Source organism: Saimiri boliviensis, chromosome 1 (genome assembly GCF_048565385.1).
Source record: "Saimiri boliviensis isolate mSaiBol1 chromosome 1, mSaiBol1.pri, whole genome shotgun sequence".
NCBI lineage: Eukaryota > Metazoa > Chordata > Mammalia > Primates > Cebidae > Saimiri > Saimiri boliviensis.
This window is the reverse complement of record NC_133449.1, coordinates 181,952,299-182,096,477: the sequence shown is the minus strand read 5'-3', so window position 1 is coordinate 182,096,477 and position 144,179 is coordinate 181,952,299. Positions and strand designations below refer to the sequence as shown.

The 144,179-nt window shown below is 35.6% G+C and overlaps 1 protein-coding gene across 2 annotated transcripts; it reads left to right on the top strand.

Annotated features, from left to right (window-relative positions):
• The first annotated feature begins 35,601 nt into the window (after positions 1-35,601).
• On the top strand, positions 35,602-142,756 carry SLC12A2 (solute carrier family 12 member 2). 2 transcript variants are annotated; one of them, XM_003920920.4, is made up of 27 exons: positions 35,604-36,618; positions 63,186-63,305; positions 64,556-64,631; positions 64,911-65,006; positions 80,637-80,776; positions 83,417-83,527; positions 84,941-85,049; positions 88,367-88,494; positions 88,595-88,679; positions 91,856-92,007; positions 97,875-97,982; positions 99,043-99,166; positions 100,290-100,391; positions 101,885-102,040; positions 103,332-103,431; positions 108,666-108,777; positions 112,947-113,087; positions 119,336-119,442; positions 122,974-123,053; positions 127,253-127,378; positions 130,208-130,255; positions 131,672-131,794; positions 133,988-134,099; positions 136,002-136,088; positions 137,172-137,307; positions 137,617-137,684; positions 139,604-142,756. In XM_003920920.4, the coding sequence occupies exons 1-27, from the start codon at positions 35,875-35,877 to the stop codon at positions 139,737-139,739; spliced, it is 3,627 nt and encodes a 1,208-aa protein (XP_003920969.3). In that variant the 5' UTR covers positions 35,604-35,874; the 3' UTR covers positions 139,740-142,756. The 2 variants fall into 2 exon arrangements, with proteins under 2 accessions (XP_039323785.1, XP_003920969.3); XM_039467851.2 differs by lacking the exon at positions 130,208-130,255 and having other exon boundaries at positions 35,602-36,618.
• Positions 142,757-144,179: the final 1,423 nt, after the last annotated feature.

Sequence of the window (144,179 nt, the reverse complement as noted above, 5' to 3'; positions counted from 1 at the left end):
TCGGGATAGATAGACTACACAACAACTGGAAATAACCTGGTGTCAAATATTCATACAAGCCTAGTTTTTAATTATAGACTGTTAAAGCTTGCAATATACCAGCTACGATTTAAGTAAGTATACACCAAAAGAAATATTTGGAAAGATATACACCAGAACTTATACACAGGATATCTCTGAATAATAGCATTGAGAGTTCTTACAATTCTTGTACTTTTGCCTTTATGTATTTTCTGATTTCTTATACTGTACATATGCTAGTTGTATAATTTTAACAATTAAAAATTATCCCAAAGGGGAGAAACAAAAGAATGTATACTACATTTCCCTTAAGATAAACATCTGCTTTGTTTTATGCTTATGATTGTTTTTAAAAGCATGTAAAAGCATCTTTTAATTTTTTAGAGTTTCATTTGTTCCCACCTCTTAGTATTCACATCCTATGTAATCCGTCCCACATTATATTAGGGTTCATCTGTGCAACCAACAGAAAATGGAAGAAATGATGGCTTGTCACTCCCAAGACAAAGCCATAAAAGACAGTGTAGCCTCTGCTCCACCCCCTCTTCTCTCTCAGATAATTTGTTCTGGGAGAAGCCCAGCTGCTGTGTCATGAGCAACCCCATAGAGAGGCTCAATGCTGTAACAAAATAAACCTTCCTTCTAACAAGACAAATGAGTAAGCTTTGAAGTCTTCAGATGACTGCAGCCATAGCTGACAGCTTAACTGCAACTTTATGAAAGACCCTGAGCCAGAACCACCCAGCTAAGCCCCTCCTGGATTCCTGACCATCAAAAACCGTGTGCGATAAATGGTTGTCATATAAGCGCTAAATTTGGGGGTAATTTGTTATGTGGCCTTAGATAACTATTATAGTAGAGAATAGGAGAACCAACAAAATGTAGAGATTCCAGTCTTATGTAACAATGCAGGTATTTCTAGAAAACAGAAAACCAAGGAAATTCTGTAAGACCTGATTTGCCTTGGGCCTTCTATCCTATTAATTCCTTCCACTCCACAAGTTTTTAATGTGCTTGACTGGAAGATTTTATTCTTCTGTGGAAACATTTCTAATTATACAATGAGCATCCATAGAAAATTCAGATTTACTTTAAGTTGGTTATGATTTTTCTTTGCAAAAATTAATGTCCTTCTCTTAAGCACTAGAATTACTTTTCCTATAACAACCATAAAATTTATGATGTGAGAAAGATAATGTTACATAGAAGTTAACTTTCGTTGAGAACAGTCAACAAATTTTAAGACCTTTTTCTATCATATAATTTTTTTTTTTTTTTTTTTTTTTTTTTTTTTTTTTTTTTGTGAGACAGAGTCTAGCACTGGCACCAAGGCTGGAGTGCAGTGGCGTGATCTCAGCTCACTGCAATCTCCGACTCCTGGGTTCAAGTAATTCTCCTGCCTCAGCCTCCCAAGTAGCTGGGACTATAGGCATGTGCCACCACGCCCAGCTATTGTTTTTTGTATTTTTAGTAGAGACGAGGTTTCACCATGTTGGCCAGGATGGTCTTGATCTCCTAACCTTATGATCCGCCTGCCTTGACCTCCCAAAGTGCTAGGATTACAGGTGTGAGCCACTGCACCCAGCCCCATCATATAATTTTCTATTATGATTTTGAAAACAGTAATTCTCCAGTTGAATCAAACGAGTGCTTTTGGAGGAAGATATCTCTTTTGAACATCCAGAGTTCAAAAACAAGGGAAGGAGTTACATCCCACTGTCAGATAAAGCAAATTTAATCTTAGAAAAAACTATCCTCGCTGATGAATGAACTAAAAAAAAATTTCCTTTTACAAGTTTATGCCACTTTTTTGCAACAAATATCTCCAAATAAGAATGAGTGTAAGTGATAAGAATGTGATAGCATTTAAAGGTTGTTTGTCCAGCTTTTTATTTCTCAATAGCCTCTCCTGATCACTTGCATGGCCATAGGATAACATGTGGCAGCCATGCTCATCAAACATCAGCACTTGGCCCCAGGTAATTGTGCCAAGGTGAATGTATAATAATTCCAAAAATTTGGAATAGAGAGTGGGGACGGGAGCTAAGAAAGGATTGGCAATGATTTCGTTTTTTTTCAGGATAACTGGATCGATAACATAAACTTGGGGGCAGTCTTGGCCATGTTTTCATCAATGTAATAAAAAGCAGAGGAAAACTGTTAGTTAAGAGGAAGGGAATGAGTCAGAAATGCAGAGAGGAGTATACACAAAAGTCAAGAGAATGTTTTCAGCTCCATATTTGTCCTTTGATTCCTCAAGATATTCCTATGCTTTTCTAATACATTTGTTAAGATCAAGGGGTTTTCTGTTGCTTGAAAATAAGAGCTCTATCTAATATAGAAATAATATAGTGATATATCCTAAAGGGTTAGTTAAGAAATTGGGAAAGATTTGACTGTACAGCTATTCATCACAGCACTGGAAACACTCTAAACATTCAACAGTAGAGGACTGGTACATCCATTATATGCCCAGTATGAATCATATTATCACAGAATATTAGGGTAGGATTATATGTATGTAACAGATGCTAATGAAAAAAGCAAGTTTGGGAAGATTGGTTGCTAACCTTTCCAAATGATACTGTTTATGTTTTAAATTATTTATAAATAGGCATACCAAAAAATTATAGCATCATGTAAAGAAAAATGTCAACAGTGGTTCTCTCTGGTAGAATTGCAAAATGTTTTATTCTCTCCTTTTAAAAAAGATCTCATGGCTATCATAATATCTGGTTTCAACTGATCCTAAGCAATGGATGAGTTCTCTGTCGTTTTTTAACTTTTATATCTTTTAGTTTTGCTTACTCAACTTGTAGATTGAAAAACATTCCATATATTATTTTCATTGTCTTTTTGTTGTGAAACTTTATTTGTCCTAATTTTTTCCTGTCCCTCATCTTGGTGCATATGTTGTATTTATTCTTAATGTATAAGACATCCAAGTTCCTTATTAATATAAAAGTTAAAAAACAAGATAACTTGGCCGGGCGCAGTGGCTCACGCCTGTAATCCCAGCACTTTGGGAGGCCGAGGCGGGTGGATCATGAGATCAAGAGATCGAGACCATCCTGGTCAACATGGTGAAACCCCGTCTCTATTAAAAATACAAAAATTAGCTGGGCATGGTGGTGCACACCTGTAGTCCCAGCTACTCGGGAGGCTGAGGGAGGAGAATTGCTTGAACTCAGGAGGTGGAGGTTACGGTGAGCCAAGATCACACCATTGCACTCCAGCCTGGGTAACAACAGTGAAACTCCATCTCAAAACAACAACAACAACAACAACAAAAACAAGATAACTTATCATTGCTTAATATCAGTTGAAACCAGATAAAATAGTCATGAGAATGTAAAACAAGAAAAAACCCTTCTGTAAATTATAATTTGATTGTCACAGTTATATTATGTGGATAAAGAAAAGGTTTATAACAAGCCATTGAATGAACAATATTTAGTTTATAAGGCTCATTCATTCTCTGGGTAGCTAGTCACTGTCTCAAATTTCACACATACAGTAACTGCTTAATCCAAAGTGAAAGTCCAACAGATAATAAGCACACCCTGGAAGGATAATGGATGCTAAAATCTAAGCATGCTATCATAAAATGTCATTTATATTTAAAGTAGATGGTTAAAAATGACCAGAAAGAAAATATTCAATAGAAAAAGTAGAAAATGACCATATTGCATATTGAAAACATTTTTGCAAAAACAGATTATCTAAACCAGAAGTCCTCAACCTTTTTGGCACCAGGAACCGGTTTCTTTGAAAACAATTTTTCCATGACAGGAAGGGTGAGGGATGGTTTCACGATGAAACTGTTCTACCTCGGATCATTAGGAATTAGATTCTCATAAGGAGCACACAACCTAGATCCCTCACATGCAAAGTTCACAGTAGAGTTCACACTCTTATGAGAATCTAATGCCACTGCTGACCTGACAGGTGCCAAGCTCAGGCAGTAATGCTCACTTGCCCCCACTCCCCTCCTGCTGCGTGGCCCAGTTCCTAACAGGCCATGGCCAGCAGGGGATTGGGAATCCCTGGTTTAGATCAAGGGTTTGCAGCCTGGGGGTTGGGGATCTAAACCATGATTTATTCTAATATAAAGAAAATCAAATTCAAACTCTCTCTCTAAATACCTACTTGGCATCTCTCTCACCCCCTAACCTGTTTTATACCAAAAAACTTCAATCACAAGATGGGTTTGGCAGTATTTCAGAAATGCTTTTCAACAGTACAACAACCTTTTTTTAGAAACTAGGATTAGCCTAACACAAATATGGGTATGTAAAAGTAGGCACTCAGTTATGCAATATTTATTCAAGTGGAATTCTTCCAATATATTCTGGAAGAGACCTACTTTCAATAATGCCATTCTGTGGACCAACATCTTAGAGAAAGTGCTTTGAGCATTCACCTTTTTTAAAAAAATAAGTGCTGCTTATACTCATTTAAAAAAATTTTTTAAAGTGTTCTTATTAAAAAATGCATAAATGTCTAAAAGTAAGATATTAGATTTTCTATGTAATCAATGATTAATTTCAGTGAATTTTATTTGAAAATTTAAAAATTGGGATTTTTTTAATATGAAAGTTCTCTCCTATTTTTTTCTATTTTTTAAATCCTGACAAAATTTACTATACTTGGATCTACATGCTTCTAACTTGTCTCCTTCCATTCATTCCTAACAAGCTTGTTACTTGTCAAGAGTGAACTATAACCCTCTGCATTCATCTCCTCAGTGAACATCTCTTCACCATCTATTCTCTATTTCCACCTTGAGCCTCTTCAGTCTGGTCTCTGACCTGATGGTGGAATGGAACTGTATATTTTTCCCGCTCATCCACCATTCTACATAGCTCTAAACTTGTCTATTTTCCTGAGTGCTAGGGAGCTGTTTTTCCTTTTTCCTCTGGACTTTTGAAATCTGACCATTGTCTGAAATTCAATCTATAGCCCGTTGGCTGTCTCTTCATGAAGTTTTCTTTTTCAAGAACCATTCATGGCCAGCCATGGAGATTCACATCCGTAATCCCAGCATCTTGGGAGGCTGAGATGGGAAGATCACTTGAGCCCAGGAATTCAAGACCAGCCTGGGCAACATAGGGAGACTCTAACTCTACAAATTTTTTTTAAAAAATTAAGTCAAGAATGGTGGCACACATCTCTGGTCCTAGCTATGGTGAGGCTGAGGTGGGAGGATCATTTGAGCCCTGAAGGTCAAGGCTTCTGTGAGCTGTGATTGTGCCAATGAACTCATTTCTCAAAGAAACAAACAAAAAAAACCTCATTCATCCTCAATACTTCAACTCTCACTTGATTCCTGCATCTTAGCTCCAACTGTCTAATGGGCATCCCACTAAAGTTATGGCCTCATCTAGGATAGAACTCATTATTAGGCCATCTGAGCTGACTATTGTCAGTCTTCATTGTTGCATTACTAAGTCCTATCATTTTTAAATAGATTCTGTCTCCCAAATCTATCTTTTCACTTCTCTTTGCCATTATTGTTCTTAGGCTATGGCTTCATTATCACACTGATTTCTCCCTGCCCTGGTCTGACATTAGTTTTTCAAAATAAGGCTAAGACACAGGCTTGCATATTGGTAGTTTATTTGGAAAATAATCACAAGAAGCATAACTGAGAGCCTAAGAGAGTAGGACTCAGAAGGAGGGAGAATGAGTTCAAAAATGCCTTGTTGAATCGGCCACCACTATGGGTAACTGCTGCTAGGTCACACTAGGATTTTATAATGAGTCTTATGAAGTGCATCTCAGAAAATCCACCCGAGAGGTGAAAAGGAAAAAAAAAACAAAAGTTCCTGTCCTCCACCGATTAAAGATGACCCTATTGGCAATACCTCCCCTGCACTTCTTGATTGCACATGCCTGACTCTGGGTAGTTCTGCCGGCCTCCACCATGGCATTAGAGAAGTTCTGCACATCCAAGAGACAAGCAAATAAAAACCAAAGACATGGGACGTGGTAGGGAAATGTTTGGCGCTTAGGTGACTGTTGTCCAGTTATATCAACAAGAATACTGGTCCAAACCTATTATAGTAGCTACTAGAGCAAGACATGGCAGAAAGAGGACTTGACTGGTTCATAAAAGGCATATAATACACCTTTTTATTTAATTTGTTGTGTGGGTTTCTTGTTTCTTCAGTAGGACTCTAAATGTCTCAGTAACATATTCAGTAGAATGAAAACACTTGCTAAATGATAACTTAATCATTCATATTCAATTTTCTCATGATGTTAAAATCTTAAATCTTTCCAGTTCTATTTTCCCAACAAATTGACTAATTTAGTAAAATTCATGTCATCTAGTTAACACTCTGGAATTTTACCAAAAACTACCACCAGCCCTCTCTGGCTCTGCTCCCAGTATTGGTATCAAAGCACTCCTACCCACCATCATTAAAGCTTATATTTTGAACTGTTTTCTACTGATCATACTACATTCCTATTGTATGGTTTTCCTCAAGACCATGGGACCTCTGTGTAAGAAGTCTAACCAGTTTAGCAACACAGTCACTGGCTAAAAGAAATCAAGGTAAATAGACTATCTAAGGTTGAAACACTGGGCTCATTAGCCCTCACAGTCCAGTCATCTAAGCTAGACTGTTTTGAAATCTTCCACCCATGGACTGAGATCAGATTGTTCCAGTAACTTAAGGTTGCTTTTCATTACATTTACTTATCTTTACATCCCACAGCTTAAATAGACATTTTTTGCATTCTTTAATCTATTCCATCAAGATAGGTTAGAAACCCTTAGGCAAGTCATATTAGTTTAGGTTAGATGATGACACTCAGACTATGTTTATGTCCTACATGTAAATAGTTATTGAGAATGTTCTAAAAATGAGAAAAGGAAAACAAATTCATCTTCTTTATCCTTTGAGTGGAATACAACACGCACAGAATTTATCAAGCTCTTTACTTATCATCAGGGGTTTTCAAAAGTTGAAGACAAAGTTTTCAGAATACCTCCCCTAAAGGAAATTTGGGAAGTTATTTAGACCTGATATAAATGCCCTTACTGTTTTTAAAGACACTAGGAGAAAAGTTAAAGAATTTGAAAAATGTACTCATTCATTTAGCAAATATTCACTAGGTATTCTATTGTGAAAAAGAGTATAAGTCTTTGTCATCACTTAAAAAAATCTTTATTTTCTCACTTATACAACATTAAACACATTTTCTGCTAAGCAAACAAACTAAAAACTTGGAAAATATAAAAGCACCTATAATCACACCACTCAAAGGAACAGTGTTAACCTCCAATGGATGTCTCCATTCCTTCTTCAGTAGAATCCCCTCAAAAATGTTTTCATGGGTTGAAAACATTAAAAACATTAAAAAGAGAAAACATTAAAAAAAGTCTCGGTAGACTTATTTCTAGGTACTGGGATTGTATCCTACTCTTTGTGGTATCAACCCCAAGAGCTGACACATACTATGTGCTAATAAAAATGTTCAGGGGGTGGTTCATCAGTCTTATTAGAAAACAGACAAAAACAAAATATACTACCAAATGAGCTCAATTCCCCATAGTACCTGCTGTGAAGTAGGACATTTAGAATGCTCAGTCTCTCGTTAACGCATTCTGATTACAAGTGGAAGTGCACCAATCTTGAATAGAGTTTCTCTATGTTTACCACAAGATGATAAACTTTGGTGTTTCATTAGGAATGATATTTGGTGGCATGAGCAAGAAAAGTCCATCCTTGCCTGGTTACTGAGAATCAGGAATATGCTATCATTTGGAGCACATATGGTAGCAACAGTCTAAAATTCTCTACACCACTTTGTTTACCATCAACCAGCAGACTAAGGCAAAGATCGACTGACAATGTCAGTAACTCGTTTTTCACATATGACAAAAGGTGACTAAACTGATAAAATTCTCATTTTAATGTTCTTGCCACAAGGCTCAAGTAATTAGCAAAACTAACCAGCAAAAAATGAGAGTGAAGCCCATTATTTTTCTTATGTATGGGAATTACATAAGTAGTTTCCTTCAAAAACAAAAGTTTTCCAGTCGATATCTTTAAGCTGAATATAAACAATTAGCCTGTTTTAATATGGAAATTTCCCTTTTATTTTTAGTATTAGAATGGAAATTTTAACAAATCTATGGGAAGTAGTATCACCCCATATTTGTAACCTCAGGACATAAAACAAATATGTCTGACCCCCTTCAAAGTGTGGAGATGGGTCCCATATTTGTAAAACTAAGTTCTTTTTGCCCTTAAGAAAATGAAATCAGCATTTAGTCTGCCAGTGTTTTTGCTATGGCTTTAATATGCAATCAAACTTTATTATGAAAGAAGAGAGCAGATATTTGGAGCTGAGAGATTAAAAAAAGTAACAGGTCTAGCATGGGAGACCTGGGAAATGGATGGTGGTGCCATTTATTGAAACGGGAAAGGTAGAAAAGCAGGTTTGGGGAAGCTAGAGAGTGAGGAGTTCTGTGTGGCTATTTGGTATCTGCGGTAACAGAATTCAATCTTGATTATGAGTTTTTGGCACTGGTTTGTTTAAATGAGCTTCTGCCTCGGTCCTGGTTTTCATTCTGTTCCAAATACCCAAGAGAAAGGAGTCTTGCCTTGCCTTTGCCACGCTTCTTTACTGGGCCCTTCCATCACTTCTCCCCTTGAATAGCAGGCCAGTAGGGACAGGCCATCTAGGTGTCACTTCTGATCAGGCTTTCAAGGCCAGTTACCTACCTTACTTAGAGTTCAAGAGATTCTTTTATGTCAAACTCTCTGTGCTAAGATTATGGATCATCAGTCATTCAGAAGTCAGGCCCCCTCCTGACTTCTGTGTCTTGTGGACAATTGGCTTTGTTCCAGTGAGTTCTGAGAAGGACAGTCGTTCAATTAAGAGAACAGATTTTTCAGACTATTCATCTGTTAGCTGAAGAAAATAAGGTGCTATGGGATAAATGGTTAGTTGTATAGAATACATGAACCTAGGAATAATCAACAGGCTCTTGAAGACCTCACTGAGCAAGAATATATATGCTAGTTAGTTTCAGTGGTCTTGAAGAAGAGGCTCTGCTCTTTTAAGTAATGTATCTCAAAGATTGCAAAGGCATTTTTTTTTTTCAAAGTAAGCCTTAAAAGTATTAGTATGGCCAGGCACAATGGCTCACAGCTGTAATCCCAGCACTTCGAGAGGCCAAGGCAAGCAGATTGCCTGAGCTCAGGAGTTCGAGGTCAGCCTGAGCAATACAGTGAAACCCTGTCTCTACTAAAATATAAAAAATTAGCTGGGCATGGCAGCATGTGCCTGTAATCCCAGCTACTTAGGGGGAGGTTGAGGCAGGAGAACTGCTTGAACCCAGTAGGTGAAGGTTGCTGTGAGCTGAGATTAGGCCACTGCACTCCAGTTGGGTGACAGAGTAAGACTCTGTCTCCAAAAAAACAAAAATTATAAGTATGGAGTTAGAGTTACCAAGTATATTTGAATTATACAGTGAACCACTGGGATAATTCAGGCTAACGGACTCCATAACCTCTTAATTATCTTGACAGTTTAGAAAAATTTGTACTTCCTATACTGAATTACCCAAGTAATTATGGTTATAGACCTTACCTACTGTCTTTTACTGTAAACGATGTTCTAATTTGAGTTGTCACTGTTTCAAATGACATTTTAGGGTTCAACTTCTTTCCTAGGAGATAGAGAAAACTTAAGAAAAAGGTCTTTTAGAAACCCAAGTCTTGTAATAACTGCCATTAAACCAGGAACAAGTTCTCTATTAAAATGAGCCTAAAGTTCATCTCTGTTCGGACACACAAAGTGACAATTCTAATTTTCTAGAAGGAAAAAAACTTAATCAAATGAGGAAATATCCTGATTTTAAAATGAATCGATGGTTTGTTTAATTGAAAATATTAAAATTTTAAATAATAATTATATTTCCCAAGGCTGTCAAACAAGTTCCTTCTTCCTTATGCTGCTAAGCTATTTGGCCAGCAAAATGAACAGTGATCTTTTTTTATTCAAGTGTACTATAGAATCAGTGAGTGGCTTTCAGCTCTAAATTTACTCACTTTGGTGGTCCCACTAATTATAAACTTACTAGCCTTCAGGGAATGGCATTAAATATTTTTCTCTTTTGGCAACTTAGTCTCTGAAGTCAAAATTGAATGATGCTTTCATGTCAAATGACCAATTCAAGTGTTTTTTAAATGTATTTTTGTAAGATGCAGCATATATTTTTAGCAACTAGTAAATAATTATTATACTTATGCCAATTATTTAAATCATAATAAAACACTGACAAATAAAATAGCAATTACTAATATAAAATGGGGAAATAGTCTGTTTTTACTCTTCTGCATTTGTATAGAGAACATCAAAGACATTTTTGAGTAATAGTTTTACCTAGCAAAGTAAAGCGAATATTTATCTGGCAGATTCAGGCAGCAGAAGACAACACATAGTTTATATGTTTCAAGCAGTTCCACACTTCCTGCAACAAATATAACCTAATATCCAAATTATCTTAGTCAATTTGGGCTTCTATGTCAAAGTGCTATAAACTGGGTGACATAAACAATAGAAATTTATTTCTCACAATCTGGAGACTGAAGTCTGAGATGAGGGTGCTAACATGGTGAGGGTCTGTTGAGGGTCCCCTTCTGGTTGCAGACTGCCAGCTTCTCATTGTACTCTCACACGGGGGAAAGATAGCTAGCTAGCTCTCTGGTCTCTTTTTTTAAGAGCACTAATCCCATTCATGAAGGCTCTGCCTTCCAATGTCCCTTCCACCAAGTACTATCACATTGGGATTGAAGTTTCAACATATGAAATTTGGGAAGCACATGAATATTCAGTCCATTGCGCAAATCTTCTGACCCATCCTAAACTTATTAGGATTTTTCTCATTCCAGCTACAGAAATCCCATATGAAAATCCATGACATTAAATAGCAAAAAATGATGATATCCATCCATGAGATGCATTTTTCCCCCACTGGCCCGTAGTGGACCTTTAAATGCGAAACATTTGTAAACAATTGATGACATGAAAGGATTACACAAGCAAATGTTTCACCTCTGATAGGCAAAAAGCCAAAAGAGGTGGAGAGGATGTAGGTTTAAAAAGGGCCTTGAGTAACATCCCAGGGCATCAAAAGGGAACAAAGAGAAACTTAGGAAGGGTAGAAACAGAGCTCAGCAGATGTTAATTTTCTTGAGTTGCTCAAATTATTTAGGACAACTGCAATTAATTTTAAGTCAAGTTTAACAATCTGGAAAAAACTGATTTGGAAAAGTGAGATTGAGAGTTTAATTGAATATGAGAAAAAGCAATGGATCAGCAATTGGGTAACTATGTAGGAAATGCAGATCCAGGAATTAAGCAGACTGGCTGAGATCTGTAAAATGGATCACTGTTAGAAATAAAAATCACCATAATTTCCCATCTGCTACTGGTGACAAGGCAAAAACACTAGTTTTCAAATAATAATAAAAGCAAATATTTGTGGAGTGCTAATCTAACAGCTTTGCTATATTATCTCAGTTATTCTCACAGCAACCTGTGGGGACTCACTGAGTCCCCCAGAGTTGCTATAAAGATTATTCTAAAGACATTTGAGACTCAACAGATGCAGAAAAAAAGTCTTTTCAGAGCTTCCCTTACCTCACTAAATGCAGAAACTACTGGGAGTGAGGTTGCCATAAATCTCCTCTTCCAAAGAATTTTACTGGGCAGAAAGAAGATAGAGACCACTTGTAACTGCATAAAAAAATCACAAACTTTCTTATTTCTTCTTCTAAATACTCATCTGTTCTTCCCATAGAAACCTTTACTACCCTTTTTCTTTCCCTCATTAAGTTACCTCTCGCCTATTACATCAGGTATACAAACCCCTATCTTCAGTTGTTTAAAGTCACATTTTTCTGTGTGTTACTGCATGAATAAAATAAAAATCTGTGTTTGTCTAAGTTTAATTCCCAGGCCCCTTGAACCCAAGAGGGCAGAGGAAAAGATTTTCCTCTCCAACAAACCCTATAAGAAGCAATTTCATCTTCTGTATAAACATGATAAAACTGAGACTCCAAGAAGTTATAAAACTTGCCCAAGTTCACTAAACTGGAGGAGTGAGGATTCAAATACAGGTTAGGCTGGGCACAGTGGTTCATGCCTGTAATCCCAGCACTTTGGAAGGCCAAGGCAGGCAAATCACATGGGATCAGAGTTCGAGACCAGCCTGGCCAACATGACGGAACCCTGTCCCTACTAAAAATACAAAAATTAGCTGGGCGTGGTGGTACATGCCTGTAATCCCTGCTACTCTGGAGGCTAAGCACGAGAATCACTTGAATTGGGGAGGCAGAGGTTACAGGGAGCCAAGATCACACTACTGCAGTCCAGTCTGGGAGACAGAGCAATACCCTGTCTCAAAACAAAACAACAAAAAACCCACAAAAAACAAATGTAAGCTATATTGTCCCAAGAGTCTACACTACTATCATTTCATTAAATTGTTCTTATATGGCCAAAAGGCTTTAGAAGCCCATGCAAATGGGAATATTTTAAAAGTGAGTCTTTTTAGACCTTACCATGAGGTATCCTAATTCTGAATATTTTGTTATTTACCAGGAGCGGCATTATTTGGGTGACTGCAAGGTTTACCTAAATTATTTGTTAAGAGCAAAGATCAATGAAGCATTTAACTTTATTTTGCTTCCTTCACAAACCAGTTTCTAAGGTTGCTATGTTTAATTCACTGGAAAAAATTCCTTACATACAATTGAAAAACTGACTCAAGGTGAAAGAATCCAGCATGAGTAAGACTTGTAGTTTGTCACAGTCAGTAATGCGGAAGTTGACCAGGCAACACACAGGACATATACCAACCTGAGACCAATGCCTTTGAACTCCCAGACATGCTCCAACTTTGCACAGCTGAAGAAACAGCCACTGACTAGTCATTACTAGCAGCCATGAAGGAAGAAGACAGCCAGCCAAACTCACAGTGAATCAACTGCAGCTCAAAGGATAAGTATTAAAGGAGTAAGCTGGGGATGGGGGTGAAAGGGAAATAGGATGGGGGTACAAAGGTAAAAAGAATGTCTCTGTGATAGACACAGACAGGAAAACAAGCACTGAAGTAGGCAGCACCAAAGACCTGTGTTAAAGATGTCAAGACAAATATTACTACCTCCCTCCAGTTAAAATGATGAAGATGAATTAATGTGGATAGATTTCTAGGACATTTTTAAGAAAAAAATCAAGATATAAAACAATACATGTAACATTTTGTTTTTAAAAATCCATACAATGGTATATATTTCTTAAGGATATACACATATAAATGTCCACCTGTATATGCACAATAAAGACTGGAAGCATATCATGGAAATAAACAGAGACCACTCAAAATGAGAACAATCAGAGGATATTTATTCATTGCTTACTATTAACAAGAGTCAAACACCATCACTTGTGTTTGGCAGATACTCACAGGCAGCCAAGGTAGAAGTGAAAAGCTTTATAGTAAAAAGAGGGAGAATTCACATATGCTACAATTGGAAACTGTTGGTTTGGGAAGCCAGAGGTGGGTAATGACAAGGGAGGCATCTTATGTGATTGGTTTGAGGAGTACATTTGACTTTGTCTGGCTGGTCCTGAGTTAAAAGCTGATAGTCATTGGCCAAGCTCTGACACTTCTGGACCAATTGTATCAGAGCTTGTGGTTTGGCTTCCAGGCTGGTTGCTGCAGAGAGTCTGGTCTTTGTCTGTTCGCATATTTAGTCTCTCAGTATGCACCAAACTGATATTAGTGTTTACTACTGGCAAGATAGGAAGGGGTAGGGTCAGCAAATAATTTCATATTTTGTAATTTGAATTTTTTTATAAGGAGAATATATTTACTCATTTTATTTGTATAATTTTGTAAAATTCTGAAGCAAAATGGCAGATTGATAGCTGTCATTCCTAATACTCACAACAACACTGCAAAATGGGTTGTATTCTTATTTCACAGCGGAGGAAAGTGAGGCACTAACAATCAACCTGCCCAAGACCACACAGTTGATAAATAGCAAATGGAAGTTAATTCCAGGCATATCTGATCCTAAAATTTACTTTTCACTATGCCATACTGCTGCTTAACCAATGTATAGTTATACTAACATTAAAAGAGAGAATGGGCTGGGCATGGTGGCTCATGCCTGTAATCCCAGCCTTTGGGAGGCCAAGGCAGGAGGACTGCTTGAGCCTAGGAGTTTGAGACCAGCCTGGGCAACAAAGCAAGATCCCGTCTCTACAAAAATTTTTTAAAAATTAGCTGGGTGTAATGGTGCATGCCTGTGGTCTCAGGTACTTGGGAGGCTGAGACAAGAGGATCACTTGAGCCTGCAGTAAGCCATGTTTGCCCCACTGCACTCTAGCCTGGGTGACAGACTGAAACCCTGTCTAAAAAAAAAAAAAAAAAAAAAAATGGTCATTTTTACCTTTTACAAAGGGTGAGCATAACATATTGGATTAACTCAATATTAGCATCTATTAGTACAATATTAGCATCTATCTACTAAAATGGTGTTACAACTCAGAAATGGCTACTGCCACTGCAAGTTGAGTTATACGAAGTTATATTGACACATAACATCACATGACAGTCCTGCCTCAAGTCTGATCCTTTGTACTTCCAGACGGGTAGCTTTGGTTTTTGAGAAAGAGATAGCATTTAAAATGTGGTTATAACTAATGAGAAAGTAGGTATCTTTCAGAAAATTCCCTTTAGGGCACCATCTATCACCTATATTGTTGATAATGGTGTTGGCCAATTTCTAATCTAGGAAATGCTAATGAATCAATTTCCTATGGGTTTAAAGCAGTTGTGTGAACCAGTTGCCTGTTTTCATGTGGTAATGTAGCTAACTTAACTTTGGTTACCTTGATGATCAAGAACTTATAAAGGTAGCTCTAAATTAAGACAGACTAAGCAATCCTTGCAGGATTAAACTCTTTCCTTTTAAAATTTTTTAATTGGAACCACAGGTTGTAATGATCCATAATTTAAAAACCAAAGTTTTTATGTTGGGTAACTACAGAACTCACATGGAAAAACAGATTAATATCTATAAATATTTTTGCTATTTACTGCCCTTAATATTACCTTGATGATTTACACAGTAACTCAGTACTTCTTAACACTGAAATGCACATTAAAATCATCTGGAGAGCTTAAACAATAATATCAATGCCCTCCTCCCTTCTTCCTCCAAGATTCCGATATAATTGGTCTAGGGAAGGTCTCTACATCAGTATTTTTAAAAAGATCACTAGTTGATTCTAATAGGCAGCCTAAGTTGAAAAGCACTGCTACAGATTAAGAAGCTAAAGTGAAAAGGACTTCATGATGTGTGTGTTTGTTCATTAGCATCCATCCCTTTGGAGAATCATTATCTCCTAAGCTATGAGGTCCTGGTGAGGCTGACCCTGACTCTTCTCACACATAGCGAGTCCTTGTAGTGTGCACATGACCCAGTTCAGAGTAATGCTTTGTATATGTTGATGCTATATAACTAGATACACATATATTTTATATCCTCATAGTGGCTTAATATTTTTTTCATTATGAAGCATACATTTTATTTCTACAAATGCTTTTACCTTATAGTTTGCTGCTATGGTTTGAATGTCTCTGCCAAAACGCATGTTGAAATTTAATTGCCATTGTGAAACTGCCTTTGCAAAAATTATAACTGAGAGAATTGTGACAGTGAAAGAGATCAGATCTAACCAACTCCATCTTGCCTTTTCTGGGTGTGGGCCAAGGTAACTTTGGGATAAATTTAATTTATAGTTTAAATGAAAATAACACTTCCCCCAAACGAAACCACCTTTACAAAACAAATGAAAACCCGCCAGATTAGGAAAATGAGAGGGGCGGGTTGAATCCTGCTAAAATACAGGTATACATGATTACCAGCCATTATTCCAGAGGTCACAAGATTTGTAACTTCTTCGATTACTCCTTTACTGATTTTTTGAGATGTCTTTTCATGCTTTTGAACTTCTGACTACCAGATAGCTCCACCTGGACCTGCAATTCTAGATTCAACCAGTCCTGCGGCCCCCACCCAGAAGCAGACACAGTGCAGGAGCGCTGTTTTCCACACCCTATGATGGCATCCCCAACTAATCAATATTTCCTAATCCCTAACCCTCTACCTGTCAAACTATCCTCAAATAGTCTCTGAATTTTCAGGGAGGCTGATTTAAGTAATAATAAAATTCCTGTCTCCTGTTTAGCTGGCTCTAACATGTATTAACTTTCTATTACAATTCCCATGTCTTGATAAATAGGCTCTATCTGGACAGTGGGCAAACTGAACCTGTTGGGTGGTTACAATTGTAATAGTATTAAGAAGTGGAGCCTTTAAGGGCTCTGCCCTCATTAATAATCAAAGCTATTATGATCAGAGTGGGTTAGTTATCACCGGAGTGGGTTCCTGATAAATGAATGAATTTGGCTAGATTTCCTCTCTGTCTCGAGTGCTGTCTTGCTTGCCATGTGATGCCTTCCTCCATGGGATGACCCTCACTAACTGCCAGCACCATGTTCCTAGACTTCCCAGCCCAAGAATTATGAGACACGTACATTTCTTTTCCTAAATTACAATCTATGATATTGTTATAGCAGGAGAAAACAGACTAAGACATTTGCTTTATCTGTTACATAAATTTGATTTATGAAATCGAATTTTATTGAAAATACATAAATCTTCATTGAAAATATTTATATATTCTATTGAAAATTTATACATGGATCTGACTGATATATAATTAGTTAGCATTTCTTTGGCTAGTGCAGATATATTTTTCTATCCTTTTACTTTAAATCTTTCTGCATTCTCACAATTTAAACATCATGCTTGTAAATAGTACAAAATTGACTTTGTCATATAATGAAGTATTTTCTTCTTTTACGTTTAATGCAATTATTATACATTTGTATTTAAGTCTACCATTTTATGAAGTGCTTTCTGTTTATATTGTCTTTCTTTCTTGCTTTCTTTTTGGATGCAATTTTAATTGCATTTTGCCCTCTAAATTATCTTGGAGGTTATATAAAACTCACTTAGGAAGATACTACTGTTTCTTCTTATTATCGAATTAATTTTGCAGTCATATTTTATTTTCAAGCAGACATGCAACAATACATGCTTCATTTTATTATGGTCATGAGAAAAACATGTTTGAAAAGCAAGCCATCATAATTTTGAGAGTTCTCGGGGACTTCCTGGAGGGGGAGAATAGTCATTTGATCTCATGATCTATATTAGAGGCAAGCAACCTATATCCCATGGGTCAAATATAGCCCAAAGACTGGTTTAAGATGGCCTGTAAGCTAAGGAAGGATTTTACATTTTTAAAGGGTTGAAAAAAAATTTAAAAAAACCTATGTGACAGAGACCATGTATTACCTATCTGGCCCTTTACAGAAAAAGTTTGCTGATTACTATCCTATATGACCTTGCCAAGACCCGTAAAAGTTCTGAGAGTTTTACCCTACTTGCAAACTAGTAATTACCTTGCTAAAATTTCATGGATGCTAGTGGGAGACGGGATAATCCAGGGTCAGAAACAAAGGACGTTGTTATTTACAGCAATAGCAGTCATTGGAACATCAGCATTAGCACCATTTCCTTATGTCCCGATTTCCACCAGGCAATATGAAGAGAGCCAGCTGACTCAGTAGCTGTATTACAGGAGAGGATAATGAGCTTAGGGCACCCAAATCTTTTATTATGGACAGTAAACACACCTGCTCTTTGCTCTGCAGGGAGACATTATCTTCATCTTCCAATTTGCTATTACAAATATTTACAAAAAGACAGTTTGGAAAAAAGTCAATGACTCTGATTAAAAGATAAAGAGAAACACAAGAGAATCATGGAGCACTGTGATCCACATCTAAATTTGTATCTATAGCTGCCTACACATTTTATGATAGTTATATCATTTCAAAAGTTTATCTTAGCTAAATGCTAAACTATTTTCAGTATTATCTTAAAAAGTACAGGAAATAATAATACATCACCTCATAGGGATTTCTAAAGGCAGTTTAAAATCTTAACATTGAAAAGCTATTATTCAGCTATTTAAAAAATTCTGATATGCAGAAGGATTGATTTATGGCAGGGACCAGATAAGTGATAACTTACTCTATAGTCATCTTCTAACTAATTTGGTAACTCAACATTTTCTTTGGCAAATGCATAAACTATATCATGTTCTATAAAATTTTATTATTACTGTCCAAAATGTTTTTTAAATTATCCCAGAATTTGGCCAGGCACAGTGGCTCACACCTGTAATCTCAGCATTTTGGGAGGCCAAAGTGGGTGGATCACTTGAGATCAGGAATTCAAGATCAGCCTGGCCAACATGGTAAAACCCTATCTCTACTAAAAATACAAAAATTAGCCTAGTGTGGTGGCATGTGCCTGTACTCCCAGCTATTCAGGAGGCTGAGGCAGGAGAACCACTTGAACCTGGGAGGTGGAGGTTGCAGCAAGCTGAGTTAGTGCCACTGCACTGTATTCTAGGCAACAGAGCAAGACTCTACCTTAAAAAAAAAAAAAAAAACACCAAAAAAAAAACCACCCAGAATTTAATAAGAAATACACATTTTAGAGAAGAAATTTAAACACTTTAAGAACATTTTAAAATGTATTGATTTAACAAGTATTATAGTTGATATTTCACATCTATAAGTACAACCAGCTAAGCAGTTTTCTCACAGCATTATAAATGGAACAGCGTTTCTAAAAATTAAGCTTTTTTTTTAAAGAACGCTTTTATAAGATAGATGTTTATAAGGATATAAACTATGTAACATTTACATCCCAAGCTGCTTCTATTAAAAACAGCAAGCTGTAAAATTGGGAATCTTTTAGAAAATCTGTATCACCTTTAAATGTCGGATATGAGACAGCTAGTAAAATTCTCTAATATGAAACCTCTTTAACCTTAGAAACTAAAAGTATGAACTCCAATCTGAACTGATCTGATGTTGCTTTGATATAGGCCTGAGCTGGAGAGCTCTGGAGAGAGCAAGATTACTTTGGGGACAATATGGAATCTCTTGTGTCCAACTAACTATGGTCTGGTAGCTCTGAGTTTCTAGCCTACTGAACAAAAGTTGCAGCTAAGATCTGATATTCCACTACCTAATTTTACTAATTTTAAAATAACTTTATAACATACAGGAAGTAATAATATAAATGAAAAACGTCTTGCATGATTGGTTGCTCTTCACTCCTTGTAAGTGTTGCTATTTAGATTTGTTCAGTCTCTTACTATAGTTTGGGTTAAACCAGAAGTCATTTTAGCTGAGGACTAAGTATGGGCTAGGTTCACGTGGATTATTTTTATATATTCATATAATAACTCATTTAGACATCCTTAAGTGTTTTGATAAAATTATATTTTAACTGATCTATTCAAATACAGGTTTTCTAAGGCAAATACAGAATACAGGAAAAGTCCACATAAATCAATTTAATTTCATTTATCACATGCCAACATTTAACCAAGATAAATTTTATAGAGATGCTGTAACATCTGCTAGTCTCTGATAGGGTGTTTTAGGTGAGGTGAGGACCAGCAGTTTGAAAGAAGGTTGGAGAAAAGGATTACTTTATGTCTGGTAAGGTAATGTTCTTTACTAATAAAACTTTCCCACCTACTGACTTTTAGGATCCCTGCAGGAAAAAGGAAATAGGAATCATTTAAATGTTAAACACATTTTTTTTTGACAACCCAAACTCATTAGATTTATTGTATTTATCTGTCTACAATGGTTTTTTCATAGGCATATTCTCACAGACTTCTCTGAAAAAAAGAAAGAAAAAAAAAAGCCGAGTTATATGTGAATTAAATTTATCTATCATTATAAATTTACAAGACAAATGGCAACACAGGAAATGGGCTTCTAAGCAATTTGGAAATAATACATAACCTGACAGTCACAAAGAAGATTAAAATTTATGTGTAAAAAGTTATAAACAAAGTATAAAAATTTACCACAAAAAGGGGAAAATATTTGCAACACATAATAGACAAAAACATTAATTTCTTTAATTTACAAGTTTTACAAATCACTAAGAAAAAAATGCAACTTAGTAGAAAAATAGGCAAAAGATATTAAAAAAGCAGTTGACAGAAAAAGAAAAACAAATGCTCAACTTCACTATAATTAAATAAATGAAAACTAAAATAAGTTATATTTTTCAACTATGAGAGCACTAAAGGTAAAATATTATGGTACCACACAATGCTGGCAAGTAGCAGTGATAAAAATGTAAATTAAAACAGCTTTTTGGAGGGCAATTTTGCCATATGTATCAATTTAAAATGCTTGTACTGTCTCAAGTGTAATTTTATAGCTAGGAATTTATCTAATCAATAAACTCTCAAAAATTACAAGGTTTATTTTCCAGTGTACTCACTGATCCATTACTAGTAATAAGAAAAAATGGAAAATAATCTAAATATCCATCAGTCTGCCTGGTTAAATAAATTATATACCCAATCAATTCAACATTATTTAGCACTGAGCAGAAAGAATCATACACAGTGTTAAAAAAGCGAAAAAAAAACCACACGTGAATTATGATCTATTTATTTATATAAAGAAATAAATATAGGTTTTTCAGGAAACAAAGAAAAGAAACAATGAGGCAGCTAAAACAGATCGTTAGGGAGAGGAATCAGTAAAGACTTCATTTTTCATTTTATATCTTTCTGCCTGATTTAAACTTTCATCTTGCCACATATATGTAAAAAATTTGTACACCTATAACATACTTTAAATAGTTCTTACTGTCATACTGTTACATAAGATTTAAGAGTAAATAAATTACGTGGATAACTGTTCACGGCCCAGTCATTCAATAATATGCGTGGTATAGAATTCATATCATCTACATTGAGATACCTTTTCAAAACCAAAACAATGACTATAAAATAATGGGTTTCCATTCTTTTCAGATGTTATTTTAAAATTCATTTCATAATAAAATCCAATACCATGGTATAACTCATGTTTTTTCCCTTTCTCCAGAAACTTAAAGCAAATACTTGAAGTTATGGTAAAGAATCTTAAAATAATACCATTCTTGGTTCAACCACTTGGGAAAACAGTGTGACATTATCTGTTGAGGTTGAAGATATACATACTCCATGAACCAGCACTACCCTACTAAATATACACCCTAGAGAGAAATCTACTCATATATTCACCATGCTATGTATATACAAAGTTCATAGTAGGAGCGTTTACAATAGCAAAAATCAAAAGCTAACCTTGAAACCACCAAAATAGTAATCAACATTAGAATGGCTACCTTAATTATGACATATCTACACAATGGTATATCTATACAAAGAATCATCCTTAGGCTTGCAGAATAAATTTTAAGGTCTGGACATTTATAATTCAAAATTAAGTACAAAGAGGCTAAATATGGAACTGTGTCCAAACCATCACAATAAAAATTAGTACCAGTAAAAAGAAGAGATTCTATATTTAGATTAGAAGATGGAACTTCTAATTCCTTCTTCATTAAACCTTTAATATTTATTCCTAAATTAGATTTAGCCATTCATTTTCAAGAATATAACATTTCATGATATTATTTCATAAACTGCAAATGCTCTCAAGCAATCATGTGACTATGTCCTTCCTATCATAATTACTCATATTCACCTAGCCTCACAGAAAGAAACTAAGAGATGGGGAAAAAGGTATAAGAAGTATGTCAAGAGGCTAAACACCACTACTTAACAAAACAATACTTTTTTTTTTTTTTTTTTTTTTTTGATGTGAGGTCTCACTCTGCCACCCAGGCTGGAGGGCAGTGGTATGATCTTGGCTTACTGCAATCTCACAATCTCTGCCTTCTGGGCTCAATCAATTCTCGCACCTCAGCCTCTTAAATAGCTGAGACTACAGGTGCGTGCCACCATGCCTGGCTAATTTTTGCATTTTTTGCAGAGATGAGGTTTCACCCTGTTGCCCAGGTGATCTCAAAATTCTGAGCTCAAGAGATCCTGCCACCTCAGCCTGCCAAAGTGCTAGAATTACAGGTGTGAGACACCATGTGATATGGTTTAACAAATCTCATCTTGAATTGTGGCTCCAATAACTCCCCATGTTGCAGGAGGGACACTTTGGAAGATAATTGAATCATGAGGACTGTTCTCCTGTTAATGAATAAGTCTTATAAGATCTGATGGGTTTATAAAGGGAAATGCCTTTCATTTGGCTGTTATTCTCTCTTGTCTACTGCCATGTAAGACATGTACCTTTTGCCACCCACCATGATTGTGAGGCTTCCTCAGCCACATGGAACTGTGGGTCCACTAAACTTTTTTTTTTAATAAATTACCCAGTCTCGGGTATGTCTTTATCGGCAGCATGAAAACGAACTAATACACCATGCCTGGCCAAAAACAAAATCTTTCTTCCTAGCTCATGCTCTACATTTAAATATATGGTAGCAGTAGTAGAGAAGGAGGATAAATAAAGTTTTGAATTGTTATAATATACATGCACATACAGGTACACACACACACACACACAAACCATATTGTAAGGGGAACGTTCCTTTTAAATGTTAGCCATGTGTTAATTTTCACTTAATATTTGTAGGAACTTTTCAGTTACATGTTCAACATAATACCATTTTAATACTAGTATTTTAAATGTTTTATAACTCTTTATAACACAGGAAAACACAGGTTTCTACCAATGGGCAGAACTTGTCATCATGGGGCGTTCTAGTAAAAGACTGTTTCCCAGTCTGCTATGTACAGCCAACTGCCTAAATTTGGACCACTAAAATTTGGCATGTGTGTGTATGATAGGAAGTTGACTGTTTTCTACTCTCTAGTTGTTCCTTCCCACTGACTGGATAATAGCAACAAATGAAGGCTCCCATCTTAAAGTCAGAGGTAGGAGCCTCCTGAGGAGAATGACAGAGCTGCCTGGCCAGCTTTATAGGCAGGTCATTTCTAGATTGCTCTCTGAGTAAAACAGAAATGTCTGTTATTTCAGCACTGAAATCTGAAGATATTGTTAGAGAAAATTTTAACATAAAAGTCAAATACTCAGTTAAATTATTTGTAGGAAATAGCTGAATCATTGTCATTAATCAAGGTAAAAATCTTTGTCATAAGAATTAGGAGATAAAAATAAAATCTTAAAAATACTCAGATTACATATTAATTTTTATGCATATGATCATGTGACAGTAAAGGTCTCTCTAAGCATTAAATCAGTGGTCCCCAACCTTTTTGGCACCAGGGACCATTTCCTTCCGCAGACTGGGGTGGTAAGAGCAGATGACTTTGGGATGATTCAAGCACATTACATTTATTGTACACTTCATTTCTATTATTACTACATTGTAATATATAATAAAATAATTATACAACTCACCACAATGTAGAATCAGTGGGAGCCCTAAACTTGTCTTTCTGCAACTAGATGGTTCCACCTAGGGATAATGGAAGAGAGTGACAGATTATCAGGCATTAGATTCCTGTAACCTAGATGCTTCACATGTGCAGTTCACAATAGGGTCCAGGCTCCTATAAGAATCTAATGCCACTGCTGATCTGACAGGACGTGGAGCTCAGGCAATAATGTGAGGGATGGGGAGTGGCTGCAAATACAGATGATGGTTCCCTTGCTTGCCCACGGCTCATCTCCTTCTCTGTAGCCTGGTTCCTAATGGTACAGGTCTGTGGTCCAGGGGTTGGGGAACCCTGCATTACATCAAAGGTAAAAATCACACATACAAAAAGAACAAGATACTTATGGCAATAAATTTTCTAAACAGTTGAATGTCAACACTATGATAAAACTGCAATGCAAGTAACATACTGGAGAAAACCAATTTAGTTTTAGCGTTTTTGTCATAATACATGAAAAAGCTCTTAAGATGGGTAAAATGACAAAGAACATTGTATTAATACTGATTTTTGGTTGCAAGCCTCAGAAACCAAGACTATGGTTAATTTTGATGAAGTAAACTACCATGAGAGTACAGGAAAGCTAAAAGAAAGAAGAAACAGATGCAGGAAAAACAAGGGATGTAGTTTAAGAGGGTGCTGGTGGCAGGAACTACCATACAGTTTTCCCTGAGTACTGCCACTGGAATGGATAGTTCCTTAGAAACAGGCTGAGGTGGAGAAAGGCATAGAGAAAATTTGATGGAGAGTGCTCTTAGAAGACACAGCTATAAGGAAATGAGAAAGGCAGGATTGCGCAGAGGAAGAAGCAGACTCACAATGAGGATGCAGCTGAAGCTTCAGTCCATCCTACAGGGTGTTCTTTGAGTTAATGGTTCTTTAGAATTGTCCCAGAGTCAGTGCCCTTTATATCGACCTTCAGCACTGGCTGAAGTGCTGTGGGCTGCCCTCAGACAAGGCAGTTCCTCAGACAGGGAGGTAGTGAAATATAAGCAAATAAGAGTCCCACAAACGTTCTGACTCTGCATCACACCATTCCAAATTCAAAACACTTAAGAGTGCCAGACTGGCATATTTGGTCATATGTTCACAATGTGGCTGGGGCAGGCAAGCTCCTTTGTTATGTATTTCCAAAAATACACATAGAGAGGTAATTTCCCCACTTCATCAAAGAAACAAACAAAACCCAAACAGAAACAACAAAAATTTGTATGCTATTACCACAAGAAGACAGCACAGAAACCACAGAATGGAAACTACACTTCTAGGATACAGTAATGGTCTACTACAGATATGAGATATCAGTAGGAAATTTAGAAATAAAAATATATAAATGATTAATTAATTTTAAAACTATAACCTTACGAGAAGCGAATAATCTGCAAATTAAACTATCTTTTTCTTTTTGCTAATCAGATTAACAAAGATTAAGAAGAAAGATTTTACACAGACTTTATAAGGGTGTTAGAAGACAGGCATTCAAACACCATGTTGATAGAAGGATAAACTGATAATAACCTTTCTGAAAATCAATTTTGATATGTATGCCAAAAGTTTTAAAAATATCTATACCCTGTTATTTCACTTCTAAGAATTTATCCTAAGGAAATACTCAAGAAGAAAGATAGAAGCACAAAGATACCCAATGTAGCACTGTTTGCTCTTATTTGTAAAGGAAATAAATGGAGTTCAAAATTAGGTGATAGATTCAGTAAATTATGATAAATCTAAATAATGCAATATTATGAAGCCATTAGAAATCATGCAACTGCAAGATACCCATTTTCATATACAGAAAAATGGTCACGTCATTGGTTTTAAAAACTACAAAACATACAATAAATCATTTTGTAATATCAGAAACAGGAAGATGTTATTTCAGGTTGATGGTATTGTGTTACTTCCTTTTGCTTTTTTCCTATACCTTCTATATTAAACATGTATTACTTTATAATTAGAAAGATACTATAATAAATATCTAATTACTTGACTTCTTATAGATATTAAATTCTTGATAGATATTCTATTATATATAGCAAGATATATATTCTTGATATATATTCTATTATATATCGGTAATTATATATTATGGAATATATATCAAGAATTTAATATTTATATATCTTATATAATATATATTAAGAATTTTATGTCTTTAGAAATTGTTTATAAGTCTACCAGGCATGGTGTCTCATGCCTGTAATCCCAGCCCTTTGGGAGGCCAAGGCAGATGAATCACTTGAAGTCAGGAGTTCAAGACCAGCTTGGCCAACATGAGGAAATGCTATCTCTTCTAAAAATAAACAAATTAACTGGGTCTGGTAATGGTTGCCTATAATCCTAGTAACTTGGGAGGCTGGGACAGGACAATTGCTTGAACCTGGGAGGTGGAGGTTGCAGTAAGCCTAGACAGTGCCACTGCACTCCGGCCTGGATGACAGAGAAAAACCCAATCTTGAAAAAAAAAAAAAAACGAATTGATTACAATTGAGATGGAATTTTAGTCAAACCAACTGCAACAGCACATCAAAAAACTAATCTATCACGATCAAGAAGGCTTCATCCTGGGGATGCAAGGCTGGTTCCAAATAGGCAAGTCTATAAATGTAATCCACCACATAAACAGAATCAAAGACAAAAACCATGTGATTATCTCAACAGATGCAGAGAAGGCCTTGGACAAAATTCAACAGCCCTTTATGCTAAAAACCCTCAATGAACTAGGTATAGATAGAATGTATCTCAAAATAATAAAAGCTATCTATGACAAACCCACAGCCAATATACTGAATGGGCAAAAACTGGAAGCACTCCCTTTGAAATCTGGCATTAGACAAGGATGCCCTTTCTCACCACTCCTACTCAATATAATACTGGAAGTTCTAGCCAGAGCAATCAGGCAAGAAAAAGAAATAAAACATATTCAATTAGGAAAGAATGAAGTCAAATTGTCTCTATTTGCAGATGACGTGATTGTATATTTACAAGACCCCATCTACTCAGCCCAAAATCTCCTTAAGCTGGTACGCAACTTCAACAAAGTCTCAGGATTCAAAAACAATGTGCAGAAATCACAAGCATTCCTATACACCAATAACAGACTAACAGAGAGCCAAATTATCAGCGAACTCCCATTCACAATTGCTACAAAGAGAATAAAATACCTAGGAATACAACTAACAAAGGATGTAAAGGACCTCTTCAAGAAGAACTACAAACCACTGCTAGAGGAAATAAGAGAGGACACAAACAGATGGAAAAACATTCCATGCTCATGGTTAGGAAGAATCAACATTATGAAAATGACCATACTGCCCAAAGTAATTTATAGATCCAACATTATCCCCATCAAGCTACCAATGACGCTCTTCACAGAACTGGAAAAAAACATCTTAAACTTCACATGGAACCAAAAGAGAGCCTGCATAGCCAAGACAACTCTATGCAAAAAGAACAAAACTGGAGGCATCACACTACCTGACTTCAAACTATACTACAAGGCTACAGTAATCAAAACAGCATGGTACTGGTACCAAGACAGAGCTATAGATCAATGGAATAGAACAGAGGCCTTGGAGGCGACACCACACATGTAGATGTGTGGTTTGTCAGATGGTTGGAGAACCATCTGATCTTTGACAAACCTGACAAAAACCAGCAATGGGGAAAGGATTCCCTGTTTAATAAATGGTGTTGGGAAAACTGGCTAGCCATGTGCAGATAACAGAAACTGGACCCCTTCCTGACACCTCACACTAAAATTAATTCCAAATGGATTAAAGACTTAAACATAAGAACTAACACCATCAAAACTCTAAAAGAAAACCTAGGCAAAACCATTCAGGACATAGGCATAGGCAAGGACTTCATGACTAAAACACCAAAAGCACTGGCAACAAAAGCCAAAATAGACAAACGGGATCTAATTGAACTCCAGAGCTTCTGTATAGCAAAAGAAATAATCATTAGAGTGAATCAGCAACCAATAGAATGGGAAAAAATTTTTGCAATCTACCTATCTGACATAGGGCTTATATCCAGAATCTACAAAGAACTAAAACAGATTTACAAGAAAAAAACAAACAAACCCATTCAAAAGTAGTCGAAGGACATGAGCAGACACTTTTCAAAAGAAGACATATATGAGGCCAACAAACATATGAAAAAATGCTCATTATCACTGGTCATTAGAGAAATGCAAATCAAAACCACATTGAGATACCATCTCACACCAGTTAGAATGGTGATCATTAAGAAATCTGGAGACAACAGATGCTGGAGGGGATGTGGAGAAAAAGGAACACTTTTATACTGTTGGTGGGAGTGTAAATTAGTTCAACCATTGTGGAAAACAGTGTGGTGATTCCTCAAGGACCTAGCAATAGAAATTTCATTTGACCCAGCAATCCCATTACTGGGTCTATCCAAAGGATTACAGGTCTTTCTATTATAAAGACACATGCACATGTATGTTCATGTGGCACTGTTTACAATAGCAAAGACCTGGAACCAACCCAAATGCCCATGGACAAAAGACTAGACAAGGAAAATGTGGCACATGGAATACTATGCAGCCATAAAAACGGATGAGTTCGTGTCCTTTGTAGGGAAAAGGATGAATCTAGAAACCATCATTCTCAGCAAACTGACACAAGAACAGAAAATCAAGCACTGCATGTTTTCACCCATAAGTGGGTGTTGAACAATGAGAACATATGGACACAGGGAGGGAAGCATCACACACTGGGATCCGTTGTGAGGGGATAGGGGAGGGACAGCAGGGGGTGGGGAGGTTGGGGAGGGATAACATGAGGAGAAATGCCAGATATAGGTGATGGGAGGATGGAGGCAGCAAGCCACACTGTCATGTATGTACCTATGCAAATATCCTGCATGATCTGCACATGTACCCCAGAACCTAAAGTACAATAAATAAAAACAAAAACAACAAGAAACATTTCTTGACTAGTCAGAAGAGCTGATACACAGGGCCATATTCAAAGTCAGCAGCTACTTCAGTTTTAAATGACAGCAATTACATGAACTGTAACAACTTGTCTTTAGACCTTCATAATCATGTTTTTAAAAACTACAATATTGAACCTAATAGTTTTGGCCCACATTTAAAGGAAGATTAAATTATTTGCAAAGAGCCAGAGGAAAGTAATAAAAATAATTACATACTTGGAAATTTGGCCCTATAATGACATGCAAAAGGAAATCATTTAGAAAACAAAACTGAAAACAACCTTACACTTCTATGGGTTAGAGTAACCTCTGAAGAATGGGAAAAGAAGTCAAAAAATTGAATTATGATGAGAATAATTTAATTTAGTCATTCAGAAAAATGTCTGATTTTTGGATAAGCATTTGAGTGATTATTAATGTCCAATGCTATGGCATAAGAACTTGTAACCACAAGGATGTGTTACTAAAAACTCTTAAAATAAAAAAAAGTGTCAAAGGTAGAATATTCTGCAAAGTAGGGGCTTATTACATAACCCTTTAAGATCTTTTCCATATTTATGATTTTAAAAAAATTTTGGGCATCTTATAATTATAAAAACATATCTTGTCAGACACAGTGGCTCATGCCTGTAATCTCAGCACCTTGGGAGGCCAAGGCACGCAGATCATCTGAGGTCCAGAGTTCGAGACCAGCCTGACCAACATGGAGAAACTCTGCCTTTACTAAAAATACAAAATTAGCTGGGTGTGGTGGTACATACCTGTAATCCCAGGTATTACAGAGGCTGAGGCAGAACCCAGGAGGTGGAGGTTGCAGTGAGCTGAGATCGCGCCACTGCACTTCAGCCTGGGCAACAGAGTGAAATTCCATATTAAAAAAAAAAAATCTTATTTTTATGGCTTTTTAAAAGTGAAAATGAATTAATCATTAAGAAATATAATAGAAGATAAAAATATTAAAGATTTTTCATTAATATTGAGAAAATATAAGTACATAGTTAGGAAATGCATTATTTGATACCATAAATGGTGAGCAATTAAACTAATTATTAAAATATAAGTACATGTGTGTTTTTGAAGTGTCAGTGTTTATATTTTAAATCTCTTTTTTTAAAGTATAGTGCAATGTAGTGAATGCAGACAAAATGTTCCTCTAACATATTTACACAGATTTTGCTTTTAGATAGCGTCTTGCTATTTTGCCCAGGTTGGTTTTGAACTTTGGGGTTGAAGTGATACTCCTGGCTTAGCCACTGTAGTAGCTGGGATTACAGACACCCACCAGTTTACCACATTAGTTTTAAAGGGCTCAGATGAAGGAAAAAAGAATAGATTTAAGATGAGTAAAAAAGAATCATCCTTTGTCTGGGCTTGTTCCTTCTTCCAAATATACGGCAGCAACATAATGACAGTAAAAACTGCCCTAAAAATCTGTAACATTAAAAAAAATCACTTACATGCTACTCAAAAAATTACCTAAATACCTCTCAAAATCAAAACAAAAAGCAAAGTAAAAAACAAAACAGGACATACTTGCAAAAATATCTTTAGGTCATATCTTAACACTATTTGTTTTTTGAATAAAATATTAAGTTTTAAGCATTTATTTAACGTTCACATATATTAAGCCTTACCATGTTATCAGGCACTGTTCTAAGTATCTCACAAATAGCACTTTATGTAATCCTCATAGCTCTATAAGAAAGCTGAGTGTGGCGGCTCACGCCTGTAATCCCAACACTTTGGAAGGCCCAGGCTGGCAGATTGCTTAAGTCCAGGAGTCCAAGACTAGCTTAGGCAACATGGAGAAACCCTGTATCTACAAAAAACACAAAAAATTAGCCGGGCACGGTAGCCTACACCTGCGGTCCCAGCTACTCAAGAGGGTGAGGTGGGAAGATCACTCGATCCTGGAAGATGAAGGCTGCAGTGAGCTATAATCTTATCACTGCACTCCAGACTGGGTGACAGAGTGAGACCCTGTCTAAAAAAAAAAAAAAAAAAAAAAAACCTACCACTGTTATATCCCATTTTATAGACTAGGAAACTGAGGCACAGAGGTGACACTGGGCCAAGATCATATGAGAACTAGTGGAGCAGAGATTCAAATCCAGGCCATATGGTGCCGGAGTCCAAATGTGTCATCACTACTAAGCTATTATGTAAAAGTATTTACTTCAAATATTAATATTTGATAACAACTTTGAAGTCTGCAAATGTCCACAGCCTGCTAGAAGTACAAAAGTAATCACAAATAACTTTTCTAATACAGAATTTAAATTGTAAAAGATTTCCTTGACTAGCTTTATGACAAATACACGTGTAGACAAAAATTGGGATAAGAAAGAAAAGGTCTGTTTTTTAAGTGCATTTGTCATAAATTTACTACTTGGGTAAGCAAAAAAACTTGAGTTCTCTCTTTTGAAAGACATAATTTACAAATATTAATTTATATATTACCTAGAGGAAGAGCACAGTACAACTAAACTAAGCTCAGTCTAACTAAACTAAGCACACTAAAACTCACTATAAGTAAAAAAAAAGAAAAGGGAGCTAGTTTAAAACTCACTATAAAGAAAAGGAAAAAAAAGGAAAAGAAAGTGAGCTGACTCTAAAGGTTCTACATGGCTTTGCACTTCATATGTTCTAATGCTGCAGATATGAGAGGTTGTAGGTCTAACATAATTTATGTCTTCTTTTAGGACATTTTGGCATTTGTGAATTGACAAGTTTGGAATAACAACTATGCAAGTCACTTCTAATCTTACAATTCCAAGTACATGTAATACATATTATTAAGTACTCAGACACACATTGTCAAAGGCTGATCTTGTGGCAAAAAAGGAAACAGAGCAAAGTCAGTCAGGTCCCCATCATGGCACTGACAGCAAGTCTGTTTTCACGGTTAGTCTCTAAACTGACCATTAAGTCTGACACTGAAATGTTTGCCAACAATTAAGTAAGGGAAACCTCTCCTGAGAAATTTTTCTCAAGTTTCACAAACATTTTGATATCTCCTGGAATGTTTGTGGCCCTCCCCTCACTGCATTGCTCTCTCATTTTGTTGGCTAATACATGTTACTAAAGTCAATATGTAGTCAACTCACTTTTCTCTGCCTCTTGGCCCAATTTAACACAGCTAGTCCTATCTTCGAATGCCTTCATCTGATTTTCTTCTAACCTCTTAGGCCACACGCCCTTTGTAGGTCTTTTACGTGGTCATTAATGTTGGAATTACTTATTTTTTACTTAATCAAGTTTTTCATCTGTAAAATGGGTGTAATCCTATGACTTTCTTCATAGTGTTGTGAGAATTAAGTAAGATTATACACGTATAGACTTTGGCACAGTATCCAGGACATAAATTCTCTGTAAAGGTTAGCTACTATTACTATTATCAACTCAAGACTAGATTAGCGAAATCGTGTCCTGCCTTCCCATGCTTCCTCTTCCTCTTCTACTCACAATATAACTAGTTTTCATTTATTTATTTTTTGAGACAGCATCTCACTCTCTCACCCAGGCTGGATGCTGTGGTGCAATCATAGCTCACTACAACCTCCACCTCAAGTGATCCTCCCACCTCAGCCTCCCAGGGAGCTGGGACTAAAGGTGCATGCCACCATGCCCGGCTTTTTTTTTTTTTTTTTTGGTAGAGATGGAATTTCATCATTGTTGCCCAGGCTGGTCTCAAACTCCTGAGCTCAGGCCATACACCTGCCTTGGCTTCCCAAAGTGTTGGGATTACAGGCGTGAGCCACGATGCCAGGCCTAGAGAGTTCTAATAAGTGCAAATCTGATCACGTGCCCCTCTATCTAGAAACCCATTAACATTTTTATAGAGCTTTTAGAATACAGACTCATCTCTTACTACTTTTGCCCCCTAACCCCTATGCTTTAACCAAACTGATTTCAACCTTCCTGACAGGCCCTGCTCACTCCATGAGGGCATTTGTCCACAATATTTCCCGTTTGAAACACTCTGCAAGTTAGTTTGGTCCTAGTTTTCCTTTAGACCTTTGCTGAAAAGTCACTTCCATCTTGACTAAATCTAGCCTATTTTGCATTCTCTTTATACCATGTTCCTCTCTCCTAGAACTTCTGTTTGCAGTTACACATTTATATGCGTGACTACTGCTTATTATTTCTACACATTTGTGTGCTTTCTCCAATGGACATCTCAGACTAAGCTCCTGATATTTATCCCACCCCAAGCTATTCCTTCAACCTCCTTCTCCATCTCAGAAAATAGCAATACCATTCCTCAAGTGCCAATTTTTTGTTTTTCAGGCCAAAACCCTTGGACTCTCTCACACTCCACATCCATCAGCAAATTCTATTGTATCCCCAGAGTTCAACTACTTTCTCCCATTTCCACTGCTACCCACTGTGGTCAAAGCCCTATCATTGCTTCCTGGATTGTTGTAATACCTCTTAACACATCTTGCTTCTTTCACCCAACCACTTACCCCTTGCCTACCTAAAAGGCAGACAGATCAACCCTTAAAAGCGGCAGATTATGTCATTCCTTCACTGAAACCTTCCAACAACTTGCCATCTGCCAAGGACTGAATTGTGTCCCGGACTGAATTGTGTCCCCCACCAAATTCATATGTTGCAGCCCTAACACCTATATGACTGTATTGCAGATGGTGCTTTTAAGGAGGTAATTAAGGTTAACTGAGGTCATCAGGATGAAGCCCTGATCCCACAGAACTGGAGCCCTTATAAGAAAAGGAAGAGACAATGCTCTCTCTTTATCATGTGAGGAGACATTGAGAAGGTACTGTCTGCAAGCCGAAAAGAAAACCGGCACCTGATGATGCTGGCACTCTGATCTCAGACTTTCCCGCCTGCAGAATTGGGAAAAAATGTATTTCTACTGTTCAAGCCACCCAGTCTATGGTATTTTGTTATGGCAGCCTGAGCTGACCAACACACCATTCTACTCAAAGTCAAGTATGTCTAAGAGCCATAAAGGTCCTAAACATTATGCTCTACTATATCCCATATCCTAAGCTCTCTGATGTAACTGCCTTTGATTCTTCCCATCTCTTAAGCAAGTTCCAACCAAAGTGGCCTACATGCAATTCCATGAGCATGCTAGGCATGCTCCTACCTTGGGATTTTTGGTTTTCCTCTGCTTGGAACATTCTTTTCCCAAAAATTCACATCACTTACTTCCTCACTCAAATGTCACCTTCGCAGTGAGGCCACCCTATGGAAAATTTTATGATCCCCATTCCACACAAATATCCCATTTCCCTTTCCTTAGTACTCACTACTTGGATGCTATGTATTTTATCTAGTTATCTTGTCCATTGTTTCTCCCTCTCTCTCTCACTAGAATGAACTCCATGAAAGATGGGATTGTCTGTTTTGCTCATTGCTCTATCCCATAAATACAAAGTAGCTTATAGCAGGTGCTCAATATTCATTCAACTAAATGAATGTTGAATTCCAATAGTGGCAGAATTAGTTGTGGAGCTGAAAGGTACTACACAGATCAACTATTAACGCAGCAGTTTCCTAGTAGAAAACTGCACTGCTTGAAGGACCACCTGATTTTTCTGGCCTCCTCTGGTTATTACTAAAGCTCAAAAGGAGCTTTAAAAATCCTAATGCGACAGCTGTTTTTCCCTCTCACCATCTTTAACAATAGAGATGATAAAATACGCTGAAAAGTAGTCAAGTTCAAATAAGATCACGGTTATGACAATTTTTTGAAAGTTGCCTGGTTGCTTTTACTTACAGCATTTTCAAATAGTTCTGCCAACTCTGTGGCTCTTTCTTCACGTTTCAAGTGTTCAGCAAACGATGGTGTTCGTCCCCAAAAGTCAGGTTTTTACTTAGGACTTTGGGCATACTTTAGTTTTTAAAAATTCTGCTGCTAAGAAAGTTGGAAAACAGTTTCATTCCCTTAAATTGTACCTAAGAGAAAATAGACCTGCAGAGGAGTAACTTTGTTTCTACATAAACAGAGGAATTTTGCACAACCCAAATCATGCAGAAACCTCCTAGTAAGGATTCCACCGGTAGTTATTGAGGGCATTGTATTCTGAGAGATGAGCTTCTTATCACTTTTGGAAATGCCTTAAATTAAAACTCGTCTTGAAACAACGTGACATCTCAACTAGGCTCCCTTCTCACCTTATAACATCAGCTTTTAAAATAAAGGTGTCATCAGAAGCGTGGAGACACCCACAGCATCACAACTGGAATTAATCTCTGGTTACGCCAATCTAGGTCTGCCTGGCAGGGTGAGTCTACCGCTCGAAAGTGGCACAGAGGAAATCCTGCCTCCCTCGGGTTCTTAGGAGCGGAGATCGCGGCAGAGGGCCAGAGCCCGGAGCAAACCCGGCTGGGGAGCACACCTAGACCGCGGCTCCGGAAGCGGCCGCGGCCGCGACCGGAAAGCCCCCCGGCATCGCCCGCAGGAACCACGCCGGGCCTGCGGCTCCAGCCAGACCTCGGGTACCACGCGCCGAAGTGGGAAGCGGCACTGACGCCTGCAGCATCTCGCGAGATTTCGCCGGCTCAGCCCAAGTACTGCGAGTTCACCAAAGCGGGGAAAAAAAAGCCAGCGGGCGAGAGCCTGTGAAGCCCGGGCTGGAGCACTGGGGTGGCAGCTGCCGCGGGAGCATCAGCTACCGGCGTGAGGCGAGGCAGGGCCGGTGCAACGTCCGCAGCCCCGTGACCTGGGCTGCCGGTCCACTGACGCGCGGCCCTGGGGCGGAGAGAGGGGAGGCGGCCGGGGAGCCCGCGTCTCTTCGCCGCAGAGCGCGGCGGGGGAGGGAGGTGAAGGCGTGGGTGGAGGGCGACGGAAGAGGAGGTAGCGGCGCGGAGATCCTCCCGGCCACATCACTGAGGCGGCGCGTAGCCGCGCCTGCTCCCCGATTGCGTCGCTCGTCTTGCCCGCACTGACCGAGGCCCGGCGCGGACTGGCTGGCCGCCATCCTCGCACGGGCCGCTTTCGCGTGGGGTCGCGCAGGAGCCGCGAAGGAGCGGTTCGCCGAGGAGCGTCCGCCGCGCGCCGCTGCGGGACCGCGGGTGGGCGGGCTGAGGGGCGGGGGAGCCTCCGGCCCCGCCTCCCGCGTGCTGCTGCTCCAGCCGCCGCCGCCGCCGCAGCGGCTCCTCCGAGGCTTTAAACGGCGGGGCCCGCCCCGCGCCCGCCGCACTCGCGCGCTCGCTCGGCTACCGGTTGCTTCTGTGCCCGCCCGGCTAGCGGCGGCCAGCGGGCGGCGGAGAGAGTGACTCCTTTACCTGGCTTTGCGGCCGCAGCCACCGCGGGCCAGGGGTGCGGAGGGCGCGCTGCCGGAGACGTCCGCCGGGCTCAGCAGTTCCTCCGAGGGTCGGGCAGCGATGGAGCCGGGGCCCACGGCGCCCTCCTCCGGCGCCCCGGGACTGGCCCGGGTAGGGGAGACGCCGCCAGCCGCTGCGCCGGCCGCCGCCAGGGTGGAACTGCCCGGCACAGCTGTGCCCTCGGTGCCGGAGGATGCTGCGCCCGGGAGCCGGGACGGCGGCGGGGTCCTCGGTGAGGGTGCTGCGGCGGGCGGAGACGGGCTGGGCAGACCCTTGGGGCCCACCCCGAGCCAGAGCCGTTTCCAGGTGGACCTGGTTTCCGAGAACGCCGGACGGGCAGCAGCTGCTGCTGCGGCGGCGGCTGCGGCGGCTGGTGCTGGGGCGGGTGCCAAGCAGACCCCCACGGACGGGAAAGCCAGCGGAGAGAGCGGGCCGGCTAAGGGCAGCGAGGAAGCCAAGGGGCGCTTCCGCGTGAACTTCGTGGACCCGGCTGCCTCCTCTTCGGCTGAAGACAGCCTGTCGGATGTGGCCGGGGTCGGAGGCGAAGGGCCCAACGTGAGCTTCCAGAACGGCGGGGACACGGTGCTGAGCGAGGGCAGCAGCCTGCACTCCGGCGGCGGCGGCAGTGGGCACCACCAGCACTACTACTATGATACCCACACCAACACCTACTACCTGCGCACCTTCGGCCACAACACCATGGACGCTGTGCCCAGGATCGATCACTACCGGCACACAGCCGCGCAGCTGGGCGAGAAGCTACTCCGGCCCAGCCTGGCGGAGCTTCACGACGAGCTGGAAAAGGTGAGCTCGCCCAGCCCTCTTTTTTTCCCCAGCCCCTGGTGCATGCTGACCTCGGGATGTGGCTGCAGACTCTTCCCGGGTGAGCTGGCGAGAGTGGACATGCACGACTTGCTGGCATCTCCGGATTCAGCTGTCAAGGGTGGAATTGCAGAGGAATGTAACTTAATCTCTTAAAAGTTTGCAGCGGGTTTGGCTAGTTACGTGATACTAGAGAGACTGCCTTTAACAACCTTCCCCATCCAGTTGTGTATCTCGTGTGCACTTTCTCACCCACGCTTAACAGTCACCACCCCTCTGAATGACAGTTGTGTTTGTGGGCCCCTGAGAAGGGAATGTGGAGAAGGTTTAGGTGAGGACCTCTCTTGGGAGAGGTGGGAGAGCACCTTTTTAAAGATTGTATTATGTGGCCTATGTACGCCTATTAGGGATCCCAAGAGTGGGGACGTTGGTGTTTGAAGGAAAATTTTAACGGCGTGTGTTTACGGTCTGTGAGTTACTAAATCTCAATTCTTGCAATCTTGAAGATGCAAAGAATCATAGAAATCTTAAGTCTTGGGACATGCTGTTCCTGATAATGACATAAACCTATTTTTTTTTTTTACAATGAAAACGTTTTGAGAAAGAGGTATATATATATATATATATATCTATATATATATCTATATATATATATATAGATATATATATGGGGAGGGTCAAAGTCTTTAAAGAAAGTAGGGAAACAGGAGAATTGGTTTTTCTATGGAGGATGACCAGAAAGACCTTTGGGATCTTTGCGATAAGCAGTTATATTTTGTAAATAGAAAGCCATCCCCATAAACTCATTTATTTTTGTAAATCTGTTTTTTAGGGTCACATAAGACTTATTTCTTCAGTGTTCAATATTATTGTTTTGAGATAACATTGGTACTTTTGAGATTTTTTAATGTTTACTTCGTTATGAGCTGGGATTACTTGAAGTCCTTCCTTTACAAGTGTATAATTACTACATTGATGGAACTTTGTGAACAAGAGGATGGTATCACATAGGTTGAAATGATCATAGTGTGGAAAAGTTTAAATCCAGTATGTTATTTCTTTTGGATATAATTATTTGATCTCATACAGTCATTTCATACAAGACTGTACTTGTCGCAGTGTTTGATAATGTAACATTCACACAGAGGTAATTACAGAGGTCCCAACTCTTACAGCTTATTGATTGTTTAAAAGCCTGACATCATTTAGCTTTAGATAATACTATTCTTGTTATTGCATTGTGGTATTTTGTCATAATCAGAAGCAAAACAATGTCTAAAACTTTTCTTTTATTCGTACTCCTGTAGTTTCTTTCAAGTCTCTTCTTTTTTCTTTTCAAAACTCAAAAATCGTTGTATACAAAAGTAGATAAGGAGAAGGCAATTTACCTTTTCTTAGAACATTTTTACTAATGAAAATATACAGATATATTTTAGATTTATTTTACCAAAGCCAAGTAGGTGAACAGTAAATCGATCTGTATTTGCTCATACATTTTAGAAAGACTTCCAGTTGAAAGTTTTGTATCTTGAGCTTATATACTTCCTAGGGAAGTTTTTGCTGTTTTAAATTATGTCAGCAAAGCACTTCAAGTTCTCTAAAACTTTAGATTATGTTTGTGTTTTTTGCTTGACTTTTTGGGTCAAAGTGTCTGAAAAACAACACCTGTATTGTTAGTTGCACGTTAGTTGAAGAAGGCACTCAACCTCTTAGCTTGAACTTCCCAGGGTTATGAAGATTAGAAAAAAATGCAATAAAAATGATCATGTTCAGTGCCTGAAAAATAATGGCTAGACTAGTTATTATTTCCCTCTTATAGTGGCCCTTCAGAAGACTCTAGGATCCCAGTTTTAGATTTTCTTAACTCTTACGTTATTAGGTGAATGTAGTATATAAAATATTATATCCAGTTTCATTTATGCAACAGGTAGTTAATTCTTCATAGTTTTTTTTAACCTTTTGACACTCATAATCTTTATGGCCACTATTTTATTAGGTTAATAACTACATATTGAAGATAATTTTGCTTAGAATTTTAGCAGATGGATTAAAGAAATGGTGTTAAGTAGTACAAATATGACTATATACCACTGTTGAAGGAGGTACATACAGGTGGGGTGATAAAGTAGGTTGGCTGGATCCCCGGAAGTTGTCCCTTACTCTGTCTAAATTGACTGCTACCTCTCTTAACACTTTCTCTAATGATTCTAGCCTTCAGTGAATTACAATATTTAGAATTTCTGTAACACCTAATTCTAGCAGTTGACTGATTGGCATATACTCTACTTTGGTCTACTAAGTGCATAATTATCTACCATGAGACTAACTCTCTTGGGAACTGTAGAAGAACAAAAGAAGTGAAGGACCTCAGAAACTTGTTAGGCAAAAGGACTGGATTATCTTCCCTTCAGTTGAATTCCTTTCATTATCCATCACGGACTTTTTAAAAGTATTTTACCTATATGTCCAACTGTAGGGGAATAGATAAATATCCTTGGTGCATCTTGCTGTTTTATATAGCCATTCTAGTTAGTAATGGCACTGATGAGTTCTCCATTTATTAAATAGTTATTGGGGAAGGGAGTATCTTAGATGTTGGCAACATAGTTGTGACACTGGGATTTTGTGGTGATTCGCAAACCTGCTTCTGCCTAGACTGACATTAACAAAATAGTTGGATGAATAACATAATTAATAACTTTTTTTCGGTATTATGTAAGAAAAGGATACTTGTAAAGATATAATAGGACCTAATTTTAATTGTGTTTTGGGAAGGCCTTTTTTGAGAAGTATGACATTGAAGCTGAGACCTGAAGGATAAGTTAATGGTTGGGTAGAATGACAGTCCAGACCAATGGGACAGTGTACATGAAGGTAATGCGGTGAGAATGAGTGGTGTATTTCACATAACTAAAAGGAGATCAGTGTTTTTCATTATAGACATAGTGGGATGCTATTGAAGAATTTTGTGTGAGGTAGCCACATAATCCATTTTGTTTTACCATCTCTAGGCTCTGGGTGGAGAATGGATTGGCAGGGGCAAGAATGGAAGTAAAGAGACTCAAATGATTACTATGGTCTGGGTGAGAGATAGTAAAGGTTGGCGGCAGAAAGGATTGGATGTGGGAGTGACATAGAAGCTGACTTCCAGATTTTAAACTTGAGAAACTTAGTAGATGTTGGTACTGTTGCTTAAGGTGAGAAAGATTGGAGGAGGAATAGATTTGATGGTTGGGAGAAGGTTGTATTTCAGGCTCTTCTGTTTGAGTAGTCTGTAAAGACATTTATTCCAAGTGTGTATGTTTACATATAAAGGTTTGGTTGCTTTAAGTCATGGACTAAATTACTTAGGGAGAGTGGTAGTTAAGAGAACAGAAAATAGGATCTGGTATTGGACCTTGATGTTTAAAGTTCTGTTAGAGATTGAGGAGCCCCTAGCAAAAGAAATTAAGGAAGAGCTGCCATACTGGCAAATAATCTGGAGAGCAGTGTTGGGGGAAGCTGAGAGAAAATAGTTTTTAAAAAGGCAGAAACTCTTCAAAGCTAATGCCAGGAATTGATTTTAAGATCTGTATATGTACACACAGACCCCCCCCCTGCCCCCACACGCAGTAAAAACTGAAAGTATGGATATTTGGCCCTACAGGAAGAAATAAAAAGTGGAGCATAACAAGGTAGTATTTGATAGACATCTTCAATGCGTTTGATGGAATGCAAGATTATCAAATGTGGAAAGTAGAGTGGTGGACAATCCATACTAGCTCTGAGTGGATTTAAAACATTATTAAAATAGTTTTTGTTTTTGTTTTTTGTTTTGCCGTTTTGACCACTAAACCGTAATTTCTAATGTTTTTGTTTTTGAAAATAGCATTACTCTTGTAGTTGTCCTTGGGCCAAGGCTTAGGAGCCTTTTGCTGGTGGTATGTCAAAGGTTTCCATATAGTTCCTCTATTTTTGCCTTTCTCATTAGCAAGGGGAAAGGTCAAGGGAGCAACTGTATTATTTTTGATGTGTCACATTCCTTGTTGGATTTTCATTAATTCCTAAGAAACAGGTCTTATACACATTTTACTCAAGATAAAATGGGCTAATAGAAGAAATTGGCTGGGTGCAGTGGCTCATGTGTGTAATCCCAGCACTTGAGGAGGCCGAGGTGGGCAGATCACCTGAGGTCAGCAGTTCGAGACCAGCCTTACCAACATGGTGAAACCCTGTCTTTACTAAAAATATAAAATTAGCCAGGCGTGGTGGCACATGCCTGTAATCCCAGCTACTCCGGAGGCTGAGGCAGGAGAATCGCATGAACCCAGGAAGTGGTGGTTGCAGTGAGCCAAGACTGCACCATTGCACTCCAGCCTGGGCAACAAGTGAAACTCCATCTCAAAAAAAAAAAAAAAAAAAGAAACAGAAGACATTGCTTAAAAGCCACTGATACAGTAAGTACAGCTGAAGGATAGGCACCATGGTAGGAGCCTGTTGTTCCAGCTACTTGGGAGGCTGAGGCAGGAGGATTGCTTGAGCCCAGGAGTTAGAGAGTGTTCTGTGATTATGCCTGTGAACAGCCAGTGGTCTTCAGCATGGGCAACACAGCAAGACCCTGTCCAAAAGAAAAAGTAGTACAGCTGGATTTGGATTTCACATCCAGGTTTTTCTGACTTTAATGCTGGGACATAGTAGCAACAGATTCTTCTCATTGTCTCTCTTCTTTTCTGTCCCTTAGACCTGTTCTAAGATAACAAAGATGTTGAGGGGGACCTCTTGGGGATTACTACCACCATTTCTCTACCTTGAACTCCTGAGAGTCGAATGGTTATGTAACGGACAGAAATGAAGAGATGTGATGATTTAAATGTTGACTATTACAACTTCTTCATTAGCATCTTTGTGGTTTTTTTGTCTTCATACAGAGAATAGGCACTTAATAAAGATTTGTTCATGAAATGTACAAATCAGGTGAGCAGTTCCTGTCACTTAACAAGGACTTTAAGTAAAACATTAAAAAATTACAATATCTCTTCTAACACTGAGCCGCTTCTTTGAGTGGGCTGTGTTGCTATCTGGTCAAGAAATTTCATACACTATTAATCATTTCAGTGTATAGCTTTAGTCCTTGAAAGTCACCCTGGAGGAACAAGAATGTGTCTTACCAGGGAAGGGGGAAGAGTGGAGGACTTTATCCAGGACTGGGTAAAGGTGGGACACTGATAAGAAATATTTGCATGTGGCAAAGTCAAATTTGGCTGATTTCACAGTTTTGCCAGGGGCTCTACCCTGCTAAACCCATGCCACTTGCCATTGAAGCCGGGCTTACCCATAATACTATATGCATTCTTCCTGGTATACACTGACTAAATTAGTTCTACAATGTGGCAAACAGGTAAAATTATAGTTACTGGTTTGTTAAATAGTTGAATTTAAGAAAACAGCTTTTAATTTTTAGCTTAAAATTTTTAATTTCCTGGGTTGAAGGAAAGATAAATTTTGGAATTTAAAATATAGCAAAAAATTAGTAGACTGCTAATCATAATTGATATCTTCTCTATGTATATTTATGTTTATACATTTTAGAATCCGGTGAGACTAGAATTTAAAGGACCAAAATAGAGTTTCTTGGTTTTTATGTGTTGAATGTGTTTGCTTTCAATGATTTTTCCTTATACATTTCATATATGTATTTGGGAAGTCTATAGTATAGTTCCATGCTGAAGTGAAATAAATACCCAGTTATCCAACAAATCCTTATTGAACATCAATAACAACATTGTTCTAAATGCTGGAGATACAGCAGTGAACAAAACGAAGTAATGGGCTTTCATTCTAGTGGTAGGAGATAATAAACAGGTCACATGTAAGTACTGTGAAGAAAATTTAGCAATGAGGAAAATTACAAGTGGCTAGATGTTGGCTGGGGTGATACTGTTTTAGCATTGTTAGGGAAGACCTCTGATATGTGAGCAGGCACTAGAAGGAGGTGCCATGCAAATACCAGGGAAAGAGCACTCTAGGTCAGGCGTCCCCAAACTACGGCCTGCGGTCACCATTTATCTGCCCCCCCCCACCCCCGCCGCACTTCAGGAAGGGGCACCTCTTTCATTGGTGGTCAGTGAGAGGAGCACAGTATGTGGCGGCCCTCCAACAGTCTGAGGGACAGTGAACTGGCCCCCTGTGTAAAAAGTTTGGGGACGCCTGCTCTAGATAGAGGAACATTAGACACCAAGACCCTGAGATAGATGGGAGTGTGGTTAGTGTGATTGAGAGACAGGGAGGTCAGCAAGACTGAAGTAATGAGGCATCAAAACATAAAAGATGCTAGTGAAGAAGTCATAATAATATTTACATCATCACATCTTCTCATGTCTGTCAGTTACATAATCATTTGACTCTCAGGAGTTCAAGGTAGAGAAATGGTGGTGGTAATCCCCAAGGGGTTCCCCTCAATATCTTTGTTATCTTAGAACAGGTCTAGCGGATAGAAAAGAAGAGAGAAAATGAGAAGAACCTGCTGCTACTATGTCTTAGCATTAAAGTCAGAAAAAAAAAAGTCTGTGATAGCAGAGAAAGTCAGTGGGTAGTGAGGACCAAATAGTCTAGAACCTTGTACGTCATGATAAAGACTTAGGATTTTACTCTGAGTGATTTAGGGGAAGGCACTGTAGGGTTTTGAGCACAGGTGTGACATAATCTTATGTTTTAAAATACCACTCTGATTGTTGTGTAGACAATATACTGTAAGAGGGCAAGAGTAGAAGGCAGGAAACCAGCCAGAAACCTACTGCAATGGTTCCATAAAGTTGATAATGGCTTTTACTGAGGTGGTAGTGACTGATACAATAAGAGGTGTTGAGATGCTCGATGTGTTTCAAAGGTAGAATTGTTGGGATTTGCTGATAGTTTCGATGAAGGATGTATGGACAGGGTAATACTAGGGTTTCCCCCCTGTTTAGAATGGAGTTGATATTAATGGAGAAGTCTGTTAAGAAGGGCAGGTTTGGGAGGTAAGCTCAAGATTGGGTTTCATTCTACAGATTAGTTCTCCAATGAGGCAAACAGGTAAAATTGCAATTACTAGTTTATTTAATAGTAGAACTTAAGAAAGCAGCTTTTAATTTTTAGCATAAAAATGTGCCTTTGCTTTTCGGTTAAAACTGTGAAAACTAGTCATTTTTCAAGTACTGTACAAAGGGGCGAGGAACTAGTGGGTTGATTCCACAAAGTGAAAGCCCACTGAGGATGAACAACAAGGAAAATTACTTAAAATACTGAAGTTAAAAACATATTAGTCGTTTCTCATTTGAAAGCTACTATCTTCTGAGGGCCTCCTTTGTCTTTTTCCAGTTTTCACTGAGATCTCTACCAATGCCATCTTAAAAATATTATGAAAAGCTTATAGCTGATAGAGAACATGGGGATTTCTAATTGTAAGAAGGGGGAAAGCTGAAAAGCAAAAATAGCTTAGTGGAATGTTGACTCTCAGCAGAAGCTAATTATGGCTAGTGCACTGGTAATATTATTGGGCTCAGAAATTTCTCTGCCTTAATTTTTTAAAAAAAAATTCTATGCTTTTTCTGAATAGTTACAAATTAGATATTCATCTATGTTGAGAATTCTGGAAACCTGTGGGATAGTTCTTTGTTGGGTCAGTGTGAATTATTTCCTCCATCAATTTAGCTTCAAACAGAATTTAGTATGGTATGCTAGCCATTTTGGAGACTTGCAGGTGGGGAGTGTAGGTGGGTGGTAGGGTAGGCTTGACCAGTAGGGAAATACATAGAGAACCCCTATCATCTGAGACCTACCCTTCCCACAGACTTCTCTATTAATATCAGCTTCTTTCTAAATAGGTATTACTCTGTCCATATATCCCCCATCCAGACTACCAGCAAATCCCAACAATTCTACCTTTGAAACACATCCAGCATCTGAACACCTCTCATTATATCAATCACTACCATTGTTGTATCATTAAGATGATAAAGCTGTTATCATCTTAATGGAACCATTGCAGTAGTCAAGATGAGAGGAAGGGGGATGATTAAAACATATAGCTGCAATTCAAGAATTGGGCTACAGGGCTGGCGGTGTCTTGGAAAGAGGTAGGAAACTTCACAGAGCATGACTGGGCTGAGGGCTCCAGTTCCAAGTTTAGACTAGCACTTGTTGAGATTATGGCTTTTTACCATTTGAGGTCTTTATCAGTGCCGTCCAATAGAAATATAATATGAACTACATACGTCGTTTTAAAAAAGTAAAGAAACGGAAAAGTAATTTATAATATACCTATATTTTATTTGACACTGTGTCTAAAACATTGCAGATACAATGAATATTAAAACATTTATAATGAGATATCTCTATTTTTTTGTACCAAGTTTGAAATCCTATGTGTGTTTTTCATATACAGTATAGCACATCTCACTTCAGACAAACATTTCACTAATGCTGAAGTAGTAGCTTCCTGTGACCTTTGGTTATTGAATTGGACAGTGTAGATGTAAATAGTACTTTGCAGTTTGGTTCAGAGGGCCTATGATTTTTTTTTTTTTTCTTGGATATTTAACCTGTCAATAGTTTACTTCCTTTAAAGAAATTCGGGTAGCTTCTGTCTGACAGAAAAAGTAGAATCTTTTATTAAACTCTGATTCCTTTCCAGGCACAAACTTGCTCCTTCCTTTCTCAGCCAGAGTTGTTGAGAGTCTTGTATATAACTGTTGTCTTTGCTTCTTTACCTTTCATTCAAACAGCTGAGATGTGCTTCTACTGTATGTTGTTTTGCCTAAATAGTTCTTGCTAAAGTCACGAGTAATCTCCATTCTTATCACACATAAAGTCACAAGGGATCTCCATTCTTATCACACATTTCTGGAAGCTTTTTTTTTTTTTTTTTGGTCACTTTCTTGTCTTCTTAGTTTTCCTTCTCCCTTTCTGGTTCTTTCAGCCTGGCATCCTTTGCAGTCTCCTCCTTCTCTGACCTGGACATCCTCAAGGCTTGATTTGGACTTTTCTTCTTCCTCATTCCTCTTTTTTCTCTCCTTATGCTACATCATCTGTAGTCCAGTGACTCCCAACATTTTGTCTTCTACCCATACTCCTTCTCTGACTTCTGGGTATCTAATGCTTGCTTGACATTTTTGTTTTATGTCACCTCCAGCTCACAAACTTAGTATTTCCTCCTATTCCCTCCAAAACCAAAAGAATCCTGGCCCTCTGCCAGTGTGTGCTGTATCTTTCAGAATGGTAGCACCATTCATCACACTGCAAAAGTGAGAAACCTCTGAGTCATCCTTGACACTTTTCTCTCATTCTCCCATCCAATTAATCACTGAGTTCTGTCAACGTGAATTTCTAAATATTCTTTTCATCTAAGCCGCTACCATTCTATTAGGTTGGAGCAAAAGTATTTGTATTTTTTGACATTGAAAGTAATGTCAAAAACTGCAATTACTGTTACACCAACATAGCTGCAGCAATAGCCTTGTAACTGGGCTTCTCATATTCCCTATGCTTTCCCATCACTATTGTGCTGAGAATGATTTTTTAAAACAAAACTGGTCATTGTCACCCAATACTCCCTGCATTATACAGCTCTGGTTTGCTTCTTCAGTGTTTCACTTGCTCAGTGGCGCAATAATTCCTTTGGCCATGCGGTCTTTGTACATGGTACTCTCCGTGGACTCTTCTACTCCTTCCCTTATTCCATACACACACTGTTAACTTTCACTTTAAGATTTCACTTCAGTCCTTATTTCCTTTGAGAAGAAGCCTTCATCCTACAGTCTAGAACAAATAGAGGCTTTATTTTACTTGGTGGTAGTGTATCTATTAACTTGGTTGCTTAAGTCAACTTAAGCTAACTTCAAGCCCCATGAGAAACTGACTTTGTGATTGATCACCATATGTCCCTGGTATCTAATATAGGCCTGACACAGTAGACCCTCAATCAATACATATTGAATAATAGGCCTAATTCTTTACATATTAATGTGGTACAAAAGAATCTTACCTTATGTTTGTCATCTAGATTCTCTAAAGGATATTTGGCAGATATTTGAAATTACCCTGTTTTATACATGCGGCTTTTTTTTTTTTTTTTTTTTTTTTTTTTGAGACGGAGTTTCGCTCTTGTTACCCAGGCTGGAGTGCAATGGCGCGATCTCGGCTCACCGCAACCTCCGCCTCCTGGGTAGGCAATTCTCCTGCCTCAGCCTCCTGAGTAGCTGGGATTACAGGCACACGCCACCATGCCCAGCTAATTTTTTGTATTTTTAGTAGAGACGGGGTTTCACCATGTTGACCAGGATGGTCTCGATCTCTCGACCTCGTGATCCACCCGCCTCGGCCTACATGCGGCTTTTAAGACCCAAAAGAGCTAAATGACCTGTCCAGGATCATAGACATGTAAAGGCAGCGTTGGAGATTAGAGAAGGCATTATTGAGTCTCAGTTGGCATTTATTTCAATATCCTACAGTTATCCTACAATATCATACAAGAGCTTACTGCATAAGCTTTTGTTATTTTGGTGACTTTTTTTTTTCTTTTACTCGTGACAGATGTTTTTACATCCATTGAATATAAAATATAAAAGATTTAGGCTTCACAGTTCTAGTGTATGGATGTATCTCTTCCTAGTAGGAAAATGTCAAAAAAATTAAGAATAAGAAAGTTTCTCATACACTGACTCTTACTTAGTTTTTTTCTATTTCCTTTGCCATCACCTGTCTGTATCTTCCAAACTATGATATAAATTTTTAAATGTAATATGGATTGTACTTTCCAGTGACTAGTAACTTGTGACTGTTAAATTTAACTTTAAATTAACATTGCATTAAAAATTCAGTTCTTCAGTTACTTGAGTCACATTTTAAGTGCTTAATAACCACATTTGGCGAGTTGTTATCATTGAACAAAGGAGATGCTGAAGATTTCCATCATCACATAAAGATGTATTAGATAGTGCTGTCAGGGGAGGTGATACCTGAAAGAACTTTTTTCCTTCCTTCATTCTTTCCTTTATTTCTTCTTTTCATTCTCATTAAATAGTCACCAGTAGTTTAAAATCATTAGAGTCTCATGTTCTTCTAATTTTGCATAGGATCCTTCCTTAAATAAAGGTGTCTAGAACACATTAGGTCCTCAGTGAAGTGTTTGAATCTGTAGAATCTGTCTCTTTGTGAAAGTGGAGATTTGGGTCTTTAAAGGTCAATGAAGAATTTAATATTGTATAAAATGTTAGTTTCCAAAGCATTCGTAACTTACATATCTGCATTTGGTCTTCAGTCGTTGGAGTCGGTGGGTTTTTAGAAGGTCCTGGAGTAACAGTCTCATTTTGCAAGGCTGTGGTTTTGCCTTCAAGCTGATACCTGGTGGGGCAGGATCTTTTTGAAACCAGGTCTTGGTCTCCCTATTTTTGTCTTATGGACCAGTGATTCCAAAATTTCTGAAAGAACCACTTGGGGAAAAATGACAGTTTCCCCTTTTCCGAAGAAATGTGCACTGTTTTGTTTTTATAAACAGGCAAAGTATGTTTTATTAAACCCCTCAGAGCAAGTTTGACCAACCTACAGCCTGTGGACCACATGTGGCCCAGGATGGCTTTGAATGTGGCCCAACACACATTTGTAAACTTTCTTAAAACATGAAAAATTTTTTTGCGATTAAAAAACTCATCAGCTATTATTAATGTTAGTGTATTTTATGTATGGCAGAGACAGTTATTCTAATATGGCCCAGGGAAGTCAACAGGTTGATACTCTTGATATTCTTGGTGTATATGTGGTTTTTAGAGTTTTCCTGGTGATTCTTAGAGAGCCTGGTTTGAGAATTGGTGTCCTAGACCATGTTGAGTCTTTGATTACCATATTGAGAGTACAGAGTCATTTGTTTTTGTTGATGTGCTGATTCTCAATTTTGAAATACCCTGATATAAACAAGTACTATCTATCAAAGATCTGTTTTTAATTATTAGAGAACTGTATACTGAATTGAATTTAGTTGTCAATTATTAAACATCTGGTATGTTTCAGGAGTTTTCTGGCATCACAGCCTTGCAAGCTAGTTGACAGATGGACAGACTCAAGCTAATATCAACTTGAAAGTGGTAAACACTGGATATTAGGAAAGGTAATAGTTATTAATGACTATTTAGTGATATACCCTGGATATTAGAAAAGATTAAGAAAAACATCTATGTTTTTACTCATTAAGTATGAACAAAACATGATATGTTGCTCATTAAGAGTACTATTCAAATGCTGTGGGGATAACAGACATACAAGTAATAAATGTTAGGTTTGAATCCTGATGAGTTATGGTGGAATATTTGGATCTAGGTATTACCCTCTTTATTTTTTTAATAAAACCTAATGGTTTCAGGCATAACTTATCAGACTTGATAGTTTGGAAACTAAGTGTTATGGTAAATAACTCTTGATTCTATAGGAAGATGTTTTTTCTTTGAAAATTCAAATGTGGTATTGCTTTTCATTTCTTTAATCAGCAATTTGAATCTCATGATTTCAGTCTAAAATTAAAACTGCCACAAGAATTGTGTACTCACAGTATTTGCAAGTAAGTATTTTAAAGGAGAAATGTTTTCTGGCACAGCTAGTCGGGACATAGCCTCAGTACTAACTTACCTATAAATTTCTAGAGATAATAGATTTGCCCAAGATTGCGTTTGGAGAAAATAATTTATACTGTCTTGCCTGTATCAATCCCAATTATCAGGTAGATTTGCTGATAAGAAACAAAGTTAAGAACTGGTAATTAAGCAAAATAACTCAGTAACAACAAATAGGCATACAATCAAGGGCTTTGTGGCATCTGTACTTTGAGACTGTATAGTTAAATTTCATACATAGTTATTAGAAATATGGCTGTCTGGTTTCTGGAACCCAAGGTAGGCTGGAAGGGGAACTGACAACATTGGCAGAGGTGGCTCCAGAGAGAGACAGCATCTTTCAGAAACAGAAGATAAGAAAATCATGAAAAGTGGAAACAAAGTTCTCAGAATTTTGATCATTGCAACATCTTCATCTAGCATAATGCTAATGAAAATGACAATGTTGTAAATCTCAATACAAAAAAAGAGTCAGTGAACTGTACAATTTTGGAAAATTTCAGTCTCAAGCCTTCCTAGAAAATTAGATTTTAAGAGTCTGAGGATTAACCTTTTTCAAAACCAACACTTTAAAATTGTATTTCAAGAGTTTCATTGTACTTTGCGTATTTCAGATGTTTCTTGTTTCATTAGGAAGAGGAAATAATATAGAAAGTTTGAGAAATAGAGAAAGTAACTTAAATACCTCAAATCCTTAACCATTTTTGCATTTTTGTTTACAACTTTAAACTACAATTTTATGTCTTAACTTCCCTACCTAGCATTAAGTAACATTAGTAAATAAGTAATCAAAGTTTCCTTTGGCACCTATAGAATATTTGTATAGTTATAATACTTTAAAGTATATGTACCATAACTTGCTATTTCATGTTCTTTGTACACTATTTAGTCCATTTACATTTATTGTGGTTTGGTTTTAATTAGGCCTGATGTGTTGTTTTCTTTTACCTGTTTTTTTGTTTTTTTTCTTGAATCCTCCTTTCCTGCCATTTTTTTGTGCTAAGTTTTTTTATTTTTAGCATTTTATTTAATTCTTCTGTTCAATTTCTAGTTATATATCTTTGCATTATTTTTTAGTGGTTACTCTATTTGACTATTGAATTTCTTCAGTTGAAATATAGGAATTTTAAAAGAGTGCTTTTTCTTTCCTTAGTGCTCTTGTCATCTGAATGGTAAACATGTTGTACTGGTTGCTTTCAACAGTTACATGGCTTTAAACAAAGAATAAAAATATATATGATTTTAAAATATTTTCATTTAGATTTATTCTTTTTTATTTATCAGACTGCTTTCCTTCCTTGGGCACTTCTTGTAATACAGGACAGTTGGCAACAAGTTCTCTTTGTTTTTGCTTATCTAAACATGTCTTTATTTTAGTGGAGTTTTGGAGGATAGCTTTGCTGGATATAGACTTCTTAGTTGACAGCTTTCTTTCAGCCTTTTCATTATGCCAGCTCAATGTCTTCTGGTCTCCCTTGTTTCTGCTGTCAGCCAATTGTGTAAGATGTTATTTTTCTCATTGCTTTCCAGATTTTCTCTTTACCTTTGGCTTTCAGCAGTTTATACCTCAAGATTTTCTTTTTTTGTGTATCCTTTCTAGGTTTGTTAAGTTTCTTGAATCTGTAATTTGATGTGTTTCACTTTTCCTTCTTTTGCCATTTCCATTCTGCTATTATATCCACCTAATGAATTTTTTGTTTTATTTTTTTTCATGAATTTCTTGAAAAATTCCAGTCTATTTCTAACTTTTAAAATATAGTTTTCCTTTCTCTATTATATTCTACCTCTGTTACTCATTGCTATATTTACCTTTTTTAAAAAACATATTACAGCTATTTTTGGAGTCTCTGTCTCCTGAATTTAATGTATGGGCCACTTGGAGATAATTTCTAATGACTGCTTTTTTCTTTTTCTTGAGTGTGGGTTACATTTTCCTGTTTATCTGGATGTCTAGCAGTTTTTTTGGATGGAAACTGGCCCTGCAGATACTACATTATAGTGATTTGGGGTTTTGGGGTTTGTTTTTTAAAAATATTCTTCTGAAGATTATTGTTGGGTTTTTATTTTATTTTATTTTTTTGTTCTAAAAGGCACTTTTTATCTAGGCTCAAACTGCACACTCTCTACCCCCACCCACACTCCTCCCCATACAATAGCTGATATTTCTGTTTGTTTTTGTTTTTGTTTTGTTTTTTAATGGTTTCCAGCCATTTATCTTTTTTAGCTTGATCCTGGTGGTCTCCCCTATATTTGTGCAATTTGGTGGCCAGCAGAGCTTCAGGGGCTTACCCTTGCTATCATTCTAGTTTTTCTAAATATTTTCATTTAATTTCCAATTCCTCTGTTGACTTTGGGCTCTATTTTCTGATGTTTCAAGTTAGTAGGGCTTTACTCTCAGCCGTTTAAGCTATATGCAGTTGAGGAAAGCTCTCCATTAAAAAGAAGCAAAGTCACAGATGTCACAAAGTGCAGCTTCATCTATCAAGAGTATTTTCTTTCCTGTCTTTGCTTCTTTTTCATTTACCCTGGTTTCTTATCCATGTACATACAGTCATGTTGCTTGACAACTGGGATGCTTTATGAGAGATATATTATTAGGTGATTTTATCATTATGCATAATGATACAAACCTAGAGAACATATTCTACCACACACCTAGGCTTTATGGTATAGCCTGTTGCTTCTAGTCTACAAATTTGTACAGCACATTACTGTATGTGGTTGGAACATAATGGTAAGTATTTATGTATCTGAACATAGAAACCTAAACCATAAAAATATAATGTAAAAGATAAAATGGTACACCTGTGTGGGATACTTACTATTGAATGGAGCTTGTAGACTAAAGTTGCTTTGAGTGAATGGTGAGGGAATGTGAAGGCCTAACACATTACTGTACACTACTATAGACTTATAAACACTGTAAACTTAGGCTACGTGAAATGTATTTAAAAATATATTTTTCAATAAATTAACCTCAGCTTGTTTTAACTTTTTACTCTATAAACTTTTAGATTGTTTAAACTTTTTGACTCTTTTGTAATAACATTTGGCTTAAAACACAGACATTGTACAACTGTACAAGAATTTTTTTGTATCCTCATTCTATAAACCTTTTTCTGTTTTTTAAATTTTAGGTTTTTTTCTTTTAAACATTTATTTTGTTAAAAACAAAGACATAAGCACAAACATTAGCTTAGCTTAGGCCTACAAAGGTTCAGGATCATCCATATCATTGTCTTTCACCCCCACACCTTGTCCCACTGGAAGATCTTCAAGGCCTATAACACATGGAGCTGTCATTTCCTATAATAACAGTACCTTCTTCTGGAATACCTCCTGAAGGATTTGCCTGAGGCTGTTTTACAGTTAGTTTTTTGTTTTTTGTTTTTTTAATAGTAAGCATTAAAACAATGATAATTGTAAGTACATAAACCAGTAACATATTATTGTTATCAAGTGTCATATACTGTACATAATATATGTGCTATAGTTTTATATTACTGTCACCTTAGTAGGTTTGGTTACACCAGCATCACCACAAACACATGAGAAATGCATTGCACGATGCTCTTACAATGGCTGCCAGGTCAGTAGGAGAGGAATGTTTTAGCTCTGTTATAATCTTATGGGACTATTGTATATATAGTTCGTTGTTGACGGAAACATTATGTAGCATATGAGGGATTTAACTCTTAGCATTTCTGCTTAATAGTTTGACCTCTAAGAAATGGACTTTACCTCTGACCCTCAGTTTCCTTATATGAAAAATGAGAAGTGATAGGGCTTGAGTATCCCTAATCTGATATGCTCCAAAATCTAAAACTTTCTGAGTTCTGACATGGTGCTCAAAGGAACTGCTCATTGGAGCATTTCAGATTAGGGATGCTGAACCCCAGTAGGTATGATGCAAATACTCCAAAATCCAAAAATATCTGAAATCTGAAACACTTCTGGTCCTGTGCATTTTGGACAAGGGATACTCAACCAGTATTCATAGTGAGAAGTATCATATATTCCTGTGAGAAATACATGAAAAACCAAGTATATCTTCTGTATCCAGGTGTATATTAAAATGTAGTTTTTAATTACATGGTTCTTTATACATACTGCTTTTCCAGAGTTTTACCCATTTGTGATGCTACTAGACATGTACTTCACTATCTTCTTATCAACTTTTGGTTCATCTTTAAAATAATTTGAAATATAGATTGCACCATTATTAATTGATACTGGAAGATACAAGTTTTCTGGTAACTCAGATTAAAATATTTTCAAGCTTTTAGTTTGTTGACATTAGCAAGTTCTGTGGGATTTGAAGCAATGTTATTTCTAGTGCATTTTGTTGTAACTCAGTCTTGGTTAGTAAAGAACATGATGGGCTAGGTAGAGGACTGAATTCTTTGTAATCAGCAGTTCTGACTTGGTTCATTGTAAAGTCACATGATCACACCATCCACTTTTATCTGTAGCACTTGAGTTTTGAGCTTTGCATTAATACCAGTGGATATTAATAGAGCATTGTTAACCAGAGCAGATTGGATTCCTATAAAACAATACTTTGTTTTCAAAGAGTAGTCTGTATGGGGAGCATTACACTGAATACACCAATCACCGACAGCACGGATAGGAAATGTTGGTAGCTTTGGGATGATATAATTGGCTAGTACTTGTTTAAAAAATAAAAATGTTAGAACAATTGTTAGAATAAACCCAGCCACTTTGGGGTCAAAATTTGCATACATATGCATATATTTTAGTTGCTAAATTAGCTATGATTCATGATATTAATTTAACACTTTGACTTACCTAGTATTAAGCAGATGCTGTTAATTCATATAAGAAATTTTGATCTTTAAAATATCTTTAATAACATTTTAATTCAGAAGTTTGTAGGGTGAAAATAGCATTTTTTGGTGGACTTTAATATTTTTGAAATAAAATTTGGAGTTTATTTAAATCAACAATAAGCTACTTGTCAAGAAAGTAACACATTTTTGTATGTTAACATTTAGTTTAGTGCTCTAAAATAAAGATCTCCACTCTGCTGCCTATTATTCACCCTTATTTAATTTGCTTAAGTAATGCTTGGCCCAGAGGTTTTGCTTCTGTTCTCAGACTATGTAATCTCATATTAACCCTAGGCATTCCTTTTGTAAAGTGTGTATCAGTTGCCACTAAGGTAAATAGGAAAGAGTTTATCATTTACTAAACAAATTTTTAGTGTCAGAGAAGTTGTGAAACATTTCTAGTACTGTGACCATTGGTCTTGAAAGCCACATACTTGTGCTATACTCTGTTGGCTTGGCAGATGGTGTGGGTGATAAATCATTTAACATAACCATGCAGAATGATAACTTCATATTTGTGTGTGAAAGTCCATGCTTTTTTTTAATCTTTCAGAGGTAATCTTAAACTCTGCCAATATCAAATTATAAGAAGCTATGTAGTAGAGTCTAGATTAGTAATGATTTACAGTATTATTTTTATGTATTTTTTCAACATCCAGTTTTAAGCTCACAGCATGGACAGTTGCAATAGCAGATCACTTATTTGTTGTTTATAATAATAGCCAAAATTTATTGCACTCTTAAAACTCTGTTAATATCACGCAATGTACTAAGCATTTAACACATTTTCTCACTCAGTGTTTTAAAAGTATATTTTATTGTGGAATCTAAAAATAACATAACATATAAATGTATAATGTAAGTTGTAAAATGAGTATCTATGTAATCACCACCCAAATCAAAAAATATGGAATATTCCTGGCACCCTAGAAATTCTCTGTGCACCCCTTCTAATATAATTCCTCCACAAAATAGCTGCTGCCCTAACTTACAGTGATCACTTCTTTGGGGATTTTTTTTTTTTAAATGGTATTTGTCACCTTTATGTATGCCTGAAGACTATCTGTCTAGATTTTTCCTGCTTTAAAAATTTATATAAATGGAATCATACAGCGTATTTTCAATTTGTCATCTTTTGTTCACTCTTAGTTTGTGACACTCATTTATGCTGTGTCTTTTTGTAATTCACTCTTTTTGTTTTTCTTTTTTTGAGAGAGTCTCACCCTGTTGCCCTGGCTGGAGTGCTGTGGTGTGATCATGGCTCAGTGCAACCTCAACCTCCTTGGCCCAAGTAATCCTCTGGCTTCATCCCCCAAGTAGCTGGGACTACAGGCAGGTGCCACCATGCCTGGCTAACCTTTTTTTTTTTTTTTTTTTTGTATTATTTATTGAAATGGGGTTTTGCCTTGTTGCCTAAGCTGTTATTGAATTCCTGAGCTTAAGTGATCCACCTGCCTTGGCCTCTCAGAGTGCTGGGATTACAAGAATGAGCTGCTGTGCCCACCCCTCAATTAATTCATTTCAATTGCTATTGATCTTCAACTGTATAAATATACTACAATTTCTTTATTCTGCAGTTAAGAGTGTTTGAAATGTTTCTAGTTTTTGGCAATTTTAAACAGTGCTGGTATGAACGTTTTTATACAAGTGTCTTGCTTCATGGGAGTATCGTATATCTCTAAGGATATGCTGAGATGTAGAATTGCTGGGATAAAGGTTTTCATTTTTTCAACTTGAAAATAATGCCCCCAATTTTTTTCCTCGAAATTGTTTTAACAGTTTATATTCTCACCAGGAACAAATGAGAGTTTTTGTGTTCTGTACAATTATTGTATTTTCTTACGTCTTCTTAGACAGTATGGAGTACGTAATATCCCCATTTCACATATGTTGGAACTGAGGACCAGAGAGATTAAATAACTTGCGAAAACACACATTGCTAGTGAGTAGCAGAGCTGGGATTTGAGCCCAACTCTGATTTGAGAACAGACACTCATTTCGCTATACTGTTTCAGGACATTATTTGGAAAACAGATTCATCATGAAAGCTTAACATTGATTTACCATATCTTTGATTAAAATGACAGGAAAGGTCTGTGCTGTTGTGGACCTTCCATTTTAAAACTTGTTGAGGGAATGCATAGATTACAAAACACCAAGTAAATAAAAAGATAATTACGCAGTATGATATGTGTCATGAAGGAAATAAAAGGGACTGAGAAGAAAGGATATGTTAGGTATTTTGGGAAGGAGAAGGTTGCCTTTAAGACCTGAAGGGTGAGAAAGAGCCAGCTGTCTTCAAAGTGCATTTCACAGGCAGAGGGAAAAGACAAACCAAAAGTCCCTCAGGAGAAAATACTTTAAAACCAGTATTTCAGGAAAAGAACATTATATCAAATTAAACATTTTAGTTAGAACTCTCAATTATCTAATTTAAAGGATAAAAGTTTGGGGGATTATAAAATTCAAGGAAAATAGGAAAGTGGTCTGTGGAAAAATACAGGATTGTCACTTCTCTAACAATCAGTCTAATGTTATCTTTTCTTTAATCATGTCAAAATGTACTATGTTGGTAACAACATATTTATGACAGATCAAAAGAATTCCTTGATATTATTTTATTTTTCAAGGCTTCCTGAAAAAGGCATGGATTTACAGGTAGACCCAGGGGTTGAGAAGTTGCAGTAGGAAAATGTCTAAGGAAAGAAAGAACCTAGTTTGACCTGGAACATAGATTAAAAGGAGATGCTAGCTTGAGCAGCTAATGATGATTTTTTAATTGGAAAAAAATTCTAGATAATGTAAAAACCTAATGAATGATTGCCCTATTTTACCTACCCTCTCTACCAGAATAGCCTCCAAATAAACTTCCAAAGTTAAATAATACAAAACTCTATCTAGTACACAATTTCATACTTAAAACATTTGAGTCTGGATGCAGTGGCTCATACCCATCCATGCTTATACTCATAATCCCAGCACTTTAGGAGGCCCAGGCGGGTGGACCACTTGAGGTCAGGAGTTTTAGATCAGCCAGGCCAACATGGTAAAACCTATCTCTACTAAAAATACAAAAATTAGCCAGATGTGGTGGCAGGTGCCTGTAATTTCAGCTACTCAGGAGACTGAGGCAGGAGAATCACTTGAACCCGGGAGGTGGAAGTTGCAGTGAGCCGAGATCGTGCCGCTGTATTCCAGTCTGAGCAACAGAGCAAGATTCCATCTCAAAAAAATATATCTATATATATAGATAGATAGATAGATAGATAGATAGATAGATAGATAGCCTTCTCAGCTGGGTTTTCTGGACACTTTAGCAATTCTTCTTCAAAGGTAGTCTGGTACAGCTGTTAATAACAATCCTGTATAGTAGTTTCATAGATGCTGTGTACCCTGGGATGTATTTTTACGAAGTACAGAATTTAAAAAATCTCCTTTGGAGCCAGTCAGAACTTAAGAGGACCATGTTAGAACCCCTTACCTTCTGTAGATTTGGGAACAAAGGAATGAGGGAAGTAGATACCTAGAATAGACACAAAAGTTGTGCAAAATAGATACCTAAAATAATTTATCTTGACTCATTTTAATCTTTGGAATTCTATCATTTGGAAAATGGTTCAGTGTTTTCACTGAAACTATTAGGAATTTAAAACTAGATCCTAAAAGAAAAATTATTTCCCTCTTCATTTTACCGAAGTCACTGTTTCTAGCACACTCACAAGTTATTTTTCTCTTCGTGAAGATTAGAATAGAAGACAAACATCTTAAGTGGTAAGATCAGTATTTAATATACGGGGCTGAAACTCACAAAGGAGGACTGATTTGGGAATGAACCTACGCCATCACTTATGACTTAACACATATACATGATGTTTAAAGTTATGAGTCTGGTAAGATAACCATAGAAAATATGGCATGAGCAAGGGAGATGGGTGTAGGACCAAGTGCTAAAGGGACTCCTACCACTTAATTGCTGGGTAGAAAAGACTGAAAGAATGTGTTGTTTCAAGAAAGGGAGTGGCCAACAGTATCAGATGCCACTTTAGGAGTTCAGTGAGACAGGGACTGAAAAATATTAGATATAGCAGCCGAGAAGTCATTGAATGTCTTAACAAAAGTATTTTGGTGTTGTGGTGAGGGGAAGCCAGGTTGGTCTGCATTTAAGAATGTGCTGCACTGTTAGAAACTTTGGCTAGAGTCAGAGTGCAGTAAAAAGTTAACTATGGTTAAAGGAGAAAGAATGATCAAGTTTAAGGTGGAAATTTGAATATGCTAGGGAGAGAATGAAGAGATCATCCATAGTATAGAAATTCTCCTTTACATCCTGCAAAGAAGTAATGATCATGGAGGCCAGAGTTTCCATCTTTTTTTTTTGTATTTTCTGTATGCTCAGAAAAGTGTTCAGCTCCCTATATTTTCTGTTTTTCTTTTCATCAGTTTGCATAGCTTCGTTACTTACTAGCATTTTATCCCTGGCCCCTCTCCTAGTATCCAGTCATATATTTTTTTAACTGCTTGCTAGAGCTCTTTAATTAATTGTCTCATAGCTCCTCCAATTCAACATGTTCAACTGAATCATTTCCCTTTTGTTTATTGAGGACCTAGATATCTGGATCTTCCATTCTTTCCTTTATCTCTTCCATTCTTCCTCCTTTTTTTCTCTCTCCTACCCTCAGTCCCTGCTGGGAGACTTCAAATCATAATGCTACTTTTTAAAAGATTATTTTCTGGAATATTAAATTTGGTAAGCTTCATTTAATATGAGATTACCCATAAAATCATTTATGTTGCCAATTTTTACTTTTTATCCATTAATGTGGAATATACAGTAAAAACACAAATCCATCACTTATGTAAAAATGGCAGAGTGAAGGTTTTTATTTATGTACCTTTGTATCAGCATAATTTATAGTTCATAATTGCAGACTTGAAGCTCCTTGATTATATGGTTTTTATACTTTTTTTTTGTGGAAATGCCATACCTGGTAATTCTCTTATTTCTCTTAAACCAATTTATTTAAAGAAACAAAAGATGTGTCTTCCACTTGGGTTTCTTGGTATTTCAGAAAATTAAGACATTTATGAGTCCAGTTTCATTGTATTTAAATCTACTAATTGAACTACAAATAAAAACAGTTACTTGCTTTAGGCTTTTGGATTGCATTTTGAAGACAAGTAAAACACTTTTAAAAAGAGAGCTGCCAGAAGATGATGGAAATATACATTTTTTATTTTGTGTGGACATAACCTTTATTTTAAAATAAATACTGGCAAATTTTACTTTGTTCTTAGAACATAGTTGTGTGTAGCATGGTGGACAGCTAGTTGCAGAATTATTGCTAGCTCTTCAACTTTGAAGTGGAATTCGGTTTTAAACACCCACAGCAAAAATTTCAGGAGGCCTGCATACTTTTGCATGTTAAAAAGACACCCACGTCAAATCTTAGCCTTGGAAAAAGTAGCCTACTAAGTACATTCATCTTTAGTTTTCTTTTAACAGAGATAGGAAGAGAGATGTCTTTTTTGTGTATATTATAGACATATTTTGGAGGTTATATATTTTAAAGTCTGCTTTCACTAAAAAACTGAAGATCACTGTGTATTATATGGTGAAAGCTAAGGAACTCCTCTTTAAAGTTCATTGAGTTAACTGGCAGACTTTCTTGTTCTGGCTTTATTTGAATAATTGAACAGTTGAATCATCAATCCCTATTCAGAGTCATTTCTCATTATTTGGGATTGTCCCTGACTCTACTGTTTGAGAGAGTGAAAGTACAGTTGAAGTAGGTAGTTACTGTGATTGAGCTACACAGGACTCTGGTCTCACGTGTGTGTGTGTGTGTGTGTGTGTGTGTGTGTGTGTGTGTGTGTGTGTGTTTACTGTTTATGCATACTTCTAACAAGTTTAATGGTTACTAGTTTCCATGTTCATACCAGAAAACAGAAGAAAGAATAATAGGCATCTTAATTTTAAGCAGGAATAGGGCTAACAATGGGCAGGCATATTCGCTGAAATGAGAAGTGACCGTTGCAGTCTCATACAAAGGAAGAGATGAGAATTATATTATGATCCAGCAATTGCATTCCTAGGTGTACACTCAAGATAAATAAAAACGTATTTTCACCCAAAAACTTTAGACAACTGTTCATGCCAGCATTATTCATAGTAGCCAAAAGGTAGAACCAGCCCAAATGTCCCAACTGATGAATGGAAAAAAAAGGCATATCTGTACACTGGAATATTATCTGGAAATAAAAAGGAGTGAAGTACTGATACATGTTTTAACATAAATGAACCCTGAAAACATGCAAAGTGAAAGAAGCCATATACAAAGCCCACGTATTGTATAAGTCTGTTTATATGAAATGTCAGAATAGGCAGATTCATAGAGACAGAAAATGGTTGGTGATTGACAGGCTGGAGGAAGGGGGAATTGAGGTATTTCTTTTGGGGGTGATAAAAACATTCCAAAGTTGTTTGTAGTGATGCTGAGAATAAGAATACAACTTTGTAGATATACCAAAAATTATTAACCTGTACACTTCAGTGAATTGTGTGGTATATAAGTTATATCATAATAAAGCTTAAAAATAATAGCGAATTTTGGGTAATTTAACATTTTATGGGGTTGGTTATTTCCATATTCCATAAGCCTCGGACATCCTTTTATAGTACAGTAAAATAATCTTTGGTTGATAATAGTTATGAAAGTCCATGCTTTAAGGAAAATACTTATGTCTTTTAGAATCTCTTTTGAAAAATATATAAACTGCTATCATAAATGTTTACTATTAAAGTTCATAATTAAATTCTTGGTATCTTAAAATGACTCATAGTCCATGTATTTCACATATTTGAGGTTATAGCTATGTCTATTAATGAAAACATGAGGATTAATTAAAAATTTAATTATTTTTCTCACCATTACAAAGCCTAGTTAAAATAATTTTCAAAAAATATGCTTAATTTTAAGTTCATCATTGTCATGAGAAAGGAGCAGCATGGTTCTCGGCCAGGTCATCAGAACACCTGGTGATCCTCAGCTGGGCGTGCCTGGACACGGGCTGTGATTGTCCTGGGGCAGTGGAGACTTGGCATGCTTGCCCAGCACATTGGGTGGCACTCTTTGGAGTTGAGTTGGCCGCTTTTTTTTTTTTTTTTTGAGACGGAGTCTCACTCTGTCGCCAGGCTGGAATACAGTGGTGCCATCTCGGTTCACTGCAACCTCTGCCTCCCAGGTTCAAGTGATTCTTCTGCCTCAGCCTCTCGAGTAGCTGGGACTACAGTTGCATGCCACCATGCCAGGCTAATTTTTTTTTCTTTTTTTTGGTAGCGATGGGGTTTCACTATGTTGGCCAGGATGGTCTAAATCTCTTGACCTCGTGATCCACCCGCCTTGGCCTCTCAAAGTGCTGGGATTACAGGCATGAGCTTTGTAGCAGCTTATCACCTGTCGTATTTACTAGTTGGTGACAGTGTTGTGCTGAAGCAGGATTCTACTATGAACATTTTTATAATGAGCTGCAGTCCTGGAAACACTACATTCCAGTTAAGAGAAACCTGAGCAATCTGCTAGAAAAACTTAAATGGGCAAAACATCACGATGAAGAGGCCAAAAAGACAGCAAAAGCAGGACAAGAATTTGCAAGAAATAATCACGTGGACTATGACATAGTCTGTCATTATTTTAAACTTTTCCGGGAATATGCCAATTTACAAGTGAGTGAGCCTCAAATCCAAGAGGATGTGAAAAGCGTAGAAGCACAGACTGAGGACGACCTCTTGACTTGCACTTGCCACAGGAAAAAGACTAAAGTATTCCATGGACAATATAAAATTTGCTGTGTGGTTGTTTGCAGTATGAAGATACATTTCTACTTATGCAGTATTCTCATGTCTGTACTTTAAAGTACATTTTTGGAATTTTATAATAAAACCATCTTTATTTTAAAAATATACTTCATAATTGCATCTAGCTTATACTTCTATTGCTTCAAAAATCAAAGAATTAATAGTAATTAAGGAATGGAAATATGGAATCTAAGAGCTTATCTAGATTGATAGTACTTTTAAAAAGCATATAGCAATATTGTATTAAATGGAATCAAATGAGTCTACTTGGCTGACAGTTGTTGGTTAAGAAAAAAGGGAATTTTGATTATCATGTAGATTTTGCACTGTGGTAGCACAGAACTTACTGCATCTCATTTCTGTTTATATATATATTTTTTTCTCTATGTAATTCTGTTTATATATATATACATATAATTCTGTTATGTATGTACACATATTAACAGAGAGAATTAACAATTATATGTAATTCTGTTAATATATATACCATATATATTAGATATATATGATATTAGATAGATATATAGATAGAAAAAAACTCAAGAAGCACTGAAAGAGAGAAGGTAGTGAACAGAAAACTAAGAATCATGGAATCAGACATGAAACTTAAAAATCTAAGGAAACAGTTGTTTTGAAATTCATTGCGTCAACTAATGCATGTCTGAATCAGAAAACCTATAAAGGAACGCAGTGAAAAACACTGAGTCACTGCAGACAAGGAATGAGTAAAGAGAGGAGTTACGAATGAATCTTAGATTCCATGGGATTCCTGCTACTATGGATTATTAAAAAACTGTATTCGTTGGTGATAAACAGGAGTTTTAAATTGTTAATGTTGAAATTTCAGATGTATGACTGGTGGCAACTAGGTGATATAAATTTGTGGCTTAAGAGATGAGACCTGAATTGATTGACTTAGCGACCCTGTAATTAGCAAACAGGAGTCATTGTTTCCTCCAGACACTACCAAAAGTGTAGCTAGAATTTGGAATTATTAAAATGGATTTACTGTCATAGTGAGATTTAAATTTTAAGAAATCTCAGTAATTAAGGTTTTCTTCTAGTTTATTTGTCCTTTCCTGGGGTAAAATATTTGGAAACCCTTGATTCTTGGAAATCTGTACTGTGTCCTCTTAAATATAGTTAGATATCTTTAGTTATGTTTGTTTTTATCAAGTGATTTTAAATTTTGAATGTTAGTATCATTCACGTTTTTTTTTTTATAACCAGGAACCTTTTGAGGATGGCTTTGCAAATGGGGAAGAAAGTACTCCAGCCAGAGATGCTGTGGTCACATACACTGCAGAAAGCAAAGGAGTCGTGAAGTTTGGCTGGATCAAGGGTGTATTAGTATGTATATGTAGACTTAACTTTAGAGTTACAGCGTATCTGTTGGTTGTAAGATCTTCCTAATGTTCTCATCAGTTCTCAAGGGAACTCTTTTCTTCTCTATTTTAGCTCTCTTATCTGAGTGCTGTAGAAGACCAAATTGATAACTTGTACCTTCTTTGCTTTTGGATATTAAATTCAGTAAAGGAGATATGGCATTTATTTTGCCAAATTATTTTTTATTATATTCTATATAATGTGTTACTGAGCATATTATATTTCATTGCCTCTTGTGAATCTCATGTAATGTCACTTTTCAGAAATTAAGTATGAAGACTATCAAATTGGGAGCGTCAGAATCAAGAAGGCCGAGCAGGGAATAGAGCTGAAATATGCCTGCTTTATTTCACACTACCCCCATTATATTTTGAAGAGAAGCATACAGAAGTTAGCAAGCAAGAAAGGAATATAGGAGAAATACTTAAGTGTTGAGTTCACTTTGCTACATAGGTTTAGGTGATTAAGGTTCATATTTCTGTTTTTCTGTTTAAATAGGCACTAAGGAGCTGACTGAAATAGGCTAGATTGCCTTCTCATTGGGACTTTGAAGGCACTTAATGGGGGTTGTATTGGAATTTCAGGGAGAATTAGAGGGGAAAAACAAACAGTTCTAGTAATCATTTTATTGCCTAATCCATAAGGTGAATGTGAAGCTTCAGGTAGAATTGTTTCTTGTTCTTAGATTTTAGTGTTTTGTAAGACTGTGTTCTGTGTATGAACATAATAAAGTGAAAATAGGGAAACTTTTACAACTAATTTAAATTGTTAAAAATGTGAACAATTGGCACTTTGTATTGACAAATATTATGTAATACATAAATCTGCTAAAGAAATGAAATGAGGATGTTACAAAAGAATAAGCAAAAGTTAAACTTACTTGTGATAAAAAAGGGATATGCACACTTTACAAGGCTGAATTTTAAAAATATTTCTTGTATCTTGTTCTGTTGCATCTGCTGCTTCAGACAATTGTGATACTTGCATTTATTTTCGTACACTTATATGTTACATTGTGTTTATATTAGCTCAAATGTAAGCTCTTATTAAGCTCTTTATAAAGACTGTTAAAGAAAGGGTGGAGTAGGAGTTAGGTTTAAAACTACTTAATCTTCTGTAGTTTCAAATGCATGTCGTTGTTTGGCTGGTTTAATGCTTACTATATGTTTGATTATTCTTCTTCCTCTGTGACTTGGCCTCTTTTTCCCTCCTAGGTACGTTGTATGTTAAACATTTGGGGTGTAATGCTCTTCATTAGATTGTCATGGATTGTAGGTCAAGCTGGAATAGGTAGGTGAAGTTATATCCTGCTTGATTTGAGAATAATAAATAAGCAAAATGAGCTCTTAACCTCATAAAACTCAAGCAATTAGAGTCATTTCAAACTGTATTCCTTTATATCAGATCATTGTCTTGATGTTCCTTTTTCATAATTCTGATTTGATTTTTCTATAATGAGATAAAAATTTATAACTTGAAATGTAAATTCAGTATTCTTAGATCAACCAGTTTTAGACAATGGCATGCTTAAACAAGAGTGTAAGTATTCTATCTTCTTTCTCTGTAAAGGTCTGTCGGTCCTTGTAATAATGATGGCCACTGTTGTGACAACTATCACAGGATTGTCTACTTCAGCAATAGCAACTAATGGATTTGTAAGAGGAGGTAAGTTGAATCTTTTTGTATCATCATTATCAGATTACTCTTACTAAAAAGAGATCTAAATTGTATTTTTAATTATTTTTTTTAACCTTAACTGAAGGAACATATTAAGTCTATGTGGACAAGAAAGTTGCTACGGAGCACTTCCACACTAGTATATTTCAATGTAAAATTTTATGTAAACTCATATACATATGCTTTAAGTTATTCAGAGTGTCTCATAGCAAGAATGGAGCATCTACTTTGGTATTTTATCCACTGGGCTGCATGTTATTGCCTCCTCCAAGGCTTGCCCTTGGATCAGTGAGCAACATGCTCCTGGCATTTGTTTAACATTGTATTGGGGTAACCTCATGTCCCACCCCATCCCCTATTAAGGGAAACTAAGGCAGTATACCTTCCCCATAATCTAATAGCATTGTATGAGTTATGCTTGGGACTGTAAATTTATTTATTTATTTATTTATTTTGAGACAGAGTCTCACTCTGTCACCCAGGCTGGAGTGCAGTGGCATGATCTTGGCTCAGTGCAACCTCTGCCTTCCTGGTTCAAGTGATTCTTCTGCTTCAGCCTCCCAAGCAACTAGGATTACAGACATGTACTACCACGCCTGGCTAATTTTTATTTTTATTAGAGACAGGGTTTCGCCATGTTGACCAGGCTGGTCTTGAACTCCTAACCTCAGGTGATCTGCCTGCCTTGGCCTCCCAGTGCTGTGATTACAGGTGTGAGCCACTGCGCCTGGCCCTAGGACTGTAAAGACCTTCATGTCTAGCTTTCTATGGGCACGCTGAGGCCTCTCATTAGAGTCCATAAGATCTGCCTTGTAAGATTTCATCCTCCCTAGGAAGAGGACCCAAGAGACTGCAGGAGAATGGATTCAGGATCCCTGAAAACAGGAAGAAAAGAATTCCATTTTCCAAATTAAAACTCCTCTCTTGGAGTGAGAAGATCCCTGGAGAAAAGAGACAAAATGTCTGCCAGCACCTGTAAAGTCATCATAGCAAGTCAACTGAGAAAAGATCTATTTCATCTGCCTCAGCTCTTTTGAATATTCCTATTTGACATTATATAACCCAATTTCCACTTTACCTGCATCAGGTATTTGGGTGTGGGAGGGAAAGAGAGAACCAGATTGAGCTTTTCATTTTTCATCATTGTCTTTATATGTTTTAGACACCAGAGGATCCAAATCACTATGACCCTTGGAGGCTGGTATCTTGTATCAGTATGATTATGACTGTGCTGAGCGTGTATCACTGTTGACTGAAGTTTTATGCTTCTGTGAATCTGGATTGAGCTATATACACAATGTGGATATGTTCAGCAGAGTCAGTCAGATAATGTTGAGAAATTCTTTTTGGCTTCTCCTGAACTGGGTACTCCATGCTTCATTTCTCTCTGCCATATTTGGGGATTGAAAGTGGGAAGAGAAATGAACTGGGGTGTTAGGTATTTCTAGGGGATCAGCAAATCATCAAAGAATTTCTCCTTTTCATCAGAACTTAGAATCTAGGCTGTGAGCCTCAAAAGGAATGGGGCAGGCATGAAGCCACTGGCAACGTGAACTTCACACTTTTCCCCATTTGAATCAGACTTTTGGAAGGTACAGATTTTCCAGGATTGTGACCAGAAAGCCATTTCATTTTTCAATACCACTGATAGTTATATATATATATAGAGAGAGAGAGAGAGAGAGAGTGTGTGTGTGTGTGTGTGTGTGTGTGTGTGTGTGTGTGTGTGTGTGTATGTATATATCTTTACAGATACATCCGCCTCATAGACTTTATGTCCAGTCTTCTGTCCTGGAGTGCCAGGGACAGTATGAGAATGTGGAACTCATGCAGATCTGTGTGAAAAAGTGACCATATGTTATAATTTTGCTTGAGTTTCCTTAGAAGTCTCTTCACAAAAGTAGAACCTAGAGGGTAGAAGCCTTTTGGAATTCTGTTATGAGGTGTTCATACCATTGAGAAGGTAATACATTTGCTGAAATAATGAAACCCACAGAAGATGAAAGAGAAAATGAGTGACCAAATACTATGAAGCTTTATTAGAAGGCATTCATTTTTCACTTGTTGGTGACTTTGGACATCTAGATGGTCTTTGTAGAATATATAAGAGCTTCATCATCTGCAATGAGTGTTGTCTAGAGATTCTTTTAGTGAATGTAAGCCTCTTCTGTCTCCTCTGTATTTGACTCAGATTTGGAAACCCCTAATGTGATTTATTTTGGTATCATGAGAAAAGTATTTTCCACGTGGGAGAAAGTAGATATAGGCATAAAACTGAGATCACATTATACCTGTATTTAAGATTCTAAACCGAAAGTATTAGTCTTAGAATTTATCCTGAAAGTACATATTGTTTAGCTTTTTTCATTAAAGTGACCTGTAGTAAATGACCAACCCAGTGGCAATAAGCAATTCTTATGCCCATATTGTATATTTCCACTCAAGAACTAGCAGACTTTAGAGAAAAGGTTGATTACTTATTGGAGCAGGAAATGAGCTTAGACGTCTTTTCAGATCCAAAAGTGTTGAATACTACTAGTTTCATGTCAAAAGGACCTAAGAGTCAATTTAAAGAGCTAACACAGGCTAAAGTTTGGATAATCTGAACAGCAATAATCGTGATAAATGATTTGGATGAAAATACATGACTAAATACATAAGTTCACAGTGAAATAAAAAAAAATCTCACTTTTTACCTTTGAGACATACTAGAGAACCATCTTATGAAAATTGATGAATAAAAATAATCTAGCATTGAATCAAACTCCTGAAAGATTTCTTTCCTGAACTCAAGGTAACCAAGAAGTTGATGAGATTTGTTTTTCAGATAATTGCTCAACATAATGAGTGAAGGAGGAAAGAGAATTAGAATATTACAACTTTATATGGATCAAAGACTTAAATCTAAGACCTGAAGCAATAAAAATTCTAGACGACAACATTGGAAAAAACTCTTCTATACGTTGGCTTAGGCAAAGAATTCATGACCAAGAACCCAAAAGCAAATTTAACAAGAACAAAAATAAATAAATGGGACCTAATTAAACTAAAAGAGCAAAAGAAATAATCAACAGAATGAATAGACAACCCATTAGCAAACTGTGTGTCTGACAAAGGACTAATATCCACAATCTACAAGCAACTCACTCAAATCAGCAAGAAAAAAAAAATCCTGTCAAAAAATGGGCAAAGAACATGAATAGATGATTCTCAAAAGAAAGTATACATATGGCCAACAAACATGAAAAAATGGTCAATATCACTAATTATCAGAGAAATGCGAATTAAAACCACAGTGAGATACCACCTTACTCCGGCAGAAATGGCTATAATTAAAAAAATTTTTAAAACACAGATGTTGGCATTGTTGTGAAAAGGGACCACTTTTACACTGCTGGTGGAAATGTAAACTAATATAACCACTGGAAAACAGTATGGAAATTTCTTAAAGAACTAAGAGTAGAACTCCCATTTGATCCAGCAGTCCCCCTTCTGGGTATCTACCCAAACAAAGGAAAGTAAGTCATTATTGACTTATTCTTACTGACTTATAATTGAGCACACATGTTTATACCAGTACAATTCACAATTGCAAAAATATGGAACCAAACTAAATGCCCATCAACCAATGAGTGGATTTAAAAAAAAAAAATGTATATATACACCATGGAATATTATTCAGCCATCAAAAGGAATGAAATAATGGTATTTGCAGCAACCTGGATGGAGTTGGAGACTGTCATTCTGAATAACTCAGGAATGGAAAATCAAATCTCATATATTGTAAGTGGGAGGTAAGCTATGAGGCTGCAAAGGCATAAGAGTGATATAATGGACTTACGGATTCGAGTGGAAGGGTGGGAGGTGGGTGAGTGATAAAAGACTACACATTGGGTACAGTGTCCACTGCTTGGGTGATGGGTGCACCAAAATGTCAGAAACCACCATTAAAGAACTTATCGATGTAACCTAAAACCACCTGTTCCACAAAAACTATTGAAATAAAATTTTTTTAAAAAAATTTCAATTCTCTAAAGCTTTTACTTGATAAGAATACCTGTGAAGTATTGTTTCCCAACAAATTAAATCTGAATCACATTATGCCATGTATCTCCCGGAAACATTATATAGAATATGCAGGGGAGGGAGAAACTTGTTAAATGATACTATAGGGTGATGACAGAAAATTACACACTGGGAATCACAATGGAGCAAGGAATCCTTCTTATTCAACAAAATTAGAAGGCTCAAAAGAAGGTGGAGAGGGGAGTTAATGGTTTAAAAAAAACTTGAGATTCAATGTATAGGTACAGGTTTGTTTGCCATTTTTAGCTACAAACTACGCTTTTTGGTGGTACCAAGAATGTCCTGGTTGGATTTCTTTCTTGATTTTGACCGCCTACCTTGTAAGGCCTACTTAGAGAGGATGATAATAGAGCTAGAATTATCTAGAAGATTGGGGTCTTAAAAGGAAACTCAGAAATGCTGGGGGGAAGAGTGATGTCTGATGCACCCATCTAAACTTTGTGTAGACTGAAAGTTGACTTTTAAGGGACTTAATAAGGAAATAACATTTTCTTAAAATATTCAAAGGTTGAGGAACATTGTGATTACTTTTTAGTAATTTTAATTCAAAAAGCCCCATTTTAAACTTGATGCATAGTTTTAAAAAAAATAATGTTAAGAACCAATTTGAGGTAATGCCTGTTCATCTTGATTCCTAACTGAATTATAACATGTATTCATATTAATTGAATAATGTCTTACTCTTACCTTGAAAATTACATGTTTGCAGTTTCGCAGAAGTATGTGAATTCAATGAACTTTTCCTAGTGTTGTGTACTTTTTGCCATAGGAGAGATTTAATATTACTAAATAATTTTAGCATTGGCTTTAACAGTACATTTTAGAGATTAAACAGATAGCAATCTAGAAAAGTTGTACTTTGTTATTAAATTGTAGTGTACAATTTTGAAGTCTCGGGCAAAAATAGTAATGGAAACACAAGGCTTCTGAAAAAGTCCAAATGCAGAAAATAAAAGATGCTTCGTTTCAGGCTTGATTCAGTTTTAGTAGTGATTTTAGGTACTATTTAAAGCTACTGGAAGCAGGTTAGAGAAGCATCACTTCAGTTCCCTGCCTTCCATGGGGTTAGATTAGTAGTACCAAGGAACTGATAGTTTACTTTATTTCTGGCATAGTCCCTGCCTGAAAGACACATTAATACTCTTCAGATTATTGCAGGCTATGGGGACTTTAGAGTCCTTTCCTGTTCTACAAATCATGTCAGTGTTCTTGAGAACTTAGATTTTATAGAATTTTCATGGATTACGTACATCAGGTTTTGCAACTTGGATGGTACTGGTCAGCAGCCACCTTCACTCAGATCTGCATTTCCTAGATTACATAGACCAGAGTTGTCCCATCTTTAATTAATCCATGAATTTACACTCACTTATAGAATAAAGGACAACTGCAGGCAGCGTTTCATAAGATGAAGACTATAAAGTCTTGGTTTTAATTCATACTGTATTATATGAACTGAGCAACAGAATGGAAAGATTCCTCAACCATTTTATCTTTGGGGGCATTTAGTTGACTTAATTAAAAGCAAAGATCAGTACCTTTTCAGTTAAAAGTCTTGGTTACATAAAACTTTAGATAGGTGGTTCTGAAGTTTCTAAAATCTAAAGTTACCATAAACTTTTCTATTTTGTAATGAAGAGGAAGTGTTATGTTACTTGTACTTTAGTCAATGAACAGACAATTGTTGAGTGTTTTGTTACAGACACTGGGTTTGTAACAATGAAAGACAAGATGCTATTTTCTGGGAACTTATATTCAGATAATAATAGTAGCTATTATCTTTTGAGACCTAACTGCTAGGCATGATACCTTGGTGTTGACATATGTTGTCTTATTTAATGCAACATTGTGGTTAGTCACATTTATCATTTACATGGGTAGTAAGAAGAAAAAATCAATTATACCCATTTTTTAGCAAAATTAATTTTTAGCAGATTCTGCTGGTGAATTTTTTAAATGTCTATATAAGTCACAATTACCTTTATGTACTCATCTGTTTTACGTTTCTCTGAAATAATTGAATACCTCCTCATTTTTGTAAATAGGTAAAGCCAAAAACATTGGAAATAAGTAAAAACTTCCCACATACTGTGACAGGAAAGTGCTTTCTGTATTTGAAAAATCAGATTATCATTGATGGTCAAATTTTTTTGTTTCATTCATTGTATCACTATTAATTTCTACCATTGTTAAGCAAGGAGTTATAAGTTAGAATTCAGCTCCATAGTTCCTTTTTTTAATAGCTAATTTCTTTGAAATTATAAGTTTTCAGATCAGTGAAATGTTTGAAACAGCTGTAAAATGCAGTGTTATGAGGTTTATTAGATTTAACATAACATGTTTTCAGTTCATTAAAACACTGTTTCTATACTACAAATACTACAGCTATGAATTTGGAAAGTAATACAATATTCAACATGGGATTTTTCTTTACTCATTAGTGACTTTTCAGTTTTGTCAGTTTATACAGTTTATTATTACTAATACCTCAGCCTGGTTCCAAAATTGTTTGCTGCAGAATTAGAGTTGTAATTTAATTGAATTATTCTGGTAATCATTCATAATAAGATGGTTGGAAGATTGCATGTTTGTCACTTTACCTTTTCCTATTTGTTATAATAATGGCAAGAAAATAGAGAAAATTTTCCAAACATTAACAGGCAGACAAACTCCTCCTTTTTTATTTGTAAACCAGAGTACTAGAATGTAATTTTGTTATTGTCACCGTTTGATTGATTCCTTAATACACCAAGAAAACTTTATTTCAAAAATATTTTCACTTTCTATTCCAACGAACAGTGAGTTTCACTTGTTCCACATCTGTATCTTCACCAACAGTTGGTATTGTCCTTTTTATTTTTTATTCTACTATGTACGTAGTGGTATCTTATGATGGTTTTCATTTGTACTTTCATAATGGCTAAAGATGTTGGGCATATTCTCATGTACAATATGTGTCTACTCAAATCTGTAGCCCATTTTTTAAGGGTTATGTATTATATTTATTGTATTGGAAGTTCTTACTATTGAGTTTTGAAAGGTTCTAGATAAAATCAAATATGTGATTTGTAGTTATTTTCTCTGAGTATATGGCTTGTCTTTTCATTCCTTCAATGGCATTATTAGAAGAGCAGCTCATAATTCTAGTGGGGTCCAGTTCATCACTTTTTCCTTTTTGGATTGTGCTTTTGAAGTGGTATCTAAGAAATTTCCCCCTAACCCAGGGTCCCAAAGATTTTCTTCTAGAAGTTTTATAGCTTTAGGTTTTTACCTAGATGTATTACCATTTGTAGCTAGCTTTCGTATATACTATGAAATGTGAATCAAGATTCATATGTATATCCAGCTATTCCGGCACCATGTTTTAAGATGATCTCTTTTCTGCTTACTTACCTTTGTGCTTTTCTCAGAAATTAATTGACCCTAAATAAACAACATAGGTCTATTTCCAGACTCTGTGCCATTTCATTCATCTTTGCAAAAGCCCTTGTGACTTACACTATTCATGAAGTTCTGCACATTCGGTACTACTAGGATTTGTTTCAATTTACACACGCACTTCTGACTCCAAACATGGATTTTCCCCACACAAACCAGTTCCCCAACTCTCAGGACACCAATTGGGTATCCAGTAATTCAATTAAAATTTGACACTAATTGTGCAGAGTTGGTGCATACCCTATAGGTTAAGGGCTCTGTCTTACAAGACTACTGTTACTTCAGATGCCAGTTGCAATTCCAGGCCTTCTGTACCTCTGACCAACTGGCTGTATATTGGGGGTTTCTGTAACGCCTTCCTCAGGTTTGATAATTTGCTAAAATGGCTCATAAAACTTAAGAAAACATCTTACTATCATCAGTTTATAGTAAAGGCTACAACACAAAACCAAATAAAAGAGATGCTTAAAGCATGGTATGGGAGAAGGAATGCAGAGCTTCCATGACCTCTCCACATGCCACCCTCTGTGTTCACCAGCCTGAGTTCTCTTAAACCCCTTTGTTTACAGGGTTTTTCCTTTATATAGCCATGATTGATCAAATCATTGGCCGTTAAATGATGAGCTCAATTTCTAGTCTTCTCCCTTCTCTTCTCCCCTGAGGTGTGAGGGTTGAGAGCTGGAGTGGGTAATGGGGATACTGAAAGTGCTAACCCCTGTAATTACATAGTTGTTTCTCTAGCAACTAGCACTGTCCAATCAAGAAGCTATCTAAGGGCCCACTGAGTCACCTTATTAGCATAAACTCTGGTAGATTTGAAGGGGCTTATTTTAAACAATGAAAGATGCTTCTCTTACCTTCTCAGTAAATTCCAATGGTTTTATAAGCTCTGTTGCAGTAACCTTGGTTGAAGACTAAATGTATATTCTTATATCACAACATCACAACAGGGAAAATATTTACAGCATTTTGCCTGAGTTTAAAATGGAATTGTGATCAGGCTTTATTTTTACCAAAGTATTTTGATTACTTAACTCATAAAACAATAGTAAGAGATAGGTGAGGCAGTCATTTTAGTTTTGATTTTAGTTATGGGACTAAATAACAGATTGCTTGAGTCTTCTCACAGCTTTACTGTTCATTTATGGCATGAAGTTACAGACCTTTCTGAATCTTAGCCCTACTACGTGTGAAATGAGGTTTGGCCTGAGGACTTCTGAGATCCCTTATAGTACCAGGATTCTATGAGGCGACACATATGGACCACAGTGGAAGTATATGGAGAGGGTGGTAGGTGGCAAGAAGGAGTTTGGATCACTTCCTTGATATTCCATGATGAGGAGCATCTTTTTATGTGTTTATTGGCCACTTGTCTATCTTCTTTTGTGATGTATTCACATCTTTAGCAAATTTAAAAATTGGGTTGTCTGTTTGTTACTGGTTTGTAGATTTTTCTATGTATCTAGATTTGTTATTAGGTTTGACATCAGTATTGTGGGTATTCGTTCTCAGTCTGTGGCTTGTCTTACCATTATTATCATTTTCTTAATCATGTCTTTCAATGAACTGACATTTACCATTGATGAAGTCCAGTTTCTCGTTTTTTTTTTTTTTATGTTAGTGCTTTTATTATTAATGGTGGAAATATTTGTCTATCCCAAAGCCATGAAGACATTCTCTTATATTTTCTTCTAGAAGCTTTTTTAGTTTTAATTTTTAGATTTTTATCTGTGGACAATCTCAAATTAATTTTGGGGTGTAATGTGAGATGGAGGGTGCAGTTTTTCTCCCCAACCTCCTTACCCTCGCCTTTGTACACAGATCCACTTGTTTTGGCACCATTTGTTGAAACAGCTATCTGTTCTTACTGTTTTTGATACCATTGTTGAAAAGTCAATTGTCTGTATATTATCTGTACTGAATTCTGTTGCATTGATTTGTTTGTTTATCCTATGCCAGTACTATCTTGTCGTGATTGCTTAGCTTCATAGTAAGTCCTAAGTCTTCTAACTTTGTTCTTCTTTTTCATAATTGTTTTGACTTTTCTAAATCTTTGGCATTTTCATATAAATTTTTGTTTTAGGTATGCTAACTTCTGCCAGAAAAAAATTGGATTAATAGCCTAAATATATAGGAGCCCAAACAACTCTGTGGGAACAAAATCTAATAATCCAATTTAAAAATGGGTAAAAGATTTGAATAGACAGTTCTCAAAAGAAGACATACAAATGGCAAGCAGGCATATGAAAAGGTACTCAACATCACTGGTCATCAGAGAAATGCAAATCATATCAAAAAATCAGGCAGTAACAAATGCTGGAGAGGATGTGGAGAAAAGAGAACTCTTGTACACTGTTGGTGGGAATGTATGTTAGTGCGACCACTATGGAGGACAGTTTGGAGGTTCCTCAAGAAATTAAAAATAGAGCTACCATCTGTTCCAGTGCTGTATATATACCCAAAAGAAAGGAAATAAGTGTATTGGAGAGATAGCTGCACTCCCATGTTTGTTGCAGTGCTGTTCACAATAGCCAAGATTTGTCATCTGTGAATAGAGATGGTTTTTACTTTTTCTTTCAAGTCTCTAGGACATTTTCTCCTTTTTTTTTTTTTTTTTTTTTTTGGCCAGTTGAACTAGCTAAGACCTATAGTTCAATGGTGACTAGAAGTGGTGAGAATAAACATTCTTTCCTTGTTACTGGTCTTAGGAGAAATAAGTTCAACATCGCTTAACTATGAGGTTTTAAAAGGTGTCAGTTGTCAGATTGAGTTCTGCTTCTGAGTTGCTGAGATTATTTATCATAAATGGATAGTGAATTTTTTTATGATTTTCCTGTTATGTTGAATTGCGTGTTTTTTTCTTCCCTTATTCTATTATCACAGTTTACATATTTTTTTCATCTAAAACAACTAGCATTTGTAGGATAAACTTCACTGAATTAAGAGATATTATCCTTTCTGTCAAATTTTACTTGCTAATACTTTATTTATTTATTATTTTTTGAGGTGGAGTCTCGCTCTGTGGCCCAGGTTGGAGTGCAGTGGTGCAATCTCGGCTTACTGCTACCTACGCCTCCCAGGTTTAAGCAATTCTCCTGCCTCAGCTTCCTGTTCACCATCATACCTGGCTAATTTTTGTATTTTTGTTAGAGATGGGTTTCATCATGTTGATCAGGCTGTTCTCAAACTCCTGACCTTGTGATCCATCTGCCTCAGACTCCCAAAGTGCTGTGATTACAGACATTAGCCCCCGAGCTTGGCTTGCTAATACTTTATTAAATTTTTTTAGTATGATCATAAGGGTTATTGGTCTCAAATTTTCTTATAATAACCTTATTAGGCTTTCATGTCAGTATTATGCTCATCTTATGTGTTCTCTTTTCCTCTGTTTTCTGAAAGTTTGTGTAAAATTGATCTTATTTCTTCCTCACCAGTGAAGCCATCTGTGCCTATAGTTTTGTTGGTTTTTTTTGTTTGTTTGTTTGTTTTTGGCAGGGAGTGGTCATCACAAATGTAATCTCTGTCATGCTATAGGGTTACTTCAGTTTCCTGTTGCAGTCACACTTCTGCCACATTTTGTTTTTCAAGAAATTTGTGTATTTCATCTAAGTTGGAAAATCATTATAATCAAGTTATTTAATATATTAACTTTTTATTGCAATAGGATTTATAATGACATATCCCTGCTTTCATTCCTAATTTAGTTAATTTACTTTTTTCTTCTTTGTTCTTGATTAGTCTCATTGTTTATCAGTTCTATTAATATTTAAGAATAACTTTTGGCTTTCTTCTTACTCTTTTTTTCCATTTTAGATTTTATTTATTCTTTTTCCAGTTTCTTAAGATAGAAGCTTAGATTGTTGATATATCCTCCGTTTTTAGTATAAGCATTTAAAACAAATTTTACTGTAATTTCTGTATTAGGTATATGTCACTAATTTTATGTTGCACTTTTGTTGTCAAATCAGTTCAAAATTCTTTCTAATTTCCCTTGTGATTCATTTAAAAGTGTGTTAAATAATTTAGATATTTAGGGATCTTTCATACATCTAACGTAGTTGTATTGTGGTCAGTAATATGCAGTGTGCCATTTCAGGTTTTTGAAATTGAGAAGTGTTTTATGACTGATACCAGTTTTTAATCTTATGCTTTTGATTACCCTAGTTAGGATTTTAATTACTGTTTGGAGATTTAGTAAGAGTTACAGGGCATATATCCTCAAATCAAGATGTAATAATGATGGAACTCAGTATTGTCACTAATTATTAAGATAGACATCTGACTAATTATGTTCTTTGCAGTCAGGAGTTAGGGTAGTTTATGACCAAATTATGAGTCTTCATCAGGACATTTTTCCATATTGACATCTGTATTTGCTTGATCAATAGATTTTTTAAAATAAAATAATTTTTATTTTCTATGAATGTCTTCAGCATTATTAGTAATAAAAGAAAAGCTGATTTACAAGAGTTTGTCATACATACTATATTGGTAAGCAATTAAGTCAGGGAGACCTGAGTTTAAATACAATTCTTTACTTAGCTGCTTACATGACCTTAGCCAAATTACTTAACCTCCCTGAGCCCTAATTGTCTTATTTGTAAAATGAGGATGACAATAGTACTTTAATAGAATTAAGTTAAATGTATAATATTTAACAAAGTAAGGTGTATACCTAGTCTCTGCTGATGAGTAAAAAATACCAGAGCCTTTCAGAGTAATAGATCTTTAATACCATCCATTTTGATGTTTTGTTTTGTTTTGGTTTGTTTAAAAAAAAAAAAAAACTCTAGGAAATAGGAATGGAAGTGGGAATGAATAGGGCAAATAACTGTTGTTTTTCATAAGAAGTAATAGAAGATGATGAGCAGTTGTTTTTATATTCTTAACCATGTGACATTTCCTTTTTCTTGAAAACAATACAAATCTTTTAAAACTTGAGGTTTAAGTTTCTATATTTGTGGAAGACTTTTAAATAGTTTTGAAATCTCAGAGTTACCGTTTTATAAAATCAGAACTTTAAGGCACATAACACGAATTTCTTACTTGAACATTCTATTGGTGATATTTTTGATGGTAAGGTTTATATTGTCAACTACCAAACAAGAGTATTGACTCATTTCAATAACCTTTCTTTGTGACTTCATTTTCTCGTCTACAAAATGAGGATAAACTATTGTAATTCATTTTTGCTATTGGGAGTAGATGAAATAATTTGTTATCTTTGAAAATATACATTAAATAAAAGCTGATAATTAGTGTAGAGATTTTCCTTTTGATTAATTATAATGTGATGTAATATATTCATTATATTCATTCTAGGTTCTTTGACAAAATTGTCATATATAAATTAATTGGAGTTTTTAGTGCTCAAGAATATTTCATGGAAAATTTTAAGTCATTTTTTATCTTATAAAATCATGAGGCTAATGTTAAAGAGTTATATTGTTTCATTTTTTAATTTTCAAGATCATGAAAACCAAGGAAGTTTTAAACCCATCCCAGTGGGTTTGCTTTTTTTTTTTTTAAAACCCATCCCAGTGGATGGGTTTAAAGTGTAGAATATTTGAGTAAATTGATGAGAATCAACTATAAAACCTAATACATGCATTTTCCAAAATGATGTTTGCATCATTAGTGCTTTAACTGTATAATTTTTTGTTGGTACATTTACCTTCTTTAAACTGGGTGAACAATAGAAACAGATATTCAACTGTTTAATGACATTTCACTATATGGTCTTAAGTATTTCATCAGTTTATAGAAATATGTATATAGCTTTATGTAACTTCAGTGCTATTAAAACTGTTTTGATTATGACCTAATGGCCAAATTTAAATTAGAATTTTAGAAGAGCCCTTAAAAACTTCATAAGCATTAGAGTGACCCTAAATCATAATACTGACTTTTTAAAAAATTGTATTTGGGCTCTGGGGTCCATGTGCACGTCCTGCATCCTGCAGGATTGTTGTATAGATACATACATGCCATGGAGGTTTGCTGTCTCCATCCCCATCCCCCACCAACACCATCACCTACATCAGGCATGTCTCCAGGTGTTATCCCTCCCTATCCTTCCTGCCCCCCTGCCTCTGTCCCACATCCTCTCTCCTCCACCCACCCACCTAGCCCTGTGAGTGTTCCCTTCCCTGTGCCCAAGTGTTTTCATTGTTCATCACCCGCCTATTAGTTAAAACATGCAGTGCTTGGTTTTCTGTTCTTGTGTCAGTTTGCTGAGAATGATGGTTTCTAGGTTCATCCATGTCTCTACAAAGGATACAAACTCATTGTTTTTTATGGCTGTGTAGTATCCCATGGTGTATATGTGCCACATTTTTTTTTTTGTCCAGTCTATCATCATTGGACATTTGGGTTGGTTCCAGATCTTTGCTATTGTAAACAGTGCTGCAATGAACATGTGTGCATGTGTTTTTATGGTAGAATGATTTATAAGCTTTTGGGTATATACCCAGTAATGGGATTGCTGGGTCAAATGGAATTTCTATTTCTAGATCCTTGAGGAATCACCACACTGTCTTTCATAATGCTTGAACTAATTTATATTCCCACCAACAGTGTGGAAGTGTTCCTTTTTCCTCCACATTTTCTCCAGCATCTGTTGTCTCCAGATTTTTTAATGATCGCCATTCTAACTGATGTGAGATGGCATCTCAGTGTGGTTTTAATTTGCATTTCTCTAATGACCAATGATGATGAGCATTTTTTCATATATTTGTTGGCCACATATTTGTCTTCTTTTGAAAAGTGTTCATAGACTTTGCCCACTTTTGAATGGGTTTGTTTGTTTGTTTTCTTGCAAATCTGCTTAGTTCTTTGTAGATTCTGAATATTAGCCCTTTGTGTGATGGGTAGATTGCAAAAATTTTTTCCCATTCTATTGGTTGCCGGTTTACTCTAATGATTGTTTCTTTTGCTGTGCAGAAGGTCTTAGGTTTAATTAGGTCCTATTTGTCTATTTTGGCTTTTGTTGCCAGTGCTTTTGGTGTTTTAGTCATGAAGTCCTTGCCTGTGCCTATGTCTTGAATGGTTTTTCCTAGATTTTCTTCTAGGGTTTTTATGATGTTGTGTCTTATGGTTAAATCTTTAATATATCTGGAGTTAATTTTTATATAAAATATACAAAACTGATTTTTTAAGTTAGAAAAATAACCTGCTCCTTGATAGCTCATGTAATATCTTTGTTAATTCCGCCATTTAGACAGAATTTACTAGCATACAAACTACATATCTGGGATACCATTATATGCGGCTGTGAGACTTTTTTTTTTTTTTTTTGGTCTTTGTATTTACATTACTAGCAAATTGCCGTAATTAAGTAACTAAAATCATACCAACTGTGATTTAAAAGTTACATTAAGGCTGAGCATGGTGGCTCACACCTGTGATCCCAGCACTTTGGGAAACTGAGGTGGGCAGATCACTTGAGGTCAAAAGGTTGAAACCAGCCTGGCCAACATGGTGAAACCTCATCTCTACTAAAGAAACAAAAAATTAGCATGGCCAACCTGGTGAAACCCTGCCTCTACTAATAATACAAAAATTAGCCAGGCGTGGGGGCACATGCCTATAGTCCCAGCTACTCAGGAGGCTGAGGCACAAGAATTGCTTGAACCCAGGAAACAGAGGTTGCAGTGAACCAAGGTTGCTCCACTGCACTCCAGCCTGGGCGACAGTAAAACTGTCTCAAAAATAAATGAAAATAAATAAAAATAAAAGTTACATTAAGATTAAATACATAAATTAGAAATTTAATGGGAAATGGTTTCTTGGAATCTGTGAAGGGGAGGAGGCTGTAGCCCATTTTAATCTAAACTTTAAAAGAGAAAATGGGGATTCAAATAGGATGATACTATATTTGATATGGGGAACATTATCTGGATGTTGAGAATTGTTAATAGGTGGTTTATGAAGAATTCTTTTTAGGTATTTCTGAAAATATACTCACTTGCCTATTTAACTGCTCTGCTTACAGGGGGCATCTGCTTTGTGAAATCTTGTGTAATTAAAGGATAATTTGGCATTTTAAATGCTAACTTTAGTGCCTGTGTTCCTTTTTTTTTTTTTTTTTTTCAGGAGGAGCATATTATTTAATATCTAGAAGTCTAGGACCAGAATTTGGTGGTGCAATTGGTTTGATTTTCGCTTTTGCCAATGCTGTTGCGGTTGCTATGTATGTGGTTGGATTTGCAGAAACTGTGGTGGAGTTGCTTAAGGTAATTCACCTTCCTTTCAGTCATTCGTTTACCAAATCTTTATTGAGGAATTATATGCCACTTATCTTGAGAGGTTAGGAAAGCAGTAATATAACCAAGAGACTCGTCCTTCAAAAAGTTTAGTGCAGGAGATAGGCAAAGAATAAAATACTATTAGAATGTCAACAGTTGCAACATAAAGGGGGAGCATGTAACTTACTTATTAGGAATTGGGGTTGCCAGGGAGTCAAGGAAGGGCTCTCCAAGGATGGGAGTCTAGATGTTAGTTAGCAAGCAAATTGGAAAGGTAGAAGTCATATGAGGGGAATAGGGAAGAAAAGGAAAGAAAGGCCTGTAAAGGTTAGAGTTAAGAAAATTACATTTTTGTATGGTTTAAGCACAAAGCAGCAAGACATTTAAGACTAGAGAGAGAAAAAATAATCAGGAGAAGGGTCTTATTTGCATTTAAGCTTGGGTTTTGTTTGGGTTTGGGGAACATGACATGCCCAGATTTGGGATGTAGGGAAGTATCTGACCATGGTACAGAGAATGGACTTGAGGAATGACAGCTGGAGATAGAGACCATTTAAAAGGTTGTAGGTATCCTGGGAGAGGAGATGGTGGCTTATATTAAAACAGTGACTTGAAGGGTGGGAGAGATGTGGGCGAATTTGGGAGATTTTAAATAATGTGAATGAGTGGATTTGATAATTAATGGGATTTGGGAAATTAGAGAAATAGGATTTCAAATTTATGCACAAATTTCTGACTTTTGGATTTAGTTGGAAGATAATGCCATTTGCGATGAAGTGGAGAACACAGAACAGTTTAGTTTGAATGTGTTAAGAAGAGCCATGAGTATATTATCCAAATAGAGCTGGCTCTATTGCTCTGGAGCAGGCGTCACCAAACTTTTTACACGGGAGGCCAGTTCACTGTCCCTCAGACCGTTGGAGGGCCTCCACATACTGTGCTCCTCTCACTGACCACCAGTGAAAGAGGTGCCTCTTCCTGAAGTGCGGCGGGGAGCCGGATAAATGGCCTCAGGGGGCCGCATGCGGCCCGCCGTAGTTTGGGGACGCCTGCTCTGGAGTATAATTGAAGAAGTAAGAGTGAAATAGGATTCCTCAAATATTATTAAATGAGAGGAACCTCAAATGTCACTTATAACTGCTCATGTTAGGTTAGGTTGTAACTATTCTACAGTAGCAAATGGTACCTTAGGAAGTATAAAATCTGACAAGGACTGCCACTACCTTGACATTGACCTTTACTTGTGTACACCAAAGTGATGAAGAAGAAGGGCTATAATGCAGTGAGTAAGCAATATAATCATTAGAGTTTATATTCTTTCATTGTTTAGTGCATGTTTTTATTTGATAGTGAAAGTTTAAGATTTACTCTGAATTCTTATCAGAGTAATTATTATTTATACATGTGTTTGTTTCATGGAAAATTTAATTTAGAGAAATAGGAAATTTGAAACATTTTAATCAGATTTATTATATAAAATATCGAGCTATAGCTGTAGTCTTCTATTGCATGGTCTATGAATCTAAAAGCCAGTCAATAGATACATACACTACTATCTTTTTTTTTTTTTTCCAAGTAATTCTCAGATACGATTATCTGAGTGCTGCAGGGAATTTCAAATGTTAGATTAATTCAAGAGATATCAGAATTAAATTTAAAAAACAATTTTTTTCTGCAAAGTAGAAACTACATACTGCTTTATGAAATTAAATGGGATCCTTGAAGTTGGATAAGGTTTGGAAATGGCTTTTCCTACTGTATTGGTTAAATATTAACACTTGCTGTGCTTTTGGTTGGCAAAAGCATCTTTGGATCTGGGTGTTTTTGCACCCGAATATTTGTGTTAAGTTCATGTATCTGGAATTCAAGCAATTTTATTCCTCCCTTGTAGTTGACTTTTATGAAAGAATTTCTTTTTAAAAGCATTAACAATATTAATTTTTTAAGAAGCAAGTTTATAGGATTATTATAATCTATACTTTTTTCAGTTGCAATAGAATACAGTCATCCTGAGTTATCAAAACAAATTCTGTTTTAATTTTTTTGGGCCCTTTATTACATTATTTGAGAAGTGGTAGTAATTGATAAATAGCTTTTTACTTACCTAACTGGGATGTCATAATCCTTAATTTTATTTTAGATGGGAATCTTTTAAAAATGCCATTAATGTTAAACTACAAATGAATTTGTTGGCAGAACAGAAACTGTGTTTTTGGACAGCAGCAGGAAGGTGTGCTTATCACTTTCGTGCAGTATAAAAGACCATTAGCATGAGTTCACTAATCACAGTAAATACAAAATATATTTCTGCTATGTAACTTAAAATTCTAACTAGCAGTATGAGTTATAACTTTTTTACTTCCTTGTTAGCAATTCCTTTTTTGATTTGATTGTTGAGCGTATATTAAATGTAGAAGTGTTAATAACACATTTATGTCATCAGATGCTTGAATGACACCTCAGTGGTAAATAGTAATTTGTTCCTGTAGGTCTTCCATTCATTCCTTAAATAACTATTCAACTTCTACATGTAAGACACTCTGATATTTCTAAAATGTTTCAAAAAGTGTGAATTTTTAATAAAAATAACTAAAGTTGCTTATTATATTTATAATTCTTTTTTTCTAGGAACATTCCATACTTATGATAGATGAAATCAATGATATCCGAATTATTGGAGCCATTACAGTGGTGATTCTTTTGGGTATCTCAGTAGCTGGAATGGAGTGGGAAGCAAAAGTAAGTTATGATAGGAACACCTGTAAATACTTAACACGTGAACTTTTAGAGCTTATGTTTTGGGAACACTCTAAAGTATGGTAATATTTCTAGATTCTAATGGTTCCTAAGTGGCCATTTTCACAAAAGTTTATGTATAAAGTTATTTTCTACTTGACAAGGCAGAGAATCTTTGAAGTTAACACTTAGCCTAGGATCTAGTTAAACATAGTACTTTGTAAATTTTGAATTTCCCACCTCACCCATTCTCCAGTTTTGTAGTGTGTAAAAATGCTCAGGTCAGTGTATCGGTCCAAATTAAACATTCGGCTTTGTAATTTATTTAAAGGTTTAACTTAAAAATAAATATGAGGCAGTAACTAAAAGTCAATGCCCACAGGAGGTGAGAGAAGTTTTTCTTGCTATTGAAATTTGAGAAGTCATAACTCTGAAAGCCAGTAACGTTGTTTCTCGAAAAAATTGCTAAAGTCACATGTTACCCATAAGCAGAGCACCCAGATGTGTTTTTGTCTCTGAGAATTAGAGCATCATAGCACAGCTGTAGTTTCCCCCAAGTAATGGATATCCACAAAGGTGTTTACTTTTAAAGATCTTATAAGAGTCACATATTTGTGCTCTATATGATAATGTTTATGAAACCAAAAATTAGGAAAGTCTAAAAGGATATTTTTCAATCTTGTTCTTTACTTTAAAGTTATATTAGTATAAAATTAAAACATTTGTTTACACATTTTATAAATTGGCTTTGTGAAAATAACAGAATTTTATACCACTGGGATATGATTAGCATGTATGTAGTTCCTTTTCCCACAGATAACACAGTTCTTCATGAGTTTTCAGTTTTATTGAGAGGTTAAGAGTGGAGAAGGGGAAATGGTAGTTCTCATAGATTGTTCTTCCAATCCCATTGCTGCTTGAATTTGCCTCCTGTATATTGCCATCTTCTTTCTGTACTTTTTTTATTTTCCCATAGCAATCACATATGCAACATTATGTTTGGACCATTTATAAAACTTGTGTTTGTGTCCAGCATGTTCTCCATGTCAAGATTGTAGTGCTAAGGTGGAAGAGAAAGGAATGAATGATCTAGAATGAAAGCCTATAGTGTTTTGGAATTTTTAGTACTTTATGGCTTGTGGGAAGGCTTACACATCTTTAACTTGTTTCAGAAATGTGGCATGATCTCACTTTTACTATTTTTTTTTCCACCAGGTATTTCTTTAAATATCTCTTTGTTCATTAAATGCAAATTTATTGAGCAGCTACTTGGCATGTGGCATTATTTAAGGCACTGGAGAATCAGACAAAACAAGACAGAAGTTCTTTCCCTCATGGAAGTTGTATTTTAGTGGAAATGGAACAAGATATAGAAACAAGATACTTGATTTTAATTTTTAATGTTTAAAATTGCAGGCTCAGATTGTTCTTTTGGTGATTCTACTTCTTGCTATTGGTGATTTCGTCATAGGAACATTTATCCCACTGGAGAGCAAGAAGCCCAAAGGTTTTTTTGGTTATAAATGTAAGTAAAAAAGATTCAGTACTTTTTTAAGGGTACCTATTAGAAAATTCTATTATCAGTTAAATGTACATTTTAGATATTTTGTAATGGATTGGGTATGGTTTGGTGATTCATCCTAATTTACAATTTAGTTTTGTCCCCTTTTTGTATGCTGTACAATTGGAGTAAAAATTACTTTTATTTACATCTTTTTCATTATTAGCAACAAAAGGTGATAGAATATAGAGAAATCAGTGCTGCTAAGAAAAGGAGCTTTTTTTCTCTACTAGTTTTTGGAATTTATAATTGAATTTCTAAGTTTTATTCTAACGTGGCTTTCATTCCTTTAGCATATTTAAGCACAGCAGTTTAAAAGTGCCTAAGATTGTGAAAGCAGCTAGAAATACTAGTTTCTTGATCCCATTGCATTTTTCAAGAGTACAAGCCATTTGCTTTTTAGGTGGTCTCTCCAGTTGTCTTATTTGTTTTTATAGATTCATTCCTTTTTGTCAAGAACATAAGTGAATCATGTTTCCTCCTTAGTGCATCACATTTGGAGAATGCATGATGCAGTTTTTTCCATTACTCAGTGGTGGTAGTTTTTATTACTTAATCAAGGTTATACCTGCACAGTTTCTCTATTGTGAGGTTGCTGTTTTTTTCTTTGCAGTTAATAAGTAATCTGTGGAAGAATACCTTGAGACTGTTCATAGGCCTGTCAAACTTCTACCAAGTGGCGTCATCCTTAACCCCTCTCACATCTGGCTTTCGTTGGTCAAAATTAGTCAGATGGTGCTGGATCCACTATGAGTTTTTTGTCCTCTCCTTCATTTCTCTTAGTCATTCCTTCTTCTTGAAACATGTCTATTTTATTCGATGTCAGATACCCTAGGTGCCTAACTCACTGGTCGCTATGTCTGTTACTCCAGTTACCCCCCTTTAAATGCAGAATTCTACAACTATTACAGTGCTGACTTTCTAACTATATACTTTCCCATGGGTGGTGTGTATTCTGATGGCTCAAAATACTGCTAAGGGGCTGACGTGTTTCTCTTTTTTTTTTTTTTATTGCATTTTAGGTTTTGGGGTACATGTGATGAACATGCAAGGTTGTTGCATAGGTACACACTTGGCAGTGTGGTTTACTGCCTTCCGTCCCCTCACCTGTATCTGTCATTTCTCCCCATGCTATCTCTTCCCACCTCCCCACCCCCCCGCCCCTCCCCCATTTCCCCCCAACGGACCCCAGTGTGTAGTGCTCCCCTCCCTGTGTCCATGTGTTCTCATTGTTCAACACCCGCCTATGAGCGAGAATATATGGTGTTTGATTTTCTGCTCTTGTGTCCGTTTGCTGAGAATGATGGTTTCCAGGTTCATCCATGTCCCTACAAAGGACGTGAACTCATCGTTTTTGATGGCTGCGTAATATTCCATGGTGTATATGTACCACATTTTCCCTATCCAGTCTATCATCGTTGGGCATTTGGGTTGGTTCCAGGTCTTTGCTATTGTAAACAGTGCTGCAATGAACATTCGTGTGCACGTGTCCTTGTAGTAGAATGATTTATAATCCTTTGGATATATACCCAGTGTTTCTATTCCTGAATCTCTCCTTTAAAGTCCAAACGTAATATATATCCAACTGATTATTTGAAGTCTGTCCTACTTATTTCTTCTCAGGCTTTTCCGTCAAAGTAAGTAGCTGAAACAAGGATCTTAGTGTTTCCTGTTCTACCTGCTCCTCTTAATTTCTAATTCTTTCCTAATCTGTGCATTTATTCTCCCATCTCTAGATTGAGCCTCTGCAGCAACCTCCTAATTGGCCACCCTGTTTCAGATGTTGAATCTTTCAGTCGATTGTCCACACAAAATTAATAGTGTATGTCATTTGTGTGTTTCTGACCCTACTTTGGTTTTCTGTTTTATTTAGGATAAAACTTAAACTTTTATGAAATATTCATACTCTGTCTTTCAGTGGTCACTCCAATCTCATTTAATTCTTCTCCTTACTGTAAGAATTTTATCTTCTTCTATTTCCTCAAAAGAGCTAAACCTTTTTCTACTTTGGGGGGTTCATACATGTTATTTCTATTTTCTGGTGTACTCTTTTTCCCTGATGATCACATACCTGATTTCTTGCTCAGCAAACTCTCAGCTTAAGTATTGTCTCCTTCCTTATATTGCTTAGCCTTCTGTAACATTGAATTAGATTTTCTCTCATATTTCTTATCACAACTCCCTGTTTTCATCAGAACACTTACTATTGTTTATAATTACCTGTCTCTTATTTTGTCATTTGCTATTGAGACTCTTAAATTCCATGAAGGCAGGAACAAAGTCTAACTTGTTCATATTGCATCTCTGAGTACTTTGAGATGCCAGAAAGCGCTAGTGCAGGACCTGACACATGTAGATACTCAAGTATTGAATGAATAGATGGATACATTACAGTTAATTGATTATCTTAGTGTCAGAGATGAAAACAGTAGATCTAGTTGAAGCTTTTATTGTTGTTGAAATAGAAAGGAACTTTACTTACAGTGCCTTAGCTAATTATCTGACAGCCTCAGAAATCAAATAGGAGGTCACTAGATAATAGAGAAAGCTGTGGACCAAAATCTATACAGATAGTAATATAAGTTGGAAGCTATCAAAAAATTGGTTCTATATTAGTATGATGTTGCTTTGCTTTTCCTTTTTTCTTTCTTGAGATGAGATCTCACTGTCACCAAGGCTAGAGTGCAGTGATTGATCATGGCTCACTGAAGTGTTGACTGTCCATGCTCAAATGATCCTCCCAACCCAGCCTCCTAAGTAGCTGGGATCACGGGCGTGTGCCACAACTACTGACTAATTTTTTAATTTTTTGTAGAGACAAGGTCTTCCTTCGTTGCCCAGGCTGGTCTCGAACTTCTGGGTTTAAGAAATCTGCCTGCCTCAGCCTCCCAAAGTGCTGAATTACAGGCATGAGGCACCACCCCATGATGCCCCTTTTGTTTTTCTGCCTCCCTTCTTATTTCTTTGACGTCAGAGATTGTGGGGATTATCCACATCGTGATTTGCATTGGGCTAGTCATAGCAATTAAATCAGAAAACTCTTGAAACATAATTAGTGAGGTGTACAAAAAATGGGACATGAATCAGATCAGATGATCATTTTGATTGTAAATCATTTTCTCATACAAGAACAAATACTAGAATTAGGAAATATGTAAAAATTTACTAGTTACTTCGACTAAAGAAAAGTTAGGGGTTATATATACCTATTACTCTTGACTTCAATTATTATGGTCTAATCTGTTATCCATTAATTGTCAAAAATGTTTTGTTCTCTACAGCTGAAATATTTAATGAGAACTTTGGGCCAGATTTTCGAGAGGAAGAGACTTTCTTTTCTGTATTCGCCATCTTTTTTCCTGCTGCAACTGGTATTCTGGCTGGAGCAAATATCTCAGGTGATCTTGCAGTAAGTATTATAAAGTGCCATATCAATTATATATTTTAAAAGTGGAATTTGTATATTTATTTTTACAGATAGACTTTAAAAAAATCTTCTTGTCTTCTAGGATCCTCAGTCAGCCATACCCAAAGGAACACTCCTAGCCATTTTAATTACTACATTGGTTTACGTAGGAATTGCAGTATCTGTAGGTAAATGGTTTTACATTTTTTATGTGTTGCAGAAATTTCATGATGTACATACTATAAATATTTATTTTTGTGACATTTGCTAACTTTTAAATTCAGAAATATTTCAATAAAAGACATGGAGTTGCTTATTATAATTCAAAGACAGTTTTTAGAAAACTAGTAATGACTTCTGTAGACATCTAAACTACCAAATGCTTTATGGTATCTCCAGGATTTTTATTAATTATGGTAAATTAGAAAATCATGTTAAATTGCATTTATAAACTCTTTCACTTCACTGGTATATATTTATCAAAAACAATTCATATGTAGAAGCAAATGAATTTTATAAATTTCTGAATTTTTTTATACTGGTAATTCATATTTTTATACAATATGTGAAGATTACTTCAAGGCTCTTAAGCAGTGCTTGCTAATTTTTTATTATAAAAACACTGGTTTTGAAGAATAGGACATACTAAGTTTTACTTAGGACAAGTTTTACTGAATTCTTACTAAATTGAATGAAAATGGTTTTAAAATCATGTTATTACTTCATGGACTCATGGTATTGTAGAACTTGAAAGCACTTAGGTGGTCAACCAGTCTCTAATCCTTGTCTTACAGATGAGAGAATAGAAACTCAGAGATTTCACTACCAAAGATAGTGGCATTTGTTTTAGAGAATTGTTTTCATGGCAAAGAAGGTTTTTGTTTATTTGTTTAAAATAAAGGTTTTAATGCTATTTGCTATTAATTACTATTAGTTTACATACAGTTTGCATTTGTCAAGTTTTACAGTTAAATTTCTTAAGCATAATGCCTAAGTAAATCTAATTTAATGAATCATAAACTCCAAGCCCACAGACTACACAATATGACAATATGAAGTTTCTGTTGGATTTGATAAGAGAATTTTATTTTTGCTATATAGTCACTGATTTATTGAAGTGATGACAGAACTGTATTTATAAACTCTTCTGCTATTTGCGTAAATGTAATTTTGAAATTTCACTTCGTGACAATATCATGGTGGGCTGAATTGGCCTTTTTTTTTTTTTTTTTTTAATTGAGATGGAGTCTCACTCTGTGTTGCCCAGGCTGCAGTGCAGTGTCTCTATCTCGGCTCACTGCAAGCTCTGCTTCCTGGGTTCAAGCAATTCTCATGCCTCAGCCTCCCAAGTAACTGGGATTACAGGTGCTCACCACCATGCCCAGCTAATTTTTGTATTTTTAGTAGAGACGGGGGTTTCACCATGTTGATTAGGCTGGTCTCAAATTCCCGACTTTAGGTGATCCACCTGCCTCAGCCTCCCAAAGTGCTGGGGTTACAGGTGTGAGATACCAGCCCCAGCCTGAATTGTCATTTAGAAAGGAATTTGGATTTTATTATCCTTGCTATCCATACACAAATCTCTGAAATTTATTTTGAAAAAACAGATGAGGCTGGGCATGGTGGCTCACGCCTGTAATCCCAGAACTTTGGGAGGCCGAGGCGGGTGGATCACGAGGTCAAGAGATCAAGACCATTCTGGTCAACATGGTGAAACCCCGTCTCTACTAAAAATACAATAAATTAACTGGGCATGGTGGCACATGCCTGTAATCCCAGCTACTCAGGAGGCTGAGGCAGGAGAATTGCCTGAACCCAGGAGGCGGAGGTTGCGGTGAGCCGAATCGTGCCATTGCACTCCAGCCTGGGTAACAAGAGCGAAACTCCGTCTCAAAAAAAAAAAAAAAAAAAAAAAAAACGAAAAACAGATGAATATATATTCTTAGCAAAACATATGGGTTCCCCTAAAAGTTTCTAGCATGCTTCTATACATTATTAACTGAAGAAAATTTAGTCTTAAAGTGACATAATTATGTTTAAACTTTAAAATAGTTTGCTACAGCAAATAAACATTTTCTATTTTTATTTTACCTTCTAACACTTCTGGCTCTCGTACTCATTTCATTCTATTTACATTAGCCCTTGAAGCAATAGAAGTAACCCCTTGACGCCGATGTTCAGTAGCTACACCAGTAAAGGCAGCCTCCACACCAGTGGTTGTTTAGCTCAAAGCAATGAAACCTTTTTTCCCCAAAATATTGCAGGCATAGACTATCAGAATACAAAGCACATGAAAGTATAGCTACTTTAGGGCTGGTCGGATTTGCAAGGCTCTATTCTCCCCTCATTCCCCAATTGTTTCAGAGGTACCTTTATGGAAACATAGTTTTGCAAGGACTGCTTTGAAAGGTAGATGAAAAAATTGAAAAATAAAGAACTATATACTCTGTCTAGTCATTAGAGTATCCTCCCTTCTCATACTTAGTTCTGTTTATTCAATTTTTGCTGTTACACATGTAATTTTTACCTCAATATATGATGCAATAATATTGTAAAAGTGCTACAGAAAGTAAAAATCTATAAAAGTGTAAAGAATGGTAATTACTATTAGTTATACATTACACGTTACTCTCAATAATGAAGTGCTTTTTTTAAGGCCACTTTAAAAATATTTTATTATGGAATTATTCAATTTTATGGAAAAGTAGGAAGCATTTTCCAATTAGCTCAATAATTATTACTCAGCTTCAAAAATGTTAGCAAAAATATTAGTACCTGGTTAATCTTGTTTCCTCTGTACCCAGTCACTCTGCTCTATGGGTTATTTTTAAGCAAATCTCAGATACCATGTGTTTTCTTCCTTTCACAATAATCATATTTGAGGCAAATATTTAATTATAATTCATTAATATTCAAATTGTTTTCCTTCACGGAAGAGTAATATTACCTGAAGTCTGATTTTAGCTACGTTCAAGTATAAAACATTTGGAATATAGGAAAACATCACGCTATTTGGAACTGTTTCAGTACAGTGCTTTCATATTTACTTAAGGGTGTCTTAACCAAATAGGCCAGGAAATAGTTTGTTAATATATCATTTTCCACAGTTCTGTTTACATGGTTTTTAAGTATTTATGTGTAAATACTGGTCTTTATAAAAGGTTCAGTTTCACTAGATATTGGAGACCATGATGCTTTACAAATTCTGTTTAAGGTAAAGTCTTAACTGTAAATGCAATGTATGCTACTCCTAAGTGAGTACATATGTAGTCAGTGCTTTGGTTTCTTTATAAATATATACATTTGTAAAATTTTGAAATGAATATAGATATTAACTATATTATTCTTGTCACTTGTGCTTTAGGTTCTTGTGTTGTTCGAGATGCCACTGGAAATGTTAATGACACTATTGTAACAGAGCTAACAAACTGTACTTCTGCAGCATGCAAATTAAACTTTGATTTTTCATCTTGTGAAAGTAATCCTTGTTCCTATGGCCTAATGAACAACTTCCAGGTGAGCATTGAATTTGTAATATACTGACATTCTGTACTTATCTAGGGATGAGACTATTATCAAATCTGACCATTCAGAATATAGCTGTAACATAGAAGGTAGGACAGTTGTTACTTTTATTGAAAATTTTTTTCTTGAGAGACAGTCTCACTCTGTTGCCCAGGCTGTAGTGCAGTGGTGTTATCTTGGCTCACTGCAACCTCTGCCTCCCAGGTTCAAACGATTCTCCTGCCTCAGCCTTCCAAGTAGCTGAGACTGCAGGTACCCGCCACCATGCCTGGCTAATTTTTTAATTTTTAGTAAGGGTGGGTTTCACCATGTTGGCTAGGCTGGTCTCAAACTCCTGACCTTGATTGATCTAACCCATCTCAGCCTCCTAAAGTGCTGGGATTGTAGGCATGAGCCACTGTGCCTGACCGGTTGTTCTTTATATCCCCTAAGACTGTAGCTATCTAATTGGGCAAACAGAAAAATATGAATGGATAAAAATCTGAGGCTGTTCAAGAGCAAAGAGCTCCTGGGAGGTAATGCAAAACAGAATATAATATATATACATTAGTGTGTGTGTATTTATATATATGTAGTATATAAGTATACTGCTTTAGAAAGCATGGAAGCATTTGCCCGTGGTCATATTTGTATGGGTCTGCTTTTGGATTCTTGATTCTGTTCTGTTGATCTTTGTGTCTGTCCTTCAGCCAGTACCATACATTCTATTTTTTTTTTTTTTTTTTTTTTTGAGACGGAGTTTCTTTCGCTCTTACTACCCAGGCTGGAGTGCAGTGGCGCGATCTCGGCTCACCGCAACCTCCGCCTCCTGGGTTCAGGCAATTCTCCTGCCTCAGCCTCCTGAGTAGCTGGGACTACAGGCGCGTGCCACCATGACCAGCTAATTTTTTGTATTTTTAGTAGAGACGAGGTTTCACCATGTTGACCAGGATGGTCTCGATCTCTTGACCTTGTGATCCACCCACCTCAGCCTCCCAAAGTTCTGGGATTACAGGCTTGAGCCACCGCGCCCGGCCCACACATTCTTAATTACTCTATTTAAATGATCAATTTTGAGGTCAGATAGGTTTATTCCTGCCATTTTATCCTTTTTAAAAAATTGTTTTCGCTATTTTAGTTTCTTGATCTTTCCATATAAAAATTTAAAATAACCTTATTCAATTTTGTGTGCATTTTAATTTATTTTTAATATATATTTTTTCACTTCAATAGTTTTTGGGGTACAAGTGGTTTGTGTTGTGGTGAAGTCTGAGATTTTGGTGCACTTATCACCCAAGTACCTTACATTTATTTTTAAAAAGTCTTGTTGAGATTTTGATAGGATTACGTTAAACTGGTATATCAATTTGGAGAGAATTGACTATGTTGAGTATTCAATTTATAAAGATTGTCTCTCCATTTATTTGTATTTTCTTTGATTTTTTTTCAGTCAGCATTTTGTAGTTTTCAGCATACATGTCTTGTATGTATTTTGTTAGATTTATGACTAAGTATTTTTATTTTGTGCAATTTAAATCCTTACCAATTAAAATGAGTTCAGTTTTCTACTTAGTGTTGTCTTCATAATTGCTTTATATATAAGCGGCCTTTAAAAAAAGTATTGATCAATATCAATAGTAGTGTTATTTAATTAGATATGGCTCATATAAAGTCATGCAGCATGAAATCACCATTTAACATTTAACAACAAAATTTAATTCCGAATGGATACTTGAAAGCTAGTCCATTTCTAAAACATACAAACTAGACAGGTTAATAATAGTACTTCTCAATTTTGAGGCCATCAGATCTGCTGTTAACTGTTACCTCCTTTAAGGTACTAAAAGTGAAAAGAACTTTTAATCTGTCAGATTTATGGGTTCTTAGAAACTGAGAAAAGATTATATAAGGGGAAAATAAATTACTAAAATTAATTTAGAGGATAATTTTGAGTTGTTTGCTAAGTCCTAGGATGGTAGAAAGAACACAAAGATATAGATTCAGGAGATTAAATCAAAATATTCTATAGTAAATTTATAGAGTACATGGTTCTGATTTCAAAAGAAAGATAAAGTTTTTGCTTTGTAATTTTTTTCAGTATTGTATGAACAGAGTAATTTGGATTTTAATGTATTTAAAATTCTATACATGTTTTATATAAAATCTGTAAATTTTGCAATACAATTTTTATTTAAAATTTGTAAAGGCATTGTTTTTATATTCTATTGCATAGTTTTAAGCAATTGACTGCACTTTCAGTGGTTACAAATATTGAACCGAATTATGTAATAGAAGTTTGTGTTTTCTAGTCATAAGACTAGGCAAAATTGTAGAAATGAAAGAAAGTATTCATGTCCAGCTAATGATTCAGGCCAATTCTGACATTGATATTGTGTATAGAAGGCACAAACATTGGTCTTTGCCCAGTGACTGAAAATGCCAGTCAGATTTCTGTGTGACCTTAAGATAGAAAAGTTTGTTGTCTTAAGTCTAGTTATGGACTCACTCAAAGAAAGATGAATTTGAAATAAGTAAAGCTTCTTTTCTAATTTAAGTAAGTAAAGTTTTTCAAAAATACTTTGTAAAGTGTTATAACATGAGGGAAGATCTTATGAAATATAAATACCTTGGCATTTGGAGATAAAGAATGGTGGATAGGATGTAACTGAGGAGTGTGTAAGTTGGAGTCTCCATCATAAGATCTATACAAGCCATACAGACGTCAGGGAATAAAGTGATTTGGGTCATCTTGTTGCTCTTAAATTTTACATTGTGTATATAGTCTTAACTGCTTGCTATATTTCTACATTTTAATGTCCTCTGAAACTTTTGACTCACTGATGCCTAATAAAGAAAATACCAGCTTGAGTCTATCAGTCAGAGCCCTTCATGCCTCATCCTGAGCCCTACTGCCTTCTACTCCAACTAGACTCGAGGCACTGAATATGTGTGTACATGCACACATGCATACCCTACTCTCTTTTTTTTGGTCAGTGCTTCACTCTGTTTGGAATGCACCTGTGGTTTATTTTTCCATGTCCAAATCTTCCTGACTTCAAGGCAACTCAGTTCCATGAAGATTTCTTGAATCCCAAATCATCTTCAATACGCACCCCCACATAGACTTTTACCATTCATTTTGTTTACTTGCTGTTTTTTAGCTTTTATTAGACTTTTGTCCTTTTTCCCCCTTTAAAGAGAAGACCATCTTTCTTTAATCTTTGTTTCCACAAAATGTTGTTGACACTAATATTATTATTTACATTCCAATATCATTATCCTTGCTGCTCATATTTTACCATTAAACATTGAGAAGTTCAGAGGTTATTGGGTAACTGTTTTAACTATTTAGTAGAAAACAGGAAACATTACAGCAGGTCCCAAAGTGTAGTATTTCCAGATGAAAAGCATGGATTATTATTTACTTCATTTTATAACTGATAGAAGAAGGGAAAATGTATTGTTTCCTCAACATGGAAGAGGAAAGCTTATAGTAATGCTGATGGAGTCAGTTTTGCCTTACTCCCACAATGTAAAATGTATCATATACTCTGTTCTCCACTTTTGTCCACTTATCTCTTTCTGTCTTTGTGCTTAATTTAACTTTGAGATCATTACAGACAGAGGTAGAATTTTGTACAATCTAATAAGACTGTATAGCAGAAATTGGGCTTATTCATTTTGATTTTGACTCACCTTATCTGTCCTTTACAGTCTCCTTCCCTAACGATAAGGTTGTCAATGCTAAATAATCCAGCATTAATTACCATGAAAAACAGTGATTATGAAAAATGCACAGCATATATGTCACTACTAAATTATTATTAAAGGGCTGAGTAGCAAATAATCTTTTCAGATTTTCTCCCCATTCTTCTCAGAAGTCTATGCTAATGTTTTTAAAACACTTAAGAGATGTATTCTTCATATTTAACCTTAAATCTAATGGAAGATCTAGGGAAAGATGTTTAGTCAATGGGGTGGTTTATGTATATGTGAAATCAGGCTTATGCGTTGTGGACAGGGATTGTGCCCATTGCTAACTTTCCAAATGTTTAAACAATTAAATGTTACAGCCAAGTGTGTGATAGAAACAGCTTAAAACCTGATTTCCTTATCCTTTTGGTCTCAGTTGACATGTTATTAATCAATATAAATGAAAGGTAAAATTTTCACCAGTGAAGCAAAGAATCTGGGTGTGATGATCACCATTCACTGCTGGGAAATTAATAATACCATTCACAGCTGTTCAAGTTGACAGTAGTTGAATCCACCAAACGACTCCACTTTAATTTTGTGTTTTGGCAAGTTTCATTGACTCAGAAGTACACAGTGAATATCTGTGTACTTAACTTTCAGTTATATTTACTAGTTTATATTTTACCCTATTTGTTTGTGTGTGTATATATGTAGTCTTTTTCTCCTCAAATAAGTTATAGACATCATGGCGTGACAGTCGTTTTGAAGTATTTAACACATTTTGTTTAAGCACAATATGGTTATCCCACTTAAGAAATTAAATACTGATGAAATACTGTTATTTAAGTATATATCCTATATTCATATTTCTCCACTTGTCCCAGTAATGTCCTTTCTGCCTTTTTATTTCTAAGTCCAAGATTCATCCAGGATCACACATGGCATTTAGTTATGTCATTTTAAAATCATTTAATCTAGGGGTTTCTAGCCCACATTAATCTTCATGTCATTGACATTTTCAACATTTGAACCAGGTTATTTTGAATTGTGCCCCTCAATTTGGATTTACCTGATTCATGATCTTAGTGATCAATCCTTTGTTGTTGTTGTTGTTTAAAGTCTTGTAAGAGGGAAATATTTGAACATGTTTATAGAGAAAGCAACAACATATACCTAATATCTACATTCCCCAGCTTTATCAGTTATCAGTGCATGGTTAATTTTGTTTCATGTGTAACTCCTCCCATCCTAGATCATTTATATTGAAACTCTAGACTTTATATCATATCCTTTTAGTGGGAAATATTTCTGTATTTAGCTCTAAAAGATAAAGGCTTAAAAAAAAAAAAATAACCACGATACTATCTTAACAGCATAAGAAACAGCCTTCCGAATAGAAGTGCATGAAGCCACTTACGCAGTACTCTTGCAAAACTCGTACCTCGTTTTGATTAACTGTCCAGATAGAACTGCCAGTTTACTAGAATTACAGAAATGCGAAGAGGTTAAGCAACACAATGATGATGAAGTCCGAAAAATCCAGAGTGTGAGATCTCCATGGGAGAAATGATATAAAAATAATAAGAGGAAAATGTGAACCTGTTGATTGAAAAAGACTGAAGAGACACAGAAACCAAATATAATGTGTAACTTTTTTTTTTTTGGATCCTGATTTGAATAGACTATTTTTAAAAGAAGATAATTTAGGGAATTTGAGTTCTAACTTGCTTTTTTGTGGTATTGTTAAGCAACTATTAAGTTTTTAAGCAATGACAGTGGCATTGTAGTTAGTTTTCAAAAGTCCTTAACTGTTAGAGATACATACTGAAATATTTATGTGTTAACGGATATCTGGGACTTGTTTCAAAATATTGTGGGGAATGGCCCTAAGTTGATCATTGTTGAAACTAGGTGACGGTTGCTAGTAGTTCATTAAACTCTTCTGTCTGCCATTGTGTGTGTTTGACATTTTACAAATGAAAAGGTTTTCTAAAGGTAAGGGCTAGTGGTAAATCTGTTTCAGATATTTGTAATGCACATACCGTTGTTGTTGTTACTGATTATTATAAAATTATCCCAAGTGTTAACCTCCTTCAAGGTATGACCACAGAATATTGTGTTCTTTTCTGAATTGTTTGTGAGATTTATTTTATTTATTTATTTATTTGTCACTTTTATTTAAGGTAATGAGCATGGTGTCAGGATTTGCACCATTAATTTCTGCAGGTATCTTTTCAGCCACTCTTTCTTCAGCATTAGCATCCCTTGTGAGTGCTCCCAAAATATTTCAGGTAAGTGTTTTTATATTACAGGCTTTATTAAAGGGAAGGTTAAAGTAATACTACTCAATTTAGAATTGTTGCTGTTTTCAAATTATTTGCTTCTGTCAACAGTATTTATATATATACACATATATATGATATATATTTACACACGTTAAGACATACATATTTAATTGTATTTGTATGAATTAATGTAAATATGTTTATTTATATAAACATTTCTGCATTTACCTGCTGTCAAGGTATAGTCTTTGAGTTGTCTTTTTAAAAGTGCTGATGGATTTTTGCTTTTTTGACATATTTAGCTTACATTTTCAAGACATCTTACTCAGGTATAGGACTGCAGTCTAAGACTGCAAATCAGAAGTAGTAAAACATCTTTGTTCCAGTCAGTATGATGTCAACCTAAATATTTTACTTTACAAATATTTAAATAGCTAACATGTGCTACACATTGTGTTCATTACTAGAGGGTATAAAGATAAATAGGATATATATTATCTCCTTTTAGTGAACAATTAAACAGCTGAATAGTGATGGGAAGTACCTTTTATTGCTAAATCAAATAAATGAATGTTGATTCTGCAGTCTTGTTCTTAATGTAGTATTTATAGCCAGTAAGTACTGCAAAGTAGAGAATATTATTTAAGGCAGTGTTCAGTTATGTTTTAAGAAAGGTAGTTAAGTTTAATAATCAGGATTTTTATCAGCTTTAAGATTTGGGCTTTTTTTTTCTTTTTGTTAAAATAGGTCACAACTATATCATATTTATCAAGCTTCCAACTTTGTTTTTACCCATATGCCTGCTTCTCTGATTTCTTCTTCATAAAATTTAATTTCAACATGGGGATGGGGTAAGGCAGATAGAAGTTTCTACCAGTATCTTTCTGATGTTTGAAATGTTTGGATTTCCTTTACGTTTTGTAGATGAAGCAGTATGTGGAACAGGTTAAAAAAAGACGACAAGAATTAGAAACTTGAGTCTCATTCCTGATTAACCTATAAGAGCTATCAGCAAATCTGTATGTCTCATTTTAACATATTTTATTTTAATGTTTTCTTTCATTAGGCTCTATGTAAGGACAACATCTACCCAGCTTTCCAGATGTTTGCTAAAGGTTATGGGAAAAATAATGAACCTCTTCGTGGCTACATCCTGACGTTCTTAATTGCACTTGGATTCATCTTAATTGGTTAGTTTATAAATGGTGTGGTATTGTACATTTTTGGTGGATATATATTATTCTTGACATTGAATTATTAAATTAGTAACAGCGTTATCTTGTTATACTGTCTATTTGTAATCAAAGAAAGTTTATAAAATACTGTAACTAATAGCACTCAGTACATATTTGCTGAAATTATTGCCATTAGTAAGTCCTCATTAGAGCTAAAGGGAACTCCTATGTTCTTTTTCCTAAAACAAATATGATAATGGCATAAGGAAGAGGATTCCAGTGTCCTTTGTGACATCAGTGCCTTTGATGATCTATTTTTTGGCGCTTTTGCTTCTGATCACAAGTGAGCTCTGATGGGTCTTCCACTGCTGAAGAAGACATTGGACTTTTTACTTTTTAAAAATTTTGTCTAACCCCTGAGACTAGTTGACATTAAAAGGCTGATGTACCACCAAGTGTTGTGGGACTATGTAGAAAATAACTTTCATGTGATGCCGTTAGATGTGTATTTGGTGTAGCCACTTTCGGAGAACAAATGAGCAATATCTCGTAAACTATCCTGTGATCCAGCAGTTTTGCTTCTGGGTATGTACCCTATAGAAACTTGTATATATACTTAAAGAGCCATATACAATAATTTTTGTAGTATCATTCATTATAGTGAAAAACGAAAGCAACCTAGATCAATAGAAGAATAATATGGAGCCGTAAAAAAAAGAATAAACTTGGTTTTCATATATCAATATGGACAAATTGCAAAAGTAAATGTAAAAGATCAGAGTGCAGAATTATACATATACTATACTATTTATATAACTTAAAATACCCAGAACAGTACTATATGATGTGTATAGACTATACATGTGTCATCATAAAAACTAATATGACTGGACAGAGTATACCAAGTTTGGATAAGTGTGAGATAAAGTATAAAGGAGATTTCAATGGTTTGCATAGGATTGGATTTCTGAAAAGTGAAGTGTATGAGGCATATATGGCAAAATGTAAATGTTCATGAAATCTGGATGGTAGTTGTAGGGGTGTTATGTTGTTATCTAAAGATTTGAAATACTTTGTAATTTTAAAAAGGTAAATGTCTAATACATAGTAAATCTTTCCACGTGTGTTTCTTTTGCAGCTGAGCTCAATGTTATTGCTCCAATTATCTCAAACTTCTTCCTTGCATCGTATGCATTGATCAATTTTTCAGTATTCCATGCATCACTTGCAAAATCTCCAGGTAATTTTACATTTTTTTTTAAAGTTTGTAAATATTTTTGATTTCAAAGAAAATAAAACTTTTGCCACATTTTTAAAAATGGTATGTGTGGGATTAGTTCATTAATGCTAAGTCTGCCTTTATAGTTAATTCAAATTAGGTCTTCCAAGATCTTTTTATCAATAAGTTTACTGATAATATTGTTTCTTCGAAGTGTTTGACAGTAAATCTCTAATTCTGATAACACTGTGAAAAAATGTTATATGTTTTTAAAACTGGTTTTTCATTCTTTAGCTGATGTCTATTTTAGTTCTAAGAACATCATTATGATATGGTTTACCTGGATGAAAATGTTTTTAACAAAGTGAGTTCTGTAAAATTCTGACAAAAGGGATCTCTATCAACTGAAAATTTATGACACTGTTCTTATAAACTGTTACTAGCATTGCAAATCAGGAAAGGAACTGAAGGAGCAAAAGCATTGTTCCTTCAAAATATTTGAAAGTCTGAGAACAGGGAAGATAAAGTGTGAGAACTTTGGACACAAATATTCTAGCATCAGGTTTTTACTTTAAATATATAAATTTTATTGAAATGATTTTTAAAAATAATTTTGGCTTTGGAACTATCTACCAATGAAAATTTTAAAACATGATCTTCAACATTTTCTAAAGTGGGCTTGCTTCATGAATATTTCACTAAATGGGAAGGTAAGTGTTTCTATAGTCAGCTTTTAATTTTTCTAGCAAGTTGATTATTTTTAATGATTTTTATGAACATTTTGTTTGAAATGTTTTATATATTCATTAGATCATGAATATGAATCATCTTAGAACCAGAAAATAAAGCCATACTACTAAGGATTCAATTTGAAACCTTTCTGTTGTTTTTTGTTTTGTTTTGAGATGGAGTCTCACTCTGTTGCCAGGCTGGAGTGTAGTGATGAAATCTCGGCTCACTGCAGCCTCCACCTCTCAGGTTCAGGCAATTCTCCTGCCTCAGCCTCCCAAGTAGCTGAGACTACGCCACCATGCCCAACTAAGTTTTGTATTTTTAGTAGAGACGGAGTTTCACCATGTTGACTGGAATGGTCTCCGTCTCTTGACTTTGTGATCCATCCGCCTCAGCCTCCCAAAGTGCTGGGATTATAGGCGTGAGCCACTGTGTCCAGCCCTGACTCCTTTCTTTTTAAAACCTTCTGTAATTTTTAGTATTCACCTAATGTAGGATGATTTACTTTTTTTTTTATAAAGAGTTTATTGAATACAGAACTAGTAAGATACAATAATGTGGAAATAGATGTTACCTTCTCATAGCCATCAAGAATTGTCAGATTCAATTGTGATCAATAAAAGTCTTTGACTTTGCTATTCAATACTAGACTTTTAATTAATGCTGAAAGTTCTCTCAGTGTGGCAGCCATAAAGACTGTTATTTTTTGAATACATATGTACCATTGTGTAAAGCAGATGAGATATTTGAGTGACTTTTATTTATTTGTTTGTTATTGTTAGGATGGCGTCCTGCATTCAAATACTACAACATGTGGATATCACTTATTGGAGCAATTCTTTGTTGCATAGTAATGTTTGTCATTAACTGGTGGGCTGCATTGCTAACATATGTGATAGTCCTTGGGCTGTATATTTATGTTACCTACAAAAAACCAGGTCAGTAGCCTTTTTTGTTTGTATCCCAGGCTGGAAACATGTAGAATTTTTTTGTTATTTTTCATCTTAAGCATCATCTTTTGTATATTTGAAAGCTACTTTGTATAAAACCTAAGATACTTTATTTCCAAAGTCTTAAAGTATTATATAATTTTTTTCAAACACATGTAGTTTTAATGAAAAAAATTACTCTGAGATTTTTTTATTCTTATCCTTTCCATTCTTACTCATAAGTTAAATTGATCCTATTTGTAGAAAAGTAAATTTATATAATTAACATTTTTTGCACTCAGTATATTTAAAAATTGTTTTTTGAAAGGATTCAGTTACAGTGTATTAGTTGTATAGCCTAGTAAGCTAGGCTATTTATACATATAACCTACTGTTGTCTAAGAACTATAGTGAGTACCATGGAGTTAACAAAATATTAGAAGACGTGGTATCTTTCCCACTAGGTTACTGTGTAGTCGGGGGAAATTGGGCAAACTTGTTTTACTGGGGAATGATTAATGATTTCTAGTATATCATATTGATAACAGCTAGGTGTATCTCCATGTAAGATGATGATGCTAGAGTATGTTAGGATTGGTCCCTGTATTTAGCATTGTAACCTGTGACACAAGAGAGACCTGATGAGAAAGGCTTCATTTGGGCTCAATAGAATAGATTAGGAAGAGATTACAAGATTACTTTGAATATAGTAGTTTTAAACAGTGAAAACACATTTTGTAATTCAGATATGAATTGATGAGCTTTTATATTAAAGTGGTAGCTCCAGAAATAAAGAAACCATTTTAGAAGCAGTTATTTCTCTAACATACCCATTAAATCTATAAAAAATGTCTAAAATCATTTGATGTCCAAGTTATTTATGTAATAAGAAATAAAATGTTTCTGTTCAAATAATCCAAAACAGTTAAAGTACTATAAATAAGTATTTCTTAACAATTAGAGAATTTGCTCATTTTCCTTTAGACCTTTGGCTATACAAACAATAATTTTAATGTATTTACTTTATTTGTGAAAGACTCTTTAGAATTGTATGCACAACATGTCTGCAGCCCTATCATCTCAGTTTTTTCTAAATTATACTTTTTCTTTAAATGAATTACAGTTCAGATTACCAGTCTTAATATCTTGCTGTATATGTGAACTATTGAAAGTACAGTAGAGTATTTCAGCGATTGACTTTTTAAATGTGAAAGCATGTTTAATTCACTGTGCCGCAGATTGGCTGTTGATTGGTTGTTATTACTGATGTTAATGCTGCATGAACATTATCTTTCCACAGATGTGAATTGGGGATCCTCTACACAAGCCCTGACTTACCTGAGTGCACTGCAGCATTCAATTCGTCTTTCTGGAGTGGAAGACCACGTGAAAAACTTCAGGTAAGTGATAAAGAAGGAAGCATGGACACATTTTCTCTTTGCTGGCCAGTCAGTTCTTATTTTTCAGTGACATTTTCATATACATTTCAAATTTTTAGTTGGACTTGGGCAGTTTAATTATTCAAGAACAAAACTGTACAAAGAGAAAAATTAACATCTACCTTAAAAAGTGTTATGAGTGTTTTGGAGGTTTCTCGCTTGAAGACTTTTAAATCATAGGTATCATAAAGTCAAAGTTTTATTTTCTCCATGGCCATCAAAGTTATATAACTGTATAAATTTGAGATTTATACAGATTTTTTAACATGCCTTATTATAATAAAGAGCATTTATTACTATTTTCCTCAGTAAATGACTTTAAGAATATATTATCTTTTTGGCTGGGTATCATGGCTTATGCCTGTAATTCCAGCACTTTGGGAGGCTGAGGTGGGGGCATTACTTGAGGTCAGGAGTTTGAGACCAGCCTGGCCAACGTGATGAAACGCTTTCTCTACTAAAAATACAAAAATTAGCCAGGCATGGCGGCACATGCCTGTAGTCCCAGCTACTCGGGAGGCTGAGGCAGGAGAGTGACTTGAACTCAGGAGGCGGAGGTTGCAGTGAGCCAAGATCATGCCACTGCACTCCAGCCTGGGTGACAGAGTGAGACTCTGTATCAAAAAACAAAAAAAGAATATATTATATTTCTAATAGTTTATTAATCATCAGTATACACTTTAGTCATGAATAATCCCTCCTTACTGGTTTCTGCATGATAAACACAAATCTTTTCCATTTTTATCCATAAACCAAAAGGGAAAATAATGTTTTTAAAGAAACCCTGAAAAGTAGGTAAGTGTCAGAAGAGAAGTGCTCTACCAAATCTCTCTCTCATCAAGAAAAGTCATTGTGTATTTTTTTGTTACTCTTTCGAATTCTCTCCTTCCTTTTTGCTAGAATAAAAAGTTCTCAGAGACCACACACAGGTGTTCAGCCTTAGGGTAGACAGAAATGAAGAAGGAGGAATGAGAGCCCTGGGGGGAAAACTTTTCATTTCAGTGTATTTTGAATAGTGATGTCAAGGATGACAGAAAATAGAAATTATTCATTTACATAAAAAGTTGGATCCTAGAACTGAGAGTATGACTAAGAGTCTTATGTTTATTTGCCATAAATTTAAAAAACCTTTTTTTAATGGCAACATTTAAAAAAAAAAAAGATTATTGGGCATGGTGGCTCATGCCATCCCATCATTTTGGAAGGCTGAGGCAGGAGGATCACATGAGCCCAGGAGTTGGAGACCAGCAGTTCAAGACCAGGCTAGTCAATATAATGAGATCTTGTCTTCACCAAAAATGTGAAAAATAGCCAAGTATGGTGGTGCATGCCTGTGGTCAAGAGACTGAGGCTGGAGATTCGCTTGAGCCTAGGAGGTCAAGGTTATAGTGAGTCATGATTGCATCACTACGTACTAGCCTATGCCACAGTGAGACCCTGTCTAAAAAATAAAATAAATAAAAATAAATTATCCCAACTTGGCTTTTTAATTTTTATCAGAATTATATGTGAATATTGTGTAAAGAGGAAAAGCTAGTCTCCAAGGTTTGTCATGAAAATCAGTAGTTGCCTGCTCCTCATATCCCTCTTTCTGTTGCAACCACAGGTAACCACTTGAATTTACTTCATAAATACCATGTTTGTCTTGCTGCACAATAGTCCCCTGTTATCCACAAGGGTTATGTTCCAAGACCCTCAGTGGATAACTGGAACTACAGAGAGTACTGAACTTGATCGTCATGGGTCAGAACACCTTTTTGTTGTGTTCATATCTTCTACCTGTGAAGTTAGTGTCTTTTTCATCTTAACTAAGCCTTTGTCACACATTACAGCTGTAACTTTTACAGTTTGAAGTGCAACAGCAAAACTAGCTGAATTTCTTTTTCCTTCCTTATAATTTCACAGAGGATTCATTTTCTTTCTGTAGATTTTAGTAACCTCTGCATATGATTTTTTTTCTTTCCTTTTTAAGAACCTTCACCTTTTCACTTAAAGGAAGCATATTACGGTTTTTCTTGGCATATTCAAATTTCCAGCATCACTGCTCTTGTTCTTTGAGGTCACCACGAAGTAAAATAAGACTTGCTTCAACACAGGCACTGTGATACGCAGCAGTCGACCTGATAACTGGGACAGCTATTGAGCAGGCAGTGTCTGTAGCATGAAGATTGCTGGATAAAGGGAGAATTGATGTCCCAGGCCGGATGGAGCCAGATGTTGAGAAATTTCACCACACTACTCAGAATGATGCATAATTTAAAACTTATGAATTGTTTATTTATGGAATATTCTGTATTCCGAAACAATGGAAATCAAAGCTGCAGATAATGGGGGACTGTAACTTTTTTATTTTTAATTTTGGTCATCATCTATTGACGTCTTTCATCTACATATGCCTACCACATCCATGCATTTTTACCTTTATATCCCATTCTCCCAATACATTTTAAATTATAATTTTGATGAGATCATATTTGGTATTTATATTTTTGTGACTTTAAACATGCTGTGCAGCTGAGCCATATAGTAAATTATTGGGTTTTTTTTCTTTGCTACATAGCTTTCTTGTTTTCCCTGAAACTAATATTTTTTTTTCTTACTTAACTATATTTATCACTGTGTTAACCTTCACCAGACTTGGCCAAAAGATTTTTGTTTTCTTCACCTTGTAGTTTCTTACTGTTTCCTGTTTTTTTAATTTGGATTTTTGGATTTTGCCTTGTCCGAAATGAAGTATCTTTAATACTTGGCAAGGGGAAGTTCAGCATTGGTGAGTGGACCTTGCAATTGAAGACCTTAATGTAGATTAATGCGGCTTTGCTGGTTCTTTGAGGAATGTAAAATATCTTAGAAGCTTTCTTTTTGATCTGATTAGATTTTCCAAAAAGATTCTTTTAATCTTCTGCTTGTAGGTGGAGAGTTCTGGGAGCCAAGTGGGGAAGGAGCTTGAAGGTTTCAGGGTTCAGTATACACTTATTCTTTAAATTCTCCTGTCAAAAGTAGCTTGCTTCTGCCCCAAGCTGTTGCTGGTGACTACCAGACCAGGGGCTCTTTCCAGCAAATAAGCTCCAGCTTAGTAGGGCTGGGGAGGTATAGGAACAATGGCCTATCACAGTTATGGAAATGATTTAGATCCGTCTAGTAACTTCTTGTGTAAACTTTTATTTTAACACACTGTTGCTGCCACTTCCAGAAGGCCTACTGTTCCTAACTCCTAAGCATTTTGGTGATTTTTAGGTGTAAAATCAGGTAGTTTCATAGCTTTTTCATGCACTTTTCAGATTTCACTTTTTCCTGATTTTTCAAATCCTTTACTTTTCTTCCAGTTCCTTTCTTGCTTTCGATACTTCAATGCTATTGTACTCTAGATATTTTTGTGGTTTGTGCCTTTAAAAAAAATCTCTTTATGTCATGGACAGTTTTGAGAAAGAAGTTAAAATCAAGGTAGATACTGACTCTGCTGTTATTACTCAAAGTCATCCCTAATAGACTTTGTACTGTACCATTTTTGGTATGATAAAACTGTACCAAATTATATCTTTGTGGTTTATTATTTAGTAAAGGTAGGGGACACAGGTTAATTTCTCATAGTAACAGGTTCTGTTAGTTAAGGGATAAGTTTAACTACTATAACAAAAAGACTGAAAAATACAGTGGCTCAAATAATAAAGGCATTGGTGTCACATGGTAGTCCAGAAGTAGATAGATGCTTCATGGCAGGTGAGCAGATTTGCCACACTTTGGTCACTCAGGACCCACATTCCTTATCAGTCTGCCATTTCTAGCTGTTTTTGTCCATGTGGTCAAAGTCATTACCACATCTGTAGGCTGGCTTTCTGGAAAGGAGAAGAATGTATGGAGGCAGCACAGCTGCTTTTTTTAAAGGACATGCCCTGGAAATAGGAACAACTTACGAGCTATACGTTAGTCATCGGGCCACATTTAGCTCCTAGGAAACTAGAAAAGGTACTCTCTGGCTAAGGGACTCATGTAACTTGCTAAAGCTCAAAAAGTGTGGGGCATGATTTCATGTTTGATTGCCTCAAAGCAACTCTCCCAGACAGTTGCTTTTCCAGCTCGTTTGCTAAAATTCTAAATAAGATAGTATTTTTTGAAAAGTCATTTTTTAGGTTTTTATGCTCATTTTTAAGCACTCCTCTACAAGTTAATGTTTAAGTCAGAAACTGTAGTCTGCAATTCACTTTCTGTTGAAGTTTATTTTGATTGTATAAATCCCTGTCTTAAAGAATTTTTGCCAATCTACTTGGACCTATCAAATGGAGACCTGTGTATTTTTTTCATTAAACATCGTTGATTTCCACTTCTAGTCAGTGAAAATCAAGAGTTAAAAAACAAATATATGAAAGACATGCCACTGTCTCATGTTCGTAAAGGCAATTGAATTCAATTTTGGCTTTTGTCATTGTTAACTGGAATTAAAAATTTTAGTTCAAATAGAAATCTTTTTTTCACCATAGGTGATTTTACTCATGTGACACCAGTCATTAATGTTAAGCTAGATTAAAGAGGACTGATAACATGAAGTAGAAGTAATTATGAAGTGATCAAGCTAAGAAGGAAAGTGACCTGTTTTGTATATGAAGGCAAAGCTGTGCTCTCAGGAAGTCTCACAAACTGTGAAATATAGGATATTTCTTATCTTCAGAAAATGAAAAATTGTTGCATTTTTTTTTCTTTTCATTTTTTTAGAGACAGGGTTTCACCACATTGGCCGGGCTGGTCTCAAACTCCTGATCTTGTGATCCGCCTGCCTTGGCCTCCCAAAGTGCTGGAATTACAGGCGTGAGCCACTGCGCCCGACATTTATATATGTGTGTGTGTGTGTGTGTGTGTGTGTATATATATATATATATATATATATATATATATATATATATAGTTGTTTTTTTTTAAACTAGCATGGTAATTTCTTTCTGTAATACCTACCAGAATCTTGATGTATAATATTACCTGTTATTTTGGAGAACATTTGACATGATGTTTGTTCCAAGATTTTGTTTCTGCATTTCTCATGTACCAAGAAAAGCTGGTTAAAAATCATTTGAGAATTCTGTGGCCTGTATCTTAAGGACAGTTGTATAGAGAAAGCTGCTTAGAGAAACAACTTAAAATCATGTTCTTGTTGCCAGAATCACAAATTTATCTAATTGTGTTTGTCTTTTATCTTAAATTAGGCCACAATGTCTTGTTATGACAGGTGCTCCAAACTCACGTCCAGCTTTACTTCATCTTGTTCATGATTTCACAAAAAATGTTGGTTTAATGATCTGTGGCCATGTACATATGGTAAGTGTCAATTTTGTTTTCTTTTTCAAATTTTTTAAAGTTTTATTTTTTAGGTCAGGGGTACATGTGCAGGTTTGTTATATAGCTAAATTGTGTGTCACAGGAGTTCAGTGTACAGATTGTTTTTCACCCAGGTAATAAGCATAGTACCTGATAGGTAGTTTTTCGATCCTCACCCTCCTCCTGCCCAGTAGTCTCAAGTAGGCCCCAGTGTCTGTTGTTCCCTTTCTTATATCCATATGTACTTTATGTTATCTTTAGCTCACACTTATAAGTGCAAACAGGTGGTATTTTGTTTTGTGTTCTTGTGCTAGTTCACTTAGGATAATACCTCCTAGCTCCAGCCATGTTTCTGCAAAGGGTGTAATCTCATTCTTTTTTATGGTTGCATAATATTCCATGGTATTACATGTATCACATTATTTTTTTTTCCCAGTCTACCATTGACGGGCATTTAGGTTGATTCCATGTCTTTGGTACTGTGAATAGTGCCACGATGAACATATACATGCATGTGTCTTTATGGTAGAACAATTTATGTTCCTTTGGATATATACCCACTAATGGGATTGCTGGGTTAAATGATAGTTCTGCTTTGAGTTCTTGGGAAAACCAAACTGCTTTCCACAGTAATTTACATTCCTACCAGCAGTGTATACGTGTTTTCTTTTGTCTGCAACCTCACCAGCATCTTCTGTTGTTGTTTTGACTTTTTAATAATTGCCATTCTGACAGGTGTGAAATAATTTTTTATAATAAAACTTTTTTTTAGTCTGTATATAATTTGTAATTTATAGGGCTTTCTAGATTGGAAATAATTCGACAAGCATATCTGTTGTTTTTTTTTTCAGGTAGTTGTTTTCTTCAAAATATTTTTGCCCGTAAATGGGCTCAAAGTAGCATTTAAAAAAAATATTACATTTTGAGCTCAACATTGTTTTTTTTATTCATTATGAGTAGATTTTAACGAACTGTATTGTCATTGTAGAGCAATTTGGCTTTTTGATACCTATGTAGTCAAAATTCACTATGTTATTTTTCTCATTAATGTATCTGAAACTGGACCCCTTCCTTAAGTACTCTGTATTTTTAGGTCTCAGAAACGATGCCACACATCTACAACCATTTGATCTTTGACAAACCTGACAAAAACAAGCAATGGGGAAAGGTTTCCCTGTTTAATAAATGGTGTTGGGAAAACTAGCTAGCCATATGCAGAAGACTGAAATGATCCCTATCTTACACCTTATATAAAAATTAACTCAAGATAGATTAAAGACTTAAGTGGAATACCTAAAACTATAAAAACCCTAGAAGAAAACCTGGGCAATACCATTCAGAACATAGGCGTGGGCCAAGACTTCATGACTAAATACCAAAAGCAATGACAACAAAAGCCAAAATTGACAAATGGGATGGAATTAAACTAAAGAGCTTCTGCACAGCAAAAGAAACTTATCATCAGAGTAAACAGGCAAATTACAGAATGGGAGAAAAATTTTGCAAGCTATCCGTCTGACAAAGGGCTAATATCCATAATCTATAACTTATGTCTGAAGCTGGACCCATTCCTTATACCTTATACAAATTTACTTAAACAAATTTACATTAAAAAAAAACATCAAAAAGTGAGTGAAGGCTATGAACAGACACTTACCGAAAGAAGACATGTATGTGACCAACAAACATGAAAATAAGCTCATCATCACTGGTTGTTAGAGAAATTCAAATCAAAACCACAATGAGATACCATCTTATGCCAGTTCAAATGGCAGTCATTAAAAAGTCAGGAAACAACAGATGCTGGAGAGGATATGGAGAAATAGGAACGCTTTTACACTGTTGGTGGAAGTGTAAGTTCAACCATTGTGGAAGACAAGTGTGGCCATTCTTCAAGGATCTAGAACCAGACATACCATTTGACCCAGTAATCCTATTACTGGATATATACTCAGAGAATTATAAATCATTCTAATCATTGAACTATAAAGACACATGCACACGTATGTTTATTGCGGCACTGTTCACAATAGCAAAGACTTGGAACCAACCCAAATGCCCATCAATGATAGACTGAATAAAGAAAATGTGACACATACACACCATGGAATACTGTGCAGCCATGAAAAAGGGTGAGTTCATGTCCTTTGCAGGAACATGGATGAAGTTGGAAACCATCATTCTCAGCAAACTAATGCAAGAACAGAAAACCAAACACCACATGTTCTCACTCATAAGTGGGAATAACAGTGAGAACCCATGGACACAAGGAGGGGAATATCACACATTAGGGCCTGTCAAGAAGGAAGGGGACTAGAAAGGGAAATTAAGAGAAATACCTAATGTAGATGACGGATTGATGGGTGCAGCAAACCACCATGTGCCATATGTAACAAAGCTGCACATTCTGAACATGTATCCCAGAACTTACAGTATAATAATAATTTAGAATGTATATATACACACACATGCACATATATAGAAATATAGAAATATATGTGCGTGTGTGTGTATATCTATATTTAGAGAGATTTTCAAAGCATGAACCTTAGGGGGGAAAAAAAGAGGAAGAGAGAAAGCCCCAAGAACACTTGGGAACGTTTACTTATTAGAAAAAAATGGGGTTTGGAAGAAATAGGCAAATTGTGATAAATATCTCCAGGGGGAAGTAATATCCCTGGTATGTAAGAATAGCAAAGTGAATGCTGAATTCCTAAGTTGAAACACTTAGTTGCCAATTGTTTTTGTCTTGATCAGAAGAAAACTATTACAAATACTAAACTTTATAAATTTGAATATAAATTTGGCATTGTGGCTGTTAAGAACAGACTGGATGATGACTTTATCTGTGCTGCATAAGAAATAGGGGTATTTATTTGTCGGAGTAGCTTCTCTCCAAAGTTCCATTGTTCATCCTGCTTAGCCTTGGTTCTAGAAGTGTGTGTTGTAAACCTCTTATCTAATCCACAGCTGAAGTTTTTCTGCTTGTATAATGGCAAAGTCAAGGCATGTGTGTGTGTGTGTGTGTGTGTGTGTGTGTGTGTGTGTGTGTGTGTTTTGGAATGATACATGGAGACACTGACCCCACTTGGGACTTGTGGAGTTTTCTGGTTTGTCTCTGAGCTGATCAGCTAAATCAGGGCTTAAGCATAAGACATTACAAATGGGACAGTTTCCCTACTGCAAAAGGTGAATTATATTTTTACTTACTTACATTTAGGGTGTATACTTTTAAGCTTATGTGTATACTTTTAAGCTTATTTTTAGATTTTTGTTTTATATATTTGTGTATAACACATTTTATGTGTGGCTTGCAAGGATCAAAATAGAGTTATGAGTTAACAAAGCTCATATCCTTCCTCCTGTTATTTCATCCTTTAACAGAATTTTGAATAAAAATACGTTAGTATTATATAGCTCACTTTGATTTTCAGTGATATTCTCAAGTTAGAATTAACTCAGACTTTTGGGAGTAACAAAAACAAACTAGGGGAACTATCTGTAGAAAAATAGAAGGTGGTTATTTTGCCCTGTATAATCTCTCCATTTTCGATAGCCTCCAACCTCTTTCATTTACTTAGAATGGAAACTTTTAATTTTTTTCGAATTTAAAAAAAAAATTTTTTTTTGAGACAGATTCTTGTTCTGTTGTTGCCAAGGCTAGAGTGCAATGGCATGACCTCGGCTCACTGAAACCTCCACTTCCCAGTTTGGAGCAGTTCTCCTGCCTCAGACTCCTGAGTAGCTGGGATTACAGAGCCCACCACCATGCCTGACTAATCTTTGTATTTTTAGTAGAGACAGGGTTTCACCACCTTGGACGTATTGGTCTTCAGCTCCTAACCTTGTGGTCCACTCTCCTCGGCCTCCCAAAGTGCTAGAATTACAGGCATGAGCCACCACGTCCGGCCTTAACTTATTTTTAAGTCTGTGTTTCTTCTCTTTTCCTTTCTACTGGCACCGCTGTGCTTTAACTATTCCATCAACTTTACCTTTTTGTAATCTTATGTATTTAAAAGACTACATGAAAATGAAATGCTAATATTATACTTGTTCCACCCCTACATTTAGTCACCTGTTTCAAGCCAGTGTAACAGGATGAATAGTTTGTATAAATGTGAAGTACATTACCCTTTAATTAGATATATTATTAATATTTTTATTCAAAGGGTCCTCGAAGACAAGCCATGAAAGAGATGTCCATTGATCAAGCCAAATACCAGCGATGGCTTATTAAGAACAAAATGAAGGCATTTTATGCTCCAGTACATGCAGATGACTTGAGAGAAGGTGCACAGTATTTGATGCAGGTAACTTTGTTAATGCTTTTCTTTTTTTCTTTTTTTTTTTTTTTGAGGCGGAGTTTCGCTCTTGTTACCCAGGCTGGAGTGCAATGGCGCGATCTCAGCTCACCGCAACCTCCGCCTCCCGGGTTCAGGCAATTCTCCTGCTTCAGCCTCCTGAGTAGCTGGGATTACAGGCACATGCCACCATGCCCAGCTACTGTTTTGTATTTTTAGTAGAGACGGGGTTTCACCATGTTGACCAGGATGGTCTTGATCTCTTGACCTCATGATCCACCTGCCTCGGCCTCCCAAAGTGCTGGGATTACAGGCTTGAGCCACTGCGCCCGGCCCCTATTAATGCTTTTCAAATGCTGCCTACATTTTAGATTTGTATAAGCTTTTTAAAAACTTTTTAATTCTAGGTTTAATAGATTTTATTCTTCATACTAATACAAATGGTAAATCTTCTCTTACGTCTTTATTAAAGTAAACTACTTTGGGTCACCTGGCTACTTCAGTTAGTAGAGCATGAGACACTGAAAGTAAACTACTAACATTTGTATAATTCAGAGCTAAAGGGACTGTAGAAATGTTGTGTTGTTATATGTTAACTGTAATTGTGGAGCTTGTTAAAGTAGAAGTGGGTGGCTTAGAAATTTGTCTTCTGATCCCTTCCTGTTGAGTGTTTCTTAGACTTGATAAGCACAGGGTTAAGAATAACCAAGGCCATCTAGGAAGAAGGGACAGGGATAGGCTTGCTTTATAGGAAAGAAAACCCTGTCAAAAAACTATAGTAATTAAGACATTGTGGTGTTGAGTATAGCAGTAGACAATTAGATGAATGTTACAAAACAGAAGAAATAAAGCCACTTGTAGGAGAAACTTAACATACATGACAGAGGTGCTATTGAAAGCCTGGGGCAGAATAATTCATTATTTACATGAATAAAATACTAGATCCTTATAAAAACCACACAAAACACATTTCCAGATGGATTAAACACCTGAATTTAAAAGACAAATTTGTTTTATTCAACAAAAGATATGGTCCAGAATGCAGATAGAAATACTATGTCAGTAGAAGAAAAAAAGCAAAATATGTGAACAGAGAGGAAAAATAAATAACAGAAATAAAAATTAAAAACATAGTATACTTATTCCATATCCGTTAGACTGACCCAAAATTAAGTCTGCCAATACAGAGTGTTCGAAATAGTGTGGAGCAAGCTGGTCCAAACTGCAGACCACATGTAGCCCAGGATGGCTTTGAATATGGCCTAACACAAATTTGTAAATTTTCTTAAAACATTATGAGGTATTTTTGTGATTTTTTTTTTTTAAGCTCATCAGCTTTCATTAGTGTTAATGTACTCTGTGTGTGGCCCAAGACAATTCTTCTTCCAATGTGGCCCAGAGAAGCCAAAATGTTGGATACTCCTGACAGAGCAATTGGAAATCTTTGAACTGCTGTGGTAGTGTAGTTTAGACAACAACGTTGTCCAAAATAGGAAAACAACCTGGCAAAATGTCCTGCAAATTTGGTTTGAATATCCTAGGACATTCCATTCTTAGGTGTACACCTCACAGAAACTTTTGCACACACGTGAAGAAGCCTATATGAAACTTCAGGCCAGGTGCAGTGGTTCACCTCTGTAATCCCAGCACTTTGGGAAGCTGAGACAGGTGGATTATCTGAGGTCAGGAGTTCAAGACCAGCCTGGCCAACATGGTGAAACCCCATCTCTACTAAAAATACAGAAGTTAGCTGGGTTTGGTGGCACACACCTATAATCCCAGCTACCTGGGAGGCTGAGGCAGGAGAATTGCTTGAACCTGGGAGGCAGAGGTTGCAGTGAACCGAGGTTGTGCCATTGCACTCCAGTCTGGGTGACAGAGCGAGAACCCATCTTAAAACAACAACAACAACAACAAAAAAAACCTTCATGGCAACATCATTTGTAGTAGTGAAAGAGTCAGAAGTAACAACCATCAATCACAGAAATGAAAAATGTAGTACAAATGTGTGGTAGAATTCTATACAGTGGTGAAAGGAGCTATATATATCAACATGGATACACCTCAAAAACAGTGCTTAGGAAAAATAGCAAGTTTTAAAAAGTATTTGAACAATATGAAAATTTAAATATTTTAAAAATATAGTAAAATTTTACATGCATGTATTCCTAAGTACGAGAATACATAGAAAAAATACAAAGAGAACATGAAGATACATTGGAGGCTTTACTGTGTTTCTGATATTTTTTAACTGGGTGGTAAATGAATGTTTATTACTCTATACTTTATTCCTTTTTGTATGTGAAATATTGAAATACTTTAGGTAGAATGCTACACTGGGTCATATGGTTATTTCTAGTAGGTAAATCTTGCTTCTTTTGTATAATTTATACATTCTGATAACCACTTTATATAAGCAATAAATTTTAGGAAGGAAATGAATGAAAAGTTTTTCTTAGAGCAGTGGGTGTTAAACTTCAGCATGCGTCAGAATCACGTAGTAGACTTGTTAAAACACAGATTGTTAGAACCCAGCCAGGAATGAATCAGATCTGGGGTGAGGGCCCAGAGTTTGCACTTCCAGCAGAGTTTGAGGTGATGATGCTGATCCAGTTCAGGGACTATACTTGAAGAAGCACTGCCCTGCAAGGTCTCTGTGGTATGAATGTTTCTTTTGTGAATTTGGCAGGAGTTAGAATTCATCCTCCTAATTACTCTCATCCATCTAATATATTCACCACAGTAGACCATGGCAACTGTATCAGTGTGTGGCAAAGTTTTAGGATAAATAGAAGAGTATTGTTTTGAGAACGATACCTGGGAGACTGACTTTCTAGCAGAACTGTCTGAGGAACTGTATGAAATATGATTACAGATAGGTGCCAGTTGTGTCTGTAGAACTAATAACTGAAATTTTTAGTGTAAGTTGACATTGAGAGTATTTCTCTTTCCTTTCTACGTTTTGGAAACCTGTTACACAAAGTGTCAAATGGTTTTTAGTTGTTTATTACCTTTGTCAAAAGAATTTTGTACATTAATTTGTTTTTACAGTGACTTTGTATGTAGTTGTAGAGATGCTGTTATGTTATTTGTTTGACTAGACTTAGCCTCAGTTTTTCTCTGTCCCCTCCTCTGTCTAGTTACTAATTATAATCATAAGCATCTGTTTATCATTAAACTAGCTTTTAAGTATCCGGCTTTCACAAGGGTTTCACTCTGTCTCCCAGGCTGGAGTGCAGTATCTGTAGCTGACTGCAGCCTCGACCGTCTAGGCTCAAGTGATTCTCCCACCTCAGCCTCCTGAGTAGCTGGGACCATAGGCATGCACTACCATTCCGGGCTAGTTTTTGTATTTTTGTAGAGACGGGGTTTCACTATGTTAGTCAGGCTGGTCTTGAACTCTAAGCTTGAGCAATCCTCCTGTCTCAGCCTCTCAAAGTGCTGGTATTGGCTGGGTGTGGTGACTCATGCCTGTAATCCAAGCACTTTAGAGGCCAAGGCAGCCGGATCACCTGAGGTCAGAAGTTCAAGACCAGCCTGACCAACATGGTGAAACCTCATCTTTAAAAAAAAAAAAAGTGCTGGTATTATAGGCATGAGCATCCATGCCCAGCCTAACACTTCACTATTTTAAAAAGAGACAATCTTATCACTAAATAGCTTGCTTAAAGACCTCTTTAAGCAAAGGACATTAGTGCTGTTAATATTCTTGTTTTGTATATTTGTATTTTCCTTTTCCCTTTAAATATTTTATAAGGCAATAGCCACCTGATTGTCAACTCAGTTTTAAACCTTCATTTTTAAATAGCAAAACTAAATGTTTTTTTGTCAGCAAATTTTGGCTTAAGATGCACAGAAAACATTGCTAAAGATCTGAAGAAATAACAGTGGGAATATTTGAAACTAGTGATGTTTGTAATAAGCTTCAAATGACTGCATTTTGCTAAATAGGTATCAGTTATGTAATCCAAAAAGAAGAACTGATTTCCTATCACTTAGTAAAGAAGCATGTTTCAGAGGAGACATATTTTCAGTAGTAAATTACTCCACTAATAAACGTATTGTTATCTGGACGCTGAAAACATTACCTCTGAATAGCTACTTTGATTAGAATTTACAAAGGATTTAGGGATGAGAGTGATACATTTGAAGTTTTGGTCATTCAAGGGAAAGTTATTGCAATAGGAAAATTGAACATGTAAGTACACAGAGCAAGATGTTATTGTTAATTTTGTAAAAATAAAAACCTTTAATTATTAGGATTTTAACAAATTTGTGTAAGTTACTCTGACAGTATTTTGTACCATTAAGAAGGTACTGGTTATCTTATGGCTTACTTCTTTAAAAAGGTGTCAACCTAAAGATACTCTTGGTTTTCTTTTACTCCCCAATTCCTTTCCCACCCCCCAATTAAAAATGTGCAGTGTGGTTAAGATAGTTTTAGAAAAACTAAAATGAATTTTTATATGCCTCTTCAAGTCAAAGATGCTTTTAATGTTGAGTGTGGGGGGTGGAATTTACTTCTTAAAACAAGTGTGTATATGGATGGAACACTTTGAAAAGAGATGTAAGCTTTACAGAGTTAGGGATATTTCTTCTGTCCTAATTATCCCAAGTGGCAGGTTAACAGTATTTGATTTTTTTTTTTCAAGAATGATTTTAGCATGTCACAAATAATCTTAAGTGTGACTTCACACTATATATATAAATTAAATCACTGACATAAATATGACAGCAAAACCCATAAAACTCTTAGAAGAAAACAAGTGGTAAGACTTCATGGCACAGATTTGTTAGTGGATTCTTAGATATGACACCAAAAGCATGGGCAACAAAAGGGACAGATAAAAAATATTCATTGCAGTGTTATTCACAATAGCGAAAAAGATAAAAACAAAGGTATCTCCCAGCAGATGAACGGATGAACAAAAAAGTGTCTCCCAACAGATAAGTGGATGAACAAATGTGTGTGTGTGTGTGTGTGTGTGTGTGTAAAATGAAATATTCAGCCATAAAAAGGAACGAAGTTCTGCTACAACATGGATTAACTTCGAAGACATTATGCTAAGGACACATACTGTGATTTCACTCATACAATATCTAGAATAGGCAGATTCATAGAGACAAGTAAATATTACCAAGGGTTAGAGGGAGAAGGCGATGGTTATTTACTACTTAATAGTTAAAGAATTTATGTTTGGGGTGATGAAAAGTATTTGGAAATAGATAGTAGTGTTAGTTATATAACATTGTAAATGTAATTGATACTATTGAATTGTAGACTTAAAAATAGTTAAAAGGACAATTTTTTGTTATTTCACTTTTGCTATAATAAAATACTAAAACCTGTGTATGCATACAATCTTGGAAATAGAATTTTCTAATGTGTTTAAAAATATTATAAGAGATTGAGTGGACTTTGGGGGATACTTTGGCCCTCTGTAGGTTTCACACCTATAAATTCAACAAACTATGGCTTGAAATTATTTGAAAAAATATTAATACAACAATAAAAACAATAAAAATTTTAAAAATACAGTATAACTATTTACATTGTATTAACTATTATGAGTAATCTAGAGATGACTTAAAGAATAAGGGGGGATATGTTTAGTTTATATGCAAATACTATGCCATTTTATATAAGGGATTTGAGCATTAGCAGATTTTGATATCCTGAAGGGCTGGAGGGAGATCCTGAAACCAATTCCCTATTGGTAAGCATATTGGCTTGCAAATCCTGATGAGGTTGCAAGAAAAATTAATTGATGGAACAGTTGAGGAAGGAAATTAACTAACTGAATGTAAGCAAAAACTTTTGCATGATTGGTAGAACAAATTTAGATTTTAGTATTGATGTGTTGCAGAAGTGCATCTATTTGGACTTTTGTTTGTAGTTTTTAATGGCTGTTAGCAAAATACTTAACTGAGAATGCCACTGTATTATAATTTTTAAAAGATTATATTCTATTTCTCTTAGTAAAAATATGAAAATTTTGGTAGATCATAAAAGTGCAAAAATGTGCATTTCGAATTTTCGAAGTGTTTTATTTTTAAATTGTTGTGTATGTTTAATTATAAGTAATATGATGAACTTAGTAGTGTATGTAATTTATAAGTAAATAACCCATGTATTGAATGTTGAAGAAGTTTTGCTAAGTGTGTCTGTAGCGGCTGTGGAGAACAATTTTATCACTTTAGAAAACATTTTGTTGAAAATAATATATCTATAAAGTTGTATTTACCCTGTGTTTTAGGCTGCTGGTCTTGGTCGTATGAAACCAAACACACTTGTCCTTGGATTTAAGAAAGATTGGTTGCAAGCAGATATGAGGGATGTGGATATGTATATAAACTTATTTCAGTAAGTATCTTTTTAATTCAGTAATTTAGTTCACTGAGAAAATGTTAATTTTAAAAGCTTGCCCTAATTTTTCCTGTTTCTCATGTAGTCTCTTCTGATGGAAATATAAGAACGAAGAGAATCACACAAAACATCTGGGCTTTAAATTTATTTTAATCTATTAACAAATTTTTTATTGATCTTTATTATCTTTTTACATATGTGCATATATATACACATACATATGTATGTGTGTGTATACCTGGATGCACTCTGGCTTCTCATTTAAGTGTGTAAGCTTTTTCCTATTCCTACAGCTATTGCTGAGCAGAGTTCCCGAATGTCGCACCAACACTTCTAAACTATGTCATTTTAATATGCTGAGGGAAGGGTGTTTTATCACTGTTGAGTCTTGTTCCACTTCCAAACAAATTTTGCAGTTAATCATTTGGTTCATTAAGTTATTTACATTTATTTTATTTAAATGTACTTACATGTTTTGTTTTTCTACCACCTTGAAGAGTTAAGTTTGAGCTAACTTCCATTTTGGGGGTTGTCTAGTACAGCAGTCCCCAACTACAGGGACTGGTTTCATAGAACACAATTTTTCCACAGACATGGGTGGTAGGGGGGCTGTGGTTTCAGGATGATTCAAGAGCATCACATTTATTGTGGAGTTTATTTCTATTATTGTATACTCACCATAATATAGACTCAGTGGGAGTCCTGAGCTTGTTTTTCTGCAACTAGACAGTTCGGTGTGGGGGTGATGGGAGACAGTTGACGATCATTAGGCATTGGATTCTCACGAGGAGCATACAACGTAGATTCCTCACACATGCAGTTCATAATAGGGCTTGCACTCCTTGGAGAAACTAATGCCACTGCTGATCTGACAGGGATTGTACCTCAGGTGGTAATGCTTGCCTGCCCATGGCTCACTTTCTGCTGTGTAGTCCTCCCGGTTCCTGACAGGCCCCTACCGCTACTGGTCCATGACCTGGGGGTTGGGGACCCCTGGTCTAGTGCATTCTTTTTTATTCTTTTGCTGCTTTGTCTTTCTGATTGTATTCTGTTTGTGGATTTTTGTGGCTGTATCTGTTTAATGTAATCTACCACATGCTTTTTGAAACTGAGTTATTTAATAAAAGAATAAAACCTTTTTTTTTTTTTGCCAGATTTTCTTCTTAATCTTGAAAAATACTTCTTTTCCTATTATTCTAAGTTTTGCCTAACCTATTTATCTTGTTTATACTGAAGATAAGCATTCCATCTCCACTATGCCCTAGTTGATTTGTGGAGTAGTTTTTTTCTTGTCCTAAGCACTGGTAAAATAGAACCGTCCACTTCTTATAATTATCCTTAAAAACAAACAAACAAACAAAAACTTTTATTTGCAAAGTAGCTTTAAGATTAAAGTTTAAATCCTATTTTCTCTATGAATTTTGATCTGATAACACTTTACTCACTGGGTTTACTTCCTTACTGGAACTCCTGTTGTATCTTTGGCTATAATCACATGTATTTGCCCATCCCACATATGAGGGTTTTATTAGTGACATTTGAAAAGTCGTTGAGGAAGCAGCTGGATCTCATACTCTACTTTTTAAATCATCTCTTTATATGGATAGTAACATATATGATAAACAAGATCTCCCAACTAATTGTTAAATAGTTTTAGTAAAATTAAAACTGCTGATTTGTTGCTTGTTGTCATTACAGTTAAACTTTGGGTTTATTAACTTTTTTGTAAGCAAACCTCATTGTGGCTAATTGTGTATTCTGTATATATAGTGATTAGGGACAGAAAGATTAAATAATGTGGACCATGAGCCATGAAACCCATGAGCTATGGGCTATGCTTTTTCTCTCTCAAGACCCAAGAGCAGTGAGAATGAAGTAATTATCCTAAAAAATACAAAAAGTGACATTTTTACAAATTCTTTCATATGCCTGTCACATTATTAGTTGTAGTTGCTCATAACGGAACATTGGAAGGGGTCTTTCTGACTCTGACCTTGTCATGATTAAAGTGAGTGAGTGTTCTAAAAGTAGAGTATTACCCTAAACATTACTCCTGTACGTCAGATAGCAATTAAAGGATAGGTAAAATACTGCTTTCTGGTTTTAAAAAATAATAGCAGTTTCAAAGCAGTGACACTGCTCATTTTCGTGGCACTTCCACTAATGTTTAACTGATTTTAAATACCTTGTGCAATTGAGGTAAGCTTTATATATTGTGTTTTTATTAACAGTATATTAGATCTGAAGCTGCAAATCAGTTTTTATAGCTTATAACAAAAACATTTATTTGTTTAATCCAAAGTAAACTTACATTCCCTGGCTTTAAAGAAATTGATTTTGATTTAGTCAATGTATTAACCAATTTTAAAAATACTTATGGTTATTTCTTCTCTAGTATTAATTAGATCTTTCAAGATATAGCTGAGAAAGATTAACATGCTATTTAAATTCTTCTCCAGTGACTCATTTAGCTTTAGTTAGCTCATCATAGGTATATGGCCAAATTGTCTCTCCATGATTTAAAAACAACAAAAGACCTTTTATAACCGCATATTATATCCTGAACACATTCTTCCATTTGTCAGTAAGAGTAATAACTTGATTACTTTATTAGATTTTAACCTTTTCATTTCATTTAGCTATATCTTAATACGTTATCGTTTTTATGTCTACAGTGAATACTTATTACTTGTATAATGAATAATAATAATTAAAGATGAAAGTTAAGCCTGCTACCACTTTGGGAGAACAACATGACATTTGGAATTTAAAATTAGTAAATTTGAAAAAAAACTTGGGTTAAAATGAAGATGTATGCTCACAACTGAGATTCTAGGGTTAAGTCTGGTTTTAAAGCTGTCTTAGATTTTAATGTGTTTTTTGTACGTATAGGATGTACCCATGAATATGTTTTTAAAAATGAAAGGGAGAGGTAAATATATATTTGCAGATGTGTATAAAATCTTTGAACTACTGTTCAAACCAGTTTTGTAAAAATTAAACATTTTTGTTAAAATTCCCTCAATCCTTTCAGAAATAATTTCTTCATATCCTGCAACCTGCTGTCATTTGCAGTAGCATCTGGGGGGTGTGTGTGTGTGTGTGTGTTCATGTATTTCTCTTGGTTTTAATGGTATAAGCCCAAATATCAATGTAGTGGCATTCCAAAAGTTGTTTTTCTATTGTTTAACCTAGTAGAATAAAAATACTGCTGCTGCTTTAAATGGCAGCTGTAGGTATAATGTCAATACTGCAAAGATCTAAAAAGTAGTTTTCAAGGGTATTACGGAAGAGAATATTGTGGGATTTGAAACTAACATACATATCTCAAGTGATTTTCAAAGCATGTTTTAAAAATTCAGTCATTTAAAGCTGAAAGTAATTTTAAAGATCAAGTGGTTGGAAGGTATTAGACATGTTTATAAGCATTTTTTAAGTGTTGTTTTAATAAATACTCATGACTACTCTGAAAAAAATCATCTACTATCTTTATAGGGGATAACACAAATATTGTGGTTTTTTTTATAGTGATGCCTTTGACATACAATATGGAGTAGTGGTGATTCGCCTAAAAGAAGGTCTGGATATATCTCATCTTCAAGGACAAGGTAATTTGTTGGAAATAAGTTTTTAATTTAAAAAATACAAACTGCTTTATGAGAAAATTACATTCTCACAAACTTCATTACTTTTAATAATTACTATGTGTCATGGACTTACTGTATGGCATTTTAAGATCATTATTTGGCTCACTAAAGTTTGTGTTTTCTCTTTGTACCAGCCTGGATGGTGATTAGTGATTATTAATGGAGAGACTAAAATTTAATCCAAAGCATAAGCTTAAGCCAAATTTTTTAAAGACGTGAGTAAAATAGTCTGAGGCAAAACTTTAAATGACCACTAAATCATTAGACATTTTCATATTTATAAAAATATGCTTTATATAGAGTCATATTGATGGTAGAAGCTTAAATGTCATAATGTTCTCTATCGTCAGCAGACCTGATAAATGTTTTTTAAAAAAACATTTTTTAATTTAAACATATTTACAGATTCACAAGAAGTTGCAAAAAATGTAGAGAGGTCCTCTGTACCCTTCATCCAGTTTCCAATGGTAACATCTTTCCTTATTCTAAGGTACTATATCCAAGCCAGGAAGTTGACATTGGAACAACCCACAGACGTTTTTCAGATTTCAGCAGTTTTACAAACGATTATGTGTGGTTGTGTAGTTCTGTGGCACTTAAGTGTTCATTTGTGTAATCACCATTGTATCACATTACCCGACTTTAAACTGTACTACAAGGCTACAGTAATCGAAACAGCATAGTACTGGTACCAAAACAGATATGTAGACCAATGGAACAGAACAGAGGCCTCAGAAATAACGACACACACCTACAACCATCTGATATTTGACAGCCCTGACAAAAACAGGCAATGGAGAAAGGATTCCCTGTTTAATAAATGGTGCTGGGGAAACTGGCTAGACATATGCAGAAAGCTGAAACTGGATCCCTTGCTTACACCTTATACAAAAATCAACTCAAGATGGATTAATGATTTAAACATAAGACCTAACACAAAACCATAAAAACCCTAGAAGAAAACCTGGGCAATACCATTCAGGACATAGGCATGGACAAAGACTTCATGACTAATACACCAAAAGCAATGACAACAAAAGCCCAAATTGACAAATGAGATCTAACTTAACTAAAGAGCTCCTTCACAGCAAAGGAAAATATCATCAGAATGAAGAGACAGCCTAAAGAATGGGAGAAAATTTTTGCAGTCTACATATCTGACAAAAGGCCAGAATCTACAAAGAACTTAAACAAATTTATCAGAAAAAACCCATCAAAAAGTGGTTATGAACAGACAGTTCTCAAAAGAAGACATTTATGCAGCCAACAAACATGAAAAAAAAGCCCATTATCACTGGTCATTAGAGAAATGCAAATCAAAGCCACATTGAGATACCATTTTGTGCCAGTTAGAATGGTGATCACTAAAAAGTCAGAAACAACAAATGCTGGAGAGGATGTGTAGAAATAGGAAAGCTTTTACGCTGTTGGTGGGAGTATAATTTATTTCAACCATGGTTCAAGACAGTGTAGAGATTCTTCAAGGGTCTTGAATCAGAAATACCATTTGACCCAGCAATCCCATTACTGGGTATATACCCAAAATTTAAAGTCATTCTCCTGTAAAGACACATGCACATGTATGTTTATTGTGGCACTGTTCACAACAGCAAAGACTTGGAATCAACCCAAATGCCCTTCAATGATAGACTGGATAAAGAAAATGTGGCACATATATACCATGGAATACCATGCAGCCATTAAAAAGGATGAGTTCATGTCCTTTGCAGGGACATGGATGAAACTGGAAAGTATCCTCAGCAAACTAACACAAGAACAAAACCAAACACCACATGTTCTCACTCATAAGTGGGAATTGAACAATGAAAACACATGGACACAGGGAGGGGAAAATCACACACCAGGGCCTGTCAGGTAGTTGGGGTTAGGGGAGGGATAGCATTAGAAGTACCTAATATAGATGATGGGTTGATGGGTGCAGCCAACCACCATGCCACATGTATACCTGTTTAACAAACCTGCATGTTCTGCACTTGTAACCCAGAACTTAAAGTACAATAAAAAAATTTTTTTTCAATGGTGGCCTGTTTCCCAATGGCTCACCAGGCCCCTCTTTGAATGAGATAGAGTCGTCTTAGTGCAAATACTGGAAGTTTTAAACACTCTAGAAAATTAAATATTTTACCTTATCTTCAGTACACATTCTTTGTTCTGGAAGCTCTTTTCTAGAGGAAACAGCCTTTCACACGTTAATATTAGCTGAACTGGCTGAATTAAATTTACTGGATAAAGATTTTGTTGCAAGCAAAAAAAAAAAAAAAAAAAAAAGATACAGTGCTATTCTGTCACTACAGAGGTCTCCCTGTGTGTTTGCCTTTCTACCTCCCACTGTATACTTGTCTCCCATCATTACTATATAATTTTGACATATCAAGAATGGTATGTAAATAATTATAAAATAATATAGTGTGTACCTTTTAAAGCATTTTTGAAAGTGAAGACTAAACCCTAAGTAAAGTATAATTATTACTTTAGTCAACTGTATAAAAACTATGGCAGGGAGCAGTGGTTCATGCCTATAATCCCACACGTTGAAAGGCTGAGGCAAATGGATCACCCATGAAAATTTTTATATCCTCTGAAGATTTTCTGGTAGTTTAAGAAATATCATAAGCTTAAGAAAGTCTACATATCTAACGTATTACCCTTAACAGTTAATTAACCAAATCATCAGAAGGAACTAAGCCTAAAAATATAGAAGAGGAATCTGCTTCTGTATTTAAACTGTTTTAATCTTCCCTCTTTCGGCCCCTTAAAGGACAGTCTGCAGCTTTGAAAGAAACGCTTTGAGGTCTTTATTTGTGTAACCAAAATATGCATTTTCAGCAATCTGGAATAGGTTTGGCAAAATGCTATTTCACTTATTTCTTGTTGTACCAGAATTGAGGTTTAGAGTACCTGTTCACACAAATAGTAGTGTTCCCTTTCATGTATCACAGTTTGGCAAATAAATTATATAGTTCTATCATTTATTGAAGTTTGAATGTGATTGAAACTTTTAAAAAGTATTTTCATGTATTTATAAGCATTATTATATGTTTTTGAATGCCTTATTTTTCATCGTTAAGTTTTAAAACAGGAATTTGACTTGGCATAGGAATTAAGTGCATAGGCATTGGAGTCAGGCAAATCTACTTTAAAAAAATCTCAGCCTTTACTGGTAGGTGTTTGGTAGCCTGGGCAAATTTGGTGACTCCAAGCCTCAGTTTCCTTATCTGTTAAAATGTATTTACCGTACAGGTTGGTTGGTAAGATTAAAAAGGAGATTAAGGCCTGTGAGCTCTTAGCAAAGTACTGGCATGTAGTTTCTTTTGCTTCTCTTCATTTACACAAATAAGTGATGAGGCTTTGTGTAAATGAACAAAAATAAATTGGACAGACTATCAATTTCATATTATATTTGTCTTTGTGATACATTTTTGTATGACGGAAGCCAAATATTTACTAACTCTGACAAAAAGAGAAAATGAAGAAACTACTTTAAAATGAAGAAATGGTACTTTCACCATTAATTTAGGAAGACTATTTCCTGGTCTTGGTTTTATAGTAGTGGATAGAATTTTTCAGTGTTGTCTGTCATCTTATATATCTATGAACATTTGTTACATTTTACATTTTTTATGTATGTAATTGACATTCAGAGCAGAATAGATTCACATACTATGTATTACTGTCTGCCAGATTCTACTGTTCTATGAATTGTACTCATTACTAATTCTCCAGCTCTTAACTCAAATACAGGTCGTGTGTGTCTTTATCGAAAATGCTTGGAACCTGAAGTGTTTCAGAATCTGGAAGGGGGAGGTTGATTTTGGAATATTTGCATTACACAGTACTTTCCAGTTGAGTATTTCTAATCCAGAAATCCAAAATCTGAAATGCTCCAATGAGCATTTCCTTTGAGAATCATGTGAAGCATGTAAAAATTTCAGATTTTCAAGTCAGGGATATTCAAACTGTAACTCAGTTGTGGTTTATGTATTTAAGTGAATGGTCATTTCAAACAGGTTATCATAGTTTTTTTAAATAGGTCATTTATAATAAACTTACATTTTCATAATAGTTTATTAAACCATAATGCCTTATTCAACAGTTAAAATATGACGTAGATACTATTTTAAATACTTTTATGTCCACAGAAGAATTACTGTCATCACAAGAGAAATCTCCTGGCACCAAGGATGTGGTAGTAAGTGTGGAGTATAGTAAAAAATCCGATTTAGATACTTCCAAACCACTCAGTGAAAAACCTGTTACACACAAAGGTAATTTTCATTCAAACAATAAGTCTTAGTAATGTTTTAATTTGGGAGACATTTTTAATTGTAATATATGTCTTAGAAAAAATAACCTCTTCTCAAACTGGTCATTTCTAGTTGGTCAGGTAAAATTTATGGCTTTCAAAAATGGCTACAGAATGACTAGCTGTTTTAAGGTACTAGAGTAGATCATCAAACAGAAACCATGCCAATTATTTACTAATATAGCCTCTGTGTTTGTATTTATACTTGCTTTAAAGAAAACATTTTAATTTAAAGCATAGGTTAAATTCGAATTTGGAAACAACATGGTAATTTTAAAGTAACAGACTCATGAGATTTTCACATAATTCCATCTACAAATATGTGTGTCATGTTTGAGAAGGAAAGAGGGATGACTTCCAAATCTTACTCTCCCACCCTCACTCTCCTACCTCTATTCAGTCTAGTATCTCCATCTGTCCTATTCCCAGCTGACACGCAACAAGAAAAAAGTCTATGCTGTAAATCATCAAACCATAACATAGTTTTGATTCCTGCAAAATATTTCCCATTATTTATCTGAAATTGTAACCTTGGACCAATCATGTCTCTGTGTAGTTTATCTCTTCTGTATTACTTAGAAGCAGTAATGTTGCTTTTTATTTTCTTTCCTCCTTACTTACCCTATTGGCTTAGGGTCTTAGTAGTTAAAGTTATAGTTAACACCCATTTTCCTTTTCAGTTCTTTGTTGGCTTGATTATAATTTATTTTGTTTTTCCTCAAAATTCTATAAACTGATTCTGATAACTGTTCTTATGCTGTAGCATTTATTTTAGTTTGCAGTATACATTCTTTCATTTCCTCTTTTTTTTTTTTCTCTTTTGTTTCAAACATTCTTTTTCTACAGAATCTGTTAGGAATTAATAGGTAAAGTTTTGATGGGAGGGTGAGAAGTAATATACATCAAGCATCTACTCCATGCACCCACATTATAGTGGTTGTTACCCATACATTAGCTAATAATTTGTTATGATCTTATGAAATTACTATTTTTATAGAACAGTAAACTGGGTCAGTATGTTTTTACTTACCTTTTTATTATAAAAATCTAAATGCCTTTAACTTCCTTTGTAATTTTTAAATGTCAAGATTCCCTTGACATTTCTGAGCTCTTTTAAGCGAATGCAGAATATCAGTAGTTATATTTATAGTTTTATCAGACAAATTTCATTAAGTATCTCTTTATAAGAACAATATTGAATGCCATAAAATTAAATATAATTGCTTCTTTTTCCATTACAAGTTTAAGAAACTAGCATTTGCTAGGCTGGGCGCAGTGGCTCACGCCTATAATCCCAGTACTTTGGGAGGCTGAGGCAGGCGGATCACCTGAGGTCGGCAGTTCAAGAAATTAGCATTTGCTTTATTTTGTGTTTATTTTCTATGTAATTAGTTATTCTCAAAGTTAGCAGCATAGATACTATAGAAAAGTTTATACATTTTAAAACGTCTTCAGAATTAGAGACATTAGGATGTAGTTATTATAAGTCCATAGTATTTAGTTGTGTCTCTTTGGTTATCGAATTATACAACATTCAAGGAGTCAAAACGAACACCTTCTAAATACTTTCTGCTAGGCACAGAGCTCAGTGCATTAATACTTGCATTAGTATAACAAGCTTAAGAAGTAGGTACTAATACTCTTTCTACAAAAGAGAAAAGCAAGTTCAGTAACTAAAGCTCACACAGCTAGTAAAACGCATAGAGGTAAGATTGCAGTCTTGCAGTCTAACTCCAGAACCCACTGCAGTATAGTCTTTCTTATCCCAAGTCCAGAGTTTTATATGTCGTAAACAAATATAATACAAACTTATATTAAGGGAACAAAATAAGATTGAGAAAATTGTTAATGCCAGAAAAATATTTGTAGATATCTTTAAATATAAATGGATTAGTATATGCACACATACATACATACATATATAGATTTATATATTTGAGAAAAATCACTCCTGTATAACCTGGCATTTTATCTAAAGCAAAATACTTCTGTCTCTGATCAAATTTCTTAATATTTGAAGGGGTGATTAATTTTTTACAAATAACAAATTTCCATTAAATGTTTCTAAAATTGCTCTTTATTCATTTGCACAGTGATGCAGTGGCATGTTTAAAATTTTTGTATTGGCTGGGCGCGGTGGCTCAAGCCTGTAATCCCAGCACTTTGGGAGGCCGAGGTGGGCAGATCACGAGGTCAAGAGATCAAGACCATCCTGGTCAACATGGTGAAACCCCGTCTCTACTAAAAATACTAAAAATTAGCTGGGCATGGTGGCGTGTGCCTGTAATCCCAGCCACTCAGGAGGCTGAGGCAGGAGAATTGCCTGAACCCAGGAGGAGGAGGTTGCGGTGAGCCAAGATCGCACCATCGCCCTCCAGCCTGGGTAACAAGAGCGAAACTCCGTCTCAAAAAAAAAAAAAAAAAAAAATTGTATTATCTGCAATATCAGTTTTTAATGTCATATTTACACTCTATAAGCCACAGTTCAATGTCTTTTCAACTTATTTCAAATATGAAAGTATAGAAATTTTAAAAATATGCTGAAATTTAAAGAAAAACTTTATAGGAATTAAATTTAGGAGTGTTGGTCATCCTATGGGGAGGGGTCTCAAATATGTTTGCTTTTTAAAAGCTTCAAAATTCTGCAGAAAATATTAATCTTCACTCTTGATTATTCTTCAGTGGGCTGTTACTCCATACTATGTTTATAAATGTGCTCTAGTTACATTTTCATCATTTTATTAATATAAAGGCAATTAACTTATTTTTGTGTTTTTTAAACATAATCTAGATGAGGAAGAGGATGGCAAGACTCCAACTCAACCACTGTTGAAAAAAGGCAGGCATTTTTCATCATTTTATTTTAATCCCTCTTTCATACTGTAAACTCTTTAACTCCAACCTTATTCCTTTTTTTTAACCTTACTTTTTGTTTCCATGGTGAGGTGATGTTACAGTTCTATAAATGCAGATTCGAAAAATTATCATTAGTCTAACTAAAGAGTTAAATCTTCCCAGAAAATGGTATTATATCACAGACAAATTCCTTTAAATCATCATAGCATTTCTGAAATATTCAGACCCAAACAGCCAGTATTCTTTTTTTTTTTTTTAAACTGCATGGTTTAGATGATAAGTAGGGACACTGAAGTAGGTTTTATTTGCAGTGTCACTTGCATCCTTTACCATCAGTTGTACCCAGCCAAGTCCTCAATTTTGATACTAATATATTTTTCATTTCAAAAATTACAATATTTCTCACAGTCGTGCTGCGTTTGGGAGATACACAGTCATGTCAACATACATGAATTTTATGAGAAGGAGATAGAGGTGAGAGTTATGGAGCAGTGTGGTTTGGTAGCCATTTTATTTCATCGTGCAAAATCATTTGTCATGTTTGCATATATCACAGCAGCATGAAAAGTGACATTCTACAGAAGTGATCAGATGTCCTAATATGGATTTCTGCTTTTAAAATTTTGGTGTAGGAGTTTCATGATAGTCATTTGCTTGCTCACGGAATCAGTGCTGTTTTTTGTTTTGTTTTGTTTTAACTCCTGGGAATATAAATGGGAACTCCTTGGTGTATTGTTCTCAGGCCTGCAGCAAATGGGTGCCCTTCCAAGGAGTTCCAACTATCTTTCTGTGGTTCAGAGAAAGATGTGTTTATATGGCTTTAGAATTGGATGTCACATACTGGGGACAAAACATAGGTAAAGATGAGGGAGTCTTTCCTTAGACTAAAGTTTCACTGTGATAATTGTAAGAATATGTTGGTATGTCTTCAATTCCTGTCTTTCATTTATATTACAGATAACAACTTTGTCTTTTAAAAAGTTTTGAGCTTTAAATTATTGAGATACCAGATTACCAAAGAAACAGTTTCACAGAACAGGTATAAACTTGATGTGTCTAGTTAGACTAAAACAGCTTTTCAAAAAAACACAAAATCTAGAGCCCAGTATAATTTTTTTGATTGATGTTTATGATTCTCTTACATTCATTCAGAATGCTTGAATATATTAGTAATTAGGAAGATACTTTTGATTGGTTTAGCTATCGTAAAGAGTTATTTCTCTGTAGCCATTTATAAAATACAGTTTTATTGTAAACAACTGAAAGCTTATGGTAGATGACGTATGCAATTGTCTGTATTATAAACATCTAAATACAAAAATTAGGAAACGATAGGAATTCAGCAAAGGGCTTTTAACATTTACTTTCCTTACGTTTTATTTTTTGCTTAATCCTTTAGAATCCAAAGGCCCTATTGTGCCTTTAAATGTAGCTGACCAAAAGCTTCTTGAAGCTAGTACACAGTTTCAGAAAAAACAAGGGAAGAATACTATTGATGTCTGGTGGCTTTTTGATGATGGAGGTAAGGCTGTTAATTTTTTAAAAATGATTTTAAATATACTGAAATTGTGAGAATAATAAGAAATGGTATACCTTAGTTACCCATAGACCCCATTCAAATTTTGCCAGCATTCCCAAAAGTAAAAGGATTAATTTCAGAATCAGGCACAGCATTTAGTTGTCTGGTCTCTTCAGTATCCTTAACGCAGAGGTTGTTCAGTTGTACTTCCTTGAGCTTCATGACCTTAGCATTTTTTTAAAAATGTTGCCAACCTTTTTGTTGACTGTCACCCAATTTGAAGTGCTATTTAATGTTTTATTTATGTATTTATTTAATTTATTTATTTATTATGAGATGGAGTTTCATTCTTACTGCCCAGGCTGGAGTGCAGTAGTGCAATCTCAGTTCACTGCAACCTCCGCCTTCCAGGTTCGAGCGATTCTCCTGCCTCAGCTTCCCGAGTAGCTAACATTACTGGCATGCGCCACCAAGCCTAGCTAATTTTGTATTTTTAGTAGAAATGATGTTGCTCCATGTTGGTCAGGCAGGTCTTGAACTCCCAACCTCAGCTGAGCTGCCCGCCTCAACCTTCCACAGTGCTGGGATTACAGGTGTGAGCCACTGCGCTTGGCCTAATGTTTTATTATAACTAGTTTTAGGTTATCTATCTTTGGCAGAAATATCACAGAAGTAATGCTGTGCTCTTCTGTCTGTATCTCATTAGATGGCACAGGATATTGATTTGTCCCATCACTGGTGAAATTAACTTTAATTACTGAGTACTATGGTTTTCACCAGGTTTATTCACTGAAAAGTTATCTTCCCACCACCTTTATAATTACAGGTATTGGGGATGGCACAGGGGAGTTACTCTGAGACTATGTAAATACACCATTCTTCTTGCAGCCTTCATCACTATCTTTAGCATCCATTGATGTTTCCCTGAATTTATTGTTGTGGTTGTCAAATGATGATTTTACAATTCCAACACTTCCTCATTTATTAGTTGGCATTTTATTGTAAGAAAGAGCTTTCTCTTTATTTCTATCAGTGTGGACTCAATGATTTCTATTTTATTGATATTCAATGGAATATGTATTAGACTACTCTTTTATTGCTTCAAAGAAATACTTGAGACTGCGTAGATTATAAAGAAAAGAGGTTTAATCAGCGGATGATTCTGCAGGATGCACAAGCTTGGTGCTGACATCATTCAGCTTCTGGATAGGCCTCAGGGAACTTTTACTTATGGCAGAAGGCAAAGCAAAAGCAGGCAAATCACATGATGAAAGCAGGAATGAGAGAGACATAGAGAGGAGACAGAGATGCCACATACTTTTAAATGACCCAATCTCATGAGAACTATCACAAAGCACCAAACCTTGAAGGACCCACCCCCAAAGATCCAAACACCTCCCACTAAGCTCCACCTTCAGGATTGGGGATTAATTGCAGTTCATCATGAGATTTGGGTGGGGTCTAATATCCAAAATATGCCAGGATATAATTTGTTACTTTTATTTGGTTTGATGTTCCAGTTGTCCCATATTTCACCAGCGGAATCCTCCTTAGGCTGATTTGTTTCCGTTTATCATGTCCCAGTCATTCTTTGAGTTATTTTCTGACACAAGAAGATGTTCCAGACTTGGTTTTATTGTTTTGCACTTTCCCTTCACAGCCACGAAAGTAACCTTTAATCCAAGGAATGCTGGTTCCTTTTACTGAATAGTAGTGTTTAGAAACAAAGATCAGGGCATTAGATATGCTTGTGGCTACTAGAGTGTCAATGCTCCCAGGCCTTCTCAATGTACGGAGCCAGGCACTCCATGTAAATGTGTGTGTGGAGATATAAATGGAGATCAAAAAACAATTTCAGTTCAGCTTCTCCCTTTTTGTATTTCTAACTCCAATGTTAAACACAACTCCCACTGAAGTCTAACACTTATTTTCTCAATCTCGTTGTACGTGACTAGTCTCCTGACTTTACTAGAACACTATCCCATTTGGCTGTCTTCCTTGAATGAGCTCAGACTCCATTAGGAGTCCCTTCTTGCTCAGGTCTGCTAATGGCTTTTTGACTGAATTATCAAGGAAGGGCAGAAAGAAGAATTTTGTTTATGGAGTTGTAGTAAACATGTTTCTCAAGATTAAATTGAATTAATGTTCTTGATTAAGAAACTAACATTTAGTAAATGATTTATTTTTATAATTCAGGTTTGACCTTATTGATACCTTACCTTCTGACTACCAAGAAAAAATGGAAGGACTGTAAGATCAGAGTATTCATTGGTGGAAAGATAAACAGAATAGACCATGACCGGAGAGCGTAAGTTTATTTCACATTGAAGGGCATTAACCTAGTAGCACTTCATTGCTGCAGTATAAATTTGATGAGATGAAAATTGGACAACCCAGAAAATGTCTAATTATGTTGCTTTGTTTTTTACTGAAGTTAAAAATTTTAGTTAAATATAACCTTGTTCTCTTTAGTGTTCGTGTTTAGTAGATACCTAATTTTACTTAGATGTACTTTTTTTAACATGTTAGCATTTTAGAAGGTTCTTCTTAAATGCTTGTAACATTAAAATGCTAAGCAACATTTTTCTTTTAATCAAGGGAGAAAGTGCACAAACATTACATGTTTATATAAGCGTTACATTATGTTGTAGACTTCCAGACAACAAAATGCAGGATGCTGTTGTCATCCATCATATTTCTTTTGTCTGTACTGTCACAATTCTAGTTTGTTTCAATTATTTCTCTCCTGCTTTCTAAATACCCTCTTTTTATCTTTGACCTATAATGAATATATTGTACAGAGCACATAATGTGCATAATCTTTGAACTAATGTGTATATTGTATACATTATGGGTCAAAGGTAAGACACGGGTACTTAGAAGCATTGAAACCCAGTTTTGTTTTCAGAAAGCAGAGTTTTGACCATATCATTCCTCTACCCAAAATACTTTAACAACTTCTCTGCTACCTGCCGTACAAAATTTAATTGTTATAATGTAGCAGTCAAGGCCCTTGACAATCTATCTTCTCATTCATTTTCTATTCTTCTATTTCCCCCAGTATGCCTTATACTTCAGTACACTTTTCCATTTGCCCTAAATATGCATGTGACTTCAGGCTTTTTACTCTTTTGCCTACTCTCATCTTTCTACTGTAAATAGTTCTTCAATTGCCTCTCCTTTTATCTATTTACTGCATTCTTTAAAATCCAGCTCAGTTCTTCATAGTATCTTCTCTGTTTTTCCCCACTTACCTCCCCACCAATCTAGTTGTGTTTCTTTCTGGAATCACAATATACTTGATGCCTACCACTCATCACATTCCGGCTGGTATTCTTTTCTTAAATTTGAGTTTTCTGGGCCCTGTAATGTTTAACGTGTTTTATAATAGGCACTTAGTAGATAGATCCTGAAATTCAGCGAGGTGTTTATTCATTTCAAATAGTGAATTATGCAAGAAATACTAGTAATAAATTTAATAGTTAAACCTGAGCACATCTGTTTTCTCATGTCTCAGTTTATAAACATTTTTTATTACAAGTAAAATTGCATTTTGCTAATTGCTTTTTGTGTATATGTGAACTTCAACTTTTCTGTTGTTGCCACCAATGTTTCATTGTCAACTATGGCTTCAGAAAGTTATTTACTGAAAAATCAGGCTTGTTGATGCTGCTTTTCTATGTCCTATCCCAGTTTCCTCCCCCTTCATGATGCTATGAACTTAATCTGCCACCAGCTGTATCTTCAGTATGGCCCATAGGTTATATTTGGGCACTGAGATAAGCATTTTTCTTGGATGAACAAATAATCCAGAAAGAAATTATCCAAAAATAAATCTTCTTGGATGAAAGAATAATCCAAAAATAATCCAAAACTAGTCTACTAGTTTTTATTGAAATCTATGTACTTAATCAGTGTAATTTGACTAAAATCAACTTAAGAAACATTAGCTGCCATTTAAATCTCATTATTAATGTCTTTCTTTGTCCATTACTCAGTACAAAGAAGAGTTTCAGAGAAAGTAAAAGAATGTAACAGTAGTCTCTACTCAGTGAATTTAAGTCTACTTTGTAAATGAATGGTGTAAATTAATTCAAATGGACATTGTTATGCACATGATAGACTGACTTTTTCTATAAATCATGCTTTTCAAATATATGGATTCTGAATAAAAATACTTGTATCTTAATTTTATTTATTCTTGTTGTAGGATGGCTACTTTGCTTAGCAAGTTCCGGATAGACTTCTCTGATATTATGGTCCTAGGAGATATCAATACCAAACCAAAGAAAGAAAAGTAAGTTACTCTACAAATTTCTGATCCTTTTATAGATGGCATACTCAGACACAGATTCAACTTAATTTACCCAGAGATTTTTTTTTTCCTGCTATTAATTACATGTGAAGTCAGTATTTTAAAAATCTTGTATTGATAGTTGCCATGCATGTAGCAGATATTAAACAAAATCTAGAGTTTTCAATATTCAGAGAGGATTTAAGTTATAATTTTACATTTTGTAAGGTTGTTATCAGGGTGAGGTTGCTTCTGTTGTAAAACAGTGTATACCAGGTGCTTCATACTAGATTTGATACTGAAAAATATGTTTTTCATGTTCATAGAGGATTAGAATGCCATTCATGTTATTTTACTGGTAAGTATATTTGGATGTAGAAGTTAATTTTGCATTTTCTTAAATTTTTTGTGTCCTTTCCCCTTCAAAATGTTCTATTTTTTTTTTTTACACTACTTTTATTCATTGATAACTGGGAAAACCTTTGGGTGTTTTGAGCAGAGGAGTAACGCAATTTGACTTACTGCTCAAAGGGATCATTTTGGGTACTATGGTAAAATTTATTTAGGTTGAGAGAAAATGGCCATAGTGGGAGAGGTTAGATACGAGGAGATCAGCTTTAGCAGTTAAAAGTGCAATTTTATTACAGGTTGGAGATTTCTAATCCCAAATGTTTGAGACCAACCACAAGTGTTTCAGATTTCAGATTATTTTTATTTTGAAATATTTTCATTATGCATGCTAGTTTAGCATCCCTAATCCAAAATTCAGAAATTCAGAATGCTCCAGTGAGCATTTCCATTGAACATCATTGGTGCTTAGAAGGTTTCAGATTTTGAAGCATTTTGGATTTTAAATTAGGGATGCAGAATCTATATTGTCCATATGGGTTCTAATTTTCAGTTCGAGAGACTAGAAATTGCTGTTTTCAAAATAAATTGCCAAAGTCATTATTATTGTTGGGATATGGAGAGGAGCATAATAAATGAGAGGCACTAACTTTGTAAGTTATAATTTAGTATTTAAGATTCTGCTGTTACATAACTTAAAATTAGATTAGTTGTCAGTATTCTCTCTGCTTTTTAAAGTATTGTAGCTTTTGAGGAAATGATTGAGCCATACAGACTTCATGAAGATGATAAAGAGCAAGATATTGCAGATAAAATGAAAGAAGATGAACCATGGCGAATAACGGATAATGAGCTTGAACTTTATAAGACCAAGGTATTCTCTCTCTTCTTCTTCCTTGTCATTCATCTTTTATAGTATAATTTTTAGTTTTTAAAGATACCTCCAACATAAAAACTAAGAACTTCAATTTGATATGGGAGGGATCAGTTGTATAAATGAACTCTACCTTAAATTAGATTTATATGAGATTAGTGGAAAGCATTTTTAAAAAATAGAGAACAGGTATTTTTATTACACTAAAATTCATTTGAGTTTCTTTTTAATTCCTTGTAGTTTTATGGACCATGCTAAATTCTAATTTCCATAGGGTCTAGGAATGACTTTCCAACTGTTTCATTTCAGACATACCGGCAGATCAGGTTAAATGAATTATTAAAGGAACATTCAAGCACAGCTAATATTATTGTCATGTAAGTAATATCTTTATAAAGATTTTCTTGCTAATTTATGATAATATGCTTTGAATTGATTTCTATTCCAACTACATATCTATGTAACACCCATATTGACTTAGTGTTTATCAGGAGGGAAAAACAAACTTGTAAAAATACACTACGCTTTAAGCATGTGGAGAAAGACAGACAAATCTTTAAGCTTATATGAATCCCAAGTAGTTTTTTTAATCATGATAGGTTATATTGGAACCTTTTGTTTACTCTTCTTCTCAACTTTTCAAAATTCCTTATCTTGGTGAACACTACAGCATAGCCATTAAGCATGTATGGGATAGGAGGATCCTATGTTAAAACTTGTACCCCGGACAGCTTCCTCTTGAAAATAACCCCAAAAAAGTTATTTGGAAGATTAAATTTGAATAGTGATTTCTATCTGTATTCCCATTCTTATGTTTCCCACACACAAATTTTTACATACAGACACATTGTTCTTGAGTTAAATACAGATGCTGAATGTCTACTTTGGCTTTTCCTTTACTAAACGATACTAGATATTCTTTGAACCCACATTTTCTCAGATCTGGAGCCTGTGTCCTTAGATAGGAAAACTCAGGCCTCCCCCCAACACACAAAGAGTCAAATAATGAAAAAAACTACCAAAAGATTGTTAGTTTAACAACAAACATTTAATATATCAGAAACTTGCAAGTTTTGCTGATAATGAAATACCTGTAATGGAAGAGACATTACAACATTGAAATTCAGAGAAAAACTTTATACAGCAACTGGTCACTGCTACTACCATTCATAAATAGAAATTAAAACTGAGGCCAGGCGTGGTGGCTCACACCTGTAATTCCAACACTTTGAGAGGCCGAGGTGGGTGAATCACGAGATCAGGAGTTTAAGACCAGCCTGCCAACATAGTGAGACCCTGTCTCTACTAAAAATACAAAAAAATTGCCTGGCCTGGTGGCAGGCGCCTGTAATTCCAACTACTTGGGAGGCTGAGGCAGGGGAATCGCTTGAACCTGGGAGGCAGAGGTTGCAGTGAGCAGAGATTGTGCCACTGTACTACAGCCTGGGTGACAGTGGGATACTCCATCTCAAAAACATCAAAACTGAGATAAGAGAAGATAAAAATTGCAATATAGCTTCTGTTTTTTAAATTTTGATAGTAAACATACCTTTCACCTAAAAGAATTCTATTCTTATTGAAGAAGGAGAAATCTAGGATTTAGTGTTAGATACCGAATGTACTCTGGTTTATAGAAATATTTACTGTTCTTATGAACAAATTTTTAAGTCTTTTGTTGAAAGATTAGAGTCTTGTATATCCACATGTATGATGGTGGTACCATAATATTATAATACTATATGTTAAGCTGGGCATGGTGGTGTGCACCTGTAGTCTTGGCTACTTGGGAGACTAAGGTGGGAGGATTGCTTGAGCCGTGGAATTTTGAGTCCAGCTTGAGCAATGTATTGAGACCCCATCTCTCTAAAAAAAAAGAAAAAACATATTTTTACTGTACTCTTTCTATATTTAGATATACAAATGCTTACCATCATGTTACACTTGCCTGTGGTATTCAGTACAGTCACATATTATACAGGTTTGTAGCCTAAGAGCAAAAGGCTGTGTCATAGCCTAGATGTGTAGTAGGCTATACAATCTAGGTTTGTGTAAGTACTCCCCTGATGTTTTCACAAGGGCAAAATTGCCTAACAATAAGTTCTAACAAATGTATGTCCATTGCTAAGGAACACGACTGTAGTTGTTATTCTATATGCAGAATTCTCCTTCACTCAGAAATATTCTGTAGTTATAGTAATTTCTAGTTACTGTAATCTATTTTATAAACTTTGCTACATTTTATTCTGTAAATGCATTGCTCACGTTTTTTTTTTTTTCTCTCTCTTTTTGATACCAGGAGTCTCCCAGTTGCACGGAAAGGTGCTGTGTCTAGTGCGCTCTACATGGCATGGTTAGAAGCTCTATCTAAGGACCTACCACCAATCCTCTTAGTTCGTGGGAATCATCAGAGTGTCCTTACCTTCTATTCATAAATGTTCTATACAGTGGACAGCCCTCCAGAATGGTACTTCAGTGCCTAGTGTAGTAACTGAAATCTTCAGTGACACATTAACATCACAATGGCAAATGGTGACTTTTCTTTCACGATTTCATTAATTTGAAAGCACACAGGAAAGTTGCTCCATTGATATGTGTATGGAGACTTCAGTTTTAGTCAAATTTCATATCTCAGTCTTAATGAATGGTGATTCTTCTCTATTGAACTGAAGTTTGTAAGAGTAGAGTTTTCCTTTGCTACTTGAATAGCAATAAAAGCGTGTTACTTTTTGATTGATGAAAGGAGTACAAAAAGCCTTTAGCCTCGAGGTGCCTTTTGAAAATAACCAAATTTCATCCATATATCCTCTTTTATAAATTTATAGAATGTCAAACTTTGCCTTCAACTATTGTTTTTATTTCTAGTCTCTTCCACTTTAAAACAAAATGAACACTGCTTGTCTTCTTTCATTGACCATTTAATGTTGAGTACTGTATGTGTTTTGTTACTTTTGTAAATGTATCTGTTAGATATTAAAGGTGAGAATTAGGGCAGATTAATGATTGGGGAAGGGGAGATGGTAACCAAAAGTAACCCCACGGTAAGGTTTATATGAGTATTTGTAAATATAGAGCTATGAAGAAAAGGCCCCCAAATACCTTTTTAACCCCTCTGATTGGCTGTTGTTATTATTGAAACCTTAGGGAAGATTGAAGATTTATCCCATACTTAATTTCTGTATGCCATGCTGAAAAATCACATCATTCTTTAAAAAAAGTTACTCAAGAGCATTCATATTTATTTGGAGAGAAAACTGTCCTAATTTAGAATTTCCCTCAAATCTGAGGGACTTTTAAGAAATGCTAACAGATTTTTCTGGAGGAAATTTAGACAAAGCAATGTCATTTAATAGAATATTTCAATAAACACTAAGTGGAATTTCAGTATACTGTACTATCCTTTACAAGTCATTAAAATAATGTTTCATCAAATGGTTAAATGGACCACTGGTTTCTTAGAGAAATGTTTTTAGGCTTAATTCATTCAATTGTCAAGTACACTTAGTCTTAATACACTCAGGTTTGAACATATTATTCTGAACATTAAAATTTAATCCATTCTTAATACTTTAAAACTATTGTGTTGAGAAAAACTGCCAGTTTGTGCTTTTGAAATGTCCGTTTTGACATCATAGTCTATTAGTACAATTTCGACAATGCATATGTACTGTTACTAAAAGCTTTATATAAAATTATTAATGTGAAGTTTTTCATTTATTATTCAAGGAAGGATTTCCTGAAAACATTTCAAGGGATTTATGTCTACATATTTGTATATGTGTGTGTGTATATGTATATGCATACACAGATGCACATGTGTATATATAATGAAATTTATGTTGCTGGTATTTTGCATTTAAAAATAATCAAGATTCATTAGGCAAACCTTTTGTTTTAGTAAACATAAGTTCAAAATCAGATTAACAGATACAGGTTTCATAGAACAAAGGTGATCATTTGAAGGGCATTCTGTAATTTCACACAGTTATCATCCAGTTAGAAAATGGAGAATACTTCACCTGAAGTACTGTTAAGTGGGTTAATTGATATATGTTTCAGTGGTAGAGGATATATGCAGGTTTTCATGAATCTTTTTTTTTGAGACAGAATCTCTGTTGCCAGGCTGGAGTGCAATGGTGCGATCTCGGCTCACTTCAACCTCCACCTTCTGGGTTCAAGTGATTCTCCTGTTTCAGCCTTTCAAATAGCTGGGACTACAGGCACATGCCAACACACCCAGCTGATTTTTGTATTTTTAGTAGGGACGGGGTTTCATTATTTTGGCCAGGATGGTCTTGATCTCTTGACCTTGTGATCCACCCATCTCAGCCTCCAAAAGTGCTGGGATTACAGGTGTGAGCCACCATGCCCAGTGGTTTTCATGAATCTTGAATAGACATCTATTAACATTATTATGATTTTCAATGGTATGCAGCATTTTTGTTGCATGAGTATGAGCTAAGTATAGAGCTCTGATAACTTGAATTCAGAATATTAGGAAAATGAAGTAACTGATTTTCTAAAAAAAAATTTTCTACATTATAACTCAGCATTGTTGTAAAACACTGCAGGTTTTGCAATGTTTGGGGGAAAAGACTGTAGGAATATTATATTATTCAGTAAACAATATGTGTGAACTTTTAAAATGGATAATAGGGCATGGACTGAGTGCTGCTATCTTGAAATGTGCACAGGTACACTTACCTTTTTTTTCTTAAGTTTTTCCCATTCAGGAAAACAACATTGTAATCTGTACTACAGGAACCAAATGTCATGCGTCATACATGTGTGTATAAAGTACATAAAATATATCTACATATGCATAATGTGGGGTGGGTAAAACTGTCTGTGAAATAATGTAAGAAGCTTTTCACTTAAAAAAAATACATTACTTTCACTTAACACTAGACACCAGGTCAAAAATTTTCAAGGTTGTTACAGTACTCTGATAAATTTAAACAATTCTTAGAGATGCTAGCTAGTGTTGAAGCTAAAAATAGCTTTATGCTGAATTTTGATTTTTATGCCAAATTTTTTTTAGTTCTAATCATTGGTGATAGCTTGGAAGTAAATAATTATGCCGTGGCATTTGACAGTTCATTAGTCCTATAAGTAAGAAATAAGTTTAGAGAGAATGGTGGTGTTAAGCTGATTATTAACAGTTACTGAAATCAAATATTTATTTGTTACATTATTTCATTTGTATTTTAGGTTTCCTTTTACATTCTTTTTATATGCTTTCTGACATTACATATTTTTTAAGACTATGGAAATAATTTAAAGATTTGAGCTCTGGTGGATGATTATCTGCTAAGTTTGAAAATGTAATATTTTGATAATACTGTACTATAACTGTCACACAAATGCTTTTCTAATGTTTTAACCTTGAGTATTGCAGTTGCTGCTTTGTACAGAGGTTACTGCAATAAAGGAAGTGGATTCATTAAAACTATTTAATGTCCATTCTTATATTTTTATCTGTTTTGTAAGTCTTTGCTAACTTTGTGGTTTTTATCTCATTTAGGTAACTATTACTTCATTTGTGTCTGAATTTTTTAAATAGCTTTTACCTTACTATTCATGCCCTCAAAAAGTTGTTTGAAATCGTTCACTATCCCTAAATCTGGGAATAATCACTGTTCATATTGACAGTATGACCTGAACCATCTAGATGTGGCATATTACGGTTTTTCTTTTTTAAGTGACCTGGCTTTTCTGATTCTGTTTTATCTTTGGGCCAATCTCATTTATGAATGAGGAAACTAGAAGATTGAAAGGGCTTCATAGTCCCTAAATGTAATGTTTCTTTCCTTCCAAAGATTTTTGTCTAAACTCATTTGGAGTTTTAGAAAGCATTTTCACTTTCTCATTTGAACATTACTGTAGATGTGATATACATGCAGGACAATTATTTATTTCTTGAGAAAGCAGCTTGGAGCAGTTTAGGGGGTTTTCCAAGGTCCTGTGGTAAATCAAGGAAGGATGTTGGTCTAGAGCCCAGGTCTTTCATCTCCAGGAATTTCCTCATTATGCATTCACTGGCGGTTGATCCATAAGATAAAATGGCTGGGATAGATTGGTCCATTTCCAAAGTACTTACCCCTGTCTGCCCAGCAAATGTGTGTTCAAGTAATGCAAATTATAGTTAAAAATATAGGTTGGCTACAGGCTGCCTTAAGAGGTTTGAAACAAATTGTAAATATCCATTTTTTGATTTGTTGTCTGTCTTATTCTCAAGTCACTGTTGAGGCCAGTTTACTCACTTATTCAGAAAGCTAAAAGAGAATTTAAAGGCAATTATGTTTGTGACATTTTCTAATTTCAGACCATACAATAGGTTTTACAACAGGAACACCATTCATCTTTTAGCCAGCAGGTTTTTGTTGTTCATTCACCAGGAAAAAAAAGATAAATACATTTGATATGCATCCCTGTTTATGTGCCTATGGGAAGTTTGTAGGGTCAGAGGAAATATATAGTAGTTTAATGTTTAACTTTTGGGGTAAAGATGGTACAAATTCTAGGATATGCTCGATAGAGAGTACTACTTAGTTTATCTAGTTCAGATAATAAATGGAGTGTGTTGGTGGGTTAACCAACTTGACATACTTTTTTTTGGTAGAGTACTCAAATACCTAAGGATCTAAGTCTCATTGTCCTTTAAGGAATCTGGTGGCAATGGTCATGAACCTATTTTACCTATGTGATGGGCATTTAACATAGTCTATTAAATGATAGCATTAAGAACCTCAGCCCATTTTTTTCCCCTTGAATGTACCATTTAATTTTGTCTTAGACAAGGCAAAAGTTTGAAACTATTAGGGAAAATGTAGATGCTTCTTCATTTGTCCCCTCCTGCTGTGCAGCCTTCCTTG

Excerpts from the sequence above, each read along its gene's own strand:
- SLC12A2 (XM_003920920.4), top strand. The coding sequence starts at position 35,875 with ATGGAGCCGGGGCCCACGGCGCCCTCCTCCGGCGCCCCGGGACTGGCC. Across the intron at positions 64,632-64,910 it reads TGTAGGTCAAGCTGGAATAG|GTCTGTCGGTCCTTGTAATA; the intron begins GTAGGTGAAGTT and ends TTCTCTGTAAAG. Across the intron at positions 130,256-131,671 it reads TCAACCACTGTTGAAAAAAG|AATCCAAAGGCCCTATTGTG; the intron begins GCAGGCATTTTT and ends TTAATCCTTTAG.